Genomic DNA, 144,179 nt, shown 5'->3' with positions numbered 1-144,179 from the left:
ATCCATTGATGGTCTTGGAGGAAAAGAGTCATTTCAGCAAGTGGTTTGGGATAAATAGAAAGCCAAATGCAAAACAACAGAATGAGACCTCTAACTTTTCTCCACATACAAAAAATTAACTTGAGATGCAAATATAAGAGCTACCACTCAGAAAACATAGGAATCCATTTTTTGTGTGATCTTGGATGTGGCTGTAGTTTCCTGTTTCTGATACAAACAAACAAACAAAAAACGTACAATCAACAAAGGAAAAGATAGCGTCAAGTGGCCATATCAAAATTAAAAGCTTTAGTTGGACATATTGGCTCATACCTGGCCATGATTCAAAGCCAGCCAAGTAAAAAGTTTGCAAGACCTTCTGAACCAATAGTTGGGTTTGGTGGCTCAAACCTGTCATCCCAGCTATGATAGGAAGCTAAAACAGAAAGAATTGCAGTCCAGGCACAGATCTGGGCTAAAACCAAAACCCTATCTCAAAATAACCAGCACCAAAAATCGACCGGAGGCATGGCTCAGCAGTAGAGTGCCTGTCTAGTAAATGCAAGGTCCTGAGCTCAAACCTCAGTAACGTGTGTGTGTGTGTGTGTGTGTGTGTGTGTGTGTGTGTATGTGTAATCAGGTGCTGGTGGTTCATGCCTGTAATCCTAGCTACTCAGAAGGCTGAAATCTGAGGATCATGGTTCGAATCCAACCTGGGAAGGAAAATCTGTGAGACTCTTACCTTCAATTAACCAGCAAAAAGCCAGAAGCAGAGGTATAGCTCAATTGGTAGAGTGTCAGCATTGAGTAAAAAAAAAAACAAAAAAAGTAAGAGCACAAGTCCCAGAGTTCAAGCCTTAGTACTGGTACCTCCCCGTCCCCCAAAAACGGGGTGGTAGGACTTCAAAAACCATCATTAAGATAGTGCAAAGACCACCAATAAGTGAGAAGGAAAAAAAGCCATTCAGGGATACAGGTGTGAGTCAAGTAGTAGAGCACTTGTGAGGAGGCCTCAAATTCAAACACTAGTACCACCCGTCCCCCCCAAAAAAAAATGCAAATCTCATACCTTATTCATCAGGAATTTACATCCAGAATCTACACATCATTATTCTAACTTAATAAAATATAAATAACTCAAATTTTCAATTAGGCAAAGGATGTGAATGCAAAGCTATGCAAAGAAGGCATACCAAATGGTCAATAAGCACATAAAAAAACAATCAACATCATTAGCCATTAGGGAGACACAAATCAAAACCACAATGAAATACCACTTCACATTGGCTAAGATGGCTATAATGAAATTAATAAGTAAAAGCAGAGCTGAGCCATGATTCAGTGACAGAGCACTTGCTGCCCATACACGAGGCCCTGGGCTGGATCCCCAACACCACACACCACACACACACACACACACACACACACACACACACACACACACACACATTGGGGGAGGACATGGAGAAATAGGAACCCTCATACACTGCTAGTGGCGATTACCCAGCCACTTTGGCAAAGTGTGACGGTTCTTCAAAAGTTAAACATAGCTGTACCCAATGATCTAGAAGTTCCTCCCGAGAGAATTGAAAGCATGTGTCCATACAAAAATTTGGGGCAACTGTGGAAAGCTGCTATAAACATCCATATTCAAGGTTTGGGGTGAACAGAAGTTTTCAGGCAAATAGTAAAGAATGTGATTCCAGAAGTCTTCTCTTAATTTTTTTCAATACTGGGAGTTTGAACTCAGGTTGGCACTCCCGCACTTGAGCCACACCTCCGTTCCTGCTTTTTGATCATCGGTTTTGAGATGGGGTCTTGCTTCTCTCCTAGTAGCTGTGGGGAGCCACCTCCTCCTGGCTTCAATCAGTGCTAAGATCACAAGACACCAGCTTCCCTTGGTGGGGAGGGGGTCTCAGAGACTTTTCTGCCTGGGTTGGCCCGGAATATTTCCATGTCTCTTTCTACCCAGAGATATAAATTATATGAGAGAAAGAGAGAGAGAGAGAGAGAGAGAGAGAGAGAGAGAGAGAGAGAGAGAGAGAGAGAGTCCACTAGGAAAGTTGTTTTGCAAAGCTGAGCCCAGGTTCTTTGGCCCAGTTTGACCCAAGCCAAGCCAGGAGCTGGAGGTCAGGGGAGTAAGTGGGCGCTCTCCTCTCACCCCAAGATTCACTGAGTGATATACCCGGGATCCACGGAGGGGAGGTACAGGGCCCATCGCTTTCTTAGCTCTAGGGAGATTGCTTCACTCTGGAGTAACTGAACACTCCTCAGTGTTCCATGAAGGAGTAACAGGCTGCTTCTCAATGGCTCTGTGGAAGAAAAAAAGAAAAGCTTAGCAAAGACCAGGTAAAGATATAAAGATATAGAATTAGCTGGGTGCTGGTGGCTCACACCTGTAATCCTAGCTATTCAGGAGACTGAGATCTGAGCATAGATGTTCAAAACCAGCCTGGGAAGAAAGTCCTTGACTCGAATTATTTCCAATAAAGTACTCAAAAAGCCAGAAGTGGAGCTGTGACTCAAGTGGTAGATTACCAGAAGAAAGGCTCAGGAACAGTACCCAGGTTCTGACTTCAAGCCCAGAATCTCTCTCTCTCTCTCTCTCTCTCTCTCTCTCTCTCTCTCTCTCTCTCTCTCTCTCTCTCTCTCTCTCTCTTTCTCTCTCTCACACACACACAGATAGACTTAAGTCTGTCAATGAAGCTCCTCAGAGCCCCTTGGAGATGTTATGTGCAGTGTGACATATTGGATATGGCCATAGTGTGTGTCACTTCCCAAACTTAGTCTTCCACAGAACCACTTTGGAGGAAAACATCTATTAAAGTCTCCCCAAATACAAGGAACCCATGGGCCCCACTGAGAAATACTGACTAGGTGGAAGTAAATAGGAAACACTGTTTAAGTTGGGTGTGACTGCACGCGCCTGCCATCCCAGCACTGGGAAAATGAAAGCATGTGCACCCCAGTTCCAGGGCCAGCTTGGGCTATGTTGACACCATACAAAAATAAAAATGAAAATAGGATGGAAGATAGTTCTGTGGTAAAGTGCTTTCCTAGCATGTGCAGGGTCTTGGACCCAGGACTGAAAAACAAAACAACAAACACTTAGTCAAAGGCACATTTGTCGTTGCAATATAAATCCTGAGTATTCAGACATCCAGGGCACTGCTCTCGGTGCCACATGTTTGTTGTTGTTGTTTCCAGTCCTGGGGCTTGGACCTGTCAGGGCCTGAGCACTGTCCCTGGCTTCTTTTTGCTCAAGGCTAGCACTCTGCCACTGGAGCCACAGCGCCACTGCTGGCCGTTTTCTATATATGTGGTGCTGAGGAATCGAACCCAGGGCTTCATGTATACGAGGCGAGCACTCTACCACTAGGCCATATTCCCAGCCCTGCCACATGTTTTTTTCAGAATGTCACAGACCATTAGTAGGAAGTGAAATTCATTTCTAGGGTTACCACCAGCTCAGAAACAAATGAATGGGATGGAAGAGAAAATAGCTCAGTGTACCGTGTTGAACACGAGTGAGCATTGCTTTGTGAAGCACATAGACCCACACACGTGGCGGGGTGGTGACGGAAACTCAGCATCTTCCCGTGGATGAGCAGAAAAGGTTGGAAACGGTTCCCCAACTCCTCTGGCAGTCCTTGGAAAACACTGGTGGGAAAGGCTTTCCTTTCTCTTTCAACCGAACCTGTGCGGCTGTCTGGGGACAGTTTGGGGACAGGAGCCTCTTTTTGGCTGTGTTATTGCTGGATAGATTTTAGGATTAGCTGTGTCACCTCACTGGACCCAGAGAACGACACAGGCCCCTTTTGTTATCCAACGTGCTCCAGAAATTCATCCTTTTGCAAATGTTGCTCAGCCTCCCTGACCCCAGCCCCCTCCCCGGGGGGACTAGCGCTTGTCGTGGCCCAGGCCTCTTAGTTCCACAGACACTGGGAAGGCCATTCTGATGCCTTCTTCTCTCAAGGTTCATTTTGGCTTTGCCTCTTGGTGATTTCTCACTAGTGGTGGCCTTATCTTCTGTAAAACATGCCGGGCATATGGCCACTGTATAGTTCCGGTTCTCCTTCTCTGTGGGGGATGAGAGTTATTTAACCTGGAGAGAGTTGCGTGGTGACCACTTGTAATCCCTGGGCTGTCAGTAGTCCTCCATGAAGGAGAGCTTTGCAAAGCTTCCGGCACAGCCATTTGCCAGGTGTGTGATTTCAACCTGGTGGCCTCCTCCCTTCCAGCCTGTTTTCTCATCAATAAAATCCACCTTCTGGGGAAGTGCTGGGGGAGTTAAACGAGACAGTCTATATAAGATTTGTCACCATCCCAGCATACAGTAAGAGCTCAATTGAGGACTGAGTCACTGCCCCACCCACTATTTGACCACAGTATCATAGTGTCATTTATCTGTTTACTTGGCCCTTCGTGTCCTGCAAGGGACCTGCCAAGATTTGTAAAGGAGGAGCTTTTGGGTATTCAGAAGCCAGCCCCCAAAGCTTCAAAGGTTTCCCTCTACTGATGCAGAGGGTCAAGGGTCATAAAGCATTGGGGGGTCTTCTGTGTCTTGACCTGATGAAGAAGACCCCAGCCTGCCCAGGAGGGTTGTCCTGGCTTTTCCACAGGTTTCAAGTCCAGCATGCTAGGCAATGCCTCCATCCAGGAAAACCAAGCTTGTTATTCCCTCCTTTCCAGCTTCTTCTCCAGTGGATTTCATGCTTTCCCCCCACCTCCACCCCCCAGCCACCAGGCTGGTACTTACCATTGCCTCCCTGGTTGTTCTGCCTTCCTGACCCTTGTTTCCTTATTCACTGGGCTCAAATGCCTCAGGTTCACCGCCATTTCTCAGTTGACTTGTCCATCTTCTCAGCTAGACTGCATGTACTCCACTTGGGGCCAGAGACTGTGTCTTCCCTATGGAGTCAATCTCCTACCCCTCCAGAGCTCTCAGGTTCAAAACTGAGGCTCAGCACACTCAGCGAAGGCAGAGAGGAAGAGCCAGCTACCTGAGTGCTAGGGATTTGCTCAGAATCAGGGGGCCACAGGCAGGAAGACCCACCCCCCCAGGCCTGCCTCTCCTTGCCTTCCTGCCCCACCAACAGCCAGATGCCCTATCTCACCTAGGACGCTATGCTCACACCCCTGTGCGGAACAGGAGGAAGACAGGCCAAGCTCTTCTGACTAAAACCACCAGCAGGGAGGGCAGCAGCCTTGGTCTGTGGACCACATGATCAGGACCTTTGTGACTTTCACTTAGCACACCAGCTGCTGGGTCCTCTGGAGGTGTGCACCATCAGAATCCTTGAAAGTGCGGGGGGGGGGGGGGTGTTCTAGAGCAGGTGGCCCTGATAAATAGTTACCTATAGAGTTGTAGCTAGCAGTCAATGAATCCGTACACATAAAAGACCTAGAACCTGGTGTGTGCTGGCCCCTGATAGGTTCTGGCACATTGTCAGCAAGTCTAAGGATCTAAGGAGGTGTGGCTCAAGTGATAGAGTGCCAGCTATGGGCAAAAAGCTGAGTGAAAGCATGAGATCCTGAGTTCAAATCGCAGTACCAGTACCGCAGGGTTAAAACAACCAAAATTCAACCCCAAAAGTCAAGGATCCAGAGCCAAGGGTATGGGCACATGACCGTAATCCCAGCACTAAGGAAACTGATCTGTAGCTAGCCTATGTAGTGCAACCAACCCTGCTTCAAAAATGGTCACTAAACCACGAGCCAGTGCATGCTGGAATCAGGAGGCTGACATCTGAGATTGTAGTCCGAAGCCAGTATGGGCAGAAAAGTCTGTGAGACCTTTTTTTTTTTTGTTTATTTTGCTTTGGTTTGGTCAATCATGGGGCTTGAATTCTTGGCCTGGGAGCTGTCCCTGAGCTCTTTTGCTCAAGTCTAACACTTTACTACTTTGAACCACAGTACCACTTCTGGTTTTCTGGTGACTAATTGGAGGTAAGTGTCTCATAGGCTTTCCTGCCAGGGTTGGCTTTGAACCACGATCCTCAGATCTCAGCCTCCTGAGTAGCTAAGATTATAGGTGTAAGCCACCAGCGCCCAGCCTGTGAAACATTTATCTACAATACACTACTCAGAAAAAGTCAGAAGTGGCACTGTGGCTCCAGTGGTAGAGTGCCAGGACAGGCCAAAAAAAGCCAATAATCTAAAATAAGTTTAAGGAAAAGTTGACATCCCTTAGGGCCTGGGAGGCAGTGTAATGTGGTGGTTTTGTTTTAGCATCACCATCAATGAAATCTGATGCTTCTGCTACTTGCTTGCACAGGACAAGTAAACTTCACCTGCCTAAGCCCGTGAACTCACCTGTGAACTGAGAGCCATTGGGTACTTAGTGCATGAAACCTGCATGAGGATTTATGGAGGGGCTGCACCATTGACAGTACTGGGCTTGGTGTCTGGCACAAAAGCCACCCTCAGCAAAGGTTCAGCATGTGTCCCCTGTTAAGCTAGTAAACAAGACCTCCACCTGCTTCTCCACCTGCTCCCCTCAAACCATGTGACATCTCTCTTCCACCCCCACCCCCCAAGCAGTCAGGCAATGGCCCTGCCCCTCAGAGTCCACATCCTTCACCGAGGAACAACTTTCCTGCCAGGGAGGATGGCAACACACAGAGGCTCCCAAATGTGGGCCTCAGAGTGGAAGAATGACCCCCCCACACACCCCACAGCAATGAAAGCAGCCCCTCCCCTCCCACTCATTACCAGTGGCCGCTCCCCACCCTCTGCCTGGGCTCCTCCCAGCCCCATCCACGTATCTCTGGGGCATCAGGGCGGCTCTGAAGACAGCTCAGGTGCCCTGGAGCCGTCAGAAGGTGCCAGAAAGTCTGACACAGTGGCTCAGGACAGATCTACCTAAAAATAGAATCTCCAGATCTCAAGCCACACAGGAGTTGGGAGAGCCCTGACAGGGGCATGGGGCACCACTTCCTCTCAGAGTGGGGCTCCCTGGGGCTAGGCTGCCCAGCTGGGGCTGGCTCAGTGCTGCCTAAACACAGGCTCTGAGGTCCTGGGTGGAGACTCGGCCACCGGTGGGGGGAGGGGCGGGAGGAAGCTGTAGTGGGTGCATCCCAGGCCGTGCCTATGGTCAGAGCAATTACAACACCTCTCAAATGCTTCAGGGAAGCTGGGGCTCCTGGTTAGGAGTGTCGATTTGGGATCCAGATGTGGCTAGAGGAGACCTGAGCTCTGCCGGATACTAGCTCAGCCGCATCTCACCAGTTACCCAGCTCACTGGTCTTCGTTTCTCCGCTGTGATGTAGGCACTGTAATTCACGGCAGGCACCCACTCTCCAGGTGTGTGGTGGGGGTGGTCCCTATGCCATGCTTTTAGCATGGTATTGGACATTGTCCTCCATGAACTGTCTGCTGCTGGAAAATAATAGCAACCAGAAGAAAGCAGCCGTCAGCTGGCCTCCTAGCTCTAAGGCACACCACACTTCCTACCATCCTTTGGGATGGCCCTGCAGGCAGCTGAGGGCACTTTCTTCGCCCCACCCCAAGCCACCCCACCCTCTCACCCCACACCAGGCTATTTGTTCCCTTGAGCCTCCCAGGTACCAGTGGAAGAGCTTGAACTATCATTTTGCTTTTTTTTTTTTTTTTTAAATTTGGTTTTGGCTTGTTTTTGTGGTAATACTAGATTTTGAACTCAGGACCTCCTGCTTGCGACTAGCCTCCAGCCACGATTCTCTAGCGTTTTGCCTCTCTAGTATCTTGGAATTACAAGCTCGAGCCTGTTCGCTGGCACCTGCCTAGTTTTTGTTTTGGTTTGTTTCTGGGTTTAATGTTCACGTACAGAGAACGCAGCACTGCACAATGAACCCCATGAGTGACCTTGGTGCTCTTCAGCTTGGCAATCCAGGCCTCCCCACTCCCTGACTCTCGTGTTGATGGAAGTAACTGTTCTCTCTTTACTCAGGAGGAAGCAGGGACCCTGAAAAGCTCCATTTACTGATGATGGAAGGACAAAGGACTCAAGAGTTCACACCTCTGGGATTCATGGGGAGTCCTTCCTTGGTGACAGGGAGCTCACTCAGGTCCTGGGTCCACAGGCGACTTGAGTCTCTGTTTGTCTGTGGCAGAGGAACATTTGTTGTCAGTACCCTTCCACACACAGTTACTTTGTGAAATACAGAAGATAACTCACAGAAAGCTATCTAGCAAGGCTTTGCTACTGTTATTAATACCAGGGCCGCAGCTAAGAAAACCCTGAGTTGCATGGGAACCGTGGGAACCATAGGAAGGGGAGGCGTCTTTTGACTTTTGCTTTGCTCCCCGTGGTGAAGCTAGCCACAGGCTGTCTGCCTGTTTCTACAGCTGTGAAATATTTGGTCTGACATTCTGGGTGTCAGAGCATCCCAGGAAGGCCCAGAGAGCCTACAGACTGGCGGGGAAGATTGAAGGAGCCACGGAGAGGTCGATGACTTGGTTCCAGGAATTGGGGTTCTTCCACCAATGTCCCCAATGCTGAACAGCTTGGGTGGTTCTGGGGCTGTTCCTGGAGCTACCCTTGACCCCCCTGTGGTCCCCAGCACTGATCCATGGGTTGTTACCCCAGGAACGAGGTGGTCCTTAAGGGTCCTTTCCTCTCAGAGGTGACTCTGGGACAGGGGTGGGCGTGGCTTGGCTGTGTGAAACACCCCACCCCCACCCTGCCCCAGCATCCAGGGGGTTGAAGGAGGGAATTCTTTCTCTTCCTAATAGCTTGGAGCCAGAGGTTGGAAACAACCCACCGTTGATTTTCCTTTTGTTTGCCTGTGAGCACTGGGAACTGAGGCCTGATGTGTGGTCCTCTCAGGCCTTGTTGCCTCTCCCTCCCCTGGCCCAGTTATTGTGTGGCTGCCATGAGCCGCTGGGCCATCAGTAGCCAAAAATATAAATCAGTGAACAAAGAATAGTTCCTCTATTCCACACCCTACTGAGGAACTGTAAACTTCTGAACAGAGATGGGTCAAATATGAAACCAGGAAACAAGAAATTAAAAACAACCGCCTTCGCCTATTTCCCTGATGGGTTTGCAGCCCCTTGCACCGAGGTAGGTGGTGTGTGGAGATGGCTCTGCTCTGCGGGCCGGGGCGGTTGCTGGACAGCAGGGTGGTCCACTTTCAGACCCAGCAGTGACGCCCACCACAGAGGCTCTGAGAGCTCTGAGGGAGCAAGGACTCACGGATGTCAGGCAGGGGGCACAGCCTGCGTCGGGAAGCAAGGAACCTGGAGGGTTGTGATTCAGTCCGAGCAGTAACTAGGGAGACTCTTCCCTTTCCTCACCCAATGGCGGGGGTGGGGGGGGGGGGGTGGGGGGGGAGAGAGCACGTCACATATGACGGCCAGGTCACCAGAGGCGTGAGGTTAGTCATGACAACCAAGCCTTCCGAGAACATCCGTCGGTCTGCATACACCTCCTCTGGTTGTAAGGATGGAATGATTGTCTGTCTTGGCCTGGTAGGTCATCAGTTAATCATCCCACAAGCCCCACCCTGCTTGCGCCTCCCTCCCCTCCCCCACCCTTCTCTTCTCTCCCCCTGGCTCCCTCCTGACTTCCTATGGTTCTCCTGAGCAGTGTGTTCAGCGTTTCTGCTATCATCACCAATTTAAGTCTGACCCTCTTCTCTAGCTGTGAGCACCTGGACAGAGTTGGAGGGGGAGAGGGATAGCGACAGCTGCCATCCACTCCCGAGAATGTCAGTCTGACTCACTCGGTGGAGCACAAGGTGTCATATAGCCCTGGGCCAAGGCCTTCCTCTGGCCAAGATGGCATCATAAAGTCAGGTACAAAGTTCTTAGGCTCCCCCTAAGGGGAGGGGAATCTATCTATAGTTTCTCAGAGACCTGTGTCCTTGTTCTCGTGTTCCTCCCTTCTATTTTCCTATTAAAATGTGAACATGGGCTGGGTACAAGCTCATGCCTGTAATGCTAGCTAGCTAGCTACTCAGGAGATGGGGTCAGAAGGATCAAGGTTCAAGACTAGCTATCTCAACCAATAAAACTGGCCCAGCTGTCATGTGCCTATCATCTTGGCTACACAGGAGGCAAAAAGAGGCTCATGGCCCAGGATTGCCCAGGCATAAATGAGACCCTATATCAAAATTACCAAAGCAGCAGGGACCAATGGCTCATGCCTATAATCCTAGCTAGATGGGAGGCTGAGATCTAAAGATTACAGTTGAAGCCAGCAGACAAATATGAGACTCTTACCTTCAATTAGTCAGCCAAAAGGAAGAACTGGAAATGGGGTGCAAGAGGTAGAGTGCTAACCAGGAGTAAAAAAAAAACAAAAACAACCAAAAACATAGTCTTGCTCAGGGCCCTGAATTTAAGTCCCAGTACTGGCACAGAAATAAAAATTAAAAAACAAAGCCAAGAAATGGCAAGGTATGTAACTGAAGTGATAGAGCACCTGAGTTCAAACCCCCCCCCCCACACACACACGTGAAAATAACCCACATAGCTTCAAGAAGCAAATTGATGACTAGGGGCTCTATTAGTATTTATACTTTAAATACATTGAAGTCTTCTAGCTCAACACTTCTCCACATCGTGGGACCACAATACCAACATTAAATGTAGGCTATCTATTCATAAATAGTTCAGCTCCTGGCCTCAAGTCAGGTGTGAGGTCCTAGACTCTGTGTATTAATTATCAAGCATCCAATGACAGCTCAGACTAAATAAAAAGTTGGGCTAAGTTTCAGGCTGTGCAGTTTAGGGTGAGATATCCTTTGACCCCAGGAAAATGCTACAGCTTCCTAATAAAGGCAAAACAACAGGAGGAACACCTTTCTACTCATCTTTAGCCTTCTTGATCATTATGTAGTGTGCGCTATATGTGTGTACAGGTAGACATATCAAGCATCCTGTGGATGCTTGATAATAAATATATGTACATGACAAATACAGATATGGTTATGTATGCATATATATGTATATACACACACGGTGAGGATTAAATCCAAGGCCTTCTGTGCTATTAAAAAACAAAACAGGAAGATCTGGACCCAAACTGAAGACCCTATCTCCCATGAGATTCATGCACATCCAAGCTACTGCTGTTAGGAAACTGAGTCATGAGGGTATTAGAATAAAGAGCAGAGAGTGAACTCAACAGACCAGATTAATTTTCATGGACAGTTGAAGTGGGACGCCATGGTGACCTGAGGAGAGTCAGGAGACACAAGGGGTACTGGGACTAGGTCACGGATAAAGGGCAGGGTCCCAGGTAGCTGGAGGGTTCAAAGAGCTTGGTGAGTTTTTGGTGCAGGTCTGGCTCCAGGAACCCTGCTCAAATGAACAAGTCTCCTGCCCCGTCTCTCCAGAGTGGGGGAGTGGGCTTTTATAGTTAGATGACAATTCTGGGCTGGAGACTGGGCCAGAAGGTAGTCAGTGGGCCAAGCCTTGGGAACACATGGAATTATGGGAATGAAGCAGATTCCCATCAATTGCTGATGGCATTTGAGGACATGGAAAGCCCTCCACGCCTCTAGAAGCTCCCCCAGCTTACTGGTTGGCTCTGTGGGTGTCATTTTGGCAGAGAAGCTATGCATGTTCTTTGCTATGGCTCTGGGCTTCTGATCACCTCAGAAATACCCCCAGGAGTGCCAACTCCAAGTGATCTATCATTGATCCATTGGAATTTGAGCTCGTGTGTGTGTGTGTGTGTGTGTGTGTGTGTGTGTGTGTGTGTACTGGGCTTGAACTGAAGGACTAGGTGATGACCTTGCACTTTTGTGCTGGGGGGGTGGGGCTAATGTTCTACCATTTGAACCACAGCTCCATTTCCAGCTCTCTGGTATGTAAATGGAGATAAGAGTCTCACAGGTTTTCCTGCTCAGGCTGACTTTGAAGCATGATCCTCAGATCTCAGCCTCCTGAATAGTTAGGATTACAGGTGTGAGCCACAGGTACCTGGCAAGAGCATTGCATCTTAGCTATGTACATTCACTAAACACAACAGGAAGAGTTATGGTCTTCTGAACAGTACTGTAAAACAGGTATATGGGAGACAGCATGGGCTCTTGAAGTCCCGGCTCTGCCATTACCAGCTGTAAATCAAAGAACAGAACACCTGACCCTCAGTGATTTCCTGTACATGCTGAAACTTTAGGGAATCTACAGAGTGACTATGAAATTAATGCAATCTATGTGAAAGTGCCTGTTAAATATTAAACGAGTGCCATGGTTTTCTAGAACAAGTATTTGGAGTGTCATCAGAGTAGCTAGAGAATATTTCCCTGTGCTTTTTTTAAATTTTTTTTTTTTTCGCCAGTCTTGGGTCTTGGACTCAGGGCCTGAGCACTGTCCCTGGCTTCTTTTTGCTCAAGGCTAGCATTACACCACTTGCGCCACAGTTCCACTTCCTGCTTTTTCTGTTTATGTGGTGCTGAGGAATCGAACCCAGGGCTTTGTGCATGCTAGGCAAGCACTCTACCGCTAAGCCACATTCGCAGCCCCTCCCTTGTGCTTCTGAATGGATAATATGGCCTCTGTCTTCTTTTTAGAGTGCCAGCTTAAAGCTCAAATTATTTTATGTGTAAGACATTGAGCTGGTGTGGAAAGAGAAGAGAAAAACTCTCAATCACTGGGTGCCAGATCCTCTGCATCTTTTATTTTAGCCTTATTACAAATGTGTAAGATAGATATTATTGTTCCCATGTAATGGAACAAAGATTTCTTGCTGAACGTCTCATGTTTGTGCCTGCCACATCTGAGATTTGAACTCTGACTATCTGACTCTGCTCTTGTCCTGGTCCATTACTATCTTGCTGTCCCTAAGACTTCAGTCTAGATGGGCAAATAAGAGAATAGATAGGAAGTTCTAGAGAAGAAAGTACAATAGTAGCTTACTATGTGTATCAGTTAGCTATTGCTGCATAACAAACCACCCCCCCCAAAAAATGTAGTTGCTTAAAATGCTATACATATACTTAGCTCTTGAGTCTGTGGGTTGATTCAAGAGCTGGTAGTTCTGGTCTAGAACAGCCTCTGGCATACTCCTGTGGTCAGCCATGGGTCAGATGTGTGCTGATTTGTTGACCTTGGCTGGGTTTTCTCACCATTCTGGGGCCTTAGCAGAAACAATCAGGCTGACTCAGCTCTGCCTCCCCTGGTTTCTTATCATCCAGGAGGCTAGCCTGGGCTTGTTCTTACCGCAGAGCACAGAAGGGAGTGGGACCTCCTACTGCATAAGCACAGACACACAGCTGGCTCTACTGGCCAAAGAAACAATATTTGTGTTGATATTCATGCTGAACCTGCTTTAACACATTTACTCCTCCTTTTAATGCGTATGTGAGATGGAAACAGGTCAGAGCCCCACTTTACAGATGGAGATGATGAGCTACAGAAGGATTCGGCAAATTAACCCAAAGGGGCAGAATGGATGAATGGCAGAAGGAAGGTTAGAACCCAGAATCCACTCTCTTAACCTTATAGTGCCTTATAGTGAGGTGGAAATCCAGCCCAGTGCTCCCCTAGGGAGGGACCCATTCCAAGCCAGGGAAGGAAATAGGATACGTTACACAGCCCTGAATGACTGCCTGTGTGACTCTGGCAGGTGGCCAAGTGAACCAACGTCTATGACCTCCTTCTTCTCAGAAGGTGCAGAGGAAAGAAAGGGACCAGGGCTCGGAGGATGTCACCGTCCAGCCTGGGCCACTAGAAATGCTTGTTTGGTTGCATTGGATTTTTTGTAGGAGGCCTCCTGGCTGAGACTGTCCATGTCTGGCACTGTCAGAGTCACAGAGCTGTTGGTCTTCGACGATCTGGGAAGCCCTTGGACCTGGGAGGCCTGGACTGTGGAATCCACTCAGCAGAGTTTCAAAAATAGCCCTTCTCGGGGAAGGCAGGTACTTCCTCTCTCTGTGTTTCCCCCGGAGCCCCGCCTGGCCTCCGAAGAAAACTGACTGCAGCTCTGGATTGGGATGTGGCTGGTGAGAGGGCATTATGGGACTCTACAGTAACAAAGGCAGGAAATGAATATGCAGTATTAGTAATTATACTGTACGTGTCCCAATTTGTATTTCAATATGTCATTTCCATAATAAAACTGCCGAAGCAGTAACTAATGACAGGGACTCATGTCAGAGAGGAAGGAGGGGTGGGCGCAGTTTGCTTTTCTTTTTACATTTTTTCCCCTCTTCTTCTTCTTCTTCTTCTTTTTTCCTAGTAACAAAATTGCCTTCAAGTGAGAAACTCATGGCAGACTGGCTGTTTACAAGGCAGATGTATTCCAGGAGATGAAGCTTCAGCCCAAACCTTTTATGGAAAAGAAGTCAGGGTTGAGCGACCAACTGTTGGAGCTGCCTGGGTTCCAGGACGGTGTGGAGTTCTGCCCCAGGGCAGGGATGCAGCCTGCAGAAACCCCAGACCAGATAAGAACAAACAGAAATATGCTTTAGGCTCTGGAGAGCCCATAAAACATGTGCTAACCAGTGTCTTGCGCATTTACCCATCCCGTGTAAGACCCCCGACCTATTTTGTCACCCAGACTTCCCATGCTTTTGCATGTGCTGTTCCTTCCCCATGCAATGCCCTTTGCCCTGCCTTGCTCATTTGTTTGTTTGAAGGCAGCCCATGTCACCTCCCTAGGAGCTAGTCCTGACTACCCGCTCCCACATAGAGTGGAGCTATACCTGCAAGGCGAACCACAGCACATGATAATCGTCACTTCATCCATCCCTGCCCCCACTAGCCTGTGAGTCCCTGGAAGACAAAAGAGAAGTAGCTGAGAATCCCCGAGCCAGGGCCTCTCTAAGGGTGGGAAAAGAGAGAGAAAAGGCACCAACCATGAACTTTCTCCTCTGCCCTACCTCCCATGTTCCGGTCCAAATAGGTGTCTGGGCATGAAATAATAATAATAGTGGCTCTATAATTGTGAGGTGTTTTACCAATTACAGAGCTCTGTGGACACTATGTCAACTTGATTCTCTCCCAATAGCACTGTGAGGTGAGCAGACAGCTATTCTAACAATCCTCGTTCCATCCAGGAACAAGGCCTCCGGACAACGTGATCTGTGCCAGCCACATCGTGTGCACGTGTGTTGAGCTGAGACTTGAACCCAGATCCTCAGCGCCAACTCCAGGCTCTCTTCGTGGAACCTGTCTAAAGTGCTTTCACAAAACAAACCATCAGCAAACTGCCATGTTATCATGATCCCCAGAACCAAAGGGCTTCAGTTACCTTTAGTTCAAACTTTGTAAAGGACATAGTACAAAAAAAAAAAAAAAGGATGAAAAACAATACAAGATAGAAAGAACTTGCCATTTTGAAAACTAGTGCTCTTTAGAAACACCCTGTAGTGACTTTTGATCTTAGAGCCAGGCGTTTCGAGCAGAATGAAAGAAAATGAAGGAAGCTCTCCAGCAGAGACCCTGAAACACAAGTTTCTCATGTGGAAAGAGTTACATAATATAGTTCAGTCCAGCAATTCCTCAAAATCTCCCTCTTGTAGCCACAACTCTTATCTGCTCAGTCAAGACTGGAATTTAAGCCTTACCTTCGTAAAAATAAAAATCAACTAACAAGCAAACAGGAAAACTGTACCCTCACCTTCTTTCTTTTCCAGTTTGTATGAGGCTTCTAGAAAGGGCTTTCTCAAGATGTGCTCTTGTTTGCTTCACGTCCAGAGCTACCTGCTTTCCCAGGTCCTCCATTTTCTCCCTCCTGGAGAGTTGTAAGAGATGCCTGAGGGGTTTCTCAGCTGTTGCTTCTCTTAGTCCCTCCTGGCCATTGTTCTGCTCCCAAATTCCAGGCTCCAAACAGATCCCCGTCCCTCATTCAGCCACAGCTCTTTGTACCTGTTCCTCCAGCTTGTGGGGTGACTAGCGAGGAGGGACCTCCCTCAAGGCCCCCCCACCCCCGTGGACTTTCTTGAGGATAGAAGGTGGTGAAGAGATTCTCAAAAGATAGACTCCATGAACAAACATACTTGTGTGTGCACAGAATTTTCTGGAAGGATCCACAGGAGGCTCGGTGGCTTGGTGGACCGGGATAGAGGTAGAGCAAGACATCCTTGTTTGTTGAGAATGTCCATGTACTAGTGGGCAAGACACGGTGTAGCCCCCTTTTCACTGCCAGGGCTTTTCCATGTCTTTTTTTCCTGCTTTTCAAAATCAAAATAGCATTTTAGTAAGCAAAATAGTGAGGGAGAAGAAAGCACATATAAACTCTTAAAAGAAAGGAACAGGCCTGGTGCTGGTGGCTAACACCTATAATCCTACTCAGGAGGCTGAGATCTGAAGATCAGGGTTCAAAGCCAGCTTAGGCAGGAAAGTCTGTGAGATTCTTATCTCCAATAGAAAATGTGGCTCAAAGAGCTCAAGGACAGTACCCAGCCCCTGAGTTCAAGCCCCACAACCGAGAGAGAGAGAGAGAGAGAGAGAGTCAGAGAGAGAGAGAGACAGAGAGAAACTGACAAGACATTATGTTTTACACAGGAAATAAGTCAAATCACCTTTTGTGCATACTATATTATTTTTCTATAGGTAAAAAAAGTGTACATCTATAAAAGTCCATATGTCTATGCTTGTGTAGATGAATGCAAACAGATGAGGGGAAATCTGGAAGGATTATAATGTGTAATTCATCCTATAACTAAAATGGATAAGAATTGTCTTCTTTACACCATATTATATATGTTATATTACATAGTTTATATATGTCACTACAAATGTTTTGTGTAAAAAAAAAAATAGAATTTTTGGATTTAAAAAAATGCTCACTGGGGGCCAGTGGCTCCGGCCTATAGTCCTACCTACTTTAAAGGCTGAGATCTGAGGATCACTGTTCAAAGCCAGCCTGGGCAGGAAAGTCTGTGAGATTCTTATCTCCAATTAACCACCAGAAAACCGAAAGTGGCCCTGTGGCTCAAGTGGTAGCGCACTAGTTTTGAGCTGAAGAGCTCAGGGACAATGCCCAGGCCCAGAGTTCAAGTCCCATGACCAACTGAAAAAATTTAAAGCTTGAGGTCATAGGTCGTCTCAGAACTGCTGTTTTGAAAAGACGAGACTCCTTGGGCCCTTACAGGTTGTTTCAGCCCCAGATTTGGGCAGGCACCCCAAAACTAGTCAGAACCCCAACGCTGCTTTTCTCTAGAAGTAACAGAAGCCTGCTGGCTTTGGAAACTGAGAATGCTGTCCTGCAGATAAGACCAAAGGCTTCAGGAAGGCTGGCATGGACGGGAGGGCCACAGGCAGCAAATCCCATCCTAGAGGCTGACACCGCAGCCTCCCCTCTCCAGCAAAGAATGCCCAGGTATTGGCAACTTCATGGAGGGGATGACTTTCTTCTGTAGGAGTTAAGTTCTGTTTTGAGGGCAAAATAAAAGCCACTCGCCCTGACAAATGCTTAATTAGGAGATAATCCAGGGAGCAGTGGGAGGGGCGCTGTTTGCCAGGAATCCTGGGAAGCCGGCACACACATGCAGTCCTCCACGTCCTGTGGTTAGGGCTGACCAGGGCTTCGCAGGCTGCTGGAGGAACAGCCGTGTGAGCAATGGCACTCGGGACTCTTTGGCCCCCGGACAAGCCACTGAATCTGTCAGGACTTTAGTTTACTCATCCACAGCCAGCCCAGGATTCTAATCTCTACCTCCCCACATGGGTGGAGAAGACTTGGCAAGACTCTGTGTTTCAGGTCCTCAACACAGAGCCAGTCACCTGGTCACAACTTGAGTGGCTGGTGGCTGAAGTGGCCGTGACACTGTGATTGTGATAGATTCAGGCAATTCCCATAGCAGAGGGACATAGGCTCTGGGGTCAAACACCTGGGTATGAATCCCAGCTCACTTAAGAGCTGTGGAACTAGGCTTTCGTGGATGTGTATATGCCATAGTTGGCTTCTTAGTAAAATGGGGATAGTGCTAGTACTGTATTTCCCTACGGGGTTGGAGCTAAGATGAACCAAGCTACCACCCATTAAGTAACATGTTCTTGGGCTGTACTTGTCCCAAAGCAAAGACTACGAACAATAGCAACGTTGATCCACAGCCACGGAGATCAACAGCCACGTTGTCAACAGCGCAGGCAAGCATGTCCTGAGGGCTCGGGTTCCATTCTCCTCAGACATCCTTGCACTGTCCCCTCTTATTGGCTGAAAGGTGAGGCCTAGAACATGCTTCTTCCTGAGGCCAGATAGATAAGACTGATGGTAGAGTGTCTTATCTCTGGCTGGAGTTGACACTAAAGACCCACATTTCCCAGGTCTCTAGCTGTGACTCTAAGACAGCCTGACCATCTAGCCAGCCATGAAACCATTTGCTGGGCAGCCATTGGCAAGGCCCCACTAATGGAGACTGGTAGTGGTGGGGCTTCCTGAATTTGAAAGCAGACATGGTCTCAAGGCAATGTCACCCCTGAACTTGGCAACCCTAAAAGTCTAAGAGCTGTGCCTCTGCCAGTGTTGGCTCAGACTTGGTCTCAGCGGGGAAACAGTGTAAGTCAGGGGTTGGGGGACAATCAATCTGAGCACCAGCAGCCCTCAGGTGTTACAAAGAAGTGGTCCCTTTAAGGGGCCATGATATCCACATTGGCCTTCTGAGGTTTCCAGGTCCAAAGCGCCAACTGTGGTGGGAAAGGCAGCAGCCTAAACCTTAAGCAGCAGCTGAGTTCAGGAGGAGCTCACTTGAAGGGGACATTTCTCTGGGGAGCAGGCCCAAAGCGGGCAGCTTCACATAGCCAAGAGGACTCAGGAATTTCAAGGCACTCTGGCAAAATCTTGCTGTAATCATTTCTTTTGTTTTCTTCCTTTCTTTTCTCATGCAAGTACTGAGGACTCAGGGCCAGGGCACTCTCCCAGCCATTTGCACCACACCATGGCTTCTGGCTTTATTTTTGCTGGTTAATTGGAGATAAGATTGTTTTCTTCTCTGGAAGGCTTCAAACCTAGATGCTCAGATCTCAGCCTTCTGAGTAGCTAGGATTACAGGTGTGAGCCACCTGTAATCTTAAAAGAAAACCAGCTATTTTCCTCTAGGAATGAATGATAAGGAAAGACTTAAGGCTATGGATATTTACTGTAAATTGTTTACCACAGCAAAAGGTATTTGAACACAACTTAAATGTCTACCATCAAGATACTGCGTAAAGAAATTATAGTATAGCAACTATACAATAGAATATTGTGCAGTGATTGAAATATTGTAAAAGCACAGTTATTGACCTGAAAAAATGAAGAAAGGGGGATTAGTAAGCAGTCTGACTGATATGATACCATTTTCATCAAAATATACACCTGTACATAGATGTGTCTGCATGAGTGATATACTAGTACACAGGCCAAGTATGGTGATACTTTTCTACAATCTCAGAACACAGGGAGCAGAGATGGAAGGACCAGGGCCCAAGGCCTGCCTAAGCAAAAAAGTTCAAAACCCTATCAAAAACAAAAACTAAAGCAGAGAGAGAGAGAGAGAGAGAGAGAGAGAGAGAGAGAGAGAGAGAGAGAGAAAGCTGTGGTATGACTCACCTTGTAGGGCTGATCTAGCAAATACAAAATCCCAAGTTCAAACCCAGTACTACAAAAAAGTATATAACGAGTATCATATAAAATAAGATATAAAATTAGATAGATTGAGAGAGAGAGAGAGAGAGAGAAAGAGAGATAGGGAGAATGCTAGGGAAAGCATTCTCTAAGGAGAATGTTACCAGTGGAATCTATAATGTAGGATTTTTTGCAGAATGTTTGTATATTATAGCAATATTGGCAAGGTCTCACTTTGTGTCCAGGTCAAACTGGACTGTGATCTTTCAGCCACTGATCAAGGTGGAGTTTTGTGAAGTTTTTCTTTTTTGTCCAGGCTGACTTCAAATAGTAATAATCCCTTGAATTCTGCCTCCTAAGTAGCTAGGGTTATAGGCTTGAATAACTGTTCTCAGCTCTATCTTTCTATCAATGATCTAGATTTGTCCTATTACAGTTCAAGAATACATTCTGGAATTTCAATATTTTACAGCTGATGGAGTTTGTTTTGCATGCTGGGATATGATCTATCTTGATATTTTTATAGCTATTTGAAAGAATATATATTCTACTGTATGTGAGTGGAATGTTATACAAATATCAATTACATCAGGTTGGTTGATGGTGTTATTCAATTCCTCTCTATCCTCACTGACTAGTTGTTCTATCAGCTATTGAGATACAGCTATCAATTATCATTGAAGACTGTGATTATGGACTTACATATTTCTCTTTCCAGTTTTAACTTTATGTATTTTACAGATTTGTTGTTTGGAGCATATACCTTTAGATTGCTCTATCCTCTTTGGCTATCGATTCTTTTACTCATATTTTTTCTTTCTCAGATGCTTATTTTTCTTTTTTGCTCTGAAGTCAACTTTATCTATCTACTTTATCTATTCATATAGTCATATCTATCTTTCTTTGATGAATGTTTATATATCTTTTTATCCGTCCTTTTATTTCCAACTTGTTTATGTTTTTGTATAGTGAGTTTCTTTATTCAAAGTGATCTGTGTTTTTCTTATTTCTTCTTTCCTTCTTTCTGTCATCAGGATTTGAACTGTGTTTGCAAGGTAGGTTCTCTAACACTTAAACCATACACCCAGGCTTTGTGTTGTTGCTGGGCTAGCCTCAGCCCACAATCCTTCTACCCATGGCCTCCCATATAGGTAGGATCACAGGTACATGTTATTATGTTAATTGAGATAAGGTCTAAGTAACTTTTTGTTGGACTGGCTTCAAACTATGATCCTACCGATCTCTGTCTAGTAGCTAGAGTTACAAGAGTGAGCCCCTTCTCCTGGCCCATCAAGGAGAGTTTCTTGTAGACAACAATCAGTCATGTTTGTTTGTTTGTTTTAATCACTTAATCTCTGATTTTTGTTGGGTGAATTAACCAATTATTGATATATTAAGCATAAATCTACCATATTGGCTTTTGTTTTCTGTATGTCTTTTTTCTTATTCTGCTTTCTTCTGTGTTACTTGTGGGTTACTTTTTTTTTAGAATTTTATTTTGCTTTTTCCATAGTATCTCTGAGAGTATGTCTTTGTGTAGCTTTTTAAAGAGTCATTCGAGTATTATATAAATATAATTTATCAGGCTACTGATACCAGATTATATGAAGCATAGTATCCTTTTACATAACTTTCTTTTACATCTCTTTGCCTTTCTCATTCATGATTATCTCAGCCATTTCCTCTCCACATATTCAGAACCATACCAGTCAGTTTGATCATATTTGCTTTCAACATCAAAATTTAGAAAAATTTTAGAGGAGAAAGCTTAGCATATTGACCCATATTATTTTTTGCTTATTGTATTCTTTTTCCTTTCTGATGTCTCAAATTTCCCTTAATTTATTTCCCTTTCATATGTAAAGAACTTTGAAAGCCATTTGAAGGGTCTGCTGGTGACAGACTCTCTTAGTTATCTCTCTCTGAGGATGTCTTGATATTCCCTTACTGCTGATAGATATTTTCAGTGGGTATGCACTTTTCAGGTGACAGCTCTTTTAGCACCTGAAGATTGTACAGCTTCCTTTTTGGCCTGCATGGATTTTGTTGAAGAATACGAATATGCTGTCATTCAAGTTGTTTCCCCCCCCCCCCCCCAGGATAAGGCATCGTTTTTATCTGATTGCTTTCAAGGTTTTCTCTTTGCATTTCATTTCTGCAGGTTTAATTATAGTGTGTCCTGTAGGAGAGTTTTCTCACTTGGCTTCTTGAATCTGCAGAGTTATGCTTCTTGAACTCTAAGAACATGAGTTGTAGGCCGTTCTTTATAGTCCCACTACCCTATGAAGTTCTCACCACTTCTTTTTTCAGTCTACTTTCTTTTGGCTGCCCAGATTGGGTAGTTTGTACCATTTTAGCCTCTTGTTCATTTCTTCTTCTTCTTCTTTTTTTTTTTTTTTTTGTCAGTCCTGGGGCTTGAATTCCAGGCCTGGGCACTGTCCCTGGGCTCTTTTGCTCAAGGCTAGCACTCTATCACTTTGAGCCACACTGCCATTTCTGGTTTTCTGGTGCTTAACTGGAGATAGGAATCTTACTGACTTTCCTTTTTCTTTCTCTGGGGGGTTGGACTGGGGACCTTACACTTGTGAGGTAGGTGCTCTGCTGCTTGAACTATCTATGCCTCCAGTCCCTTTTTATGTTTTATTTTCAATGAAAGGTTCACTTTATGCCTGAACAGTCTGGACTATGATCCTCCTACTTTGCTTCCCATGTAGCTGAGGATGTTGGGCATGCACCAGCCATTGGTTGATATGAAGTCTCTTGAACTTTTATGCCCAGGAAACCCTCGAACTGCATTCTTCAGATCTCTGCTAGGATTACAGGGATGATCCACTGTGCCTAGCTAATTATTATTCCTTTTAGGTTGAGGACACTTACAGTCTACACTCTTAGCAATATTCACGCATACAACAGTGTCATTGACTATAGTTACCATGTTGTACAATAGGTTGTTTTCAGATTTTTCTTCTGATCTAACTGAAATTTTGAAACTTTGATCAACATCTCCTCAATCTCACAATCAGTATCAACTGGTTGTCTTTGATTTTTTTTAATTAAAAAAAATATCTTTCGGGGCTGGGGATATGGCCTAGTGGCTAGAGTGCTTGCCTCGTATATATGAGGCCCTGGGTTCGATTCCCCAGCACCACATATACAGAAAAATGGCCAGAAGTGGCGCTGTGGCTCAAGTGGCAGAGTGCTAGCCTTGAGCAAAGGAGAAGCCATGGACAGTGCTCAGGCCCTGAGTCCAAGCCCCAGGACTGGCCAAAAAAAAAAAAATCTTTCGTTGTATACACGAGGTGCCATGTAACAAAGCAGTTTATGAATACAATGCATCTTGATCAGTGTCACCTCCTTCAACATTCTCACCCCCCTCCAGCCTACCCCTTCTCTTACTGTTCTTTATTTGGGGGGGGGGGTGAGGTGAATTTGAGACTCTCCTGGTTCTTTGAAGAATAAGTGATTTCAGATTCAAAATAGGACATTCCTCTATTAAGTTAGGAGATTCTTCATTCCTTTTCTTTCCTTCCTTTTCTTCTTTTCTCTTTCTTGGTGGCACTTGGATTTGCACTCATGGCCTTGTATTTGCTATGCTGCTGGGGTATTGAACCATACTTCTGGCCCTCTTATTTTCACTGGTTCCTTTCCGCAGTGTCTTGTTTCCTGCCTCGGTGGGCTCAGGAGCCATTGTCTGCTTACTGTAAGGCTTTCTGTTATGGAGGGGCTCGCGGTTTGCATCGCTGCTTCCATGTTCTCTCCGTGGAGATGGAGTCTCAGGGACTGCCTGGGCTAGCCTGGTATTGCACTCCTTCCCACAAAGCTTGGGATATCTCAGCATGGTCCTTGAGCAACTGGCTCTGCATCTTAAAAAACTCCTCTGTTTCGGATTTCTTCCTCTGCTTCCCCCTATGGTAGGAAAATGTAGACTTGCGGGCTTCTTTCTGCAAGGAAGAAATAGAAGTTCAGGTTCCTCTCCTAGCCTCCTCCCCTGACACCCTCAAAAGACATCATGTTAAACTGTGAAAGGATCGGAGTTCCCCATATGGTTTCTAGTAACAACAAGGAAAAGACTTTCATTACCAATTGGTAGTTGAAGGTCCTGGCTCCTTATTCTACCTTCTCAGACATTGTTCTGGAAAGTGTTGGGTGCCTTGTTAGAGCTTGGCTAGGCAAGGCAGCTCACTTGGGCTTTCCCAGTGAGCCTGTGAGTGGAGTCAGTTTTTCTGCGGTGGTTGGCTATAAAAGCAGTTATGACCTAAAAGCTTTTTGTCTTAGTGGGCTATCCCTTCCCTGAAAATAGGGTGTTGTTGTTGTTTAAATGTACAGTTCTTGTTGTACATTGGTGATCCGTGCCTATAATCCTAGCTACTCAGGAGGCTGATATCTGAGGACCACAGTTCAAAGCCAGTCTTGGCAGAAAAGTCTAAGAGACCTTTATCTCCAGCTAACTACCAAAAAGCTGAAAGTAGAGGTGCAGCTCAAGTGGTAGAGATCTAGCCTTGGCCAAAATAGCTTAAGGACAGTGCCCAGGCCTTGAGTTCAAGCCCCAGGACCATTGCACACACACACACACACACACACACACACATACACACACCACCACCACCACCACCACCACCACCACCACCAAAACCCTGCATTTCTTGGTGTACATTTGCATGCTTCTTCAGCTTTGTGTCTGGAAAACATAAAAAAAATAAAATCCAGGCAAAAATAAAATCCAGAGAATTCACCACTATATTCTTGCTTGAGTCTTGAACTTCCTAGCCAGACAGTTTTTCCCTTTCTTCCTTTCCAAAATGTATGCTTATTTTACATGTAATGTCCAAGAGTTTTAGCTGTGCTTAGAAGTAATAGATAAAATTATGTCTCCCCCTTCACCCATTCCTGGAAGTTCTTTCCTGTCTGTTTTTATTTATACCTCTTAACCAAAACAAAAACCCATTGGAATTTCAGTATCATTCCAACATTTTTAACTGCTCAAAATCCTTCATTAAGAGAATGTCTCCAGAGAGAGATGATCAAACCTGAATAATTCAAGGATTCTCTCTGGTTAAATCTGTTATCACAGTAAAATTAACCCTATCAAATGGCATTAAGTCTTGACAGTTCCAAGAGGGAAGTGTGTGTTACATTCAGAATCACTGACTTAAGCACACTACTATGATGGGCTTTGGGGTCTTGTTTTTACCATCTGAAAACTCTGACTAGAAGCTCACGATACCCCTGTAGTTAATGTTCTGCAATTCCCATCTCACCTTCTAAGTGTTCTCCCCTGAGATGCTACCTATATTCCTAGTGTGTTTCTTTCTGCAAGGGCAAGTTACCCAAACTGAATCAGAAACAAAGCTCTGGACATTACCAATAAAGGAGGGGTTTCCTTTGAACTTTGAACGTTTTAAACTGTGTTTCTCAGAGATTTCCTGTGCAGCTTCAAAAAGAGTTCATAACCACGCTGGGTCTTCACCTCAAATCCTCACGGCAGAGACAGATGTTTACTTAGAATACTGCTCTGGAATGTTTGTAGGCTATGTTTCCTAGTTAAAAACTGAGATCCCTTTGCAAAACAACTTAAAGATAATTTTTAATTATCTATATATGATAAAGAATGCAATAAAATCCCTCCTGGGGATAGATCATAAGAAAATTCTTTTTTTCACCAGAGGTGAGAGGGAAGCAGTTGCTTCTCCAGTTCTAAGCCCGGTGGCACTGGAAACTTAATGAAGACTTTTCCATTGGTTCCCCGTTTGTTCTTAGGTCCACCTGATATTAGACTCACATGGACAAAATGCTGCCTGTTGCAACTGGACAAAATGTGGTCTTTTATTGCACTATTGCTTCAGTCACTTGGGGATTTGGAGAAAGAGAAATGGGGGGGTTGCCTAATGGAGACAGATGGCCAATGCAATTATCACTTGAAAAACAGGTTTGTCCTTCAAAAATGACAGCAGCAGTGGACTCTCAATGGCAGGTGAAATTTGAAAAAGGATTAGGAAAGGATTACCTAAGAGAAAAAGAACAGGTGCATGTAGGTTGCTCTGGTGAAAGGGGAGGAGCATCAGCTTTTGAGTGACACCCTTCAAATAGCCCTTTCCTATCTCTGTTCCGTCTGTACCCATGGCCTTCAACAATGGTCAGTATTGGTGAATTTTAAGGCATAGTAAAGAATTTGGGTAAAAGGTAGAATGAATACAGACCTTTCCATTCATTCTTTGAAAACAAAGGATGTTAATGATGTACTTTTTTTTTTTTTTTTAGCAGAACAGATGTGCTCCTACACCTGAAGAGAAGGAAGGGAAAACCACAACTCTCAAAGCAAAGCTCTCTATCTTATGAGAGCCCTGATGCTCTCTGTCAAACCCTGGGGACAAGGTAGAAAAGCTTCTGGATTCTCCCTAGGGGAAGGCTGTGGACTTAAAAGCCAGACTTTCTACCACTGAGCCAATCATAGAGTTACGGATGGAAGGGGTCATCTGGCCTGCACCTGTTTCACAGATGTGGGAACTGAACCCTGCGAGGTGCAGTGACCTGTCTAAAGTCATGACCAGTTATTGGCAAACTCACAACCAGGATTTATGAAGTTAGATCCCTTTTGTCCATCTCAACCCTTCCCTTTGTGCTATTTAGTAATCCTATTTTAACAGGTGCAGCCAATGGTTTGATTTTCCCCCAGCGCCTCATGCGAAGGCCCCAAGCCTGTGATTCTGTTCAGCAGAGGGACTCCTCGCAGAACTCCAGGACTGCAGCCCCACCCACAGGGACCAGCAGCACCTGCTCTCCTTTTGCTGCTGAGCCTTGAAGAGAGTCTTCAGAGGGCTTCTGGGAAAGATAGGCAGCGCAGTAATAATGACACTACCTTGTGGACGCCTCACCCATCATGGGGTACTGTGATGCATGGTGCTCTAAAGTCAATAAACCTATCTGGGTCAACACACTAACCATTTTATAAATCTCCACTTCTTCATCTGCAAAATGGGGGAGATGATAATATGCATAGAATGATCTTGAGGAGACATGAATTGGTGCATGGTGAACAGAACCTGGAAATGATTAAACATTTTGTGACTATTAGCTATTACAATTGTAGTATTTTTAAAAACCATGATAGATGTTAAACCCAAACATGATAGGCAAATGCTCCATGATCGAGTTATACCCCTAGCCTGAATTACAGTATTCTTAACAATATGGGCTAAGCATGGTAGTACATGCCTGTAATCCCAGCACTTGGATGTCTGGTATGAGAAGACTGTAAATTCAGGACCAACCTAGATTACACAGGAAGACCCTGTGTCAATATTTTAAAAAATTATATATAAAAAGTGCCACACACAAACACATACACACACACTATAAGGGACAAAGTTACTTATATTTATAATTCCCGTAAAAGAGTTCAGGTACCAAACATGTAAAATCAAAACTCACCTGACTAGAAGATGTTCTTACCACAAGTTCAGTCTAAGATATACAGAGATCAGTTCCTTTAAGCTTTGGAAAAGTGAACCAGGAAATAGAGAATTTCCTAATTCCAATTTCTGTGTCTGGAATTTTCACATCCATTCCACTTTAACAATGATGTGATTAAGTATCAAGAGTCTAAAGTAGGTTCCTGAAACTGTATGCCAACGTGTTATTCTCGTGTGCCTGCCTGTCTGGGATGAGTGTTTTTAGAATGTAGTTATGTGGAAATAGCCTCTGATTACGTTTCTGACTTTTTCAGGTAGGTTATAATTTCAGACAGTTGTTTTGACGTGACTCTTTGGCAAGGCATGTGTATCTGAGATCTCTGTGAGCTCTGTGAATTAGAATGACAGATGACTTGAAAAAAAATACTATTCTAGGGGATAGGTGTGGCTTGGGAGTAGATCATTTGCTTAACATGAGTAAGGCCTTGAAATTGGTCCCCAAGAGAAAAAGAAATATTCTGAAACACAATGTGGTGTGCCTTGCCCTTGTAGAAACATGGAAAGGATCAGTTACATCCAAACAAAAGTTTATTTTGCTATGAGAGAAAAAAGAACGTGCAAAGGTACATCCTTCCTCGTTCTTTTATGACAATTCCTAGGATGCCTGGGAGGATGTTTCGATCTCCTCCTGCCTAGTGTGGAGTTGACATCTCACTGTCTGGAAGACACAGGCGGCATCAATGGTGATGTGTGTGTGTGTGTGTGTGCGTGTGTGTGTGTGTGTCGTGCCGATGCATGCGTCTGCATACACTCACCTGCAAATACATCCTGGGAAGGTGGGAAGTTTGGGCTGTGTGAAGGCACCGGAAGCCTCCGTGTCTTCTGCTGGAATGAATTAGTGTGCATGTTGAGTACATTGCTCAATAATCTGTTATCCCAAATATACACACTCACTTGATTACTCATGGGCTTTGTTATCCATGAGAACTGTGTCTTGAGTCAGAAAAGGGAGAGGAATACCTTGTAGGCTTTGGGCAAAAGACGAAGCACATGAAATAAATAACAGAAAATAAGCATCATAGGGGAAGAAAGGACAGGTAGTGGACAGGTGTCCAGACCAAAGGCAGGGGACTAGAAGCAGCAGATTTTTAATTTTTTTTTTTTTGCCACTCCTGGGCCTTGGACTCAGGGTCTGAGCACTGTTCCTGGCTTCTTTTTGCTCTATGCTAGCACTCTGCCACTTGAGCCACAGCTCCACTTCTGGTCGTTTTCTATATACGTGGTGCTAGGGAATCGAACCCAGGGCTTCATGTATATGAATCAAGCCACTAGGCCATATTTCCAGCCCCAGCAGCAGATTTTTATATATCCTTCAGCATGGAAGTCATGCTCCAAGACTTTTCATCTCAGTAGCTCCTAATCACAGATCCTAAGTCCCTCGATCATGTGAAAGACACGAACGGGTCTTCTGCTTCTTTTCTTTTATGTTGGTACTGGAGTTTGAACTCATGGCCTTGTATTTGCTAGAGAGACAGTCTTCCTGCTGAGCCTATCCTTCTAGCATACTTTGTGTTTAAGAAGAACCAACGAGAAACAGGTTATTCCCAGAATGAAGGCAGATGAAGTGACTTAAAATGCCAGTCTAGAATTTTCCCACTAGTGCTTCCATGCTGATCCAAAGCCAGATGGGCAGTGACATCCTAGTCTATGATTCATGGACAGGAGAGATGAATTAGTGAAGCTTTTTTGGAATGGAGGAGTGAGGTGGTCCCCAATCTAATGAAAGCCCTCTGCAACAGTTGAGAACAATGAGGGCAGATGGCGGAAATTGCACTGTGGTGCTATAGAAGGGTGGCTCCAAAGCCCTGGTCTTCTGGTGCTGGTCCTTGGGGCTTGAATTCAGGGCTTGGGCACTGTCCCTGAGCTTTTGTGCTCAAGACCAGTGTTCTACCACCTGAGCCACAGCTCCACTTAATGGCTTTTTTGTTTGTTTGTTTCACATTTAATTGGAGGTAAGAGTCTCATGGACTTTCCTGCCCAAGCTGGCTTCAAACCGTGATCCTCAGATCTCAGCCTCCTGAGTAGCTAGGATTACAGGCAAGAGCCACTGGCACCCAGCTCCGCAGGTCTCCTTACTCTTGCTCTCATCTCTTTGTTTTTGTTTTCCCTGAAGATCTTTCAGATTCTAACAGTCTAATATTTTTTTCAGCATGTACATAATAACACTTTAGTTGCCAAAGTTCCTTCACAGATAGCCTTTCATCACAGCCAGATGCTGTTGTGTCCACTTTGCACATGGGACAGGAAGTGACTGACAGGAGTTCAGACCACTGATCATCATCAAGCGACTCTACCCTTCCATCCTCCAGTTTTGCTTATTAGAACTTCATCTCTTTAACTTCAGGCACTGGCTACCTTTAACTTCAAGTGTCTCTGAGAATAATGGAATTTAAACTGTTAGTCATTTATACTGTAGTTTATACAAAAAATTACCATCTCCTGCTAAATATATTTTTTAAGCATGGAAATATTAAGGAAACTGGGAGTTGAAAGGACTGAAGAAGACATTATGAAGACATGGGAGGAACGGACAGGCACTCACTGCTGGCTAACGCCTATAATCCTCGCGACTCAGGAGGCTGAGGTCTGAGGATAGTAGTTTGAAGCCAGCTGAGTAGTAAAACTTCCTGAGACTCTTATCTCCAGTTAACTAGGAAAAAAAAGCCAGAAGTGTAGCTGTGGCTTAAGTGATAGAGTGTCATTCTTGAGCAAAAAAGCCAAGCAAGAATGTAAGGCCCTGAGTTCAGGCCTCTGTACCAGAAAAAGAGAGAGAGAGAGAGACAAAGAGAGACAGAGAGTGGGGGGGGGATGAAAGAAATGCCCATGATCCCCAATTTTAGGCCACACCCTTTATTGCCTGGTAATTTTTTAAAAAATCCACATCAGAGGCATCTTATTACATAGGAATCCCATCTTGTCACCAGATCTGCTACCAACAGTAAGGACAGGGAAAGGACAACTGAGCCTCTGCTCTTTTTGGTAGTGGAACCTCAACCATCTGGCTTCAATGGGTTTCTGGCTTCTCCACAAAGACAGCATTTAAGTATTTAAACTTTAATGTGAGTATTGCAGAAATAGTTTCGCAGTCTGTCAAATGTGTCTTCTTGCCACATTGGAGCAAGGGGGACCGTGAAGAGCCAGCTCCAAGGTTCTGAGCAGGCAGAGAAGGGCATTCATTCCTCCCCTCCTCGTGACTTAAGTTCTTGTTTTGTGCCATGCCTGTGCTGGGTTCGGGAGCTGGGGGAGTGAGGCATACTGCAATCCCGTGATGAGCTCACAAGTCGAGTGAAGCCTGGGAGTCATCGGAAATGGCTCGGAGAAGCTCAAGGCTTGGCTGAGCCAGGAAGGACCTGCCAGACTTGGGGGTCCAGGAGAAAGGAGAACCGAATCCAGGAAAACAGACAAAAAGTGACCTTCCTTCCGTGCAGCATAGAGACTTTCCCCTTGCCCTGTCTATGTCCACTCGTGTGTGTATGGGTGGGGTGAGTTATGGGGCGTGATTGAAAAAGACCAGTCAGCACTTCTAAGCCAAGGCAGAATCTTATGGTTTTCCTTGTTCCTGCCAGTCATAATCCCTAACCCTGTGTCCTTAGGCATTCCATGGAGCTTTCTTAATCAGTGAAGGCAAGGTTAAGGACACTACCCCTCCCCCTATAGAGGAGGATCTGGTTCAGCACACTGCTGGATGATACCTTAGAGAAAGGCACCCAAGAAGAAAAGCCTGGCTAGGAAAGCTCTTGGGATTAGGATTTAGGTAACAATGCAAGGGACAGAGATCTCTTGATGGTGTTTACTAAGTCTGAGTACAAAGACCATAGAGCAAAGAGCAAGGAAGAACCTGACTGGGACATTCTAAGAAGAAAAGGAAAGCCAGAGGTTGGAGTGACAGACAGGGAAGGCTAGAGGGGGAGAGAGAGGGAGAAAGAGCTGGGCTAAGGAGTCCAGGCCAGGCCAAGTGGCCCAAGCCAGAAGGAAGAGCATCCATCCTCACGCAAGATGGGGAGGTCTCAGTGGCAACCTTTCTATCGCCTTCTCAGTAATTAACCATCCTCTGTGTACATAAAGACATAATTACAGGCAAAACAACTCCTTTGATGTAAGCATATAGAATGTCTCAGGGAGAGGGGTAAATAAAAGTGAGAACAGTCTTGCTTTAGTATGCAAATGAGGTTGATGGAAAAATATTATCAGACAAACAAACCCAAACAAACAAACAGAAAAGTTGGCAAAAACAAGATCCAGGCTGAGCAGGTACCCCAGATAGGCTGGGCCACCTTAAGCGTAGGAGTGTTATAGTTGAGCTCATGAGACAGTTTTTGCTTTTCTTTCAAAGAGTTCACATACCTTCCACTCCGGGTGGCTGCCTTCCCACTTCCTACCTGTTCTGGGCACAAAGTCTCAGCAAGTTGCCAAAGGGCCTGTTTACTTCTAGAATCAAAGCCCCAGAGAAAGGGGGCTGCAAGAGGGGTTGAATGGCTCCTCCTGGGAAGCAAAGCTAATCGGGAATGGAGCTGGGTTTGTAATCCAGCATCCTGGATGCCTGTCCTGTGATATAACCCTGAAATACCACGCTTTCGGTTGGAGCCAAACTTTATTAGAGAAATCTGTTAATTGGGGGAGCAAAAGGGGGGAGGGAGCAATGCGATGCTAATATGATTTAACACTTGATGGGCTCTGAAAAAAAATAATAATAAAGAAGGGGCTTCAGGCCTTAGCTTGGCACATTCATTGTCCCAAGTACATGTTACCAAACTGAATATATGCAACTAAACTTTATACAAGACTCTGGGGGGCACAATCGCAAAGACTCCATGAAACAAAAAGGCATTTCTCTTGCCTGCACTGTGTCTCTTGTGGTGCCATTGTCTGATGCTTAGAACTCACATAATAACAAAAAACAATGCCCTGTGATGGAGAGAAGACTTGATTTGGCCCCAGTAGTGGTGTTTTCCATGGGAATGATGGTGGGGGCTGGGGTGGACTGTGGGAATAGTGCAAATCAGCACTTTTTTTTTTTTTTTTTTGTAGATTTCTTCAAACCATTGTTTATTTTGGCTTTGGTTGGATCCATGGCCCAGCTTGAAGATTCCCACTGGGCTTTCTGAAACTCGCAGACCTATGAGAGATAGAATAAGAATAAATAAATAATTACGAAACACCCTTCCTTTACACACCACCCCCCCCCCACTTATGTGTGGGGTGTGTCTGTCTTCGTGAGTGTACACATGCATGCATGCGGCTTGTGGTGCTGTAGATGTGACCCATCCCACCACTGGGGAATTAAAGAGAAGCCAAGATTTTGTCTGAGCTAGCTGTTTTGTTGTAGTGCAGTCATCTTTCATTTGGGGCAAGGGAAATCAGAGCTGTTTTGTACAAGCACCAAAGTGGCATTGGATAAAACTGGTTTGAGCTTGTGCATTCCCAAGGCCTTCCTAAAAGTCTTTCGATGTTCATGGACATTAAAACATGTTTGGGTTGTGGTGGTTCTGATGGAAAGTAAAAAGTCAGTAATTGTGTTGATAATGGACCACGAATTTCTTTCTCACAGCTCTTAGAAGCTTCTACTTTACCCTAGCCAAAGGAGTCAGAAATCAGCCATGCAAAATCTGTCACAAGATGAAAAATGAGCTAGGAGTAGGGGCAGAATGATTGCATTAGGGTCTAAAACATAAGTGCATTGGCTTTCAAATGCAAGTTACTGATTGCTGCTGTCATATCAGCAGCAGGTTATTGTTTTTAAATTTTTATTTTTTGGAAAAAAAAAGTGTGTGTGTGTATGTATGTGTGCACACCACTGGGGATCAAACACAGGGCCCAGCACAGACTAGGCAAACACTCTATCACTGAGCTACATCCCCAGCCCAGATTATGGTTTTTTTTTTAACTTAAATTTTAAAATTAATTTTTAAAAAGTGCAAGCAGCCTTACAAGGTGATAATGTTCAGATGGGCTGGTTGTAGAGACAATTTCCAATAAAATGCAGAAAAGGGTTATTCACTTCATTTCTCCCTTAGATTCAAGTTTTATCAGAGTAGGAGACTCAGACTCAGGATGGCAAATGTCTTACTATAGGGAGAGGGATGGAGCTGAATGAGTGTTTGCCCTGGCTTTGATTCTCAGCATAAAGCAGGGTGTGGGGGGCTGGGAGGGGACACACTCACACACACACACACACTTACTATGGACACAAAATGTATTAGGTGTAGATATGGTCAAATCCACACAAGATTTTATCAGAGGTTTCAAGCAAAGGGAAACATAGGCCAAGACAGATGAATGAATTTCACACACATGTTCTGCGTGCACTAGACCCCTGTTCATGGCAGTCCAGAGCAGCCTTCAGCTATAGCACAATCTCCCACTACACTTTTCAGGCCTGGAAAGCATTCCTGGTGGCTGATAAGTGCAGCAATAATACCATATCTATTTGGATCTATTCAGATCCAAAGCTTGGATTCACCTCCGGGCCAGAAGAAGGCTCCTGGGCTGCCATTTCTGCCGCTGGGAACCTCTGACAAGTACAAGAGAGCCAGTTGTTAGGCACCCTGATGGGAGCTTTGCACAGCTGGACCAACACTAGGAAGAGGAGTGTGGAGTGATGCTTACATCTCCTCCCCTTCCTGGAAAATAACTTTGCATTTGAAGGGCTGAAAAGAGAGGGTAAATTAGGGATTTCATTTGTCTGTGTGAACACACACGTAGCACAGGTGTGTAGTGTGTGTGTGTTAGAAGTGTTTGTGTTGGGGAAGGGAGTTCCTGGTTACATGTGGTGATTCAATTCTTCTCATCTGAATTGGGCTTTTATTGTTTGTTTGATTTTGAGATAGGGTCACAATGTAGGCCAGGCTGGCCTCGAATCCCTGGTCCTCCAGCCTCAGCCTATTGTGAATTGGGCTTTTATTTATTTTTAAGACAAGGAAAAAAAGAAACAAAAGTATAAGTCACAGCAGCTGCCGTTTTGGGAGGACCTACTAGGTGCCAGGCATTGTACTGGATGTTTCCCGAGTATTATTTTTCTGTAAAGACAAAAAAAGGGGGTTTTTATGCAGGTGCACCCCGAGAAGTGGAGTATTTTCTTTTCCACACCGCGCTCCCGTCGGTGCTAAGATTTGGGGAGAGGCGGGGACGGGCCAGGGGCGGTCCCTGCCTTTCCGTCTCCACCTTTATTTTGACTGGTCAGATGGCGACGGACTCGCGCTAGGACCCAGGCGCCAGAGCGCCTCCGTCTGTCCTGTAGGTTCATTCAATCTCCCATACACACAGACCCACAGCGAGACCCACACACACTCGCACACACGCGCACACGCACCACTGCACGCAGCCAGACTCGGGAAGTCAGGCCGGCCCCTCGCCCGGGAGCCTCCTCCGCTCCAGCAGGCCGGGTCTTCCCGGGGGCCCGGAGCTCAGTCGGCCTAGCAACCCCGCACGGAGGAAGGGGAGTGGGGGGGGGGTGACGAGCTCGCTCGGCGGACCCCAGTTCCACCACCATGGGCAAACGCGGGCGGCCGCGCAAGGAGGCGCGCGGCGAGGGCGCGGGGCTGGGGCTGGCCCCGATCCCCACCGCGCCCCCGGCCGCCGTCGCCGCCGCCGCCGCTGCGCCCCAATCCCCGGCCCAGCCCGAGGAGCCGGCGGGGGCCAAGCCCCGGTGCCCCTTCTCGGACATTTTCAACACCAGCGAGAACTCGATGGAGAAGCACATCAACACTTTTCTGCAGAACGTGCAGATTCTGCTGGAGGCCGCCAGCTACCTGGAGCAGATCGAGAAAGAAAACAAAAGTAAGTTTGGGGGGGGGGGAGCCCTGGCAGCTTGTCGGCGCCCGGCTCTTTCTTTCTTGCCCACTTGGGCGACCCCTGTCGCCTGCTCGGCCCGGGTCCCCCTGTCTCCTACCCTCCCCAGCACACACACACACACACACACACACACACACACACACACACCCTCGGCAGCAAAGCCGATGACACCGGAGAAAGGACACGCACGCACGCACAAAGCTGCTAAAGATGTAACAAAGGCGGGCGCGGGGGCGAGGGGGCCTGTGGGTCCGTGCGTCCGGGTGTCCGTCCGTCTCGGGCCGGCTGCGGGGATCGCCGAGGCGCGGGGCCAGTGTTGTTGTTTGCTGACCACAGAGCTCACCCAGCTCTTCTCTCCGAGGTCGCCTTTCTTCTTCCCTTTTTTTTTTCTCTCTCCCCCCCCCCTCCATTCCAGAGCCCTCTCAGGCAGACAAGTGTTGTTGTTTTGTTTTGCTTTTTTTTTTTTATTTTTTGGTTGCTCGTTCCTGGATCAGGGTAAGGATTCATAGCTGAAAGTTGGAAACCTTACGCAGAGGTGTGGGGGGGGGGGCGATCAGAAAGAAAACACACCGACCTAGACACACGCACGCACACATACACTCACACACACTCTACAACAATAACAACCACCACCACCACCACACAGCTCTCCACCGCCAGGGCTCCGGCTCGCCCTCCGATCTACTTCGTTGTGTGTTGTTTGCCCACCCCCACCCCCCTTGGCAGCAGGACTGAGTCCAGGCCGTCTCGTCCACGGTCACAGCCCCTCGACATCCCCGGGGCCCCAGGGCGCCACTGCCCCCAGCCCCTCAAGGAACAGGCCAGCGGGACCTGGCAGCGCCCGCGGCTCGTCCCGGACCCGCGGTGTTGCGCCCGGGAAACTTGGCGAGGGGGACGAGGCTGGAAGGAAACTTTGGGATCTCGCCGAAACAATAGTTGGGGAAGAAGGTGTGGGCTTGCTGTGGTGGACGGTGTCTTTATTTTCCCGGAGAGCCGGCTCCCGAGTGAGCGCGTGGGGCAAGCAACGCGAATGCTTTCCTGGGTCAATTTCCTACACCCCCCCCCCCCGCCATTCTGATGGAGTGCGATGCATGAAGGGGGGGGGGTGTATGTGCTAGGAACCCCACCCGGGCCTGGCTTCCTTTTGGTATTTTTTTGTTTCTTTTTTGTCTCTGCCAGCCGAGTCCCCCGGCCCTTCCCAGGCAGTCGGCTCAGTGCCCTAACGGGGGCACGCGTGTGCGGTGTCTCCACCACCATCTCCGAGAATAATAGCTGTGAGAAGGGGGGAGGGGGAGGACCGACGAGACAGACCGGAGGAAAAATGGGATGCTTGATCTGTCCGAGTAAGTAGGCAGATCCATGGGGGAGAGAGAGAGAGAGAGAGGAGAGATCCGATTGCAACGTGTCAGATCTTGCACACACACACACACGCACACACACACAGACCCCAACACAACAACCACCCTCAAATACAAAAACACCTTCGCCAGCCGGCACCCCCGGCCTCGAGGGTTAAAGCTGCCGTGTGTTGGCAGCGCGATTGTGCCGACGCAGAGAGACCCAAACAAGGATTTGCGTCGGGAGGTGGGTGGTGCGTTCTTTTCTTTCTCTTCTTGCCTGTTTACTCCGAGAGCTTGGCTGGCGCGGGGCGCATCGGCGTCGGCCGCGGGGCTCCAAAGCTGGGCGATGGTTTGGGGGGCAGGGTGGAGGGGGGGGGACGGGTGTACATGCATCCGGAGGATAGTTTCTGGAAAGCCGGGGCTGGTGCGGAACTGGGTGAAGACGCGATTCTATTCGCTGTGTTTGCTTTTGTTGCCCGGGGGGGGGGAGGGGCGCGATTTCTTCAGTTGCCCCTCTCGGGTGCCGGGTCTCCCGAGTCTGTCCCGTGACGCTGGCTCTGACTGGGGGTGCACCCCAAAGAGGGCACCTTGGCAAGGCATGGCGAACCTGACCGCCCCCCCCCCGCCATCGACGTAAATTAAGGGGGTGGTCAGAGCTTCCTCAGCGTCCCGTGCCTCCCTTCACCCCCCCCAATTTCGTACCCGCAGACGGTCCGAGATCTAAACTCCCCCCCTTCCACCCCCTCCTCCACTCCGCCCTGGCGGCCGCCACCTCCTTGTTTACCCCGCGCCGGGGATCCGGCGTGGCCACCAGTCACGTAAGCAGAAAGCCGGGCGCGCCGGGCCAGGCTGCCCAGTACGGGGCGGGCCCCTGGCGCCCAAGTGGGGCTCTGGAGACCAAGGAAGCCGAGGGGCTCTGGATCCTTAGCACCCCAAAGTCAACTTCGTGTGCGTAATCAGCACCGCGGCCTCGCTACAACCCCTTCCTCTAGCCCCGTGGGAGTATTTTTTTTTTTTTAAAGCTCTCGCCTCTTTTCGCCGCCGCTGTTTGGCTCAAAATGACGTGATGCCAGCGGCCCCCAGATTTCCCCGAGAGCGTGGGGCGCTGCGCCCGGCCCAGCTCCAGGCCCTCGCCCCCCTCTCCACCGGCTCGTGCAAGCGGCGCGGGAGGTGGGTGGGTGGGCAGGCGGGGGAGTGACCTGCAGCAAACTCCACGCAGCCACCCACCGGACCTCTAATTTCCCTTCTGCAAAGAGAACGGCCCACGGAGACCACTTTATCCTCTCCACGCTCCTCCTTCCCCGCTAGATCGGAGTCTCCCCGCACGGAGAACGGCGGGGCGCTACAGCTACATCTGTCGCGTTTTCTTGCGGGCGCTCCTTGGACGCTGGCGGCGCTCGCCGTTGTTTTCTGCTGGCTGCACACAATGCCCGCGCGTCACGGCGGCCCGCGTGTGCACAGCACTAACGCGAGCGGGGAGGGAGGAGGGGGGTCGTGCGTGCGCCGGGCTCGGGCACTGCGGGTCGCTCGGCGCGCGCGGGGCTTGTTTTGCTCCCGAACTCCGCTTTCCGAAACGCTGACATCATTCGGTAGTTGGGGGAGGGAGAGGGATCTGGGCGTTCCGAGAGGATTCCAGCATTCCCCAGGTCCCTGCTTTCTCGGAGGAAGCCGGGACCCGAGCTTTTTAATTCACCGCCGGGGAATATTCGGCTTATGTTTGTTTTGCAAAGTCTTGTGGTGGTGTTTTTTTTTTTTTAAAGGTCACTACTGCAAAGGGCATGCCTGGCCGGCTCAGGTGCACAACCTCCCCGCCTTTATTTCAGCGAGTTCCCCTGTAATCACTGGATCTCAGTTTCTCCGCCTCCTCCACCTCCTCCTCCTCTCCTACCCCCTCCCAGCTGGAGACACATGGTTTCCACATGGAGACAAACTTCTTTCCTCTGACTGGACTTGACCTAGCTGCACCGTTTAGCCAATAGGCAGCGGCAGTCTCTTCTGACGTCATACGTTGCTGGGGCCGGAGGCGAAGGGGCGGGGCCAGGACGCTAGCCAGGAAATCTCTGGGAGTTGTAGTGCAGCCAGCGGGTCCGAGCTTTTCTTAAAGGGCCGCTCTCCCTGGAGATCAGCGCCTGGCCCTCCGCGTCTCCATTTCGGGTTCCGTGAGCCCTTCCCGAGGTGCACCGACGGCAGCCGTGGTCACGAGTTCACACGCCCCCCTTTGTTACTGGTCGCAAAGTTCTTGCTTGGCTGGGGAGCGTGCCTTGTTTTTCCACGGTAGCAAGAACTGCCTGGTCTCCTTTGCCTTGCTGAGCTTTTCGCCCTAGAAGCGTTCACCAAGTTTGTGACCACCGGGATGAAGTGTTTCCAGTAGATAGAGTGAATTCTTTTGAAGAAGGGGTTCGATGCTGATCACCCTCGGTGCACAAGGCTGAGAGATTCCCTAGGAAGTGCAGGCACATCTTCCTCCCCATGCCACCTGATCCAAATCGAAGGCCTGCAAAATAGTAATCCTGTGGAGGCACCATCCTGCTGTTACTCAGAATTGCTCTGTAAATGACCTCTGGCCTCAGCACGGAATATGCCTGTGGGATCCATGGGGAGGAGTAGACATTTGAAACCATATTGCCTCTGTTCTGGAAAAGCTTATAATGAAAAGGGAAGAAGAAATGTAGGGATGTATATGCACGAGCTGCTTGGCAGTCAGGGAAGGTCTGGAGGAGGTGGCTGTGGAGGCTGCGCTAGGCAGGGAGGAATGGTTAGGTGGGAGTCGAAACCATGGCTTGTTCTCTCCAGATTTCTTGGATCTGAGGGTGGGGGTGTTATCCCAGAGGCGTGGATAGGCCAAGGAGCAGGCCTCTTCCTCCTAAGGGAGGAAGCTGCTACTGTGTGTTGTCATTTGGCCTCACCCTACCTTCCTGACTTAATTTCCTCTCCTGGGCCATGAAACCTCTGCCCCTGTCCAGTCCAGCAGGTTCACCAGCTAGCAGACTTCATAGTCATGCCTCTGTGCTTGATGCAACTCTTCCCTCCATCAAGAACTCCTTCCTGCCTAGCGCTGTGGCTCACAGCTGTAATCTTAGCTACGCAGGAGGCTGAAAGCTCTGAGGATCATGGTTTGAAGCTAGCCCAGGCAGAAAAGTCCATGAGACTTTTATCTCCAAACAACCAACAAAAAGCTGGAAGTGGAGATGAGGTTCAAGTGTAGAGCACCAGCCTTGGGAGGGGTGTGTGGAGCCAGGTGAGATCATAAGGCCCCGAATTCAAGTCTCAGCACACACACACACACACACACACACACACACACACACACCTCTGACTCCTGAGATTTCTGTATCCTATCCTCTCTTTTAAGACTTCAGTTAGTTCTGACCTCCTCCTAAGAAGCCTCCCTTGGCTCCATTTATTTTTTTCTTTCTCTTTTTTGAAAAGAATACATTTTTGCGCGTGTGTGTGTGTGTGTGTGTGTGTGTGTGTGTTTGCCAGTCCTGGGCCTTGGACTCAGGGCCTGAGCACTGTCCCTGGCTTCTTTTTGCTCAAGGCTAACACTCTACCACTTGAGCCATAGCACCACTTCCGGCTTTTTCTGTTTATGTGGTGCTGAGAAATCAAACCCAGGGCTTCATGTATGCAAGGCAAGCATTCTACCACTAGGCCAGATCCCCAGCCCCTGAAAATAATACATTTTAAAGAAAAACAAATTAGTACCCAGCATTCCAAGATGGCTTCATTCCTTGACTCACAAATAGCTGAGAGAATGAAAGCCTTGCAATCACCAGGGCGCACAGATTCCTTCTCTACTGTTCACTGGCTGTATGACCTTGGCCTCTCTGAATAGCTCTACCTTGCATCAAGGAAGCCTTGGTTTGAAACAGTTAAAGTATCTGAAATGTAATACATACTCAGTAAACAGCCACTCTGAGCTTGGACAATTAGTACCATGAGTTCTCTACTTGCTCACAAGAAGATTGTTAGTGTCTTAAGGGAACAGATCACCTTTGAATATATGTCACACACATTTTTTTTGTTGTTGTTCTGTCACTTCCTACTTACAGCATACAGATCAGGTTTGGAGGCCACGGGACATAACATTTTCTGAAGACTTGGAAAAGAATTGAGAATGATGATTTCTGATTGTCCTTTGTACAGAATGACCAAGGGCTGCAGGTCAGGCCTAAACAGCTGGAACTGCATTTTGTCAACTGCTGTGATTCTGAGGATGAAGAGGTTACTGGCTTAGAAAGTAGGGAACTAGGGCAACTTATGTTAACATGGAAGGTTTTTATTTTATTTCTTTTTTTTTTTTTTTGGCCAGTCCTGGGGCTTGGACTCAGGGCCTGAGCACTGTCCCTGGCTTCTTTTTGCTCAAGGCTAGCACTCTGCCTCTTGAGCCACAGTGCCACTTCTGGCCATTTTCTGTATATGTGGTGCTGGGGAATCGAACCCAGGGCCTCATGTATATGAGGCAGGCACTCTTGCCTCGCCTCTAGGCCATATCCCCAGCCCCAACATGGAAGGTTTTAATGTTCAAAGTGGTCATGTTCTACATGAGTTCCAACTTCTGATGAATCCACTCCCTAAATTTGTATTGAGCATCAACTATTGCTATTGTTTTGTTTTGTTTTTGTCGGTTGTGGGGCTTGAACTCTGGGCCTGGGTGCTGTCCCTGAGCTCTTCAGCTCAAGGCTAGTACTCTACCACTTGAGCCACAGCACCACTTCTGGCTTTTTGGTGGTCAATTGGAGATAAGAGTCTTATAAACTTTCCTCCCTGGGTTGGCGTCAAACTGTTGTCCTCAGATCTCAGCCTCCTGAGTAACTAGGATTACAGGCATGCGCTACTGGCACCTAGTTTAGAAGTAGACTCTGTGAGTATCATTCTGACTTTGAGAGTCCCTGAGCTCCCAGGTACTGGGTGCCACTGAAGGAGATGCAGGAGAGAGGGAAAAGGTCTGAGGAAGCTATGGAAATGGGATGCAATGTTCCTGCTTTGGGGCGGGGGGGGGGGGATGGAGGTTCTGTCAACTACTAGGGCTCAGCAGTGCTGCTCATTTACCCTCTGCCATTAACCCCACATTTCCTCCACTGGCGCATCCAGAAATGGAGATGTTCATTTGGGGATGGCCGAGCCTAAGTCTAGAAGTGAAACTGAGGGAAATGCAGAGGGTCCCAGCATGTAGCAGCAGTGACCATTTGCATTGTACAACAGTAGTCCTGGCTACGATTTTTTTTTTGAGCACTGACTATATACCAAGTAGGAGACTAAATGTATCTCCTCTTATCTTCACAATAACTCCATGACACACACAGTTGTATTACCTTGGCTAAACTGGTAGAGTGCCTATCTAGCAATTTTATTACCCTCATCTTACACGTGTGGTCACCTAGGAACAGGAATGCTGGGTAACTTTCTCAGAAGTCACATGGCTGGGAAGTGGCAGAGCTGAGTTTGCAACCTAGGCCTCTTAATTCCAGCGTGAGGTCTTAACCATATACACGTGTACTCATTTTACAGCCAAGGAATGAAGTCCAGACAGGTGAAACAACTCTCTCAAGGTCACCCAGCAACGTGAAGCAGAGATGGTATTTGGAACGCCCTGTTGCTTGTCCAAGGTCTTCCTGTACACACCTTCCTTAGAAAACATTTACAACTGGGATGGGAGACAGACTAGCTGATCAGAGAAGGATGTTTTGCTTTCCAGAGTTGTTCAACCCTCCTGGCCCTAATTCAAGTTTAAGGCTCCTAGGAAACACCACCCCCTCCTGCTGCCTTTCCCAAGTCTGTCTTCTGGGCATATTAGAGAACTTCGGGCTGTTGCTATGGTACTGGGGCCAACAGCAGGTTCATCAAAAGCCTGGTCTTTTGCGTTTAAAAAAAAAAAAGAGAGCAGCAGCAGCAGCCAGACTCGGCAGAAATGAATTGGCCGCAAAGATTTGCATCAGTCATTGTGGCTTGCTCTGTTTTAGATCCCCTTGCTTCCCACCCCCCCCCCCCCACCACCACTACTTTCTATAAATACAGTTGGATAAATATTGATTTAAACTGGGTTTCTGGAGGAGAGGCACATGCTTGCCCCAGTGTGGTCTTCTCTTAGACACCAGCAGTGTGTTAAGCCTGACACACCTAACGCCAGACAGCTCTGCCTTCCAAATGACCTGTTTTGGGGAGGTGAGTTGTGGCTTTGTGGCTTTTGAGTTTTTGTGTTGGATTTCTTTTTCTTTCTTTCTTTTCCTTTTTTTTTTTTTTTTTTAAAGAGAAAGAGAAAAAGGAGTCAGCCAGTTACTGGTGGCTCACATCTGTAATACTAGCTACTCATTAGGCTGAGATCTAAGGATCATAGTTCAGAGCCAGCCTGGGCAGGACAGTCCATGAGACTCTTATCTCCAATTAACCATCTAAAAGCCAGAGTGGAGCTATAGCCCAAGTGGTAGAGACCAGCGTAGAGGGGAAAATAAGCTAAGGGATAGTGACCAGGCCCTGACTTCAAGTCCCAACACTGGCAGAGAGAGAGAGAAACAGACAGACAGACAGACAGACAGACAGAGAAACAGATACAGAAAGAGAAAGAGAGTAGTTTTAATAAAAGGGAGAGGATGGGAACATGGCCTAGTGGCAAGAGTGCTTGACTTGTATACATGAAGCCCTGGGTTCGATTCCCTAGCACCACATATATAGAAAAGGCCAGAAGTGGCGGTATGGCAGATTGCTAGCCTTGAGCAAAAAGAAGAAAAAGCCAGGGACAGTGCTCAGGCCAAGTCCAAGGCCCAGGACTGGCAAAAAATAAAATAAAATAAGATAAAATAAAAGGCAACCCAGCAAAAACTCTTGCAGTGAGAAGCAAACCATTTTCAGGTGCAGCGATGTTTCTGGTAGTCTGGCCTTCCTCTCCAGTTTGGGTTTTGTCTTTAAAGGCACCCCCGGAGGTCAGAGGGCATCTGTCATCCTCTCTGCCCAGGTATGGAGGCAGAGACTGTGGCTTGCCCAAGGTGACACAGCAGAGACAGAACTAGGTCCTTCTTTGTGCACTGAGTTCCCTCCTGCCTGATGGGAGAACGGGTCACCCACAAAGTCCCAGATGACTTTTTACAGGTCAGGTGCTCATCAAGTCAGCAGTTCTAAAGCCCAGTTTACTGATCCCAGGGTAGGTTCGGTTGTTGCAGTGGTCATTGCAACATTCTCCATAGTCTTTCCAAATGAAGCTGATTTGAGTCTGTCATCCTTAGAAAAATACTTTCTTTTACATAGGAGGCTGAAGTTGGAAGGAGCCAGAAGGTGGTGACAGAAGTAATGAGATGTGTACCTCAAGCCTTAAATGAGAAGGGAGAATTCAAGTCTTCCCAGAGGGGTTGGGGGGAGTTCCAGGCCCACCATGGAGCCAAAGTGTGTGTGTGGAGGGGGGGAATAGGCTGACTCGAGTTTTCCAGACACATCGCTCCCTGGGGTCTTTGCTAAACTTATAGAAGCAATTGTCTCTGATAGCACTGGGTGTTGGAGCTGTCAACGGCTGACTGATTTCCTTGGCCAAAAAATATGAAGCATTTGTTACAATTATCCCAAGCTAGAGGTTTCTCCTGTGCTTCTTCATAGTGGCAGGACATTATGCTGGACCCCTTACCTGAGAAACAGTTCCAGAAACTCAGATGACTCTTTCTTTGAGCAACGCATCTTTCAGAAATAGAGATAATGCAATCCCTTGTTCAAAGTTTAGACCAGAAAAACTCTTGGAAAGATTCCTGCAGCAACTATTTTGAACTGATGTAGAATTATGTTTATGTTGTGGACCAGTATTTCTTCTAAGTTTGGTCTGTGTATTTGTGGATGTATGTCTGTGTGCCAGTACTGGGACTTGAACTCAAGATCTAGGTGTTGTTGTCCAGTAGCATTTTTGCTCAAGACTGACATTCTACCAGGTGAGCCACAGCTCCACTTCTGCCCTGATTAATAGGAGATAAGTCACATGGACTTCCCTGCCCGGGATGGCTTCAAACCTTGATCTGAGGATTATGATCTGATAAGATCTCAGCCTCCTGAGTAGCTAGGATTACAGTCATGAGCCACTAGCACCAGTTCATTTATTTCTAAAACTAGCATTTATGGAGCACATACTTGCTTTATGACAGGCGCTGTGCTACAGTCTGGTGATCTAGTCCCTGCCCTCATGGCATATGTGCTCCATTCCAGTACTAGGATTTGGCAATTTACTTGTCCTAAAGTGGATCCCAGTGAAGGTGTGGTGGTATGTGCCTATCATGCTAGCACTCACGAGGCTGAGGCACAAGGATCTCAGAGTCAGGTATCTTAAATCAACAGAGCAGCAACAATATAGGGTGGCATGTGACCTGGCCTGTGTCTTTGCTTCTAACCATCATTGCAGATAGAACAAAACTGACCCTGGACTTCCATCACTGTTTTCTCCATTCCTGCCCAGTTTAAAATGTTTCTGTGTTTGTCTTTCTAATGTCTACAAATCTGGCTTTAAAAAAACACAAAATAATTGCCCGGTGTGGTGCTCACACCTTTATTCCTAGCTACTTACTCAGGATGCTCAGATCTGAGGATCACAGTTCAAAGCCAGCCACGGCAGGAAAGGTCAAGAGACTTACCTCCAACTAAGCACCAAAAAAAAAAAAAAAAAAAAAAAAAAGCCAGAAGTGGAGCTATGGCTCAAGTGGCAGAGCACTTAACCTTGAGCAAAAAAGCTTAGGGACAGTGTCCAGGCCCTGAGTTCAAGCCCTGCGACCAGCACAAAAACAAACAACTGCCTGCACTTAGGAAACCGAATGTCCTCTAAGCATCCTTGTATCCTTGTGAATAAACACCATTGCCCCGCAGTTCTCTCCAGATGGGGCCTTCTGTACCTGGAGGACCATTCCCACCATAACTGTCCAGCCCACACGTCTCTCCGACATGCTATGGGTCACATACCTCCACTCCCAGCCCCCGTGTCTGCTGAGGGAATTTAAACACAGCAAAATTAGAAAGATAAACACGCTGTCCCGAGGGAGAAGGAGATTGGGAAATTCAGACTTAAGCCAAGGGGGGTGGGGGGGGGCTTGGATTAACTACTATTTGAAATATTTGATTCTGTATCACAGAGTTTTTCCATTTCTACAGAGCTCCACAGCTACTCGCTCCCTAAGTTATCTCCCTCTTTTTCGCCACCACAGCCTGACCATCTCCACCATAACCTGACCATCTCCACCAAGTTTTTGTGTCGCCTAAACTCTGAGTGCCTTGCAAACAACTTCCTTTCATTCTTCCTACCATTGTGAAATTTAGCGTCATGCAATACATAATTTCTAAAAGCTGCCAGGAGCCAAGGGCTGTCTTGGTCCTTCAAAAGTGAGGCATGTAAGGTTTTCCAGTTCCAGTTGCATATTCCAGTTCAAATATTAGCCAAATAGAAACTGATAAACAGTTCTGGTCTGTCTCTTGGGAGTCTGATATTCTGTCCCCAAGAGGGCTACTGACAAGTACAATCTCTTCTCTGTTTTCCAAAGGAGTTGTGAACATGACCCCCTTTTACTGGGCATTTACTATGTGCTGATACCAGGCTAAGTGCTTCATATTAAAGCCTTACCAACATCCCATAGGCGGATGCTGTAATTACCTCATTTTATAGGCCTTAGTCTTCGCAAGGCTGGCTAATTTTCCCAGGGTTCCAAGCTAACAACAGTGAAGCTGAGACTCAAACCCAGGTTTCTCTGTCTTCCTTAGGGATTTGGATGTTGCCTAAGAGAGGCTGCAGTTAGCACGAGGCAAGAACTGGAATCCGGAATGTTTGAAGTCTGGGCTTAGAGTCCCACTGGGGATGTCTCCCTGGAGGGACTGTATTTTCTCCCCATTCATACTAAGCTAAAGGGAAGAAGCCAAACTTCCAGGGCTTTCCGGGCATCGACACTGAAGCCTTTCCCTGGATGGCAATGGTCTAGGGTGTTGCTACTTGCTTGGATAGTGCACTTGCCCAGCATCCTCTGGGGAACTCACCCAACCAGTAGGTCTCCCTCCTGTGGCTCCACACCCTGTCAAGCTCAGCTGGGCTTCCTTCAGGTGCCTGAGCTTGTAGAGCAACTGGGCTGGCCAGGGCTGGGAACCCAGGGCTTCTGTTAAGAAGGACAGGGTCAGGCAAGTATGAGCCGTGGAGATGAGCTCAAGGCCTGGCCACCGCTGTGCTCATCCAACAGCGTAGGCCCAACCTCTTCTTCTCTTTCCTAATCCACCTCTAAGAAACTCGGTGATCTTAAATACTGAGTTTGTGTCCATAATCTACCTCTAAGAAACTCAGTGATCTTGAGCTGGGAATATGGCCTAGTGGCAAGAGTGCTTGCCTTGTATACATGAAGAAGCCATGGGTTCGAATCCTCAGCACCACATATATAGAAAAGGCCAGAAGTGGTGCTGTGGCTCAAGTGGCAGAGTGCTAGCCTTGAGCAAAAAGAAGCCAGAGACAGTGCTCAGGCCCTGAGTCCACGCCCCAGGACTGCAAAACAAAACAAAAGAAATTCAGTGATCTTAAATACTGAGTTTGTGTCCATAATCTCCCTCTAAGAAACTCAGTGATCTTAAAACTGGGGTCATGTCATTCCCTAATATAAAGCCCTCCAATACCTTTCTGTCTCATTTGGAATAAAATACAAATCCTTTTCTATGACCTTCACCTTGGCTGTGGGGACTGAGCATGCTTTGAGGGCAAGCATCCTTCCCCAGCTTGTGAGAAAGGACATCCCCAGGCCCACTCTGACCTGCCCCGTCAGAAACTGTATTTACTAAAGTCCCAAGACATCTGTGGGCACCTTCAAGTTTGAGATGTCCTACACAGCCTTTGGGATTGTTCCTGATCCCCCAACCCACTGAAACGACCTCTCCCTTCATCATTCAGTTTACTTAGAACAACTGACAGTTGTTTGATTTGCTTCTTGTCAGTCTATTGGGCTAGAATGGAAATACCTTGAGGCCAGAGGCTAGTTTTAGTCTCTCTTTAGCATCTAACTTCATACCCAGTATATAATAGATGATTAAGAAATAGTTGATCAACAAATGTCCAGTTCTCTACCTTTGACTTAATGTTTCTCAGGAAGAATGCTATTTGTGGGCCAGTTCTTGTGCAGCTTAGTCTAGAATACTGTCGGATTTAACATCGTTAGTTCTCATTAAATGCCATCAGAATATCCTCTCCCTCCACCCCCTGTGATTGGGGATAGGACTGGCATTGGTTGAGACCAGTGGAGTCCCATCAGTGGTCTGACTATATCATATTGAATAGAACATGATACATGCTATGGGAATCCAAGAGTCCGAGATCCATGGTTGAATCTGTTCATTGCAGGTATGACCTTGGACAAACTGATGACCCATTCTGGGCCTTATCTGTAAACAGGAATCTGACAGGTATGCTGAGGATCAAATGAACTGGCAGTAGGAACTGTGGAAGACACCTAGCTGGTTCAAGCTACATGGCAGCTAGTAGGTGAATGGAGGCATTTTATTCTGGGATTTTGGAAGAATCCCAGCATTCTAGAATTAGAATGCGAGAGCTGGAAGAAAAGATGAGGTCACCTGTGTCTTGGGCAAATGAAGGCCTATGTTTTGTTTTTTTTTTGTTGTTGTTGTTGTTGTTTTTTCTGTGCCAGTCCTGGGTCTTGAACTCTGGTCTGGGCACTGTCTCTGAGTTTTTTTGCTCAAGGCTAATACTTTATCTTGAGCCATAGCTCTCCTTCTGGCTTTTTTGGTGCTTAAGTAGAGATAAGAGTCTTATGGACTCTGTTAGGTCTGCCTGGGAGAGTAGGCCTGGTCCCCACTTCTGTTTGTGAAGGACCACATGTAGCCTTACCAGAAATCACCTGCCTGCCCCAAACCATAATCACCTGTTATAACTGTCAATCACCTGTAACTGTCAGTCAATCCCTTGTAACTCTCAGTCTCTGGTAACTATCAATCACCTGACTATTAGTCAGCACAAGGACCCCAGGCTCTGAGGCCACTTCTAGATCTAGTTTGGCCGTGCCTCCTCCTCTCTCCTTTCCCTATATAATCCCACTGCTAGCCCATAAGTCCAGCTACAACCTGCTACCTGCTCTATGGCCCTGGCTACTCATTGCTTGCTGCTTGTCACCCTGCTCTCCAGTGTGGCCTGGCACAGCTCTTCACACCTACATCCGGTGCAGGCTGGTGCTTTCTTCTGACTGAATCCTGTGGTGGTTTGCTTTTGGCAAACTTTACACTTTCCTGCGGGGGCTGGCTTCAAACCCCATCCTCAGCCCTGTGCCTCCTGCGTAGCTAGGATTACATGTGAGAGCCATGTGATTACATGTGAGGCACCTGGCAAGGGCCTGTGTCTTTATTGTAAATGTTACACCTGAGGCTGAGCACGCAGATCCGAGGCACCAGGGAACTAGATGTGAGACAGTGCCCGGGGCCTGCATGGGCCTCTACAAGTCTCAAGTCGGGTCACTTAGAAAGGGGTGATGGTCTCCACTCGAGACCAGCACCTGACAGCCAGAGCTCGTTTCCCAGGACCCATGGCAAGAATGTGAGGCACTCTCTTAGCAGCAAGAGAAAACTCGGTGGTCTTTTTAAAAATTATTTTTTAAGACTTAAGCTGCATCTAACTTGGAAAGACTAGATTATTACAATACCAAGATCTTGACATCTCCTGCAAAAAGAAAATTGCAGTTTATTCTTCAGGCTATAGACTCGAAAATTTTTAAACAAAATATTCATGAAATTAAATGGTGCTTCAAGAGAATGACATCATGGCTGACCAATTTCTAAACTCGAGATGGCCAAAAAGCCATACAAACTGCAAATTATAAGAAAATAATTTTTGACTCTGTCGCTTGAAACAAGTATTTGGAAAACAATAATAAATAAATAAAGAGAAAGTACTCAGGAGGCATTTCTAAGGAGGGCAGCTACTTCGCACAACAGATTGTTTATCCCGGTGGTCTTTTAATTAAACTGGCATCGGAGGTTGGACCCTGGACTTGTGGTCAACACGAGCAGAGAAGCAATTGATGCTGGAGGCAGCCTTTCTTTGGGGGAGATTGAATCCTAAACAGAAAACCAAAGCAGCTCTCAGATCCTCTGGGGATGTAATTTGATCTTGATAGTTAAAGGATCGGGCCCCACAGGTTTAAAAGATCAGAAAGCTTACTCCCTCCTGTTCAGTCCCCCTCTCTTCCTTTAAACATGAATCAACCAGATAAAAAGACTTATGGAGATGAGACCAGAGCTTAAGGCCTGGGTTGTAACCCTTGTTCTCTTGGTTCTATAGGCAGCTGTGGGGACTTGGGCAAATTACCACACCTCTCTGAACCAAAATGTTCTCAGCTGAAAAAATGGTGACTGCTTTGAGAAATAGGCTGAATGATAGAAAGTTCATTGACTGAAAGCATGACATGTTATTTGAGGAGCCTTCCTTTAGCAGGTTATACCTTGCTAGGTGCACCGTAGTATATCCCTAAGTGCTCCTGGGTCAACAGCAGATGTGCACCTTAGCTCAGCCCTGCAATGCAGGTTTCTTCTGGGATTCAAGTTCATGCAAAAGAAAAAAAGGACATTTGAGAGATTAATACCTCCATTAGAACCCCTGAAATAGGCTGCTGTGATAAGGGCCATTTAATAGGCTGTAAAAAGCCCTTTTCTAAGGGAAGAGATTGGGCAGGATGGAAGGCAAGAGCAGCTGTTTGAGCTTCTGCCAGTGGCCTGATCTCCCCAGAAAAACTGGAGTTACAAAAACAACAAACTTCCAGATTTGGCCATCTCAGATTAACACTGCCTCCCCTGCTGCTGCCCCCTTCCCACCTCCCCTCCATTCTGTGCTCCCTAACTGGGCACCTGGGTGGATGGGCGCGTTCCAGTGTGCTGGAGATGCTAGCTGGTGCCCTGGCGACAGGAGGAGCCCTGGGAGGCAGCAGCTACCTCTCGGGTTTAGCATTACGTCATTCCTTCAGACCCAAATTTATCTCTGCACACAGCCCCGCAGCAGCTCCGAGCCTGCTGCTGACTTGTGGAGAGCTTACGCATGAAGTTAGGCAAGGCTGACTCACCGGGCAGAGCAAATACTGGCTGCTGCTCTTCATGTTTCTGGAGGAAGAAGTGGGGGGGGGGGGGATGTGGTCGTCATTTGGGGGTGGGGGTTAGCAAGAGGTGTTAAGTGTTACTGATGGTTATCAATGTTAGGAGCTCAAAGCTCACCCTCCCCTGGCCCCCGAGTTGGATCATTTGAAAGCCCTCAACCTTAATAGTAATTACTGACCACAAGGGTACCCGGTTGTAGATTCAGGGAAGGTCTCCCAAGCACCAGGTGTCACCCTGGCAGTGGCTTTGGATTTGTGACCTAATTTCATGGACCTTGCCCTTCCCCCAACCTCCTTCATCTCTCCTGACTACCTATATCACATCAGCCTCTGTGAGGATTTTTGCAATAAACTACTTGGAGATTTGCTGTAGTAGACTGGGGTGGGGTGGGGGGAGGAATGGGGAGGGAGCAGGGGACCGCTAAGACCTGGGAGCTTTGCCTGCTTCTTCAGGAGGCAGATTGTCTCTATCCAGGCTGTGATTGTTATGGAGTTGGGAGATTCTGAGGGATGTGTTAAATTTTCAAATGAGATTTCACTTCAGGGAGAGGATGGGACTGTTTAGGTAAGGGTCCACGGTTCTTCCATCAGTAGATTTTGGAAGCTTTGCTCTTCCGGTTTGCCCAACTCCATCTGTAGGGCATACTGGCTTCATCTGAGCTCCCAGCAAAGCCATGGCTGCCTCTGGCCTCCCCTGTATGGATAGCATCTCTCCAGAGAGGATGAAACCCTATGCTTGGGGCTGTGGGGAGCTCTGGTGGTCCATGTCCAAGACTTGCAGGCCAGAGCAAGAAGGAAGTGGAAGCCACCGTGACTGCCGTGATGGCTAGAAAAGGCTGGAGATTTCAGTGCCTAACCTAGCCCTTATGACTGCCCGCTGACACCGCTGCCTCTCCTCTTCTTCAGCACGTGCAAGTGGCCTTTTGTGACTCTTCTGCTGTTTCCTGTCTCTTCATCTGCCTGTTGATCATGGCTTTAGGCTAATTCACCTAGTCACCCCTGAAAAGCCTGACACAGGCTCCACACACCTATCTAGCTTTCTCTTAACTAACCTGCTGACTCTATGACCTGATGTGTGGGATTAAACCCATTTTGAATTCTTCTATGGTTTCAGGCTGTACTACTTTTCTCGATTGCATGCCCCTTAAGACTGCCTGCCATTGGCCTAAGGAGACTTTTATTTGCCATGAAACAACCTCTTTGGTTGCTCTTTTCAGTTGCCCTTGGCAATTTGGATCTTAAGGCTTAAGGGGTTTTAAATGTGGTGGAGACTTTTAACCTAATAATTTTTATCCTTAACTAACAGATGTTTCTGAGTGAATGGTATTTTCTTTTAAATAATTTATTTTTAATCCTTCCCAATACATCTCTTGCTGAGGAGGCAGAATGGTTGGGTTACCTAATGGGAAAGCCCAGAGCAGAAATAGCCTAAATAAATAAATAAATAAATAAACGCACGCCTAGCCAACAGCTGAAAAAGCACTGTCTTTTTCTCCAAAGCTTTTCAAAAAGAAAATTCTTACGTGGCTTGTGAACGCCTCTTCTTTCAGGTCTCTCTGAATTTGATGGAACATCTATTTCTTAACTGTTATGCCAAATATTTTTAAAGACTGGCAAAATTTTGCACCTGTGACCTCGTTAGAGATCTTGTTCATTTTGAAAAAAGTACGAAGGGAAAGGGAGAGGTTATTAAAGTCAGCATGGAAGACATAGCATTTTTGAGAGGGTAAGCTATCCTTCCTAAGATGGATCGCTGTAGTAGCCAATGGAATGACCATGGGGAAGGAGACATTTTTCCCTCACTAAGAGCTTCCTGATACTTTGGATGTCTACCAGCAGGTTAAAATAATCAGAGGGGGAAGACGTGGTAGATGATATGTTTACATAGTTCCTAGCTTGTTCCTACAGCACTGAGCAGTTCCAGCTCTCTTGTCCTTCCTCTCCCTAGAGTTGTTCTCAACTGGGGGTGGTTTTGTGCCTCCAGGGACATGTGGCAATGTCTGCAGGCATTTTCAGTTGTCATGCCTGCTGGGTGGTGGTGTGCTAGTGGCATCTAGTGGGTAGAGGCCAGGGATGCTGCTAAACATTTCACAACGCTCACAAGAAAATTCCCATGTCATCAGCAAATTATCTGACTCCAAATGGCAATAATGTCAAGGTTGAGAAACCCTGGGCTGGGGGTTTGGTGACTTGTCAGATGGAGGACTTGGAGGAGGTAGTGGTGGCTTCTAAATATGCTCTCTACTTTCTTTAGCTTTGGCTGTCAGTTACCTTTTTAGGGAGAGAAGCACGGGAGGAAGCAATCACCATTGCTTCTATTTATTGAGCGCCTGCTGCGTACTATTGGAATTATTTCAATCAATCTTCACAATAAGCCCTACTGTAGATGCATGTTCCCCGAGAGCAGGTTCCATGGAGTCTGCTTCTCTCATTACTGTGCACATTAAGTCCGCATCAGTGCCTGACTCACTGCAGGTCCTCAGCAGTATGGATACATGGAAGGAATATATTCATTTTGTACATGAGGAAAATGGAGTTTGAAGAGTCTGTACGTCCAGCTTAAGTAGCAGAGTCCAGATTTGACCAGAATTAGGGGTAACTCCAGTACCAAATCACTTAGGCTCTCAATGAGATATAGCACCAGAGTGGTCTTCCTGTTGTCTAAAAGCAACAAGAGATTGTTGGGAAGGGAGAGTAAAACAATTTTTTTATAGACGTCCTTTCTGGTTCTGATTTAATGTCTTATTTCTGGACAGCGCTTTTTTTTTTTTTTTGGCTTATCACGTGATTCTGAGTGTGCCAACCTTGCAAATGTGGTGTTTTTCTCATTTTGTAGATGAGGAAACCGAGGCACAGTAGTTACATGAGAATATAGTAGTAGATGGATGACTGAAACATGGGAGTTCGCCCCCTGAACGTTCCAGTCCCTGGGAAGCTGTGGGAAGTGCGGAGAAATGAGCCACTTCGGGTGTAGACTTAACTCCATCCTTCCGTGCGTCTCGGAAGCTAAGCCCTGGCAACTTCTTTTTTCTATCCTGGAGGGAGAAGCCAGCCTCTAGAAACTACGTCTCCCAGCAGGCATCGCGGAATCGTGAAGCGCAGGCGCGCTCCGTAGTGTATGTACTACGACTCCCGGCGTGCAGTGGGCGGGGGCGGGACTACGTTTCCCAGGGGGCAGAGAAGGAGGCGGAGCGAGCCGCGTCGCTGCTCTCGCCCCACCCCTGTGCTCGCGCCGAGAGGTAAACAAACCGCGCGCGTGCTGCAGGCGGCGCGGCGGGCGCGGCGGGCGCGGCGGAGGCAGCTGGGTCGGCGGAGAGCGCTGGCCCGCCCGCCCGCCGCACACGTCCTGGGGTGGCGTGAGGCTGTAGCCGCCTGTGGCGCCTCCTGTCGGCCAGGGGCGGAAGCGCGGTGAGCGCCGGTCTCCACCCGCGGTGCCCATGGAGCGGGTGCGGATGATCAACGTGCAGCGCCTGCTGGAGGCCGCCGAGTTTCTGGAGCGCCGGGAACGAGGTAACGGCTAGGCGCCGCTGCCTGAGCCCGTGAGCTTTTGCTCCGCGTGGAGAGCGCGGTGCGGCTGCTGAGGAGAGGTGCGCGAGTGTGCAAGAGGAAGTGCGTGCGCTGCTGAGGGGAGACGCGGCGGGAGGGGGTGTGCGCACGAGTGACAGGCGGGGCGTGCAGGGGCGCGCGCGCGCGGGAGCCCGCCGGCGGGGGCGGCGCGCGCGCGCACGAGTGGCGGGCGGGCGCGCGCAGGTGTGAAAGAATACAAGAGTGACAGGTGGGCGACTCGCCGAGCCTGCGGGCGCAGGTGAGTTTGGGGCCGGTGCGCGTGCTTGGGCAGAGGGGTGGGGTGCGCGGCGCCGGGTGAACCCCGAATGGGGCTGGACACCTGCAGTGTGGGCCGTCCCGGGCGAGCTGGGGGCGGGGGGGGGGGGAAAGGGGGAACGGGGGGGATGGGCCTCCCAGAAGGGGAAAGAACCGCGTGGGGCGGGGGAGAATGGGAGGGAGGGACGTGTGGCAAAAGGACCAGGACTTGGCGATTGAAATTTTATCTGGAGTTACCACAAGCATGAGACCTGGAGAGACTCTGGAGAATGAAAACAGTTCAGGGAAAAGTGAAATTTGGTGGTGGTAGTGGGGGGTAGGGGCCGGGGGACGGACAAGTACACTCAGAAACCACAGTGCTTGAATCCAAAAGGCCTCCTGGGGAAAAGGAGAAAAAGTACTTGGTTACGAAGGTGTCAGGACACTCTTCAGGTAATGGGTGGGGTTTGCCTACCACAAGTTTGATGTGCAGGCAAGCCCCCTGCAATTTGTGGGGAGGGTCTGTGCTGGCTGGCCTCGAACTCGGGATCCTCCTGCTTCTCCATCCAAAATGCTGGGATTAAAGACTACTGGAGTTCACCATCATGCCCAGCCAGGAACTGGGATTTATTTTCTTTCTTTCTTTCTTTCTTTCTTTCTTTCTTTCTTTCTTTCTTTCTTTCTTTCTTTCTTTCTTTCTTTCTTTCTTTCTTTCCTTCCTTCCTTCCTTCCTTCCTTTCTTTTTTTCTAACCAAAAAGAGTAGAAATACTTCACCTCTATTCCTATTTTCAGGAACCTGTGGGACCTTGGGTTTTTCGAGCTGTGGATGTGGGTTTCTCTGTTCTTCTTACACCTTTTTTCCCCTTTGCTCTTTTTAGAGTGTGAACATGGCTACGCCTCAGCATTCCCTTCCATGCCAAGCCCCCGACTACAGCATTCGAAGCCCCCACGGAGGTTGAGCCGGGCACAGAAACACAGCCCTGGGAGCAGCAACACCAGCACTGCCAACAGGTAGCAAACTGGGGAGGTTTAGAAAGGAGGACAAGAGGGAAGGGTCTAGACTTGGAGGTGTTGGTCCTGCTGGACTCCTCTGTTTTTTCCAAGTTGAGCAACACAAAATAAATGTCTTCACCACCGTGTGTGTGTGTGAGTGACCCTTTTAAAACAAGAAAGTCTAGGAGTCACAAGCAGACTCTGGAAGGGAAGGAACAGAATTGGGAAAAGCAAACTAAAGTTTTTGCTGAGATTCTTAAGATGGAGTGTTTATGACTGAGCAGACAGAGGAGACGTCAGAGCACATGTTCATACACATAGCCACATGCTAAAGGTAATCTTGGACCCGGTTTTCTTTGTTTTCCAAATTTAGAATGATCCAAGAAAAAAATCTGAAATAGCTCTGGCATTATATATTTTTTTAAATCAAAGGGCTTTGTTAAATGAATGAAAATATTTAGGTAGAATAGTAAGGTAGTGAGCCTGACCTATTTTTTTTAAGGAGGAGGGGAAGACCATGTTGTATAAGTTTTCATCTTATAGTAACATGAGTTGATGTGGGAGGGGGCTTTAAAGCAAAAAGGAAGAGAAAAACGATGCTGATGCTTATCCTTCAACCAGAACAGATACGCTTTTTTTTTCTAAATAGATTTATTTAGCATATGTTTGTCTCTATGCACTGAGACTTAGTCCACTTCCACTTTTGAAATTTTTTGTTAGCATCTGGCTGTCCAGGGTTTTTGTTCCAAGAAGTTATGTATCCCAAAGAGTCATGTCATGAAATTTTCAAAGGTCCTTTCCTAAAAGATTTTAGACCAACAAACGCTCCCTTTCCCATCCATAGGAAGAAGTTAAAGGAGACTTTGTTTCTGATTCCTTAACCTTATCTAGAGAATGATTCACTTGTGGGGTGAGCACTCCAAGAGGATTGGGTAGTCCTTTGGGGAGGCAGGGTAGGGAGTAAGCAGCAGGGAGTTCTTGGTGCAGAAAACAACTAGAGGTTTCCATAGACATCAGTTGTAGTTCGCTCATGAGGTTGAACTTTTATTCTGTATGTCAGACCTCACTGAGGCAAGGATTCACTCTTCTCCCTTTGATTTGCCTATTGAACAACATGTTGCCTTTTTGTCTTTTCTTAAGCTATTATGCTTTATCAGCTTAAAAAAATTGTGCCCATCCTGGGACTTGAACTCAGGGCTTAGGTGCTGTCCCTAAGCTTTTTTGCTCAAGGCTAGCATGCTACCACTTGAGCCACAGCTCCACTTCCATCTGTTTTGGTGCTTAATTGGAGATAAGAGTCTCATGGACTTTCCTGCCTGAACTGGCTTTGAAACCAAGATCCTCAGATCTCAGCCTCCTGCGTAGCTGCAATTACTGGCATAAGCCACTCATGCCTAGGTTAAACTTACAATTTTAAATTATAAAATTAACCTAAGTTTAATGCATCTGTGTGTTTGTGGTGAATTTATATTATTTGTGTGGTGTGGTATGCTTAAGATAACAATATGGTATAGTACACAACATTTAAAAGCCATAGATATAAATTTGCTAGCCCTTAGTTTCTCTAGCTAACTAACCAGAAATTATGGCCTCTTCAGGAATTTGACTTCCATCCATGCATAGATTTAAAAAAAATTGCTTTCAAAACTTGGAGGCATAGAAAGAGATAGGAAAGGGGACCTGAATGGGGTCATAATTGATATTTTCTTGAAACCAAGCTTATGATCACATGACATTTCATCCCTTAAGTTTTCATCTGTTACAGAAGATGATGTATGAAGTCCTCACAAGGCTGCTCTGGAGTTCTAAAACTGATTTATTGACAGTTTTAATTAACTTAGTAGAATTCAGTTTACCTCTGTCATTGAATGTGTAGCATTTTTACTAGCAGCTGAAGGATTACAGAGGCATAAATAAGACATACATTTCTAAAGTTTGCTAATTACATAATGGGTCATTAAAAGGGCAATCTTTGTCATCTCTTATTCTTAACACTGACTCATCTTGGGGTTTTAACTAATGTTTTTTTTTCATGGTAGTGTTCCTATTAAGATTCTACTATATTGTGTGGGACCACAGTACTGATTACTGTGATTTAGCACAGCATGTGAGAAAGTTTGTAAAATCATAATCGTATTATATTCTGATAGTGCCTGAGGGAACTTAGACCTTGCACCTAAAACTGAGGAAGGAAATTTCTCATGGGAATTTAAGTCACAAGCAAGAGAGAAAGAAATAGATTTTAGAATATATTACCTTAAGGTAGATCTATTCATGTGTAAGGTTTTAGGCTGGGGTTTATGAAAGGGAACTAGTATATTAAACTGAAACAGTAGAAATAATTTTTCCTTAGCTCTGTACTTAATATTTCTGCTTTATGAAAGTAGGGGAGCGAAATATTACAATCAAACAGCAGGGTATTTGGAAAATAGTTTGCTTTTTCTCCTTTTTGTCCCCATGAATTATATGGGGCTGCCTTTAAACACATTTCCTTCTACCTGAAGGTCTCTTTGTTCCGGTTGGCAATCAGGTCTGTCCCCCCAACCCCCTTGCCAGGTTGTCTCTGTTAAATAACAATCTTCCTCAACAGGTCATCGCTTCCTCAAGGAAGTCGTGCCTCATCTGCTGTAATAGATCAGAGCCTTCAATACTTGACGGTGTTCATCATGTTTGCACAAATAGTTGACTCTTTAAAAATATATACAGTAAGGTCACATAGAGTTTATTTCACAAAGAGAAAGTAAAGGCTACTTAGAAGAAGAAGCAACGGACCCCAGAAGCCTGTTGTTCCACAAGTAGTTGTCTTGATAGTTTCTTAAATTTGTGGCCCATTTGTTGTACTAAAACCTTCTCAGAGATAAGGACAGCCTATTTTGCTTTCTTCTGCGGTGAAAGGTAACTCTGCTACGGTGCTGTTCGTGTTTTGCAAAGAAAGGAAAAATGTGGGCTGGGAATGTGGTTCAGCGTTAGAGTGCTTGCCTAGCCTGCATGAAGCCCTGGGTTCAATTCCTCAGCACCACATAAACAGAAAAAGCCAGAAGTGGTGCTGTGGCTCAAGAGGTAGCAAAAGGAAGCCAGGGACAATGCTCAGGCCCTGAGTTCCAAAACCCCAGGACTGGCCAAAAAAAAAAAAAAAAAAGAAGAGAGAGAGAGAGAGAGAGAGAGAGAGAGAGAGAGAGAGAGAGAGAGAGAGAGAGAGAGAGGAAAAAATGCAAACTTCAGGTAGACTATCTGAAATGAAAATTCAGAGTTTCAAATTTTTGTTGATTATTATTTGTTGTGCCAAGTACCATATTAGACTAGAAGGAAAAATGATAGAAAATACAACTTCTGGTTTGACAAACTCTTCTATTACTTTGTGTCTTAAGGGATGCTAATGACAGTACATTTGGAAAGGAAAACAATATATAATATCTCAAGAATAAAATCTCTAAATTGCCATTTCTTTTCATTTGTTGTTTGTTTTTTGAGACAGGGTCTCAGTCTGTAGCTCAGACAACATAGCAATCCTCCTGCCTCAGCCTCTCAGGTACTGGGAGGCCAGGTGTGCCAGGTCCTCAAGTAACTGTACTGTAGTAACTGCAGAATGCTGTATTGGTTTTAAAGAACACTTATGTATTAGAGAACTCCTGTTTTAAAGAACACTCATGTATTAAAGAACACTCATGTAGAAGTCAAAGGCTTGTCAGTTTGGGCAGTAAATGTTGGTATGAGCCTGTGCCCATCTACATAGTAGTTGCGTTGTCTTAAGACCTGCAAAGAATTAGGTAACTAATTTGTGCCTGAATTTCAACTGGCTGTACCACAGTAATTTCTTCTCTTTAGCATCTTGGGACGGTTAAAGGCTCTTACCATATCAGCAGTGTTTCAGTTCCATCTGCTAAGATCAAGAATGTTAAAATAACAAAAATAATGTTCCTCTTACGCCTAGGGCTTTGGCTAACTTTTTAATGTAACTAAAATTTTATTTTTGTTACTTTCTGAACTTCAAAACGTGCACAGAGGGGTTCCAGTCAAACATGTCCATCTAAGTGTCCAGTGCTGTCAGTTCTATCATTTCCCCATTCCATCTGTTCATTTCTTCTAGACATTTCACACTTCCCACTTTCTTTATCATGTAGGTACTCCGAGTATTCTTGCTGTATTTGTCTCTTTTTTCTTACATCCACTCCACCCAGCCCCCAGCTTAACTTTCTAAACTATAGAATAAAGTCATTTTATTTTAGGAGGCGTGATTGTATTATTTTCAGCTTCATAGCCCTTTGCCACAGTCTTTATGGATTTTTAAGGTTGAGGAGGAGAGAAAGAGTGGTAAGTTATTTTTCTAGGATAATTTTAGAGAGTTTTTCCCCACTGGAAATAATTTCAGATGTTTTCTTTATCATTTTTGTTAAATATGTACCTGCTTGTTCAGTGAAGAATCGAATGAAGACTTGTTATGTGAATTTTTAAAAAGATTTTTCTATATAAAAAAGTCTTTACTCATTAAAAAAAAGTAGTTTCAGGATTAAAAGAAATGGAGACTAGTAGTGGTTAAAGTCGTAATGGCTGTAATATTGTTGAAGGTGATTACATCCTCTAAGGTGTGTTTCTTTTACCATTACTGAGTTAAATATCAAACAATAAATAATGTCCTACACTAAACTAACTTGGGCTTTCTATTAAATACTTCTATTAAGTGTCCTGTTGCTGGGTTCCTTGTGGACATTTCCCTCCCCAGAAGTATCGTTTGGAAGGAGGCTTGCATGGTTATGCCTTTTTTTTTGGGGGGGGGGACTTTATTATTTTTATTTTTCTCTTTGGGAAATTTTAATTTTTTAATGATTAGAGTCATACTCACTGTTCACATTATTTTACTTTTTCTTTACAAGTACACAGTGTGCTATGGAATATTGAGGAGCAGTACAGTACAGAGGAAGTCCCTGTAAAGCTATTTGCATAATGTGAAAGCAAGTGATCTTTGTTTTTTATTTTTTTCAAATTTTTATTATCAAACTGATGTACAGAGAGGTTACAGTTTCATACGTTAGGCATTGGATACATTACTTATACTGTTTGTTACCTCGTCCCTCATACCCCCCCCCCTCCGGTTATGCCTTTTAAGTCAGAAAGACAACTGCTTCTCTTTATTAGATGAGAGGCATTTGGAGGGAGGGTGTCAGAATACTGAATGACGATGGAGATCACAAGTCATAGAATTCAAGATTTCATGTAGTACAGTTCTCTGCTTTGTGAAGGTAAGACATCATCATCATTTTATGGTTAGAGCACAGGTATCCAAGACATGATTTTAGTGATTGGTCTAAGTCATGTGGCACAGGTGGTAGTTGATGTTAATAGCAAGCTGGATTTTAAGCAGGATGTACACCATTCCAACCCAGCAGCTGTCTCTCTTAGATTTCTTCTTAGACATGGAAGAGCATTGCTTCCTTTTGGATACAGCATGATTCTTTGATCATTTCTTTTCCAGCAACGACAGTTTTCCAGATATTAATCTAATCCTGATTATTTGGCTGATTATAATGTTAATGGGTGTAAGCATGTATTAACAGTTCTTTCATATTTTTGTTAGAGTGCTTTTCTTTATTTATTTTGGTTTACCCTATTTAAAAATCTGGTGAGTGTGAAGGCTTTTATTTTGCTTCCACGGCAGCTCTGCTCTTGAGCACTGTCAATCCTATGCTTTATTTCACCCACTGACACCGAAAGGATTGAAGTTTATATATTGGAGCCACACTGGAGTCAGTGAGCACTTACAGCTCTAGTTGAAATAACGATGCCCACCCAAGGAGGGAAGATACTAGGATTTCTCTCCAAAAGGCATGTTAGCTCTGTTAGCTCTGTGTGTGTGTGTGTGTGTGTGTGTGTGTGTGTGTGTGTGTGTGTGTGTGTGTGTGTGTTTTGGGGGGGAGATTGTGATTCAGTGATAAAATGATAGAAACGTCTTTCTCTGTCTTGGAAGCTGCATTTAGAGTAAAGGTATCATAAAGAAGGATAGTCATTAGTAGTTGCATGCAGAAGTATATTTCATTAGAAGCAAAATGTGTTGACTAGCCAAATGGGCAAGATACTCCTAACCATATGTAAACCTTGCAGGGAATGTGTCGTAGTTGGATGTTTTCAGTGACACATCATTAGAAGGACCTGATTGATATAGACTGGCAGAAAAGCAAAAGGGTTGTTTCTTGTGTGTTCATATTGTTATGTTCCATTACTCATGTATTGCCATCACTATTTGGACTATTATTTTCTCTGTGTGCATATCATTAAGGCTCTTTCTTACTGTCAAACTGCTAACCACATAGCTGACTAAATGACCAAGTGGCTTCAGATACCCATCATGTCTTTCAGTGTCTCTAGCATTATGAACGTGTGTTTGCTTGCTTGATGCTAGATTAAAACCTTTGGAAAACCTATCAGATTGTCTCATGTCATATACTTAAGACAATGCCTTTTTCTTAGTAGCATACATTCATCATATGAGCTGGGGTTTCATTGTGACATTTCCATAGGTGTATAAAAACATCCTTAACCTTTCTCCCTCTTCCTCCTCTTTCATTCTTTTTTTTTTTTTAATTTGGCACTTTTGCCCTTTACTTTTTTTCATTCTATATGCCAATCCAGATAATACATAGAATCTGTTTTCATGTTTAATGTATTTCTAGTCTTGTGAAAAATAATAAAAATAGCCAGGTGGGGGTGGCACAGGCCTGTAATCCTGGCACTTTGGAAGGTGAGGCAGGAAGATTGTGAGTTTAGGCTAGCCTGAGCTACATAATGAAATCTTGTCTCAAAAACAAAGTGTCCAAAAGCACTGACTAGCATTTATTGAGTCCTTACTATGTGTTAGATGCTTTTACGTATATTTCTCCCCTTTTTACAATAACTAGCCAAGGCACATGACAATATGCCAGTTTTAAAATGAGGAAACTGTGAATCTGGGAAGTTAAATAATTTGTCCCAAAGTTAATACAGCTAGTGTGAGCAAGAGATAATATTAAACTGAAAGTTTTTCTAAAATTTCAAACACCATGGGTTTGTGTGCCATCTGTACCATGTTACCTGACTGATTTTGCTTTGAACTTCATATTTCTGCTTTTTCACTTACCCCTTCTACTTGGAATGGCATCCATAACAGGTTCCAGACTTTATCAGTGGGAAATGTACCCATTGTTCAGGCCCTAGATCAAATGCCATCCTATTCCAGAAGTGTTCTTGAAGCCCCATTCTACCTTCTTTGAATTCCCACAATATTGTCCTTCTCTTCATATGTTTGTTTTGCCTCGAGTTATGATCATGCTTGAATTTACCAACTGGAAATTCTGGAGCTTAATGCAGCCTGGCACACTGAAAGTACTAATATTTTTAACTTGGTATTAGCTCACCAGAACAGTAAAAATGAGAAGAATATGGCAGTATCATAATGATTAGTATATTTGTGGTCATTCTTGTTTCTTATTACTTGGGAGTCTTACTAAATTTTATCAGTGATATAACTAAATGTGACATGTAATTTCTGGCTTGGTGAAAAGGTTCTGTTTGAGAAAGGTAAAAAGAACCCGCTGCTTTAATTTTGTTCACAGCAGGGAGTCAGATTAAGTTCTTTATAATAGGTTCAATGTAATATTGGAATTCCACAATTGGTTATCTTTGTGTATATTATCATTAGCACTTTTTTTTTCATCTTAATTGGTACCCATGGGATCGCCAGATTGTTGAGGACATGTTTACCATGATCCAGAATCTACTCTTTTCTTCTTAAAATGTTGGCATTTATTACTTGCTCTCATATTTTGTGTGTGAATTGCCTCTTAATTTTGTTTTACTTAGTTTGTTTTCTCAGAGAAAAGCAATTAAACCCAAGTCTGTTTGCCAAGAAGGGGCAGAGAATCTCATATTTGATTAGCCATTCATATTTTGAAGAACATTTTTATTTAAAATATCTTTAAAATATGCCATTTCCCCTTTTTATCTTACTCTTTTACATCCCATCTAGACAAAAAGAACAATAAAAGCTTTTAATAAATGATTGTATGGTGATAGAGGTTTCATTGAAATTTATTGAGTTTTGAACTCAGTCTCTTTTAAAGTAGAATATCCCACTTTCTTTTCAGGTGTTTTTTTTTTAAAATCTCAGTTGTACACATATGTATTTCCTGTTCATTTGTCTGCTGTTGAAACATTCTCTTTTACATTTGTTGAGGGAGAAGTCCTTTTGTGAACTTCTTTAAAATGAACGTCAGTTTATTTTCATCCTGTGTGACTGGGACTTTATGAAACTGCCGAGAAAGCAAAAGGTGAACAGGGGACAGTACGTAGTTTCTAAGTCATTTGGCTCCTGAACTAAGACACTGGTAAACTTCCCACAACTAGTGAGCCTCTACATTTGGCATGGGAATATGTTTCCTCATATCTCTGAGCCTCAGTATTCTTGTGTATAAAGCAAAGGTATATAAATCATGTGGTGATTGATACATGCTTCTAATCCTAGCCCTCAGGAGGCTGAGGCAGAAAGATGGAAAGTTTGAGGCCAACCTGCATCACATAATGGGACTCTGTCAGAACAAACAGTCTTAAGTGATTAAAGCCTTGAGTTCAAATCCCAGTACCACCAAAACCAAAGAAACAAGAAAAAACACAATTTTAGGAAGAAAATGAGACTGTAAGTTTTAAGTGCTTTTGCATGCTGTGGAACAGAAGGTGTTCAGTACATGAGAAGTCTGATAGCAATACTGAGAGGCCAGATGAACAACTCACCAAATAAACGGGGCTGGGCTTTTGAGCTATATCCTTCTCGCCTCTGTATGTCCTCATTTTATTAATGTATATTGTCTTGTCTTTCTATTAGTGTATTTTTCTTGTTTAACTTTTCCTTGTTTACATTTCACACAGAAGGCAGGAATGCTTGCATATGCCTGTATCCCTTAGCAGTAAGACACATGTGTTTCAGTTTCTGTAGTAGCCAAAATGTCCCTTTTTCTTTGTGTTTAGGAGTAGTTAGGTAGAAGTAGGTAGGTAGAAGAGATCTTCCTATATATGTTTTTGTAAAAAAGAAAAAAATAGGATTATGTCACTCGGATAGTATGTTGAAAATGAACTATACAACTTGTGGGTAGGGATGGGAGGGAAAAACAGAGAGTAAGAGAGTGAGGGAAGAGTGACACTGTCCAAAAAGAAATGTGCTCATTACCTGACTTATCTAGCTGTAACCCCTCTGTACACCACCTTTATAATAATAAAATTTTTAAATAGGATTGTGAATTCTAACAATGTTTACAATCAGTAAAGCATAGGGAGAAAAGTAAGTACTGGTATTAATTTTATTAGAGTGACAATAATTCTCCAGTTTCAGAATATTTAGAAGCATTAACTGAAAACACAGTATTTGAATAAATGGTCCTAATGTATGTAGACTTTTCTTTGTAATGAGTGAGATTGTAAAAGTCTGACAGTGTATTGCATTGTTATATTGGCAGCCTGATGAACAAGCATGGCTAATGCTCTTTTTCTTTTTTTCTTTTAGATCTACACACAATGAGCTGGAAAAGAATCGGTGAGTCAGTAATAAGGTGCCACTTTGACTAGGTTTAAAATGCAAACTGACCATTTTACCTGCAAAAATAATGTAATAGTACAGATGTAGTCATAGTTTTAGTTTTAAAATGCTTGGCTTAGGGGCTGGGAATATGGCCTAGTGGCAAGAGTGCTTGCCTCGTATATATGAGGCCCTGGGTTCGATTCCTCAGCACCACATATATAGAAAATGGCCAGAAGTGGCGCTGTGGCTCAGGTGGCAGGGTGCTAGCCTTGAGCAAAAAGAAGCCAGGGACTGCTCAGGCCCTGAGTCCAAGGCCTAGGACTGGCCAAAAAAAAAAAAAAACCAACCAACAACAACAATAAAAAAAAAAAATGCTTGGCTTAATGATCCTAATATATGTTTGTGTGTATATTCTCCACAAAAATGATTTAGGAAGCAAGCTTTTGTTTGTCTGTTTATTATGTTTATTATGGAGCTTGAACTCAAGGGCCTTGGCACTGTCCCTGAGCTTTTCTGCTTAAGGCTAGCACTCTACCACTTGGGTCACAGCTCTACTTCTGGCTTCTTTGGTGCTTAATTCCAGATAAGAGTCTCATGAACTTTCCTGCCCAGGCTGGCTTTGAACCATAACCCTCAGGTCTCAGCATCCTGAGTAGCTAGGATTACAAACATGAGCCACTGGCGCCCAGCATATACTATGTAAACTAGACGTAAAGAGGTTTTAAAGCTCATTTGATTTTTAAGCTTATGGGTAACCTCTTATTTCTGTCTTTGAGAAAATGTCATTCATGATAGGCTCATAGCTTAAATATGGTCTTGATGAAGGATTAGGTTTCTGAAATACTTCAGAAACATGACAAATTAGAAGGCATTGAGTCTTGCTTTATAGTTTGTCTATACATTCATTCTTGTATTCAACAAATACTTATCCAACACGAACTATAATGTCATCGTCAGGCAAGTAGAAGGCTTTATGTAGGAAATACAAGAATGTTTAGAATAGTTGTTTCCCTTATGGAACTCAAAGCTTTGTGGAGAGCAAGACAAGCAGTTAAGATGATACTGTATAACTCGGTAAGAATGGCAATAGCAATGCAGAGGGCACTTATTGGAGGACCCTGAAAGATGGTTTGGAAAGGCAACTGAGCTCCTGGTTGAGGAGGGCCTTAGGAAGCTCTGTAGAGGACCATGTGGGGGGTGTTGTATGCTAAGGAAACTAAAAGGAGTTCAGTGTAAGTATTAAAGATTAGAGCATGAAGTAAGCTAGATGAGGTGTTGAAGATGACAAGACCCTTGTCCTGTGAGCGGTAGATAGCAGGTAGTTTTTCTAAAACGGGTTGTCATGTGATCAGATTCGGGAAGATTGCTTAGACTACCCTTCTGAAAGTTATTGCAGTGATTCAGGAAAGAGATATGGCAGCCATAGACATAGAAGCAGACTAAATACAGTGTAGAGTGGAAATAATAGAAAATAATGACTAGATGATTTGCCATTTACAGAGAATGGAAAAATAGGAAAAAGATTTCAAGGAAAATACAAGAATTCTCGAGTAAGAACATTCTCATTTTGGTATGGAGATTAGATTAATAATTAATTGGAATTGTCTGCAGCAGCCCCCATCCCACTTTGGTTGTTGTTTTGAGATTTGTTTGTTTTTTGGTGGTTGTACTACAGATTGAACTCAGGGCCTCCTACCATCAGCCCTGCTTTTTGTTGGTTATTTTGGGGGTGGATTCTAACAGATGCTTTTGCCCAGTTTGGCCTCAAACTACCGGCCTTCAGATCTCAGCCTCCTGAGGAAAGAGGATTCCAAGTGGGAACCATCCATTCCTAGATTGCACCAGCCATTTTTGACAAACAAGATCTCATGACTTGCAACTAGAGGTTGGCCTAACTCCTTGTTACTGGAGAGTGTGGATGCCATATCTTCCTAAAGAGACTTAGCACAGCCCTTCAGGAGGACTTAGGAGCTTTTACTACTTTGTTGGCACAATGTTCTCCCACTGTGAGAATGGTTGTGGTTATTTGTTCATAATCTCATCTGCCAAGTGACTGTGACTGCCTTGGAGGCAAAAATTTTTGTTTTGTTCTATGTTGTATCTTCAGTGTCCAGCATTTGATGCATAGATACTGATGGCTTAGTGTTTTTGTGTGTTTTATGATTGTTCTTGTTGCTGTTTTGGTAGCAGTACTGGAGTTTGAACCCAGGGCCTTGCATTTGTTAGACAGGTGTTCTACTGCCTAGCCAAGCCTGCAGGCTAGAGATGGTGGCTTTAATTTTGAGTGAAGCCTGAAGTTGGAATTCAGACTTGAATGATCTGTCTATTGAGAGACATTTTGCTACTGGCACAACAGTTTCTTCAGTAGGAAATCTTCAATTTAAAAAAAATGTCTTAATCTCAGCCTGTAATCTCAGTTACTTGAAAGCCAGAGATCAGGAAGATGGAGGTTTGAGGCCAGCCCAGGCAAAAAGCTAGTGAGACCCCTTATCAACACGTAAGCCAGACAGCATGGTGTTGCCTACCAGGAGTCCCAGCCACATAGTCTGTGGGAGCTTGGTCTAAGGCTTGCTCCAGCGAAGCATCAGGCCCTTACCAGAAAAAACTAAAGCAAAATGACTCAAATGATAGCCGGTCTCACAACTGTAAAGCCCTGAGTTCAGACCTCAGTTACCACCACCACCAAAAAACATCCCCCAAATGAAACCCTTCTTCCTACCTTCCATTTATGTTTTTTTATATATTAAATATATAGGTGGTTTAAAGGAATTATCTGATTGGTTAATTGTGGCCAAAAAAAAAAAAAAAAGACCAGGAAATAATAGGTCTGAAGGGCTGGGCTGACACAGCACAGAGAAGATAGACTTTGTAGTAAGAAGGTTTGTTCCCAAGGAGTTCTGTCTGCCTTACTCATTCATGGGAAAAACAGCAATTTGCCTAAGGGACTCCAGCCTATAAAACAGCAACAGCATGGACTGGATGGATGGCTTGAAGAGAAAAGCGAAACAGGCATTTCTCTTTTATCGCGTTAACGGAATAGAAGAAAGAGCCAGATGTCGGTGGCTCACACTCAGGAGGCTGGGATCTGAGGATTGCAGTTCAAAGTCAGCCTGGGTAGGAAAGACTCAATGCCAATTAAAAAGCAAAAACCTCGAAGTAGAGCTAAGCTGTGACTTAGTGGTAGAGCATAAGACTTCAGGAACAGTACCTAGTCCTGAGTTCAAGGTCCTCAAGCAACTAATCTATGTACATTATGTAACTAAAACCCATTACACATTGAGATTTCATACAGTTTGCACCTATATTCAAATTATGCCCTATAATCATGCTGCATCCACATGTTTTGCAACTTGTAGCCTCTCAACTTCATGTTTATGAGGAACCTGGCAGAAAATAGATGCTATACTCACACTGAATTTTTAAGTAATTCATTCTTGAGGTAATTCACATTCTTGACATTTCACATTCATGTCATAAGATACTTTTTTCCCTTTTAGTTGGGCTCTAAAATTTTGTATGTAAAGCTCTCTTGAGTTCATGATTTCCTTTTCTTTTTTTCTCTTTTTATTTTTTCCTTAAGGCAAATGTAGTAAGAATAGGAGATTTTTAAGTATCAGCGAATGGCAGAGTAATTCCAGATGGTTCTTTTAACTAAAATCCTAAGATGGTTGAAGGCCTGGGCTGGCTATGAAGAGGCAGTAAGAACTAAGCATTAATGTTCTGACTCTCAGATCTCAGAGCAAAGCGTAGTGGTGGTGATTTTATATCTGAGATACCCTGGGTAATTTCAGGTTAACTTAGAGTTAACTCCAGGATGTTTACAGCTTGTTTTTGTTTTTATTTTCATTTCTTTATTGTTCAAGTGATGTACAGAGGGGTTACAGTTTCATACATAAGGCAGCAAGTACATTTCTTATCCAACTTGTTACCTCCTCCCTCATTTTTCTCCTGCCTCCCCCCTCACCATTTCTACAGTTGGCTTACACCATATAGTTTTGTAAGTACTGCTGTTGCATTGGTTTGTCTTTTTAATCCTTTGTCTCTCGATATTCCCTTTCCCTTCCATAGTTCCAATACATGTATATACAATATCCAGGGTACTAAAAATCAGTTACAGTGATATCGGGGGGTAAAACTACGGGAAAGAAAGACAGTAAAAAAGGCATAATTTCACATGGTATGTTGAAAATAACAACAACGATAAACCACTTGTTTCCATCTAGGACATAGTCCATTGATCCCTGGTTATTGGCAGGCTAGATAGAGGGTATCTTTGTCAATCTGAGTCAAAGGGGTTCATAGAGCAATCTTATCAGTCCAGATAGAACTAAATGTAAGAACAGTCTTGTTCACAGTTATCACGGTACAGCTTGTTAATGAGCTATTGGTAGTTTCAGAACACAGAAATTCAGGTTCTTTCTTGGATAGGTTCTGAGTCCTGGTTTCTTCCTAAAACCATGATGGTTATGCTGGGCCTGTTGGGGATGGTTCAGAGCATTTGTTTCCTGTGTGTGCTAGCCCTGTCCCCTAGTCCCACAACAGGTCATAGCAGGCCCGCGATGTGGAGGAAAAGCAGAATACCCTTAGATTCTTCAGGAACCTAGGTGAATCTAGTGGTAAACCTAATGAGTTTTTGAGGTTGAAGAATTAAGAATTTGCTTTGTCCATTAGCTTATCTTATGAATTTGGTTCTTTGCCAGAGAAGAAACTATTTAATAAGGATTTTAAATCGCTCTGTTGCCTTTTCATTTTCTTAATTCAAATTACTGATGATGTTTTCGACAGTCAACAACTTTAACCGGACTTTAATGGTCAAGAACCTTAGTGCTGACTGCAGGAGAGGCCATTCAGCCTTAATTGCTGTCATTCCATTAAAACAAAAGGCTTACCCTTATTACAAGTTTGGCAGAGCTAGAAAGGCTACACGAGGACACTGGACAAATAACGCCTACCTAGGCAGAGCAGAAGTGACTGAGCAGTGTGATAAGAGAACGGTGTCCAACCAGTGGCAATACGCATCCTCCTTGTATAAGGACATTTGCACACCTCTGAAAGAAAGAGACCCTGTACATTGTGGGATAAGCCCTCACTTTTGCAGAAGTTGGGACCCTCCTATTTACAGGTCTGCTAGTGGCTGGGATAAGCACATGCTGCCATAACCAGTTTGTTCTGTTGAGATGGAGTCTTACAAACTTATTTTTTGCTTCAGCTGACCTGGAACTACAGTCCTCCCATCTTAACCTCTGCATAGCTAGAATGTCCTTTCCTCCCTTCCTTCTTTCCTCCCTCCCTCCCTCATCCCTTCTCTCTTTCCCTCCCTCCCTCCCTCCCTTTACTCTCTACCTCTTCCCTTCTACTTCTTCCCTCCTCTCTCTTCTTTTCTCCCTTCCCCCCTCCTTCCTTCCATTTCTCCTCTCCTTTCCTCTCCCCTCATCTCCCTCTCTTCCCTCTTCAGAACAGGAGGTTGAACTCAAGTCCTCTGCCACTTGAAACATGTCCTCAGCCTTTTAGCTTTCTAGCTTTTTTTTATATATATATATATATATAAGAGCTTGCACTAATATTGTCTGAATTGTCTTTGACCATTGATTTTAGCCGGAATTACAGACATGTACTACCATACCCAGTTTGTTTTTGTTTTTGAGATAAGGGTTGTACTGACTTCTGCTTGGTTGGCCTCAAACTGGAAACCTCTTGACTCCCCCGTAGGTAGGCTGCAGAATGTGCTGCCACATCTGGCCTTGCCTGTCTTTTTCACGTTTTAAAATCTTTTCAATCATGCTAATGCATTTAGATTTAAGTAGTAATGCTGAATGCACAAAATAATGAAGGTTAATTCCTACCTCATACTACACACAGAAATTGACTCAAAATGAAGCATAGACCTAGATTTAAGAGCTGAACTATAACATTCTTAGAAGAAACTATAAGAGTCTTTCTGACCTTGGGTTATGCAGTGGTTTCTTATATATAACAGCAAAAGCATGTCTAGCAATAGAAGAAAATAGAGACACCTGACTGTCAGAGTTAAAGACATTTGTGGTTCAGTGGTTCAAAGGATATCAAAGAAGGTTAAAAGACAACTTGAAAAGTAGAAGAAAATACTGAATGGAGATTTGTATCCAGGACATGTAAAGAACTCTTACAACTAAATAATAAAAAGGTTGATATCCTAGTCTAAAAATGAAGCTAAGAATTTGAATAGACATTCAAATATTTAATAGCCAATGGGAATGCTCAGTATCAATAGTCATTACAAAAAGGCAAACCAAAAATCTGAGATCCTGCTGAGATGGCTAGATTCTCACTAATGCTGTGGACATCCATTTATCATAGCAGTTACCAGTAATGGGGAGAAAGGTCCTGAAAACTCCACTGACCTTGAAGTCTGGGGCACAAAGACCACTGACGTCATCATTGGCTAATGGCACTGCCCAAATGATTCAACACTTTGCAGTTACTTAAGACATGTAATTAACTATAGATGAGTTTCTAATACATGATGCATCTTAGAACCATATTTTATAATGGAGAGAGGACTATATTTATGTTTGTATGTATATATTTACATATAAAATAAGCTTACAAAAAGGTATAAAGGTTTCTAAGGTCCTCTGATTGGCAGTGAAATTAACAGGGTAAGACCAGATATTGAGAGCATGTAGTAAGTCTCTCAATCTCACTTATAAATTGTTTATATGTGTTATGTCTTAAACAACAAAATTGAGCTGGGAATAATATAGGAAAAGGACATCATTATCCAGTACTCCCAGTTTTCCTGATTAGTCCAATAAAAATGGCTACTTCTCTTTTTTAGTGTAAAGATGAAAAAGTGATGCTTATAATTCACAAAAATAATCCTGGAGATCATTTTATTCTTTGTCTTGAAGAAGATCATTTTTGTGATTTTTTTTTAAGACAGTAGGAGTCCATTACAGCACAGAGCTGTAGAGGATAACTTTCATATAGGATACTAAAGAAGTAACATGTCTTGGACAGAAGATGGTCATTTAGAATTTACTCCTGTCGGGGCTGGGAATATGGCCTAGTGGCAAGAGTGCTTGCCTCATATACATGAGGCCCTGGGTTTGATTCCCCAGCACCACATATACAGAAAATGGCCAGAAGTGGTGCTGTGGCTCAAGTGGCAGAGTGCTAGCCTTGAGCAAAAAAGAAGCCAGGGCCAGTGCTCAGACCCTGAGTTCATGGCCTAGGACTGGCCAAAAAAAAAAAAAAAAAAAGAAGAAGAAGAAGAATTTACTCCTGTCTTGTGCCTCTGGGGATGGAATCCAGGGCTTCATTAGGCCAAGGCTTGGGCTGGGGATATGGCCTAGTGGCAAGAGAGCTTTCCTCGTATACATGATGAGGCCCTGGGTTCAATTCCCCAGCACCACATATACAGAAAACGGCCAGAAATGGCGCTGTGGCTCAAATGGCAGAGTGCTAGCCTTGACAAAGAGAAGCCAGGGACAGTGTTCAGGCCCTTAGTCCAAGCCCTAGGACTGGCCAAAAAAAAAAAAAAAAAACACATTAGGCCAAGGCTTTGCCATTGCCCTGTATCCCCAACCCTTTCTTTATACAATTCTCTTGTAGAGCCAGTTAAGGTTGTAGGTTAACATTGACGAACAATAGGAAAAATAACATTATTTGCCAGAGAAACGTAGAATTGATGTATTTATTTTATATGCAAGTAAATGATTATTTTAATTTCATTCTTATAGGGGTAAGAATGCTGCAAACTGCAGACAAGTGAAAATAGCTGCCAGAGATAGGCACCTGTTAGAGTGAGAATTGCATGTTACATGAGATACAGATGAAGTGATGAGTGGGTTTTGGAGATAAAATGTGTGGTCTAATAGAGAAAGGGTAGCTGGAGTAGTTACACATCTTGAATTTATTGAATTTTTGCCTAGATAGAGTTATCGCTTCTGTAGTAACCTTTGTCAGAACTAGTTCATTAAGATCAAATTTTCTACTCCTTGACCTGGTTAAACATACTGTACTCGGACAATGGCTGACTCAAAGACAAGGACTGCCTGCTATAAACCATATATTTTCAACACTACATCTGCCCAATTCATAAAGTTTAAATCAATTCAACAAATGATGCATGGGAAGAGATGAGTTCATTAAGTCTTTAAAACTAACCCTGAAATTTCACTTGAAATTGTGAATCTGAGATTACATGTAGAAGTAAACAATAATTAAGTATGATGTCGACTAATTGACATGCTATTTGAAGGTTGTAGCAAAAGTACACTGTTTTTGTCCAAAAATTGGAGAGCTCTGGGTCAGTGGAACTGAAACTTCCCTAAGGAAGCATTTCTTACCAAACTATGAATTTATAATTTTAAAAAGTTTAACATATTTCCCTGATATAGTTTAGATGATGCAGTGTACTCATTTATTCTATGTGAAGCTTTGAAGAATGCTTTTATATACAAAGCTGATTATGCCAGTAGTTATGCTGCTCATAATTATATAGCAGAATTATGCTAAATTCTTTTGCTACTTATGGTAAAGTATTAATGCAGTGTAAACACTATGGTAAATACTGAAAATTTAATGCTAATGAAATAGTCACATACCTTTTCTTTTTCTTCTTTTTCTCTTTCTTTTTCTTCATCCCTCCTTTCTTTCACAGTATCAGGTTTGAACTCAGGTCTTCAAACTCTCACTCATGGCTGGTACTCTATCACTTGACTTATACCTTGGTTTCTGGCTTTTTGCTAATTAATTGGAGATAAGTCTGTAGGATTTGTCTGCCTGGGCTGGGTTTGAACCTTGATTCTTTGATCTGCCTCCTGAGTAGCTAGGATTATAGGCATAAGCCACCAGCCTCACTTTTTCTTAAATGACTATAAAGGCATTTCTATTCTAATCACATTCTAGCAGTTGTACCAAGAGAAGGTGTATGTGTGTATGTGTGTGTGAGCATGCGTGTATTTTATATATATGAGTACATATGTATGTAAATCTTTTTATCAGATGAGAGACTTCAGTATCTTACATTTATCTTTTTTAAATGAAGAGATTCAGATTGTTTTACTATTTAACTGTTGTGAGAAAGAGAATTATTGTACTTTTGTTTTCCTACTTATTGAAAGCCCAATAAGATACTAGTGAAGATCTTGAGGTCTAGACAAGGATTTAGTAATGAGAAGAGAATTTTTACATATGGTTACTTGCTAACCATCTCTGAAGACAAATTAAGTCAGCTGTGGGTCAGACATGACATATTGTCTACACACATATCTTCCATATTGGAAAAAGTTGGAACTTAATTTGTAAGTAAATGACTTTCTTGTTTTGTTTTTATTTTGAGGAAAGCCAGTGGAGAAAGACAGATTTTAATACTATACAATGATCAAATTATCAAAAAGGTATCTTGAATCCAACACAGATGGCTTCTTTGGGGATATATAATGCATTAATATGAGAATTATGCCAGAAGTAAAAATAAAAATAATTTTTCTTTTATCTCTACAACGAATAGGCTTAAGATGTTATTTATATAACATCTTGGTGGTCTTGCTTTTCTTGGCTGTAGAAGGAAAAAATCAGCTGGGTGTGGTGGTACATGTCTGTAGTTTCAGCTATCTGGGATGCTGAAGGCAGATTATTATAACATGATACTGTAGTTACAACCCTAAGGTTATATTTTATTTTTAGTGTTGGTCCTAGGGCTTGAACTCAGGGCTTAGGTGATGTCCAGGACTAATGAATACTAAGGATTATATCCCTTTTGCAAAACTATGTACTACTAATTTCTAAGGAGATATGTAGTAAGTTAATCTATAAATACTATTGTATTCTAGCTCTTAGTTCCTCTCTCTTCAGTCCTTCCTTTCCCTTTCTGTCTTTTCTTTTAATCCCTTTCTTCCCTCCCTCCCTTCCTCCCTCTTCCTACTTCCTCCCTCTCCTTCCCTTTTCCCCCCTTTCCCCTCTTTTCCTCCCATTTTCCTACCCTTCTTCCTTTCCTCTCTTCCTTCTCCTCCCCCTCCCCTTCATTCCTATATTTTCTCAAGCTCCTGAAATCCTTTTATTTTTTTTGCCAGAAATCAGAATTCAAACTCAGTACCTGACACTTTCACTCATTGCTTAGCATTTTACCAACTGAACCATGTCTCCAATCTTGAGAGATCCTCTTTTTAATAGTAACTGTATTTTGTTGCTGTGTCTAGTCAGTCACTAGCTCTGGTGATGGCTAGATGAAGTAGTCCATACAAGGAAGGAAAAGCACACTGTTGTCTAAAGCAAAGGACACTTAGCTTATCTCATCTAAACCTTTGTAAACAATCTGAAGAGAAAGTAGCCACAGGTCAGCAAATTGGAATCTTTCCTCCTCATTATTTGGACAATAAAGTAGCTTTCTAATAATATACTCACTGCAACAATAATTTGCCAAGCTCGTTAAAAATTCCAGGACATTTCCATTTATTTTATTTACTTTTTCATTCGCAGTGGCTAAGAATGGCTGGAAATCAGTTTTACTGATTTTACTAGAATTTTTTTTTTTTTTTTTTTTTTTTGCCAGTCATGGGGCTTGAACTTGGGGCCTGAACACTGTCCCTGGGTTCTTTTTGCTCAAAGCTAGCACTCTACCTCTTGAGCCACAGAGCCACTTTAGGCTTTTTCTGTAAATGTGGTACTGAGGAATCGAACCCAGGGCTTCATGCATGTTAGGCAAACACTACCACTAGGCTACATTCCCAGCTCTCGCTAGAAATTTATACTCTAATTATGCTCTCCTTCAGTCTCATGTCCCACATCCATAACACTTACCCTAATGACTATTCAAATCTTTCTTTTTACCCTAACCATTAGTGTAGGACAAATGTTGCTGGTTAATTAAAATCACATTCTGGTCTATACATAGGGCTTGCATTTTTCTAAGGTGTTAGAATTAAGTGCTCTTTAAGATGCCTTCTAAGGACTGAGTTACTGTGCAGTGGTAGAGCACATGGCCTGTATGCTTGAGGTCAGGGGTTTGATCCCTAGCACAGAGAAAAATAATTTGTCTGAAATAATTTCCTTTAATTAAAAAAAATCCTAAAATTTCCAATATCCTAGTCCTACTTTTTATTTTCAATCCTAGTTAGAAGAGTTAAGAGTCATGGTATAAGTGTCAGAACTCATGCCTAGCAAATGAGGCCCCGTGTCCATACCCCAGTAACACACACACACACCCTTGAAAAATCTAGTTTTGATCCAAGGGCTAGGACACATATCTATCTCCTGTTTCCTAGTTGGAGGTATGTCTATAGGTATCCACTTGTGACTTTTCTTATTCTGAGACTATGGCTGTTAAGTTTGAGCTTCTTCATTGGCTGTACTTTTTCATTTGCTAATTTACTCGTTTATTGCAGTGCTAGTGATCATTGAACTCATAACCTTATGCATTCTAGGCTGTCATCTGTATTTGCTACCTCGTTGCTGTATGCTATATCTCACACCTCTTTTGAATTTGTACTCAAGCACAGAGAGAGAGAAGGTGGGAAATCCCAAAAAAGGTTTACAACCAAATTATTAGTAATCTATGCTTTGCTTCAGACAAAAAGAATCATATAAATTTGAATATATTACAGATTTAGGCTGATTTCTAAAGAAGTGAAAAATCAAATTGTAAAATAGTATTCTGGTATCATTTCTTTTATACTGAAAAAATAAAGCAAACTGAGCTCTCCAGTGGCTCATGCCTGTAATCCTAGCTACTCAGGAGGCTGAGATCTGAGAATCTTCATTTGAAGCCAGCCCAGACAGAGACCTGCCAGATTCTTAGCTCCAGCTAGCCAGCAGAAAGCTGGAAGTGGAAGTGTGGCTCAAGTGGTAAGATTGCCAGCTGTGAGCAAAAAAGCCAAGTTGAATGAGAGGCCTGTACACACACACACACACACACACACACACACACACACACACCTACACACCTACACACACACACCTCAAACTCCAAACAACAACAAAAGCAAACCCCTACATATATGTATGCACATGAGTGGGAAAGATAACACGTCAGATGGATAGACTTGCTGGATGTGGAAAGGTGCGGTTGTAATCCCTGGACTCCAGATGTGGAAGCAGGGGGTTGGCAGATCCAGGTAAGCTTGTGCTACCTGGAGAGACCTTGTCTCAAAAACAAACCAAAAAGATATGTACTTGTCAAAACCCAGTGAGGGAAGGACATTCAACTGGAAGCTATCATGTTAATATGTTTCTAGGGTTTTTATAGCAAGAATGCTTGTGAACCCAAAGGGTAAAAAATTTAAATAATAGCTATGGACCGATCCACTCATTTCCATAGATTGATTATAAATAAGAAAGGAATGTTAGAAAATCATACAGTCTACCCTCAAAACTTAAGCCCCTGAACACTATGTGCCCCACCAATCTGCTTAAAGACTAAGGCAGGATGAAAGCCTCGGTTTTCTGATCCTGAGAGGGTTTTATTTTTTTCCACACTATCTTCAGGATACAGCATATTTTTCACAAAGCCTTTCCTGACCATCAAAAGTTAGCTTTCAGCATTCATTAGAGTTACTCTGTCACTCACATGAACTTGAACCCCCACTACTTTATGCTATAGTTTTCCCTCTTCGTAGGTCAGATGTGTTCGTTTTGGATTGTATGCATCTCACAAGGGCATTGGAACTTACTTGTGTTCCTATTGGATGCTGTGCCATCAGTACTCACCTTGACTAACAGGTACTTAGTGAGTTAACAATGAATGCTTTCGTAGCATAAGCTTGCCATGTTAGATTAAGAGGAGTTGGAGGGAAACCCCTTAAATACCAAGCAAGAAACATTGATATGCTCTCCTAATTCTTCTTCTTTTTTTTTTTGTGAAACTTGCCACTTGAAGATAGAAAATATTTTAGGAAGGCATGTAGAGGGGTATTTGCAACCCTGCAAACATCTTTCCTTTCCAAGGAAAATAGTTTTGTTCTCTATTGCTGCTCGGGAGAACATTTTGTCCCCATAGGGTATTCTGGGTAATTTGATCCACATAGCAGATACGTGGTGACTGCGCCTCTGGGGTCGGATGGTGGGGCGGCTCTACAGATGAGGGCACATTTCTTTCTGTGTTAGAATTGGTACCAGAGACCAAGAAACTCGATTGTGAACTCAAGGTTTGCTGCAAGTAGCATAGAAGTTGTGCACAGATCTTTGTTGTTGTTATGAAAACATTTCCTCAGGATGTGTGAAACTTCCATGTGTCTTGCCTTTTGAGAAGTTGTCATCCTGTTCTATCCACGTAGTTCTATAACTTAATGTCTTAACTAAATTCCAGTTTGCTTTTGATTAGTGATTTTTGTCTGCAGTTGTATGAATACTATTTTGCTTCTGATTTTTTTTTGTAGCTCTTTGACATCATTAAAAACTCATAGACCAATTTAAACAACCAGATGGAAATTTCCATCTCAGCTGGAATAGTGTTCTTAGGTGGAGCCTTAGGAAGACTTTTTTTTTTTTTTAAAGCTAATGTTACTTAGCTTTAGGAAAGCGTCATAGGATGCCGTGACTTTCTATAAATGCTGCTAGTCATAGAGATAGTTTCTGAAATGAGCCATTGATGCTTAACAGGTGTGCCTCTGGAGCCATTCTTATGTTACGCAATTTAAAAGCAAGCGCACACGTGTGTGTGTGTATGATTACACATTCTTATGCACATCTTTATGCCTTTACAAAGATAGATCCCTTGGTGTTTTTTTTTAAAGTGAAGAATTTGTCTCATTTAAAAGCTGTGAAATGATTAAAGATGGGTTTGTGTGTGAGCCAGTAGTAGAGCTTGAACTCAGCCTGTATACTTTTCTTTAGCTTTTTTGCTCAAGGATGGCCCCCTGCCACTTGAGCCATACCTCCACTTCCAGCTTTTTGCTGGTTACTTGCAGATAAATCTCATGGTCTTTTCTGCCTGGGTTGGCTCTGACCTGCGATCCTCACATCTCAAGACTCCTGAGTAGCTAAGGATTATAAGCATGAGCCACCAATACCCAGCTTGAAGATGAGTTTATTAAGTACGAAATTTCCATCTGAAGACTTCATATACTTATTATAAATTATTGTTTATATACTATCATTCAAAAATTCTTATTGTGGGGCTGGGGATATAGCCTAGTGGCAAGAGTGCCTGCCTCGGATACACGAGGCCCTAGGTTCGATTCCCCAGCACCACATATACAGAAAACGGCCAGAAGCGGCGCTGTGGCTCAAGTGGCAGAGTGCTAGCCTTGAGCGGGAAGAAGCCAGGGACAGTGCTCAGGCCCTGAGTCCAAGGCCCAGGACTGGCCAAAAAAAAAAAAAAAAATTCTTATTGTTTTTAGAATCAGCCATAATAAAATAATATTTATAAAATGATGATCAACAACAATACTTAGTAATACTTGCATGGAATAGAAAAATGGTTTTTTAAACACTGCTTCAGTTTTAAAATAATCTTTTTATGGAACTGGAAGTATGGCTCAAGTAGTAAGAGTGCCAGCCTTGAGGAAAAAAGCTAAGAGATAGCACCCAGGCCCTGAGTTGAAGGACTAGCACACCCATAAAAAATACAGTAAGTTTTTTTTCCCAATGGTGATCCTTTAATGGAGAAGCTTTTGAAAATGACAAGACCTGCTTTCTCTTTCTGTATTTAAATTTGACTATGAAAAGCTGGAATGCAAACATCTGCTTGAGTCTGGCACCTTCGCCTTGCAGTATAAACTCATCTAGTCTAGTGAGAATCCATCAAGTTTCTGAGCATTTGTTTTAGACAGAGGTAGTACTGGGCTTTGAACTTATGGCCTTGAGCTTCATCCAGCTTGCTTGCTTAGTTTATACCCTACCACTTGAACCATGCCTCTAGCTTTGCTTCCTTTTTTTTCTTTCTCTCTCTCTTTCTCTCCCTCCCTTCCTCCCTCCCCCCCCCTTTTTTTGGCCAGTCCTGGGGCTTAAACAGTGTGCCTAGGCACTGTCCCTGAGCTCCTTTTGCACAAAGCTAGCACTCTTACCATTTGAGCAATAATAGTGCCACATCTGGCTTTTTCTGTATAAAATATTGAAGAGTCTTAGATTTTCCTGCCTGGGATGGCTTCAAACCATAATCCTCAGATCTCAGCCTCCTGAGTAGCTAGGGTTACAGGCATGAGCCACCCGGCTGGCTTCTTCTCAACATTTCTGATAAACTTAGAGAACTTGAGTAGGGAGAGGGTGGCTACTACTTCAGCTCCAACAGTGGTGAGAAACAATAGTTAAGATCATTCATCTTTTAGTAGCAGTTTTATTACTCCTATTTTGGCCTCTCTCTAGAGCACTTTCCTCTCCGCTTACCCTTTGCTCTTTTGGGTAAGGTAACTAGGAAATACTGAGAATTTGATGTAGCTACTTCCTTGGTCACTTGATCTTGAAGCAATATATATATATATATTTTTTTTGTTTGTTGTAAGGCTTGAACTCAGGACCTGAGCGCTGTCCCTGAACTCTTTTTGCTCAAGTCTAGTGCTCTACCATTTTGAGGCCACATCACTACTTCTGTTTTTTTTTTGAGTAGTTACTTGGAGAAAAGAGTTTCATTGAGACTTTTCTGCCTGGGCTGGTTTTGAACCTCAGTCCTTAGATTTCAGCCTCTTGAGTCTTGATCGTGAAAATTTAGGGATTGTTTTGAACTTCCTTTGAATACTCAGTATAGAATGACTAGTAATAAATCATTGTCAAGTATGTTATGTGAATATCTCTTTAAATCTCTGTCCTATGTATCATTAACCCCAAGATCATGTGTTTTTGTTGTTTTTTTTTTTAATTCAAAATCTTTGGGTGGTCATAAGAGTTCATTTGAAGTGGCTTAGTTCCTGGCACTGACAAAGAACTCCTAAAGATAATTACAGATCAACTGACAAGCACTTATTAGGCATTGGACTGTGCGCTAGTTACTGGGGATAAGACAAGCCCCTGCTCTTGAGGATTTATTATCTGACTAGATAGAGACAAAAGATATTATTTTGAAAGTGTGTAATTAGCGCTGAGTGTGTGTCAGGTGGGGGCTGAGGTAAACTGGTAGCTGGAGCTAGCCCGGATGGAAGCGAGTGTGAGCAGCTTAGTCATGAATGATTATTTCTGTGTTATGAATCTTTTTCCCTAGGAGTTTGCCAAAATTGCCATGCTTACAGTATGTTTGTTTGAAAGAGCTTCCAGGAAGAAATGCTGTATTTGAATCCTTCTTGCTCATTTAATCATGGAAGTATAGTTGGCCACTTATTCTGGGATTAAAGTGAACTTATAGTTATTCAGCAAGCATAAAATGTATTGGGGCCTAAAAGTACACCTAGAGAATGTGTTTCAGCCTTTTCACTCTCTTGATTTATTGTTGGCCTTCCTACTATGTCTCTAGGACACCTAAACAGCATTCATTGCCTTTTCGTGTGTGTGCGCCAATTGCCAGGGCTTGAACTCAGGACCTGGTGTTGTCTTTGACCTTTTTTGCCTAAGGCTAGCATTCTACTACTTGAGCCACAGTTATACCTTCAGCTTTTTGTTGGACCTTTGTACTTATTTGGGGGGGGGGGAGTGGCAGTCCTGGGCCTTGAACTCAGGGCCTGAGCACTGTCTCTGGCTTCTTTTTGCTCAAGGCTAGCACTCTGCCACTTGAGCCACAGTGCCACTTCTGGCTGTTTTCTATATATGTGGTGCTGAGGAATCGAACCCAGGGCTTCATGTATACGAGGCGAGCACTCTTGCCAGCCCTTTGTTGCACCTTTGGAGATGAGTGTTGTGGACTTTCTTGCCCAGGCTGGCTTTGAACTGTGATCTTCAGATCTTAAGTTTTCTGAGTATCTACGATTACCAGTGTGAGCAGTATTCCCATTTTTAATAGCTGTTGACCCTATGAAGAGGTGTCTGCAGTGGCTCTCCCATTATTTTTAGAGGTTGTGTTGCCGTAGGCCCAAGAGTCTAAGTGAACACAACCAAAAACCTCACCTAGGACCAAGGAGTCTGCTAATAGCTCAGGGGGGAAAAAGTCTTAGCTCACCAGAATTGCCTAAATGCCATTCTATTTTGGATCACTGTTGAAGATGTTCATTTTATTTCTAGTAGGCTATTTATAATGAAGAGCCTTGTCATTTAAATTTCTTTTTTCAACACAAGGCTGTCTCTTTTGTTAATCTAAAAGGTATAGTTGACAGGTGAATTTATGCTATTCCAAACAGTATCTTTTTTTCACAGAAAAATACTTTTCCCTTTGTGCTGATCCTGGGGCTTGAGTTCAAGGCTTGGGTGCTGTCCCTGAGCTTTTTTGCTCAAGGATAGGGTTTTGCTACTTGAGCCACATCTCCACTCCCTGCTTTTGGATGGTCAGTTGAAGCTAAATATCACAGACTTCCGTGCCCTGACTGGCTTCAAACAGCAGTTCTCACCTCTCAGCCTGCTGAGTAGCTAGGATTTAGAGGCATGAGCCACTGAGCAACTGCAGCCTGGCTTTCTAGTGCTTTTATCCTGAAGTAGTTAGAGCAAAGATGACTTGTTAAAATTATCTAAAATTAAAAGAAAAGATAGGAACTTTCAAATCTAGAAAGGCAGTGACAAAATTGGAATTGGATAGTTGGAAAATTAAGAAAAAGTACACTTAGATTTCTTCACTAAAACCATACTGGCTAAAATTCAGGAAACTCGAAAGAGAAATTTTCATACTTTAAAAAAAAGGTAGCAATTGTGGAGGTCTGCCGCCATAGTTTTCCATGTAGTTTTCCATGAGCCATCCCCTGGTATCACTAACAAACATCGTGCTCTGTCATTTTGATCATTGATGTGACCAGTTGTGGCATTTTTTCCCCCTCTAGGACTGTTATATCTGTATCTTTTAAAATTCTGATCCACTCCAGCTTGATTGACAGTTATTCCTATACAGAACAGCTTGTATTTAGCAAATCTGTAAAAGAGAGAGTCCAGTCTCTTCTAAATAAGGTTCTTTTTCAATTAGAAATTTCATCTTTGTAGTGTAAACATAACACAACTTAGACAGAGCTGAATGATTTTACAGGGCTGCTATTTTTGTCCTGGAGAAAGTTTTTTCCTAAGGAGAGTTTGGTGACACGGCTCTCTGGGCCATCTTGAAAGCAGCTGGTGTTTCTTGCCTCATGTGTTAGTCACATGGGAGGGAGCATGGCTCTGCCAACTTTCAAAGTTTAAGAAATACTGGTGTTTTCAGAAGGAACTACTAAATAAATATTGGGTCTTAGCTCGGGCACTGGTGATGCCTGCCTGTAGTTTAGCTACTTAGGATGCTGAGATCTCAGAACTGTTTGTAGTTTGAAATCAGGCCTGGCAGGAAAATCCATGAGACTCTTACCTCCAATAAACTACTCAGAAAAGGCCAGAAGTGGCACTGTGGCTCAATTGGTAGAGTACTAGCCTTGAGCAAAAGAAGCTCAAGGACAGATCTCAGGCCCTGAGTTACACACAGACACACACACACACACACACACACACACACACACACACACACAGCCTTGTTTTCACCATTTGAAAAGATTCTCCATATAGTTTTTGTTCTGTGAGGTAAAAGAAAGACCTTGCTGAGCTTGCAGGATGCTTGGAGTCTGTCACCCCACAGTATCTGAAGGAAATGTAGTTAAATTTGACAAAGTTAATCGCCAAGCTCTACTCTCTTCTTCAGTTTTCTTCTTCTTCTTTTTTGTCTTTATTCTCTTGTTGGAAGTTATTTAGATGAGAACCACAACACTGCTGTAAGGAATAGCTAGGGCCATGTTAATACAATTGAACACGGTCCCTTGGCCTACCTCTTTTTTCCAAATCCATGAAGCTACCTTCACTTTTGAGGTTGCTCTTCTGAGCAACTAATGGAATCCAAGTGTATAGTTATCATTTATTTTCCAGTTAACAAATAAATGAAAACAAAACATGTGAAGCTGTCCTTGAACAGTAAACTGTAATAGTGTTGAGCTGAGACTGGAATCGTCAAAAAAAAAATAAAAATAACAAATAACAAAAAACCCTGAACTTTGGTACCTTTTATTTCTGAGCATTTCAAGAGATTCAGGCTAAGATTTAGACAAATATAAATAGAAGCAAATCACAGGCTCTAATCCTGTGATCCAGTGATAACCTGAATCCATTCTTTCACTAGGTAAAATGTTATCTTTCAGTCTGGATGCTGGTGGTTCTTACCTCTAATCCTAGCTTCTCAGAAGGCTAAGATCGGAGGATCTGAGCACAAAGCCAGCCAAGTCAGGAAAGTTCATGACACTCTTATGACCAGCTAACCAATGAAAAGCTGGAAGTACCTGGCTTGAGCTATATAGCACAAGTAGTAGAGCACTAACTAGCCTTGAGCAAAAAGCTCAGGGATAGTGCCCAGGCCCTGAGTTCAAGCCCCAAGACTGGTGCAATAAATGAATATATAAATATGTAAATTAACAAATAAATTTGAAGCTAAAGTAAGTAAAAGTAAACTTATTAGGACATTATTGTAATAGTTTTTAGCCCATTGAACACCTTTCCTTTCTGAGAAGGGTTTTAAACAGTACAGTAGTTCTTACATTGTGCTCATCACATCCTACTTGCCTGAAAATGTTCATGTGACAGTGCCCAAGGGCTACCAAAGGATTGAGCTGCCCAGCTGCTGTTAGGCTGGGCTGCCCCCAGCGGTGACTCAAAGACGCCCCTTCACTTGGGCCCTAGTGACCAGAAAAGAAATAAACTGGTAAGGTATCCTGGAAGAGAGCACCCAGAACACTGAACTTAGAAATCAAAATAAGCTCAAACACCAATTCTCTGTCATTATCAGGAACTATTAAACTAAGTTCTGTGAATTTTATTTTTCTGGAGTTCCAAATGGCCAATACAAATGTGTCAGCGTTTATTAAGCAGAACAAAACAAAACACATGAACCAACAATCGCTCTTTGTTTTCTTTCTCCTGCTCCACATATCATCCCCTTCACCACTCCAAAACAAATTCATCAAGAAACCCTACATTTTGATTTGGGGAAAGTTGTGCTAACATGAGACTTGAAAGGATAATCTTTTGCTGGTTTGGCAGAATTGGCAGATGTCTAGCAATGTGTCAGACCTTTCTGCTGCTTCCCACTGAGTCATTCAGCTTTCCATCTCGCAGTGCAAAGCTTCTAAGGATCCATTAATTCTGAGACCCCAGTACTCACGTTCCAGTTAGGAAAGATGTCTTTTCTCCTAAACGATCAGATCATATCTGATGAGTGGGACCATGTGTTAAAGACACACTTGACTGTTTTCATTTTATGCTTCTAAACGAACAGTTCCCAAAGTAATAATAATAAATACATAACTGAACAGTTCCATTGCAAAGTATTCTTCCAGCAGGCTGTTTGTGCAATGTAAGTCTGCCATTTTATTGGAGATCTGTAACTATTTCTTCATTTCCATCATCCTGGATAATAATTTGATGTAATAAAATAACTGCACTGGGAGCTACTTAAACTTCTGTAGAACAGACTTGTTTCTTACATGCAGTGTCTCCTAATTAAACTGGGGGCCTTGTTTTACAGCGCATTGTTGCTGTGTCTGATATCTGACTGGCCAGCATGTAGGAAGTTTGTTTTGGTTTCAAAATGTACTTTACCCCATGGTGGCTGGCAGGGTACAATGCTATTGACATCACTGGGTTTCAAATAGAAAATTAACAAGTAGCTACTGTTGTGGTTGCAGATTGCCTCCCCCGTCTCTGAGAGAATGCTTTTTCCTTTGGACAGCAATACTTCTCAGCCCCCTGGTACCATTAAATTGGCCAGTGAGGGCTGCCAGGAGAGAGATGAACACCAACAAAAGGCTAAACAGTAGACAGGGTTCGAAGGCAAGATTTCTTTAAAGATCTGTTTCCAAACTGATGTGAAAGATAAATAATTTAACAAAAATTTCTCTCCCACCCTCAGCTATGTTTTGATGGTCGTCCCGGTTCAAAGCCCGCAATCTCCCGAGAGGGGTTGCCTTTCTCTCCACCCAAGGCCCTGGAGAGGTGCCAAAAGAAAATAAGCTATTTTGTATTTAGAACAAATTGCCACTGTTTTCTCCAGTGATGTGGCCCTATTTTCCCAGACTTTGAAACTTGGAATACAGAAAGTTCTTGTGTGATAGAAGAAGAAATATGTTGAATGAATGAATGACTAATCCAGTTTGTTTTGGTTTGGGGGGAAAAAAAACAACCCTATTATCAGATATGTGGGGGATAAGTGTATAGAAATTAAACCTTTGTAGAATGGGCGTAAAATTGTACAGCCTCTTTTGAGGCATGTTGGAAGTACCCTGTAGGAGCTCCAGTGAAGATCATGTGCCTTGATTATTTTTTTAAGCCGGCCGAAGTGTGAAGACTTGTGCTTGAGGGTGAGTTTGGTAGTGCATACCTGTAATCCCAACGCTTTGGAAGTGGTGGCAGAAGAGCTCAAGTGCCAGGCCAGCCTGGACTATATAAAATAATACTCTTATCTGGAAAAAAGAGAAAGGAAGAGAAGTGAAGTTTTCCTTAGAGATGAATACAAATCAAAATAATTGTCTTCTGCACTGTAATCTTTAACTGACCAGCAGTCCAGGGTCTTGTAAACCTGTGCAAACACTAGCTTCTCATTTAAAGATGAGCTAAAAGTTCCTTCATGTCTCTTCTTTGCATTGTAGAGATTTTAGGTTTCCCATTCATACTGTGTTTTCTTAGCTATTTCTTTCCTATTTTCTGATTGTCTTCCTGGCATTGTACTTGATATTGGAACCACTACTTGAACAACAGTTGGAACAGAGGCCAAATTGGAATTTAGGTCAGATGTCTCACTTTTTAGGGGGTATATTGATAAGGTCATAGAGTTGACACTGATGACAGAAAACTGGATTTAACAAAAAACTCGCAATTTCATTTAACATTGTTGTCCTGGTCTCTATAAATACTTTGCTAAAGGCATTCTGTTGTAATGCTATCTTCTTCTTCTTTTTTTTTTTTTTCTTTTTTTGGGTCAGTCTTGGGGCTTGAACTCTGGGCCTGGGCATTATCTCTGAGTTCTTCAGCTCAAGGAGAGTGCTCTATCACTTGAGCCATAGTGCCACTTGAACCACAGTGCCATCCAGTTTTCCGGTGGTTATTAATTGGAGATAAGAGTCTCACAGACTGCCTGGGCTGGCTTTGAACCGCGATCCTCAGATCCCAGCCTCCTGAGTAGCTAGGATTATAGGCGTGAGCCATCAGTGATTGGCATAATGCTATAATTCTTAAGCCCTCTGCTTTACATTTAGAAGAAATGTGAATTATAATCAGGACTTAGGTTGAAGACTGCCCCTTGCTCTCTTTGGTAGGGTGTACCTTACTATTCATTGGCGACCTCAGCACCACCCAAGATAGCATAGGTGTTTCAAGTTCTGGCATTTGTGAGCTGACCTTGGTTTTACTGCATGTACACCCAGGATTGTTTGTTGCCTCACCTTTGGTTAGTTAAGAGTGTTCCACAAACATCCACTGGAAACTGTTCTATCTTTGCTCTGTACTGTGTACCAACCATTCATTTAATATTAATATTGAAAACGTGGAAATGATTTAAAGTGTATATTTGATCTCAATTAAAATACAATATGGTTAATATAAAAGTCAAATGTTAATTACCTGAAGAAGGGCTATGAAAAGAAAGGTCTCGGGCTGGGAATATGGCCTAGTGGCAAGAGTGCTTGCCTCATATACATGAAGCCCTGGGTTCGATTCCTCAGCACCATATATATAAAAAAAGCAAGAAGTGGCGCTGTGGCTCAAGAGTGCTAGCCTTGAGCAGAAAGAAGCCAGGGACAGTGCTCAGTCCCTGAGTCCAAGACCCACGACTGGCAAAAGAAAAGAAAGGTCTCGAGGAAGAAATTGTAGTTTGGCTGTGGACTGAATTTCTTTTCCCTCTCCCACTGGCCTCCCTTACACCCCCTCATCTCTGCTGCTCTGTTCCTTCTTTCTTTTCTAAATATTTGCAATATAATCTCAGCCATGAGCCAGAAACGTTCTGAAGTCCAAAACCCTACTAGTGATTTGTAGCCGTTTAACGCTGGCAGTTGGAACATAGATTTCTGGAGGTCCCCAGATGTGGTATGAAATAATACAAAGTTTACTTCAAGTTTAAATTTAAAAGTGTACTTGTGTTATGTGTGCTTGTTCTCACATGAAAGTATTTTCTCCCAAGTGTTTTGAGAAAATGACGCCTTTTGAGAGAGGGATCATATTTTACATTATGGCTTCAAAAGCCAGTGGCTCAGTGTTGAGTACCCTAGGGGAACATTGCCTATCCTTGGAACTGCCTAGATTTTATCAAGAGAATGTGCTTTTCTTTATTATTTTATTTCATTTTTAAAGTTTTAGCAGGAATTTTAGTAAGACAAGGGCCAAGTAAGAAGTAGAGAAGGAAGAGAAACATTATCTGTTCCCACATAGGAAATAGGAATTTAAAAAAAAAAAAAACAGGCAAAATTCCCAGGAGTGAGAAAGATGGCTGAAGTGGTTCAAGGTCAGCCCAGACAAAGCATGAGAGACCCCTCCTCCCCCATCTCAGTTGCTAAGTAAGGCCTAGAGGATCTTCATCTGAGGCCAGCCCAGTGCAGAAACACAATACCCTGCCTGAAAAAGAACTGAAGCAATAAAAGGACCGAGGTGGTGCAAGTGCGCAGGTGTCTGCCTCGTGTTCGAGGCGCTGAGATGAAGCCCCAGGCATATACGTAACAGCCTTCCAAGAAGCACCTGTATCACAACTGATTTGCATTCTTATTTGTATACAGATCTTCCTGAGGTTGACACTGTAAGTGTAACATATCATCATGTAGTATATGTAATATGGTATAGTTTGCAACTTCATTGGAAACTTGGTGATATTCCTGTTTGCTTACTCTACAAGATACCTATTAAGAAGACCATTAAGTGAAAATAGATTCTCTTTGAAAAGTGAGAAGAGGTCCCAACTATTCTACTTTTATTTCTGTTGTCATGGAGTCCCATGGCTGCCACAGTCAAGTCAGGCGCAGGAGATAGATGCCACTTGCTAACTTACTACGTGGGAATTAATAGTCTGTTTATTTTCTGTGAAGTAGATAATGTGTAAGTTGTAGATGAGGCATATAATTATCAAGTGTTATTATAAGGAGTAGCTTGCTGGCCTCCTTACTTTATAAACAGCATAAACTGAATAGAATATGACTGTATGATGTATCTTCTGGGTAGATAAAAGTTCAGGAGCAGAAGTGTGCTTAGCTCATCTGCATCCACTTTTAATATGTTCATGTTCATGCAGGTAGCCCGGCAGATGGTGTATGTTTGTGTGTGTGTGCCTTAGAGAGTCTCAACATAGTACATTTTAGAGGAAGTTGGTGTAGATAGTGAAGGAGAACCAGTAAGCTGCTGTTGAACGGGAGTGAGTATGTGTGTGTGCGAGAGAGAGAGAGAAAGAGGGTTTCAGAAATCTGGCTGCAAGCCATTGCAGCTTTGAAGAATGTAGCTCATAAAGGACTCACAGCCCATTGCGTAACTTTCAGCAGAGAAGAAAATGCAAGCACTGTCCCTATCATTTGACTTGTTTTCCATTTTGATTTAGTTCCTTGGCAAAGTCTTGCTATCCTGTAGTGGAGGAATGAAAGACAAGCAAGTTCCATTAAAGGACTTGGGCCTCCAGCAGCCCCCGCCTGTGGATGGTTTGTGGGTCCTGGCAGGGTTAGATTTCTTATTGTTGGGCTGGGGATTAGTGTTTCCAGAGAGGACTTGAAAAACACCAGCAATGAAAAACATGGTCGTAAGATACTTGCAACTTTTTTCTGAAAGGGAATATGTTTCCTCGCTTCCTACAATAATCGACGTAACTGCGCTTTAGAATACCCCCATTTTGTAACAGAATCATTTCCCATCATATTCCATGATTTGGCAGTTTCGCAGTAAAGTTTACAGACTTTGAATTCAAAAGCAACACTGGTTCCTCCAGGGAAAATGGTCTCCATCAACCAAAATAAAAGCCAAACACATGCTAATTGTTCTTTTTTTCTCCGTAAGGGTTTTGCCTGTTTTGAGAGTATGGGCAATTTTGATAGGATCTTTCTTTCTAACAGGTGGTTAGGAATTGCCTTGTCCTCCCAGTAAGCTCCTTTAAATCTCATTTTATTTTATTTTATTTATTTATTTATTTTTTTTTGCCAGTCCTGGGCCTTGGACTTAGGGCCTGAGTACTGTCCCTGGCTTCTTCCCGCTCAAGGCTAGCACTCTGCCAGAGTACTGTCCCTGGCTTCTTCCCGCTCAAGGCTAGCACTCTGCCACTTGAGCCACAGCGCCGCTTCTGGCCGTTTTCTGTATATGTGGTGCTGGGGAATCGAACCTAGGGCCTCGTGTATCCGAGGCAGGCACTCTTGCCACTAGGCTATATCCCCAGCCCTTTAAATCTCATTTTAAAGCAGACTTCCCAGTGCCGTTGGACATAGAAGCACATCGCAGTCTCTCCATTCTTCCGTCCTGTCCCCTCTCAGCAAGGAGGCTGGGGTTCTCTCCCAGCTTGCCTAGCTGCAGTGTCTGACCCTGACTCTGCCTTGCCATCCCCCATGCTAAATCAGGAAAGATTCAGTTGTCTAGTTTCTGTGGAGTTTCCCCTGTGTTTAGGGAGTATGCATGTGAAATAAGATACGTAAAAGTTAACTAGTAGTCTAAACTAGACCATATTCCATCAGCTCTAGTTCCATAGTGAATAAGGATTGTAAAAGCAAGCCAAGCTTCTTCTTTCCTTTCCCAGAGTCTTAGAGCCCCTTGGTTTGGCAACTCCTTACAGGTGGTGCTCGAGCCACCAATCATGAGAGAGTGAAGGCCAGAAAAAGAAAAGAGCAGATGGCATCCAACATACACCTTTCTAGGTCACTGGTGGCTGAGCATGCAATCTGGTTACCACGAGGAGCCTATGGGGGAAAGGGGAGGGAGCGGCGGCTCAGTGGGGGAGGAATTTGCCATTCATCCCTTGTTCAAGGAATTGACATACACCAAAAGGAAGTACACACATACATCAAGGAGAACGTGACCTAATGCTCTCCAGTTGATAGTCACGGGATACCCCTTGCTGGTGGAGGATGCGTTTCCCTGTGTCGTGTGGAATCACGTGTGGAAACGGTATTCACGGGAGGGACCTCTGACAGATGTGGTTCCAGCTTGTCTAGCTGCTGTCCTTCAACGGCCAAGGGCCCTCTATTATTCTCCTCTCCAAATATCTGCTTATGAGTAAGAGCAAAAGTGGAGGTGATCACCTTTAGCTCCCATAGTACATCTCTTCCCACAGGAGAGCCCGCCCTCCCCCAACCTGCCCTTCCTACGACTGTCCATGTTGCCATGCTTTGCTGAGAAAACATGTAGAATGGCATCACTGGCCTTTGTGAGACAAGATGTCCCAGACAAGGTGTCTCACAGATGATTTATAATTACTTGACTGAAGAAATGTCTAGTAGTAGCTAAAAAAAAAAAAAAATAGAGGGACTTCTGCCTTACCTGTTCATTTAAACATTAAACCTCACCTCAACTCTCTTGGCCTGGCTAGTTCCTTATTTATTACTTAATAAATATACGTGATTTATTGGCAATCTCCAGGTGTTTCTTGGTGATACCCGGGCTGTTAAACATAGTTGATATTTCCTTATAGAATGCCAGTTCCACTGTTGGCTCTTGAATGAAATCTTGAATTTAGTCTTAGGTTTATAAATTTTATATTGTTAATCTTAGATTTATATTTGGTTTCATTCTATAAATTGGTCTTTTTCATCTTCTTTCAGTTACCTGGGAATCGTTGATTCTTTGTAGACAGATTCAGTATCCTTCAATCCAAAGTGAATTGCAACTTCTTTTGCAAGTCTACTAACTATCTCTGTGTTTATTCAGATTCCCTCATCCTTGATATCTGCGTGACTCATTTCAGTATGGACAGCCTGAAAGAAAAGAGAAGCCTTTGTTCTGCAGTCTGGATTCTAACCTTGTTATTTTACTTATTCTTAGTTTTTGAGACAGTGCTTCCTATAGAGTAGGATTCTCACACATCCCACCATGCCCAGCTTAGTGACTGCTTTTTTTTACTTGGGCTGGTCTTGAACTACCATCCTCTGGAACCGGGTTGTGTCACCCCATGCCAGGCCAAAGTGTTTAAAAGAGAGAACAAGACATTTGATGGTAGGGGTTTTTCGTTTTCACTTTGTAGTCTGTTTGTTGTTTCTTATTGCTGAGGTTCCAGCTTCGGGCCTTCTGTGTGTTAGGCAAGCGTGGTATACCACGGAGTACATTGATAGTCTGACATCATTTTCAGTGTAGACTCTAGTCTCATAAAACAGAACAGCAACTCACTCTTTTTGTTCTCCATGTGGAATTATAGTAAGGATTCAAGTTCCTTCAAACTAAAATGTAAGAGATAATTCTGTGATTTGTACCAAATTTCTGGAGTTAAGTAACTTGGACAACATTCTTACAACAACATGTTCCTTGTGAATTTTACTAGTTGCTTTGTTAGCATTTGTAGGAGACTCAATTCAGAATGGAGTCTCTGGGTATTGGCAGGAGAGCCACCCTCCAGTTATTAGCCTGTCAGTGCAGTTGTCAGGCGGCATGATAGTCATCCTAAGGAAGGATAAGATTTTTCTGTTTTTGTTTTTGGCCTGTTACAGCTCCGGTGGCATTTCCTATCTAAGATATTTCAGGCAGCATAGCAGAGGAGTAGTGTGACTTTAAAATTGCTAAATATCATTAATGGGCAATCCACTGATGCACTTTTTAGAGAAAATGAAGACATTTGTTTGGGCCACAAGTATGGCAGGTTTCAGCCTGAAGCCAAGCATTAGACCTGAGGTGATAGCCCAGTAGTCCTATTTTTAGAGTGGCGGTTCTCATAGACCCTGACTGTAACTGGACTGTGGGTGTTACAAGAAGGAGGACCGTTCATCAGGCAAACCTCTGGCCTTCCTGCTCTGAGTCGTCCTTGCTTATCACCTTCTCCTGCCCTCTTTCAACTTGCTAGCATTTGAAATTTTCACTTGGCCTTTTTTTCTTATGTATTAACACAAGGAAAGCATAGTTCAGTGAGTGAGTTCTTAAAACCATAAAATGGTTTTGTCCTCTTTGGGAAGAAAATGGAGAATGTGTTTGCTCCTGAAGCAGTGAAGAGAGTTGCTAAAAATTTCATTATGGATGTTTAGGGAGTAAGGGTACATGACAGACACACTTATGTACTCTTTCTTCACATACTCTGTTTAACTGATGGATGGTGCTATGCCTTATGAAACACAGAACCAAAGATGGCATCTAGTATTGCTTTCGGGGGAAAGTATGCGCCAGAACTCTCCATTCCCATGCTCATGGCTCCTGGTTCAGGGAAGGTGAATCCATGAAGCCCTCTGCTACAGTGTCTGGGAAATATGTCTCCCAACGTTTACACAATACGTACAGGGGGACCAGAGAATGTAATAATGTTTGGTCAATAGTGTCATCTCTTCTCCTTGTGTAGAAAAGTAGAAGCTAGTCATGAGAGAGAAGAATCAAAATTAAGCTGATGAACTGATACACTTAGATGGAGAGAATTTTATGGACTGTTTTTTCAGTGGCTAGACCTAACTGCCTAACCACTTAGATGTTTTAACCACCATATATGTATGTTGTTGTTGTTGGTGGTGGTGGTGGTTATGTGGCTTGAACTCAGGGCCTGGGCACTGTCCCTGAACTTTTTTGCTTAAGGCTAACCCTCTACCACTTTGAATCACAGCACCACTTCCAGTTTTCCGGTGGTTAATTGGAAATAAGTCTCATGAACTTAACTTCCTGGGATGGCTTTGAATCATGGTCCTCAGATCTCAGCTTCCTGAGTAGCCAGCATGACAGGTGTGAGCCTCAGCACCTGGCCCATGGTCATATATTTTAGTCTAACCTTGACATAGTAAGTCACATCATTCTGTTGTTTCTGCTCCATTGGATCATATCAAATTGCCCTTTTTATAATGAGAAATGGTTGTGGATCGGGAAGTTCATGCAGCTCAACCTAATAGGTATATATAATACAGAGACATAGGAGGGAGAGAGAGAGAGAGTGTGTGTGTGTGTGAAAGAGAGAGACTGAGAGAAGGACAAGGAAGAGAAGAGACAGTGAGGGAGGGAGAAAGGAAAGGAAGAAGGGGAGAAGAAACAAAAACTTGAGAATTTTATACCTCCCTGGAGTATCATAGATGAAACTTCTCTAGTTTGTGGTTTTAGGCACTCAAAATTAATTACAATTGCGCTTGCACACGTGTGTGTGTGTGTTGTGTATACTAGTCTTGGGGTCTAAACTCAAGGCCTGGGCAATGTCCTTGAGCCTTTTTGCCCAAGGCCAGCACTCTACCTCTTGTCTTGACCCACAGCTCCATTTATGGATTTTTGCTGGTTAATCAGAGATAAGCATCTAATGGACTTTTCTGCCTAATCTGGCTTCAAACCACGATCCTCAGATCTTAGCCTCCTAAGCACCTAGGATTACAGGTGTGAGTCCTTGCCACCTAGCTCCAGTATGTTTTTATATGTGCATATTAATACATTGAGAGTGGTGTATGGGATAGATTAAAAAAAATAAACCATCCCCCAACAAGATTACTATTGGGCTATATCACTGGTATCTACAGAGTACAGCAGAAATGCAGGTACCCCTATACTTGTAGATACTTTGAAGAATTAGAGGTGTAACATGACTGTAGGGTAAATTACTGAAAACTCTTGTCTTTACCCTAGTAGAAAAGTCTGGACCATGCTGAGTTTTTTCTTTTCCTTTTTGTCTTCTTAGACGAGCTCACCTGCGCCTATGTTTAGAACGCTTAAAAGTTCTGATTCCATTAGGACCAGACTGCACCAGGCACACAACACTTGGTTTGCTCAACAAAGCCAAAGCACACATCAAGGTGAGAATGTCTACTGTTCGCATTGGCATATGCTTCTCAGGACCCAGGTTTAATTATTAGCAACGATTCCTATTTACATACACCAGCTAGCTTACCATGCCGTCTTTAATAATTGACCTCAAGAAGAATCTTTCTAAAAACTGGCCAGCTAATATGGGAGTAACAGAACCTGACTGTTGGGACACTGGCATTCTGAAAGAGCTGAGAACACTACTAGGAAAATAACAATTCCCTCACTGGTGCCCAGAAGGAAGGCGGTTACGCCCCCTGGTGGACATACCTTTATTTGGCTGTGTGCCTCAGTATTTTTCCATCAAACGTCACACTGCTGAAGGTTTTTCCCTCTGGAGATTCCTTTACAGACCTTTAGAAATCCGGTTTTCTCAAGTAATATGGCATTCATGAACAATAAAGGAAACTACTTTTGATATTTAAAATGTAAGTTCTTTACATATGTTTTTATACACACACACACACACACACACACACACGTCCATTCATGTTTCTCTGCCAAAGACCCCTTTTTTAAGATGTTATGTACAAGTAAGTTTTAATGTTTGTGTTGGCCGACACACAAGTGTAAATATTCCGTCATTTTAGAAACTTGAAGAAGCTGAAAGGAAGAGCCAGCACCAGCTTGAGAACTTGGAGCGAGAACAGAGATTTTTAAAGCGGAGACTGGAACAGCTGCAGGGTCCTCAAGAGATGGAGCGAATACGAATGGACAGCATTGGGTCGACTATTTCTTCAGATCGTTCTGATTCAGAGCGAGGTAGGCGGCGTGCCTCTTTTCCAATGAAGGGCTGAGCCTCTCTCTATCTGGATTTAGGGAGGGTAGATTACCTGTTTAGCCAGCATAACACTCTGGGTTTCATTTATTTTGATGTGGGGGATAAAACTTGGGGCCTCACAAGTGCCAGGCAAGCACGGCTCTAAAATAAACTAAACCCCAGCACATTCCAGGTTTTGTTTTTGCTAGTTCTGGGGCTTGAACTCAGGGCCTGGGCACTGTCTCTGAGCTTCTTAGTGCCCCTCTGGCCTTTTCTGTTTATTTGGTACTAAGGAATCGAACTGAGGGCTTCGTGCATGCCAAGCAAGTGGTCTACCACGTAGCCACATTCAGCCCTCATTACGGGTTTTATGGATCACAGCATTGCCTAGTAGTGACTTGATGAACTTGCAGAATTTGGGCTTTATTTTTCTATTTTGAGAGTTTTCTATAAAAATTTTTGAGTTATCTACCCTCCCTCCAGCTGAAACCAAGGAATGAACACTGATAGAATACTAATAAGTAGTCTTTTGATTATGTGTTCAAATTCCACTGCCGGTGTCTGGTCCCCCAGAACACTAGAATTATTTTGCATACTGCTGGCCAATCGTTTATTCAGTACTACTTGAGTGGAGGAATTTTTTGTTTTTTGTTTTGCGTGTTTTCAAATCATTAGACTGAAGGTATACATTTGGGGCAAGAAGTATACCACGGAGTGTCAGAAAGATACGCTGATGTTATGTCTTATTTACTAGTAATAGGGATTTTTGTCTCCATTTCTCTTGCACCTATCCTACAACATTTGTCTCTGGCAGAATCAAAAAGCAAAATCAACCAAAAGAGAAGTTTTATTTTCTATTCATCTGTAGCTCCTGCCACCTCAGTGGTCGAGTGGCAGGAGTTTTGCCTGACGTGCAGGAGACTCGAGCTCAATTTCTAGCACAGAAAAAAAAAATAGGGGGAAGGTTTCAAGCTATATTTAATGCAAATATATTTGAGTGGCTTATTTTAATTACTGAACAGTGAAGAATCTTAAGCCAGATACCTGTGGCTCAGGCCTATAATCCTAGCTACCCAGGAGGCTGAAATCTGAGGGTTGAGGTCCAAATCCAGACCAGGAAGCCAAGTTCATGACACTCTCACCTCCAATTAACCACTAAAAAGCTGGAAGTAGAGTTGTGGCTCAAGTGGGAGAGCACCAGTCAGTGTTGGGCAAGAAAAGCTCTAGGGGACAGCACCCAGACTGACTTTAAGCCCCAGTTCCAGCACCAAAAAAAAACAAAAAGGAAAAGATAAACTAAAGCTGGATCTATAGAATGGTACCACCAAAGGCCTGGTGGATAATTTGCCTATTTCTCAATGTTTTCTCTTCACCCTGACCCCACCCACCCCACCCCACATACTTTAAGGGAACCTTGATTAATAAACAGCACCGAGAACTGCTTTTTTATTTAATGCAAAGCAGATGTGTTAAACCACTTGGGTTGAGATCTTTTAATATTAAGTATTAATTTCCAAATAGACCAAGTGCTTTTAGTGGGAGGTCCAGACGGGCTGGCGTCAAGGGGTTTTAGTAAACTCGCTGCCTAAATTAAGACCACCATTGTATACCAGACATCCTCCCTTGTGGGAGACGGGCCTGCCTCTTCACCTTCAGTTCCCCCCAGTCTCCAGAGATCACTAGTAATGAGCTTGTTGTGAAATGTTTACTTCTCCCCTCTGCCTTTTCACTTTCGAAGGTGCACATATGGGTTTCTGATGTTCTTTTCCTTTCCTTCGGCAGAGGAAATTGAAGTGGACGTTGAAAGCACAGAGTTCTCCCATGGAGAAGTGGACAATATAAGCACCACCAGCATCAGTGACATCGATGACCACAGCAGCCTGCAGAGTATCGGGAGTGACGAGGGTTACTCCAGTGCCAGTGTCAAACTCTCCTTCACTTCCTAGAACCCAGCATGACGTAACAGCGCAGGGCAAAACATTCACTGGGCCAATCCAATCTCTTAAACTGGGTTCATGATGCAGTCTCCTTTAGAACTACACAAAACTATACTTGAACAAAAGGGTCAAAGGACCTGTATTAAGCAAATACTTTTTAGCAAAAAGTGGAGTAGAGCCTCCCCAGCAGAACAAATATTCCGAATATTCATTCATATTGGAAAAAAAAAAAACCCCACCACAATTTCTAATGGCAGCAGAAAATGTGTGTGACATTGTCTTGAGTTGTAGTTGACTTTAGAGGACAGCGAAGCTTCCCTCCTCTTTCTTTTCTAGTTGGCTCATACTACACTGAGCAGACACGTTGAAGGATGTGGTTCTGAACGCTTCCTGAACTTTATGGCCCTAGAAACAAAATCAAACCTATAGTAAGAAAAGGATGAGATAATAAGGCATTATTTTTGGATAGCTAAAAGAGCTATTAAAACTCAGCCTGGGACAGTTTATCATAAAGCCTGTGGATGATCAATTCTTTAAAATTTAAAAAAAAAATCATTTCATGCTCTACAAAAGGAGAGACTACATGAAGCCTTTTGAGAGATCATCATGCAGCTCAGCTTTCTGTTGGATTCCATGCTAAGCAAGCTAACCTTATCCTGCATTGTTAGCACTAGGGCACCCAACCGCCAGCTCGCCAGCCCCTAGGCCGCATGGGGCAGTCCGTGCATGACAGCCTGTCACACAAGGCCTATGCGTGTGGATTGGGGAGCCAGAAGGAAAAAGTTTCACGTGCCTGCGCGTCTGCGTGGGTCAGAAGAGTTGTGCACGCAGAGTAGCAGGCCAAGGTCTGAGCCACGGCAGCATTTTTATTTGAGATTTTGATAACTGTTTATATGTGTTGAAAACCAAAATGACATCTTTTTAAAGCTTGTCCATAAGTAAACATAGATGTCTTTTATAGTGGAAAAACACATGGGGGAAAAATCATCTATTTTGATGCAGCATTTGATAATGATAAAACACCTCACACCTCTCTTTTTAGTGCACAAAATGAGGTCTGGGCTAGGTAGAAAAAGGTCAATGCTGTTTTTGTTTTCTTTTAGGATCATTACCTTTTACCAGCTTTTAACCATCTGATCTCCATAGTAGACACGCTATCATAGTTAACATAGTTGAGTTCAGCACTTGTCTCATTTTAATGTAAAGATTTGCTTCCATTTTCTACCGGCAGTCTCTCTCCTTCCCCACAGTCCGTTGTGCAGGTGCTAATGTTGCTCTTACCTTTTTGGAAATGTTATTTTTCTTCTACGTGAGATTTCTAGCCTGCACTTTGATGTCCTGTGTTCCCTTTGTCTTTCAGACTGTAAGGTTTCCTTCTGGTTTTCTCCCTTACCCTGGAGAGCCTTCCGGGGACCTTACCCTCAGCTGTTTGGACTTTGTATACTTTAAATAATTTAACTACCCTAATTACTTAAAAAAAAAAGCTTTATGATTTTCATAACTTATTGCTGATTTTAATGGGTTGTTAATTTCAGTCCTGTAGTTTTATTTTATGTTTAGATAGGGCTGGGCAAGAAAAAAGAAAATAAAGACAACCATATCTAGCAGTCCAGTTGAGTTGTGTGTTAATGTTAAGACTATTCTGAGGAGCACTTTTAATAGCATCCACTGCTTCTGTCTAGGAAATGTTCCACCCTGGGCAGTCGTACATGGTGTGTGTGTGTGTGTGTGTGTGTGTGTGTGTGTGTGTGTGTGTGTGTGTGTGTGTGAGAGAGAGACACAATATTCACACAATATTAATTGTGCTGTTTGAGTGGAAAAAGTTCTTCAAAACTGCATATATTTGGAAACTCAGCATTAGAACTTGTTACATTTCAGGTACTGGAAACTCTTAAAAACATGACAAAAAAAACTTTCTGTGCCCCAGGTAAATTATTTCTAGTTTCAAGAATAATTACACTTGCAGGTAAGATTTTGCTCTATTGCTTACTTTTGATTTTTCCAAAGTGGAGGCCAATACAAAGGTCTCTTGTTATTCTTAGAATGTTCACCAGCCTCATTAGAACAATGGCTGGAATTGGGATATCATTCAGGCAAATGTGTAGTACTGCCATTTTGTTGTGTGTACAGGAGGAGCTACAAACCTAGTGCATATTCCTACTGCCCCCTAAACCTACACTACACCTCCCTTGGGTTTTTCTTCAAGGACTTGGGTAGACTGTGATGAATACAAAGTGATGAATATACAAAATGTTAATTTTTTTGAAAGATCAACTTTGAAGACATAAAAGTTAACCACAAGAGATAAAAATTGTGACTAAAGACACCCAAGGTGTTTTTTTTCAAAACACCCCCATAAAGGCAAAAATTTGTTGAGTATTCAGATCTTTGAGCAACTTTCTCTGAAATGTCTATGTTGCCACTCTTTCAGAAGTCCAGAGTTCATGACAATTTGAATTACAATCACTATGCCTACTCTACTATAGACAAATGCCTATCCTACCAATTCCACATAACCTAACCACATGTGGTTTAATGTACCTGCTAATCACTGGTAGGACACAAACATTGGTCATTCATTATCTGATCTCTTTAACTTTAGAAAATCTTGGCAAACTGAAAACAAGCCTTAGTCGTTCTTATTTAGAACTCTCCTAGTAAAGTGCATGAGAGTGGTAGATCCATCAAGAGGTTCAGATACGCCCTGTGCCAGGTGTATGGCAAAAGATTCTGAGGTAGCATAGGTATCTGGCTAGCATAGAAGTGAGAAATCCTATCAAAAGTGTTTTTTGTAATCCCCAGGACAGTGCCTGCTTTTACAATTAGGAAGGGATTTTTAAAGGCACTGATGAATGAGGCAATAGTGCTTCTTGGTTCTTATCTATTGAGATGTTGTTTAGTCTTTTAGGGATGTGTGTGTTTGTGTGTGTGTGAGTTGAAATTTTTCCTCTTTTTAGTATCCTTTCCACACACACAAAAAATCCTACATGTAGATCAAAATCACACCTGCCAAAAACAGTGTAGAGCTAGCAAGGACTCCACACTTGAAACGATTTTCTTGCTGCAGCCTCCTGAATAGCAGGGACTACAGACTGCTATGCCGCTCCTGGTTCCAAGGATTTTTTTAAGTAAATACTTTACTGGCTGGTATTTTAATTTTTTAAAATTTTATCGTCAAGGTGATGTACAGAGTAGTTACATGAGTCAAGTAATGAGTACATCTCCTTTTTGAACAGTGTCACCCCCTCCCTCATTGTCTGTCTTTCCCCTTCCTGATTCCCTCCACCCCCAAAGTTGTATAGTTCATTTCCAACAGTGTCTAGTGGGTTTCACTGCTGGATTGGTTCCCGTTCTGTCCCACTGTTTCTCCTTCCCCTCCCCAAATCTTATATACAAGACAAAAGTTACAGAAACCAAAACTTGCAACAGAAAGGAATAAACCAAAAGAAAAAGAACCACTAACGGTATAGGTATAGGTATAGCCACTAACGGGCTGGGAATATGGCCTAGTGGCAAGAGTGCTTGCCTCCTACACATGAAGCTCTCGGTTCGATTCCCCAGCACCACATATATGGAAAACGGCCAGAAGGGGCGCTGTGGCTCAGGTCGCAGAGTGCTAGCCTTGAGCAAAAAGAAGCCAGGGGCAGTGCTCAGGCCCTGAGTCCAAGGCCCAGGACTGGCCAAAAAAAACAAAAAACAAAAAACTTCCATTTCTTGGAGTTCATTTTGGTAAGCATCATGTTATATGATCAAATGCACATAGCTATTGACCCCTCCCAATCCAGCTTAGTATAATTTTTTCTAAGTCTTCCCATTTCCATTTGAAGGGGCAATGTCATTCTTTCTGATGGAAGCACACATTTTGGCTATGGTAAATAATGCTGTAATGAACATGGTCATGCCAGTGGCTTTAGTGTATGTAGCCTGGTTTGTGGTCAATCAGATAGATGCTCAGAGTGGGATTACTGGGTCATAAGCACTATGTTTAGTCTTTTGAGGAACCTCCACACTTGTCCAGAGTGAACAAGTTTACATTTCCACCAACAGTGTAGTAGGGTTACCTTTGGGCCATATCCCCACCAGCATCTATTATTGTTAGTTTTCTTGACAGGTGGTTTTGTTGTTTTTTTGATGTCACAGACAGACAACCCTTAGTCTGGGCAAGCCAATTCTTAAAAATTAAGGTGTGTGTGTGTGTGTATGTCTTGGGGCTTGAACTCAGGGCCTAGGTACTGTCCCTGTGCTCTTTTGCTCAAGGCTAATGCTCTAGCACATTGAGCCATAGATCTACTTCCAGTTTTCTGGTGGTAAATCAGAGATGAGAGTCTTACAGACTTTGCTGCCTAGGCTGGCTTTGAATCATGATCCTTCGATTTCAGACTCCTGAGTAGTTAGGATTACAGGCATGAGCCACCAGCATGCAAGCAAGAATTATGATTTTTGTTATAATCTTCAGCCTCCTGATATATATATATACCTGATAAGATATATACCTAGTATAAATATTATTTTAGGGGCTGGGGATACGGCCTAGTGGCAAGTGTTTGCCTCGTATACATGAAGCCCTGGGTTCAATTCCCCAGCACCACACATACAGAAAATGGCCAGAAGTGGCATGGTGGCTCAAGTGGCAGAGCGCTAGCCTTGAGCAAAACAAAGCCAGGGACAGGGCTTAGGCCCTGAGTCCAAGCCCCAGGACTGCCAAAATATATATATATATATTATTTTAAAGCCTCTGGTTTAATTAATATATAATTTTTTTTAATTTCAATAGTAGTTGTAATTGGGGGCTTCCAATCTTCCAATTCAAGCAGTAGGTGGTATTATCCATTGTAATATGAATTGCTATTGTGTGAATTAAGGAAAAATCAAGAGTCACCATTCTATTGCACATAAAATGGCATAGTTCTCTAGTGTTTACCATACACCAGACATTGTGCCTCTTACACATACTCAGTCCTGCCACCTTGAAGAGACAAATGAACTATTCACATTAGCTAGCAACTGGGAAGCCACGATTCAAACACTGAAATATTAGGACAGCATTTGTCATGTTAACTATGATAATTTTTAAAACTATGGTTATGCTGGGGTGCTGGTGACTCCAGTGCCCAGTGTAAAAGCCTATTTTAAAAGCCACTGTTAGTTATGACGTAGTCACTTCTATTTCCTACTACAAAAGCCCTCCCAGAAGAATGGTCTCAGCTATAACAAACACACAAACACCAAGTAAATTACTATTCCAACAAATACACTAAGGTTATCTCAGACATCTTTTTCTGGGGTAGCGAGTTATACCAGATTTTGCTACTATAGTCTCCTTCAAAGCTACTTTTGATTATGACTATGCTATTAAAATGTTACAAAAGGTGACTGTGGTGATACAGCCCTATAATCTTACTTACCTCTTGGGAGGCAAAGATACCTTGGGAGGCAAAGGCAGGAATGCCTATGAGTATCTTTACCTCCAATTAACCGGCAAAAAGCCAGAAGTAGAGCAGTGGCTCAAGTGGTAGAGTGCTAGTGTTGAACACAAAACAGGGACACTAGCACTCAGGCCCTCAGTTCAGGCCCAAGGAAGTATATGGTTATATTTATACTTAAGATTTCATATTTAGAAGTTCTCCGGCCTTAAATACTTACCCTTACCCTCCTTTTTGTCCTTTTTAACTTTTGGGTGCAGTGCTTGGGAATGAATCCAGGGCCTTGCACATGGTAGGCAAGCACTCTGCCTCTAAGCTTCATTATGGCTTTTGTCCTACATGTTTAGGAAGAAAAAACTGTGACCTCCTGGGCTAGGAAAGGGCTTGTACAGAGAGAAGGGAAAGAGAATTCAAACTCCCATCAATGTCCTTCTAAAAGACTCAATTTACCAGAAATAAAATTTGTGAAATAAAAATTTAAAGCTACAAACACCCCTACTTACCCAAGCCCTTAAAGTAAGCCAACCAAGTTGGTCCTCTGGAATCCCATTTCTTATGACTATTAGAAGAAATACTGTTAAGGTTTTACTGAAGATTGTATCACACACTCAGTATTTTCTTCCACAGCAACTTATGTGTGCAAGTCTGAGACTTAATCACAATAAAGCCCGCAGCTACAGACTTCTTCCCCTTTTGTTCTTTTTTTTTTTTTGGCCAGTCCTGGGGCTTGAACTCAGGGCCTGAGCACTGTTCCTGGCTTCTTTTTGCTCAAGGCTAGCACTCTGCCACTTGAGCCACAGCGCCACTTCTGGCCACTTTCTATATATGTGGTGCTGGGGAATTGAACCCAGGGCTTCAAGTATACGAGGCAAGCACTCTTGCCACTAGGCCATATCCCCAGCCTTCTTCTTCCCCTTTTGTTAACACACCTTGAGAGTTTTCTTTTTTTAAACATTTTATTTAATAAAAGTTAAACATACAAAACTGAAATTAATACACATCCTAAAAGTCATCTTCTTCCATTAACAGGAAGACCCTTTTACGCATATTTGGCTTAAACTCAACTTGGGATAACTATGATATTCACTTACACCAACAAATGCTGGCAACTTGATCTAGTTAATAAAAATTAAAAACTCAGCTACATGAACATAATATACAGGGGATTTATGGTCAGATTAATGCACAAGAAATACAATTAGTGATGAAATATTCAGTACTCTTGTTCATTAATTTAGCCGTGGTTGTTTTTTTTGCTTTTTTACAAAAATAGTATCTACACTGTATACAGGGCTATACATCAGCTTTTTGTTTTCTCATATAAACATTACACATCCAAAAACTGGTACCACTACCATAAGTAAAAAAAAAAAAAAGAGAGAGAAAGAAAATCAACAAAGAAACATCAAAACAAAAACAAAATTAAACAAAAAACACCACAGAAAGGGAGCTCATCCTAAACATGGTTTCTTACATGAAACTCAAACTCCGTTGGGGAAAAAAAATTAAATCTGGATCAATTTGATATACATCCCCATAGGCAAGGAAACAAGTTATTCAGGGAAAAACCTCAAAACTTTTGCCATTTGTAAATTAACCTCTAAATTAGGCTTATCAGGACAACTGCCAGGTTTTAATGTTTAAGACTAAATGAAAGGATCCTTTTAGCAGACTGGTGTTTTGCCTTCATGTTCCAATGAACTGCTAGAATGTACATCAAGTTCAAATCATCTGAAACCCCATATGACTTACAGCCTGCATACACGTCAGTGGGAAGGCTGGTTATCAAAAAGATCAACAATTCCTCCTAGTGCCCATTTAAGCAGAGTCTATCTAGAAAAGATGCCTTATTGAACAGAGGGAGGAGCTGTGGTAGCAGAAATGGGAAGTTAAATGAATAGCAGTTATCAAATGCAGGTTCTTCAAGTTTCACTCTATTGAAGTCAAACAATGACAACAATGGTATCCTCCTTACTCATCTAACAAATAATTTACCTTTAGAAAAATATAAGGATAAAAAGGTAAATGTAAAGCCCTGCAGAGATGACATCAACAGTTTTTCTGATTATTGAGGCATCAAATGCCTGACATTGTATTTAGAGGTATCCTGATACTGTGTCATGGGTTTATCAGCAATTCCACAAGTTCCTACGCCGACTTTGCCAGTTACACTCTCCGGTGAAGCAAAAATACTCCTCTTTACCTAAAGAAAGAAAACAGAAACCATTCCCTGATTAGTGCTGGAAAAGAATATCAACTTTAAACCTTAATGTTAAAATATAATCGATGGGGCTGGGAATGTGGCTTAGCGGTAGAGTGCTTGCCTAGCATGCATGAAGCCCTGGGTTCAATTCCTCAGAAAAAGCCAGAAAAGTGCATTGTTGAGGGGGAAGGGTGATAATTGTACCAAAAAAAAAATCACAGCCAGGTGCCTGTGGCTCGTGCCTGTAATTCTAGCTTCTCAGAAGGCAAGATCTGAGCTTCACAGTTCAAAGCCAGCCCAGGCAGGAAAGTCGGGGAGACTCTTATCTCCAATAAACTACTCTTAGAAAAAGCTAGAAGTAGCACTGTGGCTCAAAGTGGTAGAGCGCTAGCCTTGAGCACAAAGAGGCTGAAGGACCTAGACCCTGAGTTCAAACCCCAGACTGGCAAAAAAAAAAAAAAAAGTACTCTTTATCCGACTTATATAACTGTATATCACCTGTACATTACCTTTTTAAAAGTGAATTGTTTGCCCAATGTCAAAAATGAACAGAGAAAATTATACAATTGGAAGCCTTTACTCCTAAGCTGTGCAAAGTAACACCAAATGCCACTAACACTCACCGCTCGTCTAGAGCTCGCCTTTAGATGGATCAAAATTTCAAATTTTCTGCTCAAATTCTAATGAAGAACTGACAAAGATTCTGAGTTAAGAGTTGGTTATGGGGCTGGGGATATAGCCTAGTGGCAAGAGTGCCTGCCTCATATACACGAGGCCCTAGGTTCGATTCCCCAGCACCACATATACAGAAAACGGCCAGAAGCGGCGCTGTGGCTCAAGTGGCAGAGTGCTAGCCTTGAGCGGGAAGAAGCCAGGGACAGTGCTCAGGCCCTGAGTCCAAGGCCCAGGACTGGACAAAAAAAAAAAAAAAAAGAGTTGGTTATGTACTTTAAAAAAAATTTCTCATTTAAAAATCATTTTAAGGGGTTGGGAACGTGTCTTAATGGTAGAGTGCTTGTCTAGAATGCACGAAGCCCTGGGTTCCATTCCTCAGCACCACATAAACCGAAAAAGCCAGAAGTGGCGCTGTGGCTCAAGTGGTAGAGTGCTAGCCTTGAGCAAAAGAAGCTCAGGGACAGTGCCCAGGCCCTGAGTTCAAGCCCCAGGACAGGCAAAAAAAAAAAAAAATCAATCATTTTAATAATATTTGCATTTTTCAATATGATAAAATTTACCAACCTGGCCTTTCTTATTTTTAGAATAAGCTCTGTTGTTAAATTGTTGCCATTTCACCTTCTGATCCTCTCTTTCCTGCTCAAGTTCTTTTATTCTCTGTGCTTTCTTCAAAGCTTTCTTCTTTTTATATTCTCGCTGTTGGGCAATCATTTCTTTTCTGTGCAGAAAATAAAAGATTAAAATTTTTAAAGATTTAAAAGATGACTTTCTTGCATACCATATCAGTATAAAATAGAAAAGAATCCAACAAACTTTTAATTAAAATCAACATCAATCATCTAGTATAACTAAGAAAAAGCAATTTTTATGAAAGTGTCTCAAAAGGTTGAGGGTTCACGGGCTGGGGATATGGCCTAGTGGCAAGAGCACTTGCCTCGTATACATGAAGCCCTGGGTTCAATTCCCCAGGACCACATATACAGAAAATGGCCAGAAGTGGCGCTGTGACTCAAGTGGCAGAGTGCTAGCCTTGAGCAAAAAGAAGCCAGGGGGGGCTGGGGATATGGCCTTAGTGGCAAGAGTGCTTGCCTCGTATACATGAGGCCCTAGGTTCGATTCTCCAGCACCACATATACAGAAAATGGCCAGAAGTGGCGCTGAGGCTCAAGTGGCTACACATGCAAATAAAATATCCAACTATGACTTTTACATAGCTTTTGCCAATTATGCTTTAGGAATAGGTTGATTACCAACATTAATGACCAGCTAGACCTTTACCAATTTCTAAATATCTACAGTTAAGAGTATATCATGACATTCAATACAAATCAAACACTATTACTGAGAATAGAAGGAAGCAGCACAGAGAAATTGTAACACTATTTGGTGGCAGTGGAGTTTGAACACACAGCCCCAACTTTGTTCAGCTTTGCTTGCTCGGATGGCACTCTACCATTTGAGCCATTTCTCCAGCCTAGCTTCTTGCTGGTTATTTTGAAGATGGATTCCTGAAGACTTTTCTGCTCATGCTGGCTTCAAACTATAATCTCTGGATCTCAGCCTCCTGAGGAAGTGGTAACTGGAGGCTTGAGCCACTGGCCCTTGGTATCAACTAACAATTTTTAAAAACAATAACAAAAATCCTAGGGGGAGGGATTCCAAAAATTTCTAAACTAACTTCTGATCCTAAATAGGATCGTACCTTAAACTATATATCTCTATTCAGTTAACAGCAGCCAAAATGAAGATATTTAAGATAGATAATGGGCTGGGGATATAGCCTAGTGGCAAGAGTGCCTGCCTCGGCTACACGAGGCCCTAGGTTTGATTCCCCAGCACCACATATACAGAAAACGGCCAGAAGCGGCGCTGTGGCTCAAGTGGCAGAGTGCTAGCTTTGAGCGGGAAGAAGCCAGGGACAGTGCTCAGGCCCTGAGTCCAAGGCCCACGACTGGCCAAAAAAAAAAAGATAGATAATAAAATCTTTGTACCATGTAATCACCATTATGAAACCAAAGGGTTTTTAAAAAAATACGAACTCAGTATATCATTTTAACAAGTGCTATTTTTCTAAATTCATAATTTATCATGTAACTAAAACTTAAATTTTGTAAAACCGCAAGGCAACAAATTGTGGTAAATATGCAGAAGTTAATGAGAGTTGCTTCTGCCTCATAAATAACTTTGAAAACTAGCTGTTCTATCTCCATGGCTACTTCTGGGTTTAAGCCATCACATGCTTGGATTGTAATAGCACAGACATAATTGTTCTCTACAGACATACTTGTTCTTTTTTTTTTTTGAGGGGGGGGTCTGTTGTGGGGCTTGAACTCTGGGCCTGGGCACTGCTCTTGAGCTCTTCAGCTCAAGAGCTAGCTTTCTACCACTTGAGCCACAGTGCCACTTCTGGCTAGGGGTCTCACTGCCTTTCTTGCCCAGGCTTTGAACAGTGATCCTCAGATCTCAGCCTGCTGAGTAGCTAGGATTACAGGCGTGAGCCACCAGTGCCGACACATAATTGTACTTAGGCTGTTATCGCACCACACCTCATCCTCCTACTTTAAGATGTTATTGGTGGTTTACAAGTGTTTTGTGAGCCTGCCTCTCTAAAACATCCACCTCCATTTCCACGTTTTTGGGGTTTTTTGCCAGTCCTGGGCCTTGAACTCAGGGCCTGAGCACTGTCCCTGGCTTCTTCCCGCTCAAGGCTAGCACTCTGCCACTTGAGCCACAGTGCCACTTTTGGTTTTTTTCTATATCTGTGGTACTAAGGAATCGAACCCAGGGCTTCACATATGGGAGGCAGACACTCTACCACTAGGCCAAATTGCCAGCCCCAATTTCCATGTTTTTACTACGGGAATTTCTTTCCCCCAAGTCCTCTACCCCTTCTCAAACATTTACTGGACTATCATTATGTGTTAAGAACTGTTACAAGCTTTAAGAAGACTATCATTTTGGTCAACACCTGGTAATTTAGATAATGCTTGTCCCCAATTAGCAAAGGAAGAGATAGATTTAAACCAATGCCTAAGGTCAAAATGCTCATCAATAAGAGAAAAAAGGTCAAACACACACACACACACACACACACACACACACACACACACAATCTGCTCTGTTTCTTTCTCTCCTGATAGTAGCAATTCTGTTCCCATGAAGAACCAATTATGTCCCTTCATGACTTCCCCAGTGCACTATGAAAGCACTCTCTCCACCCACCGCCATGTTGGAGGTGAGAACCAGGCCTCTGCATATACTAAGAGTCTACCACTGGGCTATGTCACCAGCCCTAAAGCATTTCTTCTCTAGACACTAACTCAATAGGGATAAGGTCCAAGCTGTTGTGCATCGTGGTGGAGGACCTGCTGCCTTGCAAAACTACACTAAGAAGATGGTTAGTACTCATTATCCTCTTACTACTTATAGTCTTTTAACCTGGGCATACAGACACAGAAAGTGTTGACCCAAGTGACTAAGAAGTCCTACAAGCCTCTAACCACCTACCCTGCAGATTCTTTGCACACTACCTCAAGAATCGAAACAAGGAACCCCCCAAATGCAGAGGTCAGTCACTTACTTTGACATGGGTTTGTTGCCACTGTCCTCCTTCGCCTTCCGGCCTTCTTCCACAGGCTTGAGATTCAACAGTGGAGTCACTTCTGCATTGCCATAACCAGCAAAGGTGATTGCCGCGGTGCCATTTTCTTCGTCTATCTCCTCGATCTCCGCTTCGTAACACCTGTAAAGATATCATGGCTGTAAGCAGGTGAGTAAAGATTTAGTACTCAGCCTACAAGACTTATACTGCAGTGATTCAATTATTAATAGGGGTCTAAAACAAAACCTCTTCAGTTAAATGGCCCTTTTGGCAAAAACAACACAAAAGAGTATTTGGAGTTAGGTTCTGCTATCAAGTAAGTCCTAATCAAAGTATTGCCAGGAAAATCATTTTCATAAATATCTATCTACTTGGTGAGCTTTAATCTCTTTGAGAAAAAGATATTTCTTAAGAGACTGACTTCAGTGTATTCACTTAGCAGAAATGAGAAAATCACCCAACTTCCAACTTGAAGAGAGAATAATTTGGAAACACCTATTCATTTATCCTTCCTTGGGGATGCAACTGATTCTTCCCCCAAACTAAATCTAAAGCTCAAAATAAGTCATGTTAACAGAAAAAAGCCAAGAATTAAACTTGCTTTATAAACCACATTGCCTATACCAAATGATTATTAATATAGGGCAGTTCAAACTGAATAAAAACATCTTACCATTGTATCTTATTATCTCATGTTATAGTTAGGTTTTTTTTCTACACTTACTGTCCATCTTCACTCCAGATTGCCATACACTTGTCTCCTACTTTCCATGAATGAGTGGGCTGAGTAGAAGCAAAACTGTCTGAACTTGCAAGTGTTTCTGAAGGTTGAGTTGACAGAAGGTCTTTGGTTAGTTCTATGACTTCCTACAACAGAACATAAACCACAGCATTTTTAATAATTTGCATCATCAATCATCTTTTAGCCTCCACCCTCACCCCTGGGTGCTGGTAATGGAACCCAGGGTATCTTGCAAGATAGGCAAGTGCTCAACACCACTGAGCCACATCCCCGACCTTTTGTTTTTGAACAGAACTTATCAAGTGCTCTACATGTATTCATGTGTCGTTTATAACACTAAGAGGGTGCTGTAATTATCTCCATGTATATTTTATACTGGCTTGTAGCAGAGCTGTGCTTTAAACCTGCATACCTTCACCTTAACCCCAAATACTAACAGAAATAAAAGTAGACACAGGCTAATCCCAAACATTTCTCCTGTCTATTTAGCTGAATAGATCTAAGGATAAGAAATAAAATAGGGGGGCTGGGAATATGGCCTAGTGGCAAGAGTGCTTTGCCTCATATACATGAAGCCCTGGGTTCCATTCCCCAGCACCACATATATAGAAAATGGCCAGAAGGGGCGCTGTGGCTCAAGTGGCAGAGTGCTAGCCTTGAGCAGAAAGAAGCCAGGGACAGTGCTCAGGCCCTGAGTCCAAGCCTAGGACTGGCAAAAAAAGAAATAAAATAGGATAGGTTGAATTAGATTGAAGATCATCAATCAGTAAGAGAAGGGGTCCTTGGAGTTCATCAGTATCATGGATATTTCATTCAGCCACAATGTGCACGGCACCACTTAGCAATATTACCTTTCTATCCATCACACCCCTTGAAAATCCCTACACATCCCAAACAGCCATGTTAGTACACAATGTCCCTACTTACATATACTTCTACTACTATACTGTAGTCCCTATTTCCTTAGTATATACCTCATCCCAAATGAGTACAAATTATCAGGTTAAATTTAAAATATTCTGTTATCATTTATTAAGCACATTAGCACAGCCTCATTTAAAAGGAAAAAAATGAAAGTTACACAAAAAGGCAGGCAATACCTTTGTGGCAAGTTCTTTTTAAATTGAGGTTTACACTTAATTGCTTTCACTCAAAGCTGTGTTAGAAAGGTACAGATTGGTAAGACTCTGCCACCAATATGCTACTCTACACTCCGATGCATTTAAAACAGAGTGTAATACTGGAAAAGTTAAACTACTTAGTTTCTTCTGGCTCCCAATGAGGTTTTGTAACAGTTGTTCTGGTTTAGTAGCCAAGGAAGTTAAATGTTATCTCCTCTCCCAAAGATTCTAAATCTTCCTGGCTACTTCTAAAATATACATAGGCCTTAAAAAATAAAATAAAAAGGAATACTAAGCACTTGGAAAAGGGCCAGTTTTATAAATGAAACAGAAGATTCAAAATTTGAGTGAAACATTTAGTACAATGGCTGGGCCTGGTGGCTCACACCTGGAAACATGGCTACTCTGGACACCGGTCAGGAGGACGGCAGTTTAAATCCAACCTAGGCAAAAAGTTAGCATGACTTCATCTCAACAAATAAGCTGGGCATAGGGGCATACATTTCTAATCCCAGCTATGCACTAGCTGGAGTCTGAAGCCAGCCTGGGCACTCTTGAGACCCACCTGAAAAGCAATCAAAAGCAAAATGGGCTGGACTATTGCCTATGTGGTAGGGCACTGGCCTAGCAAGTTTAGAGTTGAGTCCAAAGCTCAGTACACCAAAAAACAAACACAGTAATTGCTCGAGTTCTACTAGTTACCAAGTAGCCAAATACGTTTTTTACATCACCTCTGTAGAACAGGACTTCAACTAGTTGAGCAATCAGTTTTAACAGTGCTGAAAACAGAACTCGGGTTTATTCATGCTAGGCAAGTGTTCTACCACAGTGCTACACCTCAGTCCTTATAATGAAATAGTTCTTTGCAAATATAGCAAAGGTATTTCAAATAATACAGTATGCAAAAAGGAGAGTCAATTATCCAGTTTTGATCTTAGCTAATCGTGTGGACAGCTAAAGATGTTATCCAGGAAGCTTACAAACTCCTTATCACATAGCCTCCCCTGAACTGATGCACAAGTATGAGTTGTGCCTTTGGAGATCTCAAATTTGGAACTCCAATTTCTTTAAAGGCAGAACATTTTCTCTATATATTCATACTGAAACATTTCCATTCAAGAAAAGGGTCCTGAGAAGCTGTGCATGTTATAAAGATTTTTCAGGGCCCTGTGCAATGAGCCTCTATAAAAAAACAAAACCCAGAGCACTCCCTAATGCCTGGGTTTACATGCCCCTCCCAACAATTTATGAAGACTTTTCTGATTCTCCTTTAATTTCACATGTGCATGTTGACCAATGTATTAAAAAAAAAAACTATCATATGTGTGAGGGGGTTCTTAAAGGTACATACCATTAATTACTTTTCCTCCCCCAAGTCTGAGTTCTGAAACTGCTCCTTCATTGACAGATGGGCAGCAGTTACAGTAACCGGCAGTTCCAGGAAGCATCAGGTGTTGTGATCTACATATCAGCAGGTCAAAGGGGTGCACTCAAGCACTCTGCTTACTGAAGGAAGGCGTTTCGGGGATGCAGAGAGCCACTGTAATATATGAGACAAGTGACTTGACCCCTGCCTCCTTTAGAACCACTTTATTCAGCACAACAGCCTAATCAATCAACTATTTTTGTGATTAGCACAGACTGCCTGGGGAGCTAATCAGCTAGCCAGTCTGGATTTTACTCTATCTACTTTTTCTCTTAAGAGAAAAAGACAGGCAGCCAGGATTTTAGTAGATTAATTTGCTGCCTTCTGGGTAACATTATTCTATATGAACACAAGTACATGTAAAGATAGACATAGACATCTTACTGGAAAAGTGGGAGTCACTGCAAAGAACTCAGAAAGAAAAGTGCCACAAATTAGTAACCCAGACTAACAATGTATTTCTATAAGAACAGCACAAGAAATAGAAACCATATGATGATCCAAAAAATGAAAATGAAGCCACAAACTTAGCATCAGTCTGAGCAGACTTTTCATCAAATGTAATAATCAGCAGAGATAAACACTAGTGGCATAAGATACATATATCTCAAGGAGCAGAGAAGAAAAAGAAGAGGGAATCCACAGCAAAATAGAAGCTATCCCTAACTCAGTGGAGACTGTACATACATGGAAGCACACATCTAAGTACTCATTTTACCACATAAAATTTTACCCAATCTTAAAAGATGATGTACATCTGAGTAGTTTTCAGTTCAAAACTATTCTCTAGTGGTCAAAATATAAAATGTTTTCCCCCCCATATGGAATTAGAGAAACAAATTGACCAAGATCAGTCAGGTAAAATATTCTGTATCATCACTATTTGAGGTATTTATGCTTCTAAATCTATGCAGTCCAACTGTAGTCATGTGTAGCTATTTGAGTAAAATGAAAACTTCAGCTCCTTAGTCATGCTAGCTTTATTTCAGTATTCAACAGCCACATGTGGCTAGTGACTAGGGCAGGGAATGGCAAATTCAGAACAGGCTCATCATCACAAACGTTCTAAACAGTTATAGAAAAGAGGTTATTTTACAGACACTCCTAGATCGAACAGAACTCTAGGTACGCCTTTTCGGTACCCATAAAGGTGCCCAACACAAGTTTCTCCCTATAGCACTTTGCTCTATAAATCATATATTATGACAGCTGTGCCCACAGATAATTTATTGCATAAATACTGGGAAGATCTGGTAATGATAGTGTTTTAGACTCCTGCTCAACCAGTCCCACTGCCCAGGAAGCAACAAACAGCATATATAGTGGCATTCAATGTTTCCTTTTCCTCAAAGAAAAAAAAAAACTGCTTTTTTGGAAAAGGTAAACGGGGTCTCTAAGACAAGAAGAAAGCCGTAAGTACACAAGAGGTCAGTTTGCCTCTGTTGCCTCACCTTCATTGTGCACTCACAGAACCTGTGAGCAAATCAAATGGAATAGACAGGGACAAGCCACTGGGTTGTTTTTACAGAAGGACCTAGAAGTGGAAGAAATGGTTCCCCTGACACTTTTTCTTACTGGATGGCAGTCTGAAGTTCACAGGTCTGCTCATTTCAAAGTGAAATTTTTCCAGACACTTTCTTTTTAAAAATAATATGCATGGGCTGGGAATGTGTCCTAGTGGTAAAGTGCCTGCCTCACATACATGAAGCCCTGGGTTCGATTCCTCAGCACCACATATATAGAAAAAAGCCAGAAGTGGTGCTGTGGCTTAAGTGGTAGAGTGCTAGCCTTGAGCAAAAAGAAGCCAGGGGCAGTGCTCAGGCCCTGAGTTCAAGCCCCAGGACTGGCAAAATAATAATAATAGTAATAGTAGTAGTAATAATAATAATAATAATGCTTATTGCAATTTTAGCCTAAACCTAGAGTCTGATTTTGACAATGTCCAACACATTTTAATGCCCAGGTATCCTCTTTCAAAACCTCTTTCAAATAAGTGTCATTTGTCTGCAACTGTAAAATCCTTAAAATACAGGGAATGATTATTAGGTAAAACAAAGATTGAGCAGAGACAGATCATTGAATCAAAACTTAAAATGAAAACTGCAAATCCAGGTTCAGAATCCTGAACACGTTTTTAAAATGAAAACTTATAAACTATACTTAGAAATTTTCTTATTTTGGTTTCCTGAGAAACAGATATTTACTATCAAGACTTTATGTCTGCCTTTAAAAGCCAGTGTGTGTTTTCAAAAATTTCACTTACTGAACTCCTTTGAACATATCAACTTTAACAAGGATCAACAAGTACTCAACATCTACTCCTAAATCCAAACACCTACATAACATTGATATAGAAAATGTGTACCTCCCAATATTTTTAAGGTGTGTTTTTAATCCATGGTTATACACTAACTTTGAAAAAAGTTAGTGAAAAAAGTTAGAAAAAGCCACATTTTAGTTTCAAAGGTCTTGCGTGATTTAAAAGAACCTTATCCAGATTAAACTTTTAGTTTTACCTTTTCAATTATTTCCCTTGCCAAATCTTGAAAACTAAAAGCACATTCCATTATGAAGTTTCTTGTTTAAATCAACTTTTAAAAAAATCCTGTGAGCACAAAGATTCACAGAATTGTATTCAAACTGGAGGAGCAACTCTTTCTCTAGAAGCCTCCCAGCCTACATACATATACACACACACACACACACACACACACACACACACACACACACACACACACACACACACACAGATCTCCTTCCAAGGATACCTTTGTGTACCCATGGATTCTAAACAAATAACTTGGAAAATACAGAAATAGTCTTTCCCAGCATGTTAACTCCAATTGTCCACCCACACTTACTTGTAAATCTTTCTTCAATTTTAACAAATCTTCATTTTCTCCATTTCCAGACAGTGCAGCTTCTACTTGCTGCAGTTGGGCTTTGTAGCTTGCCAGCTGCTTTGCTAGATCCTCTGACATCTGGGGGGAACAAAAGGGATAAGACCATGAAAAGTGAATCAAATATTAAACCATAGGAAGTAATCCCCACCTGAGGGCCTACTGTTTTAAGCCTATAATCCCAGGTAACTCAGGAGGCTGAGATCTGAAAACTGGGGTTAGAAGCCAGGCCTGGCAGGAAAGCCCTTTAGACTTTTACCTCCAATTTACCACCATAAAGCCAGTACAGGAGTTGTGGCCCAAGTGGTAGATGCGAGCCTAGAGTGGAAAAGCTCAGAGTGCCAAGGCCTTGAGTTCAAAGCATCAGTACTGGCACACACAGACACACACACACACACACACACAATTCTCTAGCCAGCCTGAATGACGATTTGCTCCTATCTCCTTCTTAACACTGCAACTGAATTCACAACCATTATTGTTACTTCAGACTTAGTTAAATCGCAAATTTGAAGACAAGAGATTCCAAAGATTAGTCAGATAAATTCCACATAAAGATACGGAAAAGGGGGAAATTACCCGTTTCTCTTTTAAGGCCTATTATGGGAAAAGTAATGTGCGTGTGTAAGTACCACTGTTCAGAGTCAAAACGTGGGAGAAAAGGGCATGTTGTTTCCAGCACAGAATTATACTTCCAAAGCTGTATAAAAATGTTTTCTTAACAACAAAAAAATGACTCTCTACTTGAGGTACTCAACTAAAAGTCTATGCAAAAGTTTCCACTCCGTCACTGAGCCGTTACCCATTTGTGGACACATCTTAAAACAACACAACACTCTCTCGCGTATAGAGATTCAAAGAAACATCACTTAGAAAACAAAAACGAGAGGTTTTTACTTAGCCCTTCCATGTTTTGTAAGCAAAACTTGTCTTTCCTCAAGATTCCCAGCGGCCAAAAGCCTGGAACCTGGAAAGATTCCAAAGGGCTCAGGAGGGCCAGGTTGCCTTCCTCCCGGTTCCCCGAAACTCGCCACAACGTGGGGGAACCACTGCAGAGCGGAAGACTCAACCACCAGCCTCCCGGGAAGCGGCCGGGGCCCCACGCCCTCCGCGGGGGCTCCCAAGGAATCGGTGCGGGCGCCCCGACCCCACCCGACCGGTTCCCCGGTGGAGCCGCCCGGAAGCCGCGCCCGGCTCGGGCTGAGTGGAGGGGCGCTGGGACTCCAGACCTCCCCGGCCAGGCTGACACCCGACCGCCTCCGGCTCGACTCCAAGGCCGCCGCGGCCGGGCGAGGCCTGGCCTCCCTCCCGGGGCTTGTTACCTTTGCGTGGGGCTGGGGGGGTGGGGTGGCGGGAAGGGGTCCCGACCAAGGAGCCCACGAGCAACTGGGCGGGAGGAACGGCAGCAGGGGTGGGGAAAAGTCCTCCGCGTCGACTCGTCCGGGGAAGGAGCTCCGGCGGCGGTAGCGGCGGCGGCGGCGGCGGCTGTGGCGGCGGGGGAGGGGAGGAAAGCCGGGCGCTGGAAGGAGGAAAAGACAAGGCGAGCGAAGTATCGCGAGATCTACGAACCCTCGCGAAACGTCGCTCGTTCCACGGGATTCCTGGCGCCCTCCAAGGCCGTCCGCCTTACACGTTGGGGCGGAGGAATGGGCGGGGCCTAACGGGAAGGAAGTGACGTAGATGGCCTGCGCCGGAACCCCGGTTTCTCAGAGTGGGCGGCCTCTGTCCTTTTGGTTTCTGGGGTGGAGCGTAACTGCCTGTCGGCCTTCGGCGTATGGTGGTGGGCAGGTGGCGACTGACTGCAGCCTCCGTACCGGCGCCGTCAGCATAACCTGGAAATGTATCGGAAATTCTGGTCCTTAAGCTCCACCCTAGACCACCCGGGTCCAGAAACTTGGGGAGAGTGGGGCGCCCAGCAGTCTTTCAGCAAGCCCTGCGAGGTGATTCAACTCAGACCCCTTTCCCCCTGGAGGTACTGAGGTTTCGAACTCACCTCCTGGCGCTTACTAGACAGCTCCCCCCCCCTTTTTTTTGCCAGTCCTGGGGCTTGAACTCAGGGCCTGAGCACTGTCCCTGGCTTCTTTGTGCTCAAGGCTAGCACTCTGCCACTTGAGCCACAGCGCCACTTATGGCTTTTTCTATATATGTGGCACTGAGGAATCGAACCCAGGGCTTCATGTATAGGAGGCAAGCACTTTATCACTAGGCCATATTCGCAGCCCGTAGACAGGCCTTTTTTGAGACAAGGTTTCCAGCTTTTGCCTCCGACAGGCCTAGACGAAGATGCTCCCGTTTATGGTTGGGGTGGCTGAGAGGGTAGTGCTAGAATCTGTTTTGTTGTCGTAACTCTACATTGGTCCCATTGCGCCCCACTTACTACCTTCCCGAAATTCTCCAGCCCAGAATCTTGATGTAAATGTGAGAGCCCAATTCTACCCCTCAGGTAGGACTGCACCTGAATTACCTTCGGCCAAGCCATTAACCTACACCATAGGTTCCCGGAACCAGGCTCCTTCAGGCCTTTACCACAAACTAACTCTCAAGGTATGTCCCGAAATTCCTTGCAACTCTCCAGCTGCCTAAGTCCCTACTTAAGTCCCTCCACCCCTGCCCCCCATTATGCATTGTATCTCCTGACTCTCCTCAGGTCACTGTAGCGTCTCCAATTTTTCATTAAAGTTGATCTGGTCTGTTGTGTTATCTTTATTGGGAAAATGGAGGAGAACGGAAAAGGAATAGGCCAGACTTTAGTCAACTGGCTAGGACTGTTTATTGAGGAACAGCAAGGAGGGTGCACAGACCTTCCCGCGGGGTTTGGAGGTTGTGCCTGGATCTTGGGATGGGCTTATAAAGGGCTTAACAAGGAAGCAGAAAACAGAAAATGGGATTTTCGTCTCTTAGGGCCGAGGGCGATGCCCTTGGCCAAGCCCACAAGTGAAATGCTTCTTCTGGTTTGAGGGGCTATTGTCCCCAGGGGACCGAGGGTGGTGTCCTGGGCCAGTCCCAGATTGGAATAACCTGCCTGCAGACAGGCATGTGGTCAAGCCTGTTCACATGCACCTGTTGTCTTCCTTGGCCTTGGGTAATAAGGCAGGAACCAACCCTTCATATTCCATCTTTAGATACATAAAAGGATCTGGGCCAAGAGCAGGGAGGCAAGTCCAAGTCCTTCAATCTTTCTGCTCTTTAGTTAAAACCTTCATGACTCAATTTCCTAATTGGTCTTTATGGGGCTAGCCTGGAACCTTGGTCCTTCAGATCTCTGCCTCAAGAGTAACTGGGATTACAGGTGTGAGCTTCCTCACCTTGACATGATATATAACTATGATATATTAGAACCTTTTCTTTAGTAATGAAAGCCTTAGCAGATAAACGGTCTCAAGAACTATTGGCAAAGAGACCTCGGTCAAATTATAGTATCTCTTTTTTTTATATGGCACTGAAATTTGGATGCAAGGACCTCCTTGATTGCTTGGCTGTAGTCTACTACTTGAGCCATACCTCCAGCTTAGCATTTGCTGATTATTTTGGAGTAGGAGTCTAGCTTTTCTGCCTGCACTAGCTTCAAACAATAATTAGTCCCCTGTGATTACAGGCATGAGGCAGCAGTGCCAGTTCCAGGTATAGTCTGTAATGATAAACAGTGGTAAATACTTCCATTTGTATTCCAAAACTACTGATTGTAATAGTACACTGTACACAAGTTGTGAATAGATGCACAAACATCTAAAGGTGTAGAATGGATGTCAGATTTTTTTTGTACTCCTGCCCTTTTCCCTCTTTCCCCTTCTCATCCTCCCCCATGTGTGTAATTTTATTTCAGCTTTAGAAAAAAACCAAGGGTTGTGAGTCTGTTGTCATTCTCACAAGAAGGCACTCCTCTCAGATAAGCTCAGTGAAGACATCTTTATTTTGTTCCTTTTTTTTTTCTTCAATTTGCTGTTACTGGAGCTGCCTTCTGCAGCATTTTCAGTTCTTCAGGTTGCCTTCTGTCCAAATCATATGCACAAAACTAACATCGTTTCTTGCTCTTCAGGTTATGTGACTGACTCACTGAGGGCTATGGGGGTGTATGCAGAGAAGAAAAGCACCTTCAAAAGAAGGCAAGGCTGGTGATCTACCACTTGAGCCACACCCCCACTTCTGGCTTTTTGCTGGTTAATTGAAGATAAGACAGACTTTCTACCCTGGCTGGCTTCAAACCTTGAGCCTCAGATCTCAGCCTTCTGAGTAGCTAGGATAACAGGCATGAACCACCAATGCCTGACTCACATATAGATATTACTCTATGAAATATATTTTATATATTATTAAGTGTATATACTTAGATATAATATGTAGTATATTAAGTATATTTTAATCTATGATATATTTGGTTGTATTTATATGTCATACACTTATTTATTAAACAATATATTAAATATATGTGTTTTACATATCATGTTTATGTGATTGTTCATATGTTATATATCATATGCTTTATATGATATATAAATATGTTTAATAATACATAAATATATAAAAATAATATCACCCCATTAGAGGGTAATTATATCTAAATACCATTTAACAGGTTGGAAGTATGCCTCAGTTGGTAGAGTGCCAGCCAAGAAGCAAAGAAATACCCCCAGCTAATCCCACACAGCCTAGCTTACAGAGACTACTCTGGCCGAAGACAAATCATTTTGGTCACTAAAAATAACAACAACTACTAGATTATCAAAGCCTTTAATTTAATACATACTTTAAACTTCTTAAGTCCAAAGTGTGGGGGAAAGGAATTTTTCTTTGTATAAAAGATGTGTCATGCCAGGTGCCAGTGGCTCATGCCTGTAACCCTAGCTACTCAGGAGGCTAAGATCTGAGGGTTGAGGTTTGAAACCAGACCAGGCAGAAAAGTTCCCATGAGGTTCATCTCCAGTTAACCACTCAAAAACAGGAAGTAGAGCTGTGACTGAAAGTGGTAGAGCTCTGGCCTTGAGCAAAATTGCTCAGGGACATTGCCCACGCCCTGAGTTCAAGTCCCACAACCAACAACAACAAAAAAATGTGACATGTCCTGGACACCAGTGACTCATGCCTGTAATCCTAGCTATTCAGGAGGTTGAGTCTGAGGCTCATGGTTGAAAGCCAGCCCAGGCAGGGAAGTCCATGCAACTCTTCTCTACAATTAATCACAGATAAAACCCAAAGTGGTTTCGTAGCTCAAGTGGTTGAGTGCTATCCTTGAGCAAAAGGAGATTAGGGAGAGCTTCCAGGCCCAGAGTTCAAGGCCCAGGACCAGAAAAAAAAATATATAGTGTCATGTAAATGTAGATGGAGTGAGAATTGGAGAATTCCCCATTTGTGATTCCCAATGTTTGAAGCAGAGACCATCAATAGAAGCTAAGGCCCACCTAGTAAAAGATAATAGGGAAAGGGAAGATGTTTGTATAGAGTTAAGGCATTACCCAATGCAAAGGACACTCCAGATTTCTTAGTAAGCACAATACTATGAAGAAACTCAATGGACACAGACTTAACCCAGTGACCAAACTTGACACAACTAATTACAGGAAAACTTGACTTTAAATGCCTCTTGACTTAGTGTACCTTAAAATAATAGTGTTACCTAAGAAGTAAACCTACCAAAAGTGCTCGCCTGAATGTAATCAAGCCTTCTGAGGCAGCTTCCACTTTATAAGAAAGACGACACAGGGGAGCAAGTAGAATGGCCTTGTAGTAAGAATTGCAGATCCAGAATGTGGGGCATCTGTAAGGAAACTGCATTAAATTCTTCAGAAGGCTAATGTCATTCGGGAGTGTGGTTGTAGTTTTTTTTTGTTGGGGGAAGGTTTCCCTATTTGGCTTTCTCAAATAGCTGCTGCTGCTGCTGCAGCCTTAGAGTCTTTAAAACCTGAAATTCATTTGATTCCTTGGCATCACAGCCCCTAAAAGTGTCCTCCTTATCCGGATATTCCCCACCCCTTATTCAATGATAACCTGCAGTTTATATTAAAGAAAGGAGAAAAAGGGCAGAATGCTTCCTATCCCTATTATGACACAGTGGCTGGTAGAACAATCTTTTTGTCTATTTTAGGGAAGGGGAGGGTTCTCACTACGTAGCCGAGTTGGCCTGGAACTCATAATACTCCTGCATTAGACTATTGGATGCTAGGTTTACAGAAACACACCACTGTAAAGGGCAGAATAATATTTGTGAAGGCTACTTGAACCAAGCAACCATGGTTGGGCTGGGACATGCATTGCCACATGTAGAAAGGAAAGGAGAAGCTAAGTGACTTTTTACAGAAGCTAAAATGAGCTCAGAGTTTTCCCCTCTCAACACTAGTGGTTCATAGTTTCTCATAGCTACAATTAGCCATTTTATTTATGCTAGCAGTTGGGGGGCGGGGGTGGACAAAAACAACAAAACCTACATAATTGGAGATTTAATACTCCAAAGTTCCATTAGGTGGCAGTCATGATCTATGTATCTTCCAATATTTGATTATTTAAACTATAATGAGGGCATTTTAGTGAATAAAAATGGCCTAGTAGTTTAGGAGGAGAAGAGCGAGGAAATACATATGATCGTACAAACTCTGACTTACTAACCAAAAACAACCTGTGTGTCCAAATGAAGAACTGCAGGTCATCTTATTCAGCTCTTATTTTGGTTCTGGTACATGTTTTTGTGTATCCTTGCAACAATTCATACATTTTATGAATTTTATTTCCAAAGCCATTTTAAGACCATTTTTCTGTTGCTTGCATTTTTGTGGAGTGCATACATAAATGGAAAGCGTGGTTCATTGTGTTCAAACCCAATAGATGTAATAGGTAACTTTACAGGGATACATACACTCTTCCATAATTACTACTTATGAAAAGCTCTTTGTGGTCCTGATGAGTTTTTTGTTGGTTGTGGGCTTGAACTCTGGGCCTAGGCGCTGTCCCTGAGCTCTTCAGCTCAAGGCTAGTGCTCTACCACTTGAACCACACTTGAGCCACAGTGCAACTTCTGGTTTTCTGGTGGTTAATTGGAGATAAGAATCTCATGGACTTTACTGCCCAGGCTGGCTTTGAACCGTGATCCTCAGATCTCAGCCTCCTGAGTAGCTAGGATTACAGGTGTGAGCCACCAGCGCCCAACTCCTGATGAATTTTATAGGTTGGCCTTCCTAAGAAAAGGATTCTGAGATTTCTGTGCAAGGGATTTGTTAGAAAGTGTGTTTGATAACATCACTGGTGAGGGAGATGGGAAGATGGTGAGCTGCCACGTAGTTGCCATAGGGGCCTTCGTCAATCCCATAGAAGGAGCTCTGGAGCTGGGCTGGCCCTTCTTTTTTTTTTTTTTTTTTTTGGCCAGTCCTGGGCCTTGGACTCAGGGCCTAAGCACTGTCCCTGGCTTCTTCCCGCTCAAGGCTAGCACTCTGCCACTTGAGCCACAGCGCCGCTTCTGGCCGTTTTCTGTATATGTGGTGCTGGGGAATTGGGCTGGCCCTTCTGAGATCTCCCACCCCTTATGTCTAGGAGTCCAGGGCTTTATATTTACCCGTGTCTAACTTATCAACTAAGTGATCAACTGCTCTTTTAGAAGAACTGATCTTATAGATCAGCTGAGAGCCTGTCAGCCACCAGCATTGTCCCTGCTGGGAGAATAAGTACCTCAGGTCTGAACAGAGCTGGCTGCAGGAGATAGGGCAGAGCTTGGTGGGAGAGAGATTAGCTGAGCACGAGGCCCTAGCACCACACCAAAGGAAAAAAAAGTGTGTGTGTGTGTGTGTGTGTGTGTGTGTGTGTGTGTAGCTCCAAGTTGTAAAGGAGTCTTGCAGTGAGTCATAGCATCCACTACAGTCTAGAGGAAGGCAGACTTCTTTTGCACCATATTTGGGGATCTCTGGTGCTTCTTTTCTTACAGGACACTCAAATCAGAAACCTTGAAACTGTTACCTGGTTTTCCTCAGATTAAAACTAAAATGTCTGGACACTTCAGTAGAAGATGTGCTTGTCGCAAATAGATTTCAATAAGTATTTTAGGCTATGGGGAGCTTGCATATGCATAAGCATTTCAGGTATGCAGATGAAGCATTTCCTTTGTTGAAGAACACTCCTCCACCTTTTTGTACATTAGTGATTATTTAGTAAATCAGAAGACATTCGAGTTTTTTTTTAAGCAAACAAATAAGTATTGATACTGGTGGCTCACACCTGTATTCTAGCTACTCAAGAGTCTGAGATCTGAAGATCATGGTTCAAATCCAGCCCAGGCAGGGAAGTCCATGAGACTCTTATCTCTAATTAACTACCCTAAAGCCAGAAGTGGAGCTACAGCACAAGTGGTAGAATGCTAACCTTGAGCAACAATGCTAAGGAACAGTGCCTAAGCCTTGAATTAAAACCCCAGGATAGGCACAAAACAAATCCCACAAAAGGAGGGATAAATGTTTTCCCAAAATAGCCTTTTTATAGATAATAAATGCAGGATTGAGTATTTATAGACTTTTATGGGTAGAGGCACTGTGGAATTGGTTGTAATCCTAGCCCTCAAGAGGCTGAGAAAGGAAGACCATGAGTTTGAGGCCAGCCTGGGTTACAAAACAAACTGAAGAAAGAAATATTGGGGGAAGGGGGGACAAAAGGATTTTTAAAAACATTCACTTTCCCTTCTCTTATATTCTGTTAACAGTGGTGTGCTTCCTAATTTTATTTTAGTTTCCACTGAAGGAATTACTTTTCCTTCTTATAATCATTTGACCAACTGTTAAGAGCAAAAGAAGACACAGACTCTACATACATAACCCAAATGGAGTTTATCTTCCTCCCTGCTTTTGTATTTTCTTTTTTAGGAATTGGTGCCCACCCACCGCATTCTCCTACAAGAGGGAAGCCTAGTGTCCCTCTGAACTCACCAGGAGTCCCACTGCTCCTTTCTACCTCAACGGGACACCAGCTCCATCTAACAAAGGCACTATTCCCAGTCCAGCCCAAGCCATGGAATGCCTGCTCCCAGATGTAACTCAGAAACCCAATTAGCATGAGGGAGATCTTCTGAGTTCACTACACAGCAGTTTTTGAGCAGCAGGAATAGCACCAACAAAGGGAATGATATTGTTAACAACGAGGAATAATGGTAGAGGTTAAAAAAAATCACTATCTGTCCACGTATTTTTATGCATAAGGTATATCCATCAAAGTTAAGTGGGTGACATTTGTCTCAGCCTGGCGGAAGGAGCCAGTGTTGAATGACTCACCTTCTGTGCCATCAGCAAAGCACCCGGCCTCTGCCTGGCATTACCACACTCACTAAAGGAAGTTCTGTTCTGAATCTGTCAGTAATTGAATCTTTAAATGGAATCCAATTGCCAGCCAACGTACAAACTTCCTCCACACTCTCAGGTTGTTTCCATCCTTCCTCCTAATCACTTTTGCAGCCTGGCTGGGTCTGATTGGATTGATCTTTGTTTACATGGAGAAAGAATCACCATACCTCCTGATCTAACTTGATTGTGTATCCCCCACATGGCTTAGGTAGAGCACAGAGGTGATCTCATAGGGTTTTTCCACTCCGTGGATCTGATTTTGAACAAATAAAATATGTGAAAGCCCCAATGGTGTCTCTTAAAATCCCCTTTGTGCTCAAAGAGGAAGCTAGGTAAATAGTTTCAACAATATCAGATAACACTGATATCATCCAGCTCTGGAAACAAACCTCAGTTTCTCTAGGTGTTGGTTCAAGATGAGAAAACTTCCTTTCCTCATGAATTAATATGTCAACAAACCAGAGATCAGTCTGTCCCCTAACAAAGATGACACATGAATGTGACAAATGTTCCTTCATTTTCCACCCCTGCTCATGCTGTGCCCTTCTGGTTACGTTGCTCGTGCTGGTTCTCAAGTCTTAGTCATCGTTGGAGGTCCCACAGTCTCCCAGGATCCAAGCTACTAGCCCATAGGGACCTTTTCCTCTGAACTCCTTGGGCTCATATGTTAAAATCTTGATGTTTTGTGTAAACTTTCAGGGCAGAGACTGTGATGAATTCTTGTTGGCATACCCGTGGGATGCTATTGTTTATCTGCCAGTCGGTGAGCAATGCAGGCTGGTCATCAGAACCATACCATACTCCTGAATCGGAATCACCGCAGGTCACTTGAACTTACCAGAAAATGAGAACCACAGCTATACCATCACTGAAGGATCACATGGACTAAAATATACTTTTTTTTGAAGTGATGGGCTTTCTAATATTTACATTTTTATATACCCACAGTATATTTCATGGTATTTACATATCCACCCCAACTTCCTAACACCCACTTCCACCCTTCTTCCAGTAGAAGTTTACCCTACCCTCTGTGTCAGTTAGAAGTCTGATTGGTCCGAGGGGTCTTATTCTTCTGGGAAGCTCACCTCCTCTTCTGTCCTTATCCTTATTTTACTGGCCACTGCCCTATGATTGTTCTCATTCCCTCCCTGTCTTCCTTCTCCAAAAGGAACAACTCTTAGGAGGATGCCAGAACAGATTGAACAATCCTCAATCTGGTGTGTAGGTGTGTGTCCTGGGGCTTGAACTCGGGGCCTGGGCACTGTTCCTGAGCTGTTGTTCTCAATGCTAGTGTTCTACCACTTGAGCCCCAGCTCCACTTTTAGCATTTTGGTGGTTAATTGGAGATAAGAATCTCTCCAACTTTCCTGCCCAGACTGGCTTCAAACCATGATCCTCAGATCTCAGCCTCCTGAGTAGCTAGGGTTATAGACATGAACCACTAGCACCTAGCTTGAGTCAATCTAAATATATGGGTACTAGTAAATGTTTGTTGTTATTTAAAGTAATTTTATTACTTATGACTGAAATATTCTTCTGGCTACATCTTCTATGACAACAGAGGGCCATGAAGAATACTTTGTCCCCACATTTATGACTATTGGAAAGAATTAGGAAAGGTAATTTTGATAAATGAATGAAATTGGAAGTAAAGGAAACCGATGACCTATTGAATGTTGATCTTTAGATCTGACTGTGGCAATCATGAGAAGTAGGACTGGCTCCCAGGCCTTCTGCCTACAAGAAAGAAACCAACAAGAGTATACTTTCGATGTAAAGACAGGGGCAGATGTGCTTTCAAGACAGCCTTAGATGTAATCTTTGTACAAGCTATGGATCATCTCTCACTTCTCTGGGAGACAGGAGGGTTGGGAGCTAGGGTGGTGTCTCTGTAACTGGGGCCTAAAGAAAGGTCACCTGACATTCTCAAGAGAGGTGTTCTAAGAGTGAGACTCGCCATTTCCCTTTCTGGATACCAGCCTCACCATATAGCTCTCTTTCTACCACTCTGATACCATCTGCTATGTAAGTCCTCAGCTGAGCCCAACAGATGCCAGTACTGTGCCCTTGAATCTCCAGAACTGTACCCAGTCTCGGGGAAATAAAAGGCAGACCAATATAGAGGCCCACGTCTGTCTTCTCTGTTACTATGGCTTAAGGCAGCCTGAATCTGGTTTCCATGGGCTGTGACTTGGTGTCCTGAAACAATAAATAACAGTATTATAATATGTAATGTGATTTTTTTCCCCATCAGTTTCATGAGATCCAGATGGTTCGCTTATATTCACCTAGTACTTTCTGCTGCCAGATACTAGGGAGATGGCCATGAATATGAGTCCTTGCCCTCAAGCAGCTTCCACTCCTTCAAGAAGAGACCACCATTAAATAAGTCAAGGACAAATGTCTAAGAACAATTTAGATCTCAAAATGAATGATCAGGAAGATTGAGTAATGGATGCCTGCTGTCAGAGCAGGGCAGATTCTCCCAACAGAGGCCACATTGGCGTGGAGGCCATAACAATGTAATGAGAAAAGGCAACTGCTTACACATTTCCTCTGGGAGGAAGGAAGAGCAAGTATAAAGACAGACAAAAAACAAAAGCAGCCTGGTTAGAAGAACAGAAAAGATAAGTGGGCTGCAGTGTCCTGCGTGAGGAGACGAGTGAGAGCAGCAAGGCCAGGGAGGTCAGTCCTCTCGGCCTTGTGAGTGCTTAGATTTCACTGTGAGCACAGCAGGCACAGTGTGTGGGTGAAACCCCATCTTACCTTGGAAAGCATGATGCCAGCTGTTGGGTGGAGGTAGCACTGAAGGAAAGCAAGATGGAAGTAAGAGAGACCTCAGGAGAGAATGATCATCCAGGTAAGTCAGGAAGGCTTTGGGCCTTGGAGAGCAGCGGTGATAGAAACGAAGAAATGGGACTCATGCGGGACACATTTAAAAGAGGAAATGGGATGTAGTTTGCGTTAGAAGTGAGATGAAAAAGATGATTCAATCATGATGACTAAGTTTTAGCCCAAGAACTAAGGTGAATACTGGTGTCATTTTAAAAAATGAGAAGCCCTCAGTGGGGTTTAGGAATAAGGAATCCGTATTTCAGTCTTGGCTGTGTGAGACATTAAAACAGAGATGACAAATGGGCCATAGGACAGAGCATGCCTGAAGTTTGGGGGTGATGTTCAATCTGGAGATACTTATTTATAAATCATAGACATCAAGATGAACACGATGAGGTCACCCAACTAAAGGAGAGAGAAGACAGCATCACAAACAGAGCCCTATGCTTCTCCTACAGTGTTCAGATAAGGGAAGAGAGAAAGAAGAATGAGAAAGGAAGTAGGAAGAGGTCAATCAAATTAACATGGCATCCCAAAGCCTAGACATGAGTTTGTTTTGTTTTTTTAAACCATGGCTGGGCACTGGTGGTTCATGCCTATAATCCTAGCTACTCAGGAGACTGAGATCTGAGGCTCATAGTTCAAAGCCAGGTAGGGCAGGAAAGCCTGTAAAACTCTTACCTTCAATGAACTACTCAGAAAAGGCTGGAAGTGGGCCTGGGAATGTGGTTTAGTGGTAGAGTGCTTGCCTAGCATGCATGAGGCCCTGGGTGCAATTCCTTGGTACCACATAAAAAATAAATAAAATATTAAAAAAAGAAAGAAAAGGCTGGAAGTGGCACTGTGGCTCAAATGGTAGAGCACTAGCCTTGAGTCAAAGAAGCTCAGGAATAGCACCCAGGCCCAGAGTTCAAGCCCCAGGACTGGCAAAAAATAAAAACAAACCATGACACTGTTGTCTGGGTGGGATTCTGCCCACAGGAGAACTGAGATGAGGATAGAGAACTGACCATTGGCTTTGAGAAGATGACCCTGATAAGGGCCCCCTCTGTGGGGGGCAGGGGAGTAGTTGGCGGGAGGAACAGAGCTGGGGAAAGGCATCCAGAGATGACAGAAACTTCCGCCAGGCACTGAGCACTGCTTCAATGTGTAGGATAAATCTTTTTAGTTTAAACTTACAACAAAAGGTGTATATCTTAAGAGATTATTTTTAGAGATTAAAAAAATCATATAAAAGGTCTGGGAATATGGCCTAGTGGTAAAGTGCTTGCCTCATATACATGAAGCCCTGGGTTGGATTCCTCAGTACCATATATATAGAAAAAGCCAGAAGTGGCGCTGTGGTTCAAGTGGTAAAGTGCTAGCCTTGAGCACAAAGAAGCCAGGGACAGTGCTCAGGCCCTGAGTTCAAGCCCCAGGACTGGCAAAAAACAAAACAAAACAAAAAAATCATATAAAATAGAATTAGCCACTTCAAGTAAATGATTTAGTAGCATTGAGCACATCCAATGTTGTGTGACCCCGACTTCCATAGAGTTCAAAAGGTTTCAAAGGAGATGAAATGCTCCATAATATGTCTGGGTTTTCTTCACAAACTATGAAAAAGGAAGGGTTTTGTTCTTTCCTTTCTTTCTTTTTTTCTTTCTTTTTTTCTTTCTTTCTTCCTTCCTTCCTTCCTTCCTTCTTTTCTTTCTTTTTGGGCAGTATGGGGGATTGAGTCTAGGGTCTCCCGTTTGCTAGTCAAGTGCTCTATTAATTAAGCCACACACCAGTCCTGGATTGGCATTGGGCCTTAGCTCTCCTGCTACTACCTCTTAGGTAGCTGGAAACTTAAGTTTAAACCATCATGCTCAGTTTTTTTGGTCTTTGGGTTTTGTTGTTGTTTTGTTAGTCATGGGGCTTGAACTCAGGGCCTGAGCACTGTCCCTGAGCTCTGGTGCTCAAGGCTAATGTTATACCACTTTGAGCCACAGCTCCACTTCTGTTTTTGGGTGGCTAACTGGAGATAAGAATGTCACAGGGGCTTTTCTGCCTGGGATGGCTTTGAACTGCGATCCTCAGATCACAGCCTCCTGAGTAGCTTGGATTACAGATGCTAGCCACCAGGACCTGGCCCCAGTTTGTTTTTGAGATAGGGTCTCCCTGCTTTTGTCCAAGTGACCTCAAACTACTCCTACTATCTCTACCTCTGGGATAGCAGGCATGTACTGCCTTCCCTGGAAGAAGGCTTGGTTTTTAGGTCCAAAGAGCCAAGCTTCCCATGAAGCTTCCAGCTCAACCCGTCTATGGTGTTAGGATGTGGTTACTTTGGAGAAGAGACTTTGCAATGGAAGGAAGTGCAACATCAGGGGTCCCATACTAGCAGCAGTTCCTAGACCTGGGGTGGTTCCATGAAGGTCTTCATGTAAGGATAATTACTTACACTATACACTTAAAATGTGCACAGGTATTCTAAAATTTTTTGTATTCTTTAAGTGTTCGTACAAAGGAGTTGCCATTTAACAGAGAGCAGTTTGTGAATACAGTGCATCACACTTTTCTGGATGTGTACATCAATTAAAAATGTCTAATTGGAAGCGGAGATGTAGCTCAAGTAGTAGAATGCCAGCCTTGAGCAAAGAAATCAATTGAGAGCATAAGGACCTGAGTTTAAGCCCCAGTTCTAGCACTTTCTTTTTCCTTACCAAGGAGCCAGAAGGCCTGAGCTTCTGAACGTGGTTAGCTGTGTGACCCTAGGTAAGTCTTTTAATCTTTTGAGAACCTGAGTTTCCTCATCTGTAAGTGAAAGGGTTGAGCCCTCCGGTGCTCTCCAGGGCGCCTCCAGCTCAACATCATTCCGCACAGCTTCCCCCGGCTTCCACTGAAGTCCCCCTGAAACCCATCTGGACGTCTGTTCCTCCTTTCAGAAACGAGCAGTGGTGGCTGGCATCTCTGTGGTCCCACTTGTCACTGATAAGGCAGCTGTGGAGTTAATGATAGCACAAATAAAAAGCTGCTGGTAATTAGGTGGCTGGATGTTCAAGCATTGTTGGGATTTGAAAAAATCAATTAGCTGAATAAGAAAATGCCATTGAGACAAACATTTATTTTTCTCCCTAGCTTAGAGCCAGCTGGGTAGGAGGATAATGTGGTGAATTCCAGAAGGGGAAAAAAATATGTTTCTGATAGATTAGGACTTAATGTATTGAGGCTGGGGGGGCGGGGCGGACAGGACTGCATAGGAGAAGATGGGGATTTTATTTGTTTTTAAAGTTTCTGTAGGAAATGGAGAAGCTGCAAAATAATTACCTATGATTTGCACTTGATGCCATTTTGTTAAGAAGCCTCTGCCTCTAGCAGCGACCACATCCTTACTTCCTCCTCCTCCTTTTAGACAGTAACACAAATGCTCAGAGAATGTCTGGGGTTATTGATTCGGAAACTGGACAGTCCACCCAGCAAGCAAATGAAGCAACAGAGATAGTCGTTTCTTCACTTTTTCTTGTTCAGCTAACTGCATTTTTACTTATTGCTCAAATAACAAAAGTTGGATGTGTATAATTAAAGCTGTTTTCTGCCTTGTCTGTGGTCCTGCCTTAGCCAGGGAGCTCATGAGAGTGAAAGAACCTTCCTGAAGCGTATTTTCCTCCTTTGAGGAAGGATAAACTGAGAGCACTCCTCAACTGTGTGCAGGTACACACATGTAAATGAAATAGGGCAAATGCTTTGTGCTCCACAAATGTTAGCTCTTTCCTTTCTTGGGGAGTGGAAGAGGTCATCCTTACACCTTTGGGGAAGGGGTGGGACAAGCACCTGCAAGGCAGCTGAAAGTAGGACTGTTTCCCCCTGTGTGGCCTTGGGTACTCCCACACACTGGGCTCAGGACCTGGCCGATCCCCCAAGACCCCCAGCAGCGCTTTTAGACTCTTCTGTGCTTATCAGCTTTCAGTTCCTGCCTGAGTTTTTTGAACCACAAATAGCCTGAACAGAGGGAGTCAGATGCTCCGAATCTTCCCCCTGCTAATGGATGCTGACCACACCCCCTGCCGCGCAGCTGGTGACACAGGCCTTTAGCATAATGGAAGGCATTTGGAGATCTATTTTTCTCTCACTGAGCAGAGCATTACTCACCTCACTCCTCTGTGTCACAGAAGGAGAGGGGAAAACACAATAAACCGCCAAGGATGAGTCAAATTTCAATAGAGCATCTCTGCTCTTGCTGCTTCTTATGCATTCCTGAGACTCAAATTGCAAAGTGAGTCCTGAACTCCTGCCCCTTCCTTCTGTCTTCCCAGCAAGGGCAGCAATGGAACTGTGCTTTGTGTCGTTTCTGAGATACTCTCAGAGCCGGCTTCTTGAATGCACTGGAGAGATGGCATGGTGATCCTAGGCTGGTACTTAGCCCTCATTTTCTCCTGAAATGCCAGCCCATACTTGAGCTCTTCTGCCCTTCCTTTCCAGGTGGGGCCTCCACCACTATGGCTTTTCAGCTGGCTCTAGATCAAGGATGAGTTTGGAGGATATCTCCTTTCCCCCGAGCACAGTGACAGCCCTCTTAGCAGGGAGAGAAACTATCTGCCACTGTGTTTATTCCATAGGATGCTGGTCCATCCATTCCCACAGGTGGGTGTGAGTCCCCTACTCACAGCTCAGCTCTGGCTCCTGCAAAGTATACTCTCTCTCTCTCTCTCTCTCTCTCTCTCTCTCTCTCTCTCTCTCTCTCATTCACTAGAAAGTGTCAAAAGACAAAAGCTAAAGGGAAAAAGGAGCTGCCATTAATTTTATGAGCACATAATGTTTAAAGGACATGTTAAACAACATATTTGCATACATTTATTTCCATGGCACAAAGCAGTAGAAAGACCAGAAGGAAGGTAAATAAAGGCTGGAGCTGTGTTCAACACGTAGTAAGGGAACAAAGCACATACAACAGTCTTCTGTCTCATGAGGGACCTTTAGAGCATCTCCGCAGGCCATAAGAACCAACGCCACAGAAAACATGAAGTTAAACTGCATTTTACGTGAGCCTGGTGGCCCCTAAACTTGCCTCAAATTATCCTCACAGGCAGCTTTCCGATCATAGGAGTTCTGGGTTGGTGCCAAGGAACAGAGTCTCTGGGTCTTGGGTAGAAAGGCTTTATTTCAGATGTCCCCCCAGGTTGGGGTTTGGGAGCTACTAAACTGAGGCACATTTCAAAAGAAGATGATTATATGCCAGCTGCCATCGATAAGGCACTGCAGGTTCATTTTTAAACCTCTTATTGTGAAATATATACAGAGAAGTGTCCGAAATAGACCTGGGCTCAGTGATGTAGTTCAGTGAAAACACCCATGTCCCACTCCTGGTTGTGAAATAGAATATTGCCAACACATGTCTCTTTGGTAGCTAAACAAAATCTTGAAAATGTCCCCATTGTAAACCATTGGAGCTCTTCCACTCCCGTAGCACTTGGGGTTTTAAGTTTTATCTCTGGTCCCCTTTGGTTTAAGGAACTGACTTTTCTTCCTGTTTTAAAAATCAACAGATTTTTAATCAACGGATAAAAAGTGTACTTATTTATTGGGGAATAGCATGTGATATTCCAACATATGTACACAATATATTATGATCAGATCACGATAAGGGACATATCAATCCTACAGTGATCATTTCTTTGTGTTGGGAACTTTAAAAAAATCCTCTCTACTAGCTAGTTAGAGCTGACTTGCTGCTGTGCATGGTGGTGCACACCTGTAATCTCAGCACTTGGGAGGTTGAAGCAGGATATTGAGTTGGAGACAATAGAAAGAAAAATAAAAAGAACTTAACCTTGAGCCCCCTCTCCTTTCTGTGCCCATACTGGGGCTTGAACTCAGAGCCTGGGCACTATCCCTTAGCAGTTTTGCTCACAGCTGGAATTCTACCACTTGAACTATATCTCCATTTCTGGCTTCTTGCTGGTTAGTTGCAGATAAGAGTCTCACAGACTTTCCTGTGCAGGCTGACTTTGAATCATCAGATCTCATCCTCCTAAGCAGTTAGGATTACAGGCACAAGCCAATGGCACCTGACAAACCTTCATCTTCTTGCGCTTGAATCTTGTGATTAACATGGAGCCAGAATCTTCCCTCCAAGCCCAGTTCCTCCAGTTGCCTTCCATGTGATCTGAGACAACTTTAACATTTTGGTCCTTAGATCTTTCCTCTCTAAGATAAAAATAACACGTACCTCATAGGATTATGTGAGCATTACATTGATTGAACAGATTCCACAGTGCCTGGCAACCCCACAGGACTCTCCAATCAGATTCCATTTTCACTTTGCTCAACGCCAAAATGGCTCTTCTAGACAATTATCCCCTCCCTCCCCCTTTGCTTCCCTCTGCACCCTGTGCCCATATGCACACATGCTGTCTTATCTCTGGCTTTCAAGGGAGACTTCTAACAGCACCTGCTTTTGCTGCTTCCGTTTGCACACATTCCTTGTAATTACCAATTCTATGTTCTCTCTTCTGCAGGTGGGGCTTTATCTCTGCTAAGCCACTAAGATCACATCTGTCAGGAAGTCCAACAACGTACACATTGTCCAGGTGGAACAGTGACACTGCCCTACTTTGAACTTGTCTAGCCTTCCAGTAGCACTGAAGAGAACTGACCATGCTGAGAGCTGGAGAAAACATTTCATGCCGAGGGAACTGCAAGTGCAAAGGCCAGGAGGTAAGGGCAAGCTTAGAGCTCAAGGAACAGAAAGAAAAAAAAAAAAAAAAAAACCTTCTGGCTTTTTCTGTTTATGTGTTACTGAGGAATCGAACCCAGGACTTCATGCATGCTAGGCAAAACTAAGCCACATTCCCAGCCCTGTGAGAGCCTTATCTCTACTAAACTACCAAAGAAGAGGAAGAAGAAGAAGAAGAAGAAGAAGAAGAAGAAGAAGAAGAAGAAGAAGAAGAAGAAGAAGAAGAAGAAGAAGAAGAAGCAGCCAGAAGTAGAGCTGTGGTTGTAGTAAAGCGCTAGCCTAGCCTTGAGCAAAATAAGCTCAGGGACAGAGACCAGGCTCTGAGTTCAAGCCCCCAAACCAGCACCCCCCCCCACACACACACAAAAAATGGCTAGTATGACTTGATTGAGTACGAGTGAAGAAGGCAGAGGCCTACAAGGGCTAAGCCATAGGTATTTTGTCATTGAGTGAAGGTTCTACACTGTTAGCATTTCCCTAGCCTCAGGTCCTCAGCTCCTCCCACTAGCCCCCAGATCCACCCATACCTAATGAGCCACTCCTACTCACTACCTAACTACTTCCCCTTTACCCCCAGAGAGAGAAGCTGCCACCTGGATAAGGTGCAGATGCCTTGTAGCTCCCTTTCCCATGGGAACTATGGCCCCACTAATAAACCTCCTTATGAACCTTCTTCTCCTGTCTGTGACTATCTCTGCATGGTCCTCTGGGATGGCCGAGACCTATGCTTTCATACACCAGATGTAGCATAAACAGGTACCTGATGTTGTTGGGAAAAGCTTCTCATCACCAAGTTTGAGTAGTCTGCGAAGGGATTGAGAAGGGAAAGGGAGAGAAAATCTTTGGCCTTAAAGAATTGCGGCATCAACCTTGTGCCAGTTACAGCTAGGCACTGGTGGCTCACACCTATAATCCTAACTGCTTAGGAAGCTAAGATCTGTGGATTGCTGTTTGAAGCCAGCCTGGGCAGAAAAATCTGTGAGACTTATCTCCAGTTAACCAGCAAAAAACTGGAAGTGGAGCTTTGGCTCAAGTGGTAGAGTGCCAGCCTTGAGGGGAAAAAAAAGGCAAGCCAGAGTGCCAGGCCCCAAGTTTCTTGCACTTTCTTGGTGAATTGTGTTCTGTCCAGTGTTTGTCCCCAGATAGTTTTGTTTTTTAACTGGAAAGGGAGCAAAAGTGGGCTGTGAATTGCAGTGAGGAGATGACTGAGCAGATACCAGCTGTGAGAGCCGCCCTGGAGTTGTCTCTGATTTTCCAGACTAGTCCAAATAAATACTAGCTGGTCTTTGCTGTCTCACTGGTGCCAAGCTATGAACCACACAAACGTACTCAGACTCTGGGATCAGCCCTTTAGATTCATGATGCAATGTGTGTCACCTAAAATGTGTCATTTTATTTTCCTGGTGTCTTTACCACACACGTTTCTACCAGGGACACCATGACAGGCAAACACCCGCATATATTCATTCAACACAGATTTGCACTTAATACACTTCCAGTGATGACATGCACATTCAACACCCTGACATTTTATACATGTATACACTACACACACACAAGTACATGCCTCAGTGCACAGATTCAACACATATACAGCTCAATACACATGTGTAAACACTAAACACAGTACACAAACACTCAATACACACTACTAATTGATACACATAGATAATAAACATATTCAACACACACCAAGGCACCCACACATTCAACACTCAAGACATTCACACACAGTCTGAACATTTGTGGTGCCACAGTTGTTTCCCATTTCTTTGTTTTTGTTACCCAGCAAACTGAGAAACTATAGTGAATCAGAAACGATCTATCACCTTCAGTTATAAAATTTCATGCCACTTACCTGTCAGACCAGAGCCTGGAGGAAAAGATCAAGAAAAATGATTGGGTAATTTTTACAGATGAAGACATGGCAGTATAGAGATCTCTCTTTTCTATTGGTCTGTCTCTGTCTCTGTCTATCTCTTTCTCTGGTTTTGGAATCGCTGGCCCAGAAAGATGACCCATTTAGAAATGAGTTCAACACAAAGTTAATATGTGCTATGGCTTTTAAAGGAGATCTATTTGAAATAGGTCATTCTGAATTAAGTCCTCCACAAAATTTGAAAGTTTAGCAAATATTCCAGAAATCATCAGGATAAATTAATTGATCGAGTGACATAAAACTAAAACTTTAATGAGTCACATAAATAAGTGAATGGATAATCTTGTCATATCTAAAATTAATTTGCTTTCATTTATAAACTCTGACACTAGCAGCATTCTTCCTCAAAATGAGGAAGCCCTAGAGCATTCTGGGTGATGGCATATAAATGAGGAAGATCACTGTGTTTCTGGCTTATGGTTCTGGTAGAGCATCTCATATGGCAAGAAATGTGCTGGGGTAGAACGTATTCCATTCTCAATCTAGTTGTTTTCAGACTTTGTGAGGACATTTTGTCACTATCCTGGTATGCTAGTGTTCCTCTTTTTCACATCTGCCAGCTTGATTTTCTTTTCTTGCATGCTGTTTTCAGCATCCAGGCCTCATGATACTTTTATAATCTCCATTCTACACTGTAATGCATCGATCAAGTGTCTCAATAGGTCTAGCTCAATATAGGTACTTCAATCTATGACCACCAAGAGCTGAAATCATAGCAAGATGTCCATGACAATTGTCTTATTCATTTTAAACTTATTTTAATAATTTTATTTTAGGATATACCAGCCAACCATTCCTGGAAATAAAAACAACAAACAAAAAAAACTACTACCTAAAGATAGTTTGAGGATCAAAGAAATAGGCAACATTAAAGTATAAAAATACTCTCTCCATGAAAAGATACCCAAAGATGAAAATCTTTTGAGTTTTTCAAGCCACACAAAGAGAGGGTGGGGATTTTCAACACATTAATTGGTAAAGGAGTTATAATGGTGTGCATCAGTGGTGTCTTGCTTGCCTCAAACTCATGACAACCTGGGTTTTATCCCCAACGTGGGGTGGGCGGGGGAGGGAGGGAATAAAGTGCTTCAAACAAAAATGAGTAAAAAGCATGGACAGGCACTTTATACGAAGAAATCTGGATGCCTGGTGGACAAGTAATATGTCCAGCCTCAGCAGTACTAGAGAAACGGGTGTTAAAAACACAACAGGGGCTGGGCTTGTAGCTCACTGATAGAGCTCTTGCCTAGAATGTGTAAGGGCCTGCATTCAACCCCTACCACCATGAAACAAAAAAACGAAACCAGAAAAACAAGAAAACCACAAAAGGAGCGTTTCAGGACAAAGACAATATGAACAAAGGGCCAGAGGAAGGAAAACTTGTGGTTCCTGCCATGTGGTACAGAACACAGTTTATTCATAAGGTCCAGTCTCCTTATATAAGCTTGGTTTCCCAGCATGCCTCAGTGAGTTAGAAGCTTCTGAACTGCTCTTCTTTCTATCTCCATGGGGTGGAAGATACCCACATATACAGGCACAAGAGTACTTCTGAGCTTTCATGGGGCTTTTGACTTCCACCCCTTTGGGCCAATTTTCTACTCTGTTTAAACAGCATTTCCTCAAAATCAATTCTTCTGGAGACCCTCCTCTGTTTATGTTCTTTCCTCTCAGTACTGGCTCTCAGCAATTAACACTGAGTTGAATAAACATGTGTGCTTTTACCTAACTTGTTTTGTTAGTTTAAATAGATCAATTGATTTTTCTGACTTATTCAAGACTTATGTTATTTTAAATTTTTTTATTATTATAAAGGTGATGTACAGAGGGGTTACAGTTACCTAAGTCAGGGAAAGAATACATTTCTTTTTGAACAATGTCACCTCTTCCCTCACTCTCTTTCAGTTTTTCCTTCCATCCCCACCCACAAGTTGTACAGTTCATTTTCAACATAGTGTCCAGCAAGTACTACTGCTACATTTGTTCACCCTTTGTCCCTCCATTTCTGTGCCTCCTTTTCACTCCCAAAGACATATAAACAAGCATACAGAAAAAAAAAGGGAAAGAAAACAAAAACAGCAAAAAAAATCATTTGTTTTCATTTCCTGGAGTTTGCTATTTTTAAATAATAGAAGGAAGATGCCAAGCACTGGCCAGTGGGAATCCCCTCCGTGGGTGAACTTCGCCTTCAGAAAGGACGGCAGCGTTCAGGCGCCTTGTGCCAGGGGGTGTGGGGGTGTGTGTAGGGGATGTCTAGTCTGGGGCTGAGATGTGACAGTGACAATGTGTACTTGCACATTGTGGGAGGGGACTGGCAGGTGATATCCAGCTGCTCTCGAACTCTGACTCACAGGGGTCTCCTGAGTTTCAGGTTGAGAGCAGTTTCCTTCCTCTATTGCAGCAAAGCCCTGGAAAGCCCCAGAGCCTGGGTCGTCATCGTGTGTTGACTTTAGGGGGGTTGACCTTATCCCTAGACAAGGCTATTATCATTTCTGTCTGGTAGAGTCATCGAGAGTCCCACTTACTGGAATGGGAAGAAATCGGAGAGGTCAGTGCATGTTCCGCGAAGCCTCTAAGTGAGCAGCGTACCTTTTCCACCTACCAGGATTGGGGCCTGGGCTTGGTCTCAGGGTTGTCTGCATGCACAAGGTCCCCCCTCTAGTTCCTATAACTGGAACGTGCTGGGGTGGTCAGGTAGGACCAATGAGATGGCTGCGTCTCTTCTGCCCCTGGCTCCCACCCTCAGGGTTGCGGCTCTAGGCAGTCATTAGGTATTTGCCACCCCCATTGGGAATGCACAGTGGAACAGAAAAGTTTCCTGGAATAGTCACTGCGCAGAAAGTTGATAATAAAGCACTAGGGTAACGCACCCTGTGATCAGAACAGCTCTGTTCTGTTTTATCTCCAAGACCCCAGAAAGCACTGGCAACTACTAAAGGAAGCTCAGAGCTTGCTCAGGGCTCAGTATTGGACAACGGGGAAACCATGAGTGGAGGAAGACGCAGGACAAAGGCTCAGGACTTCATGTGCCAAGTAATGAAAGCCAGACCACCAAGCATGCCAAGTCATGCTGCTTGTGAGGGATGAGGTACACAGTTCTAAGTGCCCAAGTGCCCAGTCCAGAACCCAGGCTTGGTCCATCCCAACCCTCCCCACTCTTCCTGAATGTCTTTCACTGGCATTTCCTTGCTTTCCTGGACATCCATGATGGAGCCTTCCTGCCCTCCATAAGCCACCTGAGGTGGCAAATCACAGGTCCTGTCTACCCACTCACAGTCTTTCTCTCCTCTCTCCCCTCCCTCTCTCTCTCTCTCTCTCTCTCTCTCTCAAATACACATACACATTTGTGGTTCTGAGATTGAATTCAGGACCTTGTGATTATTAAGACTGCAAAGTCACCCCCAGCAATTCAATATTATTGTTATTATTATTATTACTGCTATTATTTTGATGCAGGCACCTTTCTACTTGAGCCACAATCTAGTCCCTTCTTGCCTTGATTGGTTATTTGCAAGACAGGGCCTCACTTTATGCTCAGGGCCAGCCTGAGCTATGACCTTCCTACTTGTGCGGCTTCCTGAAGTTAGTCATTTTCCATAGTGAATGGCAGAGCCAAATTTTCTTCTGGGAATTTCTGACTCCAAAGCCCATGCAAGGTATCTGTATTATACTAGTACAGACCGATAAGCAATCTGCACCTCTAGCAAAAAGAAAATGGATTGAGTTAAGTATAATATATTCACCACGTGGACAACTGGCTGGGCAGGGTGGTAGGTGCCTGTAATTCTAGTACTTGGGAGGCTGAGGCAGGAAGATCAAGGGCTTGCCAAGGAGAACTTGGCTTTAAAATAAACCACAAGCTGGGTGCCAGTGGCTCAAGCCTGGAATCCTACCTACTCAGAAGAGATCTGAGTAGATAGGAAAGACCATGAGACTTTTATCGCCAATCAATCAGCAAAACACAAGAAGTAGAGCTGTGGCTCAACTAGTAGAGAGCTAGCCTTGAGAAAAAAAGTGCTCAGGGATGGTGCCCAGGCCATGAGTTTAAGACTCAAGACCAGCAACACAATAGATGGATGGATGGATGGATGGATGGATGGATAAAAATAATAACGAAAACAGGTGATGGTGCATGCTTGTGATCTTAGTACTGAGGCAGGAGGTTGAGTTCCAGACCAGCCTGGGATATAGAATGAAACTCACAGAAAGGAGGAAGAAGAGGAGGATAAGCCTGCAAAAAATATTTATAAAATAAATTACCATAGGTTAGGGATTGGTAAAATATGGTCTGATGTCTGAATCTGGCCAATTTTATGTTTTTGTAAATAAGGCTTTATTAGAAGGCTTTATTCATCCTTCTCCATCCTGTCTGTGGCCACTTTCAACAACAGAGCTGGATAATTGTGATAGAAACTGGGTCGTGCTTAGACTGAAATATGTACTGTCTGATCTTTTGCAGCTGACCTCTGCAATGGATGACCTTCATGGACGGAACTGGTATGGATGGAGGGAGATGGGTGGGTGGGTGGATGGATGGATGAAATGGAAATTCACAGCTCCTAGTTAAAAGTACTATTGAGTCAAGTGCCAATGTCTTGTGCCTATCATGGTAGTTACTCAGGAGGCTGAGATCTGAGGATGCGCTTTGAAACCAGCCCAGGTGGGAAAATTTGTGAGACTCTTATCTCCAGTTAACTAAAACAAACAAACAGGAGTGGAGCTCAAGTGGCTCAAGTGGCAGAGTTTTAGCCTTGAGAGAAAAAAAAAAAAAAAAAAAAAAGCTAATTGGCACCAAAAAAAAAAAAAATTGAATTCCTAGGAGTGGCTTTTCAGTAGTAATAATAACGGGGAGCACTTCTGTGGTGCTTATTGTGTGGCTGGCGATGTGTTAATGGTTTTACACATAACAACCATTTAAGAGTAACACCATACCCACTTCATAGGTGAAGAGACAGGGAGGGACCTCAGCTGATGGAAGAGTGTAGCTTACACAACTGGCACGTGGCAGTGCAGGGTTCCCCTCTGGGCAGTGTGCAGAAGCCCCTGCAGCTGCACCTCTCGCTGTGTGTGCACTGATTCACAGGACAGAACGGATGCAGCCCTGCTGTGATAAAGGCCCTTTGCTACAGGCTATAATAAGACGCAACTGTTTCCCTCCCCTCAAACGTTCTCTGATGGCCTCTCGCACCTGGAACCACGGTGTGGAATGGCTGCCACTCACCTGGTAGCACAAAGTATCGGGAGGGTGGGGAGTCTCTTTTGATGCACTGGCCTTGGGAGGAGGGAAGCGATGACAGAGCGAAGCTCTTTCCGGAACAGACAAAGCACTAAAACCAAGGTGCAGTGATCTAAGGCAGAGTCACCAGCTGAGTAAGCTAGAGAGGGAAGCTCAGGGACTGATCCCGACACTCAGAGACTAGTCAGCCTGCCCTTGTGGACAGCTCACATCTACTGAGGCCGCAGGCTCCGCTGAAAGCCACTCGTGATTAACTAGAAAGGGTAAGACATGGATCGTGCATTCCCACAACTACTCCCATCAACACCAATCGGCTGTCTTCAGATGCCTAAATATCCTGCCGCAGCTTCTTTCTCATCTTTCTGCAAAGGAGATTGGTACACGAAAACTAAGTACCCAGTGCCTGTCAAGAGAGGGAAAAGAAATCATTGTCCTTATTCCCTGCTAGGTGGGCGAAAGGAAGGAATGAAGGAGGCTGCTCTGCTGAAGGGTGCTGGCCCAGTACCCAGGGAGCAGATGGGATCAGGCAGCCACCTGCTGAAGTGAACTCACCTGTCTCCAGCACCCGCTGGTCCCTGAGGTCTGGGATCAGACTTCACACACCCCCTCCCCACCCCCTGCTGGAGAGGGGAGGGGCTGACTGCTGGGGGAGTCTGTGAAGAGCAGCTGGTATCAGTGCTCTCCACCCACAAGCCCTGCTTCCCCAGCCTGGAAGGAGAAAAACAGGTTGTACCTCATTGTTTCTTGTCACCTAAATCCTTTGCCTCCCCACCCTACAACCACACTGAGAAGAACAAAAGGGAGGAGAAAGAATCATTGATCGGGGCTCCCTGGAGTTGTGGGTGTCAAACTGGGAAAAATAAAAGAAAGAACATGTTCTAGCCTAAACTAAATAGAATGCAGAGGAAAAAATACTTGGGTATGAATAACAGGCTGCCCTCTGAAGACCGCTCCATTATCTGGAGACATCCCAGAAGCCAGGAGAGGGGGCTGTTTCTTACTGTCTTAATCATTCCCCGGCGTGAGCGGCCCTCAGGAGACGCCCATCTCAGTCCTTGGCTAGTGGCTCACCAACTTGGCACCTGCCCTGGCTGGCTCCGTGCAGTTCGGATGGAGAACAGCAGAGAGCCGCCCCTCCCCACCCCCCGGAGGTCTGTGCCTGCCAGCTCTGGTGCTCTAGATGTTTAACCAGACTCCTAGATGCCCACTGACCTGGCTGGGATCTCAGGAATGACTTGGCTGGTGAGCTGCCCTGGTCTACACCATCAGAGGCCGCCATTCATGTAAAACCACAAGTGATTTATTGGGAGAGCCTCATTCGCCAGGCCGGAGGCACCAAGGACCCAGGCAGGCTCCGCTCCCATGGAACTTTCTGTCCAGGGTGATGCACAGTCCTCAAACCACTGAACATAAAACCAACCATGGATGACCGTGCTTTGAGAGAGGAGGCCCAGGGGCAGAGTGGAAGGCACCAGGGGATCTAAGTTACTGGGAAGTGTTGAGGCAGCTGGGCAGCTTGGGGTGGGGGGTGGGGGGCTGAGGGAGGCAGAAGCTGTGTGGGCAGAGGACAGCAAGCCTGCTAAGGATGCAGTGTGAGCCTGAGGGGCTCCAGCTGCCCACTTTGGGCAAGAGGAGAGGACCACCGGGCTCACGCAGGGTCCAATCAGTCAGGACTCTTTCCCGGCCTTCCCCAAGGGCTCAAGTCTCCATGTATGAGTAGAAAGCCCCAAGTTCTGCCTCCCTAGAGTTGCCTATTGTTCTCTCTCTTCTCTCTCTCTCTCTCTCTCTCTCTCTCTCTCTCTCTCTCTCTCTCTCTCTCCTCTTTGTCTTTTTCCCCTCCCACCTTCTCTCCATCCACCCACCTCCATACACAGATCCTGCAGCACTCTTTTCTGTTTCAGTGATAGCATTTCTGCCCTCTCTGAGCTACACTAGGCATAAAAAGACAAACCTAGCAAAGAAGATAGAAGACACAGGAAAGACCCTCTGCTGGGCTTCATTTGGGATCTCCCTCCTTAGAGGCCACCTTTTGTCTGGTGCTAAAGGCCAGGGCAGCCACCCTGGAGGAAGGGGTGGGGCTCTATCCTGTCAGGACTCTGCCTCAGCTTACTGGGTGGCTTTGAGCAAGTCACTTCCCTCTCTGGGTTTGTGTTGTCTCACCTCTGGAATGAGAAGAATGTTCTAGATTGATGGTTTCCTATAGTAGGTAGGCTTTTAAGGATATAGGAATCCCTGAAATTGTATATAAAATTGAGTTGTCTAATTATCTGTGCATATTCCCCAGAAGACATCCATTGTGTGTGTGTGTGTGTGTGTGTGTGTGTGTGTGTTTGTGTGTCTGTCTGTCTGTCTGTCTTGTGTACATGCACCAGTACTGAGGCTTGAACTCCAGGTCTGTGTGTTGTCCCTTGGCTTTAAAAAAATAATTTATTTCTTTATTGTCAAAGTGATGTACAGAGGAGTTACAGTTTCATACTTAAGGCAGTGTGTACATTTCTTACCCAACTTGTTACCTCCTCCCTCATCCTCCCTTCCCCCTCTCCATTTCCCTCCCCATTCCCCTGTGAGTTGTACAGTTGGTTTACACCATATAGTTTTGTAAATTTTGCTGTTGCATTGGTTTGTCTTTTATCCTTTGTCTCTCCATTTTAATATTCCCCTTCCCTTCCCTAGTGCCAATACACATATATACAATATCCAGGGTACCAAAATCAGTTAGTGACATCAGAGGTAAAACCATGGGGAAGAAAGACAAAAGAAAAAGGCATAATTTCACATGGTATGTTGAAAATAACAACAACAATGAAAAACCACTTGTTTCTATAACTTGGAGTTCATTTTGCTTAGCATCATCTTAGGTGTTCATATGTACATAACTATTGAGCTATTGTGATCTTCTGGTAGGACTATTCTAGATGTGTACTAATTATTCCCGATGAGGGAAATCACAGAGTCTATGTTTCTTTGGGTCTGGCTCACTTCACTTAGTATGATTTTTTTTTCAAGTCCTT

The 144,179-nt window shown here is 43.8% G+C and overlaps 2 protein-coding genes across 4 annotated transcripts; one reads left to right on the top strand and one right to left on the bottom strand.

The window, feature by feature from the left end:
• The first annotated feature begins 34,196 nt into the window (after positions 1-34,196).
• Positions 34,197-98,675, top strand: Mxi1 (MAX interactor 1, dimerization protein). Of its 2 annotated transcripts, none has more exons than XM_048338283.1 (6): positions 34,197-34,710; positions 54,821-54,953; positions 64,459-64,488; positions 94,247-94,361; positions 94,962-95,133; positions 96,914-98,675. In XM_048338283.1, exons 1-6 carry the CDS (start codon positions 34,422-34,424, stop codon positions 97,075-97,077), a joined length of 903 nt encoding a protein of 300 aa, XP_048194240.1. In that variant the 5' UTR covers positions 34,197-34,421; the 3' UTR covers positions 97,078-98,675. The 2 variants fall into 2 exon arrangements, with proteins under 2 accessions (XP_048194240.1, XP_048194241.1); XM_048338284.1 differs by lacking the exon at positions 34,197-34,710 and adding an exon at positions 53,426-53,650.
• Positions 98,676-103,412: 4,737 nt separating this feature from the next.
• Smndc1 (survival motor neuron domain containing 1) lies at positions 103,413-116,651 on the bottom strand. 2 transcript variants are annotated; one of them, XM_048338281.1, is made up of 6 exons: positions 116,482-116,651; positions 115,121-115,240; positions 109,695-109,837; positions 108,950-109,111; positions 105,934-106,087; positions 103,413-104,694 (listed from the first exon to the last, which is right to left on the bottom strand). In XM_048338281.1, the coding sequence occupies exons 2-6, from the start codon at positions 115,238-115,240 to the stop codon at positions 104,557-104,559; spliced, it is 717 nt and encodes a 238-aa protein (XP_048194238.1). In that variant the 5' UTR covers positions 116,482-116,651; the 3' UTR covers positions 103,413-104,556. The 2 variants fall into 2 exon arrangements, with proteins under 2 accessions (XP_048194238.1, XP_048194239.1); XM_048338282.1 differs by lacking the exon at positions 116,482-116,651 and adding an exon at positions 112,185-112,373.
• Positions 116,652-144,179: the final 27,528 nt, after the last annotated feature.

Source organism: Perognathus longimembris, chromosome 2, assembly GCF_023159225.1.
Source record: "Perognathus longimembris pacificus isolate PPM17 chromosome 2, ASM2315922v1, whole genome shotgun sequence".
Taxonomy (NCBI): domain Eukaryota; kingdom Metazoa; phylum Chordata; class Mammalia; order Rodentia; family Heteromyidae; genus Perognathus; species Perognathus longimembris.
Note: the sequence above shows the minus strand (reverse complement) of the source record. Positions and strands in the feature narration are given on the sequence as shown.

Bases quoted from the DNA above. Each gene is read 5' to 3' on its own strand.
- Mxi1 (XM_048338283.1), top strand. From the start codon at position 34,422: ATGGGCAAACGCGGGCGGCCGCGCAAGGAGGCGCGCGGCGAGGGCGCG. The intron at 34,711-54,820 runs GTAAGTTTGGGG...TGCTCTTTTTAG, and splicing joins GATCGAGAAAGAAAACAAAA to AGTGTGAACATGGCTACGCC. The intron at 54,954-64,458 runs GTAGCAAACTGG...TTTTTCTTTTAG, and splicing joins AACACCAGCACTGCCAACAG to ATCTACACACAATGAGCTGG.
- Smndc1 (XM_048338281.1), bottom strand. From the start codon at position 115,240: ATGTCAGAGGATCTAGCAAAGCAGCTGGCAAGCTACAAAGCCCAACTG. The intron at 109,838-115,120 runs GTAAGTGTGGGT...GTTCTGTTGTAG, and splicing joins AATTGAAGAAAGATTTACAA to GAAGTCATAGAACTAACCAA. The intron at 106,088-108,949 runs GTAAGTGACTGA...TTTTCTGCACAG, and splicing joins GGCAACAAACCCATGTCAAA to AAAAGAAATGATTGCCCAAC.